The sequence below is a fragment of the Phalangium opilio genome, unplaced genomic scaffold, assembly GCF_054372755.1.
Source record: "Phalangium opilio isolate 3A_F unplaced genomic scaffold, DU_Popi_V2 ptg000003l_1, whole genome shotgun sequence".
Lineage (NCBI taxonomy): Eukaryota > Metazoa > Arthropoda > Arachnida > Opiliones > Phalangiidae > Phalangium > Phalangium opilio.
In genome coordinates, this window is record NW_028324145.1 from 601210 (window position 1) to 742134 (window position 140925).

The 140925-nt window shown below is 40.3% G+C and overlaps 2 non-coding genes and 84 pseudogenes across 2 annotated transcripts; all 86 read right to left on the reverse strand.

The window, feature by feature from the left end:
- Positions 1-25767: 25767 nt before the first annotated feature.
- LOC149716814 (5S ribosomal RNA) lies at positions 25768-25886 on the reverse strand (annotated as a pseudogene).
- A 361-nt stretch (positions 25887-26247) lies between these two features.
- Positions 26248-26366, reverse strand: LOC149716815 (5S ribosomal RNA; annotated as a pseudogene).
- Positions 26367-26504: 138 nt separating this feature from the next.
- Positions 26505-26623, reverse strand: LOC149716816 (5S ribosomal RNA; annotated as a pseudogene).
- A 138-nt stretch (positions 26624-26761) lies between these two features.
- On the reverse strand, positions 26762-26880 carry LOC149716817 (5S ribosomal RNA; annotated as a pseudogene).
- Positions 26881-27241: 361 nt separating this feature from the next.
- On the reverse strand, positions 27242-27360 carry LOC149716818 (5S ribosomal RNA; annotated as a pseudogene).
- A 137-nt stretch (positions 27361-27497) lies between these two features.
- Positions 27498-27616, reverse strand: LOC149716819 (5S ribosomal RNA; annotated as a pseudogene).
- A 362-nt stretch (positions 27617-27978) lies between these two features.
- Positions 27979-28097, reverse strand: LOC149716820 (5S ribosomal RNA; annotated as a pseudogene).
- Positions 28098-28219: 122 nt separating this feature from the next.
- Positions 28220-28322, reverse strand: LOC149716821 (5S ribosomal RNA; annotated as a pseudogene).
- Positions 28323-28459: 137 nt separating this feature from the next.
- On the reverse strand, positions 28460-28578 carry LOC149716822 (5S ribosomal RNA; annotated as a pseudogene).
- A 361-nt stretch (positions 28579-28939) lies between these two features.
- On the reverse strand, positions 28940-29058 carry LOC149716823 (5S ribosomal RNA; annotated as a pseudogene).
- Positions 29059-29196: 138 nt separating this feature from the next.
- On the reverse strand, positions 29197-29315 carry LOC149716824 (5S ribosomal RNA; annotated as a pseudogene).
- Positions 29316-29453: 138 nt separating this feature from the next.
- On the reverse strand, positions 29454-29572 carry LOC149716825 (5S ribosomal RNA; annotated as a pseudogene).
- A 361-nt stretch (positions 29573-29933) lies between these two features.
- LOC149716826 (5S ribosomal RNA) lies at positions 29934-30052 on the reverse strand (annotated as a pseudogene).
- Positions 30053-30190: 138 nt separating this feature from the next.
- On the reverse strand, positions 30191-30309 carry LOC149716827 (5S ribosomal RNA; annotated as a pseudogene).
- Positions 30310-30732: 423 nt separating this feature from the next.
- Positions 30733-30851, reverse strand: LOC149716828 (5S ribosomal RNA; annotated as a pseudogene).
- Positions 30852-30989: 138 nt separating this feature from the next.
- LOC149716829 (5S ribosomal RNA) lies at positions 30990-31108 on the reverse strand (annotated as a pseudogene).
- A 361-nt stretch (positions 31109-31469) lies between these two features.
- On the reverse strand, positions 31470-31588 carry LOC149716830 (5S ribosomal RNA; annotated as a pseudogene).
- A 138-nt stretch (positions 31589-31726) lies between these two features.
- Positions 31727-31845, reverse strand: LOC149716831 (5S ribosomal RNA; annotated as a pseudogene).
- A 422-nt stretch (positions 31846-32267) lies between these two features.
- Positions 32268-32386, reverse strand: LOC149716832 (5S ribosomal RNA; annotated as a pseudogene).
- A 359-nt stretch (positions 32387-32745) lies between these two features.
- On the reverse strand, positions 32746-32864 carry LOC149716833 (5S ribosomal RNA; annotated as a pseudogene).
- A 137-nt stretch (positions 32865-33001) lies between these two features.
- On the reverse strand, positions 33002-33120 carry LOC149716834 (5S ribosomal RNA; annotated as a pseudogene).
- Positions 33121-33242: 122 nt separating this feature from the next.
- Positions 33243-33345, reverse strand: LOC149716835 (5S ribosomal RNA; annotated as a pseudogene).
- A 137-nt stretch (positions 33346-33482) lies between these two features.
- LOC149716836 (5S ribosomal RNA) lies at positions 33483-33601 on the reverse strand (annotated as a pseudogene).
- A 361-nt stretch (positions 33602-33962) lies between these two features.
- LOC149716837 (5S ribosomal RNA) lies at positions 33963-34081 on the reverse strand (annotated as a pseudogene).
- Positions 34082-34682: 601 nt separating this feature from the next.
- On the reverse strand, positions 34683-34801 carry LOC149716838 (5S ribosomal RNA; annotated as a pseudogene).
- Positions 34802-34938: 137 nt separating this feature from the next.
- On the reverse strand, positions 34939-35057 carry LOC149716839 (5S ribosomal RNA; annotated as a pseudogene).
- A 361-nt stretch (positions 35058-35418) lies between these two features.
- LOC149716840 (5S ribosomal RNA) lies at positions 35419-35537 on the reverse strand (annotated as a pseudogene).
- A 362-nt stretch (positions 35538-35899) lies between these two features.
- Positions 35900-36018, reverse strand: LOC149716841 (5S ribosomal RNA; annotated as a pseudogene).
- Positions 36019-36140: 122 nt separating this feature from the next.
- On the reverse strand, positions 36141-36243 carry LOC149716842 (5S ribosomal RNA; annotated as a pseudogene).
- Positions 36244-36380: 137 nt separating this feature from the next.
- Positions 36381-36499, reverse strand: LOC149716843 (5S ribosomal RNA; annotated as a pseudogene).
- A 360-nt stretch (positions 36500-36859) lies between these two features.
- On the reverse strand, positions 36860-36978 carry LOC149716844 (5S ribosomal RNA; annotated as a pseudogene).
- A 362-nt stretch (positions 36979-37340) lies between these two features.
- On the reverse strand, positions 37341-37459 carry LOC149716845 (5S ribosomal RNA; annotated as a pseudogene).
- Positions 37460-38059: 600 nt separating this feature from the next.
- Positions 38060-38178, reverse strand: LOC149716846 (5S ribosomal RNA; annotated as a pseudogene).
- Positions 38179-38315: 137 nt separating this feature from the next.
- LOC149716847 (5S ribosomal RNA) lies at positions 38316-38434 on the reverse strand (annotated as a pseudogene).
- Positions 38435-38796: 362 nt separating this feature from the next.
- Positions 38797-38915, reverse strand: LOC149716848 (5S ribosomal RNA; annotated as a pseudogene).
- Positions 38916-39038: 123 nt separating this feature from the next.
- On the reverse strand, positions 39039-39141 carry LOC149716849 (5S ribosomal RNA; annotated as a pseudogene).
- Positions 39142-39278: 137 nt separating this feature from the next.
- LOC149716850 (5S ribosomal RNA) lies at positions 39279-39397 on the reverse strand (annotated as a pseudogene).
- Positions 39398-39759: 362 nt separating this feature from the next.
- LOC149716851 (5S ribosomal RNA) lies at positions 39760-39878 on the reverse strand (annotated as a pseudogene).
- A 361-nt stretch (positions 39879-40239) lies between these two features.
- LOC149716852 (5S ribosomal RNA) lies at positions 40240-40358 on the reverse strand (annotated as a pseudogene).
- A 362-nt stretch (positions 40359-40720) lies between these two features.
- On the reverse strand, positions 40721-40839 carry LOC149716853 (5S ribosomal RNA; annotated as a pseudogene).
- A 361-nt stretch (positions 40840-41200) lies between these two features.
- On the reverse strand, positions 41201-41319 carry LOC149716854 (5S ribosomal RNA; annotated as a pseudogene).
- Positions 41320-41681: 362 nt separating this feature from the next.
- On the reverse strand, positions 41682-41800 carry LOC149716855 (5S ribosomal RNA; annotated as a pseudogene).
- A 361-nt stretch (positions 41801-42161) lies between these two features.
- On the reverse strand, positions 42162-42280 carry LOC149716856 (5S ribosomal RNA; annotated as a pseudogene).
- A 348-nt stretch (positions 42281-42628) lies between these two features.
- LOC149716857 (5S ribosomal RNA) lies at positions 42629-42731 on the reverse strand (annotated as a pseudogene).
- A 137-nt stretch (positions 42732-42868) lies between these two features.
- LOC149716858 (5S ribosomal RNA) lies at positions 42869-42987 on the reverse strand (annotated as a pseudogene).
- Positions 42988-43349: 362 nt separating this feature from the next.
- On the reverse strand, positions 43350-43468 carry LOC149716859 (5S ribosomal RNA; annotated as a pseudogene).
- A 361-nt stretch (positions 43469-43829) lies between these two features.
- On the reverse strand, positions 43830-43948 carry LOC149716860 (5S ribosomal RNA; annotated as a pseudogene).
- A 362-nt stretch (positions 43949-44310) lies between these two features.
- On the reverse strand, positions 44311-44429 carry LOC149716861 (5S ribosomal RNA; annotated as a pseudogene).
- A 361-nt stretch (positions 44430-44790) lies between these two features.
- On the reverse strand, positions 44791-44909 carry LOC149716862 (5S ribosomal RNA; annotated as a pseudogene).
- Positions 44910-45271: 362 nt separating this feature from the next.
- LOC149716863 (5S ribosomal RNA) lies at positions 45272-45390 on the reverse strand (annotated as a pseudogene).
- A 362-nt stretch (positions 45391-45752) lies between these two features.
- On the reverse strand, positions 45753-45871 carry LOC149716864 (5S ribosomal RNA; annotated as a pseudogene).
- A 361-nt stretch (positions 45872-46232) lies between these two features.
- On the reverse strand, positions 46233-46351 carry LOC149716865 (5S ribosomal RNA; annotated as a pseudogene).
- A 362-nt stretch (positions 46352-46713) lies between these two features.
- Positions 46714-46832, reverse strand: LOC149716866 (5S ribosomal RNA; annotated as a pseudogene).
- Positions 46833-47193: 361 nt separating this feature from the next.
- LOC149716867 (5S ribosomal RNA) lies at positions 47194-47312 on the reverse strand (annotated as a pseudogene).
- Positions 47313-47674: 362 nt separating this feature from the next.
- Positions 47675-47793, reverse strand: LOC149716868 (5S ribosomal RNA; annotated as a pseudogene).
- A 362-nt stretch (positions 47794-48155) lies between these two features.
- LOC149716869 (5S ribosomal RNA) lies at positions 48156-48274 on the reverse strand (annotated as a pseudogene).
- Positions 48275-48635: 361 nt separating this feature from the next.
- Positions 48636-48754, reverse strand: LOC149716870 (5S ribosomal RNA; annotated as a pseudogene).
- Positions 48755-49116: 362 nt separating this feature from the next.
- On the reverse strand, positions 49117-49235 carry LOC149716871 (5S ribosomal RNA; annotated as a pseudogene).
- A 137-nt stretch (positions 49236-49372) lies between these two features.
- On the reverse strand, positions 49373-49491 carry LOC149716872 (5S ribosomal RNA; annotated as a pseudogene).
- A 361-nt stretch (positions 49492-49852) lies between these two features.
- On the reverse strand, positions 49853-49971 carry LOC149716873 (5S ribosomal RNA; annotated as a pseudogene).
- Positions 49972-50333: 362 nt separating this feature from the next.
- On the reverse strand, positions 50334-50452 carry LOC149716874 (5S ribosomal RNA; annotated as a pseudogene).
- Positions 50453-50814: 362 nt separating this feature from the next.
- LOC149716875 (5S ribosomal RNA) lies at positions 50815-50933 on the reverse strand (annotated as a pseudogene).
- Positions 50934-51295: 362 nt separating this feature from the next.
- Positions 51296-51414, reverse strand: LOC149716876 (5S ribosomal RNA; annotated as a pseudogene).
- A 361-nt stretch (positions 51415-51775) lies between these two features.
- LOC149716877 (5S ribosomal RNA) lies at positions 51776-51894 on the reverse strand (annotated as a pseudogene).
- Positions 51895-52255: 361 nt separating this feature from the next.
- LOC149716878 (5S ribosomal RNA) lies at positions 52256-52374 on the reverse strand (annotated as a pseudogene).
- Positions 52375-52736: 362 nt separating this feature from the next.
- On the reverse strand, positions 52737-52855 carry LOC149716879 (5S ribosomal RNA; annotated as a pseudogene).
- Positions 52856-53217: 362 nt separating this feature from the next.
- LOC149716880 (5S ribosomal RNA) lies at positions 53218-53336 on the reverse strand (annotated as a pseudogene).
- Positions 53337-53697: 361 nt separating this feature from the next.
- On the reverse strand, positions 53698-53816 carry LOC149716881 (5S ribosomal RNA; annotated as a pseudogene).
- Positions 53817-54178: 362 nt separating this feature from the next.
- Positions 54179-54297, reverse strand: LOC149716882 (5S ribosomal RNA; annotated as a pseudogene).
- Positions 54298-54659: 362 nt separating this feature from the next.
- On the reverse strand, positions 54660-54778 carry LOC149716883 (5S ribosomal RNA; annotated as a pseudogene).
- Positions 54779-55140: 362 nt separating this feature from the next.
- Positions 55141-55259, reverse strand: LOC149716884 (5S ribosomal RNA; annotated as a pseudogene).
- Positions 55260-55620: 361 nt separating this feature from the next.
- LOC149716885 (5S ribosomal RNA) lies at positions 55621-55739 on the reverse strand (annotated as a pseudogene).
- Positions 55740-56100: 361 nt separating this feature from the next.
- On the reverse strand, positions 56101-56219 carry LOC149716886 (5S ribosomal RNA; annotated as a pseudogene).
- A 137-nt stretch (positions 56220-56356) lies between these two features.
- On the reverse strand, positions 56357-56475 carry LOC149716887 (5S ribosomal RNA; annotated as a pseudogene).
- Positions 56476-56836: 361 nt separating this feature from the next.
- LOC149716888 (5S ribosomal RNA) lies at positions 56837-56955 on the reverse strand (annotated as a pseudogene).
- A 361-nt stretch (positions 56956-57316) lies between these two features.
- On the reverse strand, positions 57317-57435 carry LOC149716889 (5S ribosomal RNA; annotated as a pseudogene).
- Positions 57436-57796: 361 nt separating this feature from the next.
- On the reverse strand, positions 57797-57915 carry LOC149716890 (5S ribosomal RNA; annotated as a pseudogene).
- Positions 57916-58275: 360 nt separating this feature from the next.
- Positions 58276-58394, reverse strand: LOC149716891 (5S ribosomal RNA; annotated as a pseudogene).
- Positions 58395-63012: 4618 nt separating this feature from the next.
- Positions 63013-63131, reverse strand: LOC149716892 (5S ribosomal RNA; annotated as a pseudogene).
- Positions 63132-63492: 361 nt separating this feature from the next.
- LOC149716893 (5S ribosomal RNA) lies at positions 63493-63611 on the reverse strand (annotated as a pseudogene).
- Positions 63612-63973: 362 nt separating this feature from the next.
- Positions 63974-64092, reverse strand: LOC149716894 (5S ribosomal RNA; annotated as a pseudogene).
- A 361-nt stretch (positions 64093-64453) lies between these two features.
- LOC149716895 (5S ribosomal RNA) lies at positions 64454-64572 on the reverse strand (annotated as a pseudogene).
- A 361-nt stretch (positions 64573-64933) lies between these two features.
- On the reverse strand, positions 64934-65052 carry LOC149716896 (5S ribosomal RNA; annotated as a pseudogene).
- A 361-nt stretch (positions 65053-65413) lies between these two features.
- LOC149716897 (5S ribosomal RNA) lies at positions 65414-65532 on the reverse strand (annotated as a pseudogene).
- A 67408-nt stretch (positions 65533-132940) lies between these two features.
- TRNAK-CUU (transfer RNA lysine (anticodon CUU)) lies at positions 132941-133013 on the reverse strand. Its single transcript has one exon. It is a non-coding gene; the product is annotated as a tRNA-Lys (tRNA).
- Positions 133014-135882: 2869 nt separating this feature from the next.
- On the reverse strand, positions 135883-135955 carry TRNAK-CUU (transfer RNA lysine (anticodon CUU)). Its single transcript has one exon. It is a non-coding gene; the product is annotated as a tRNA-Lys (tRNA).
- Positions 135956-140925: the final 4970 nt, after the last annotated feature.

A 140925-nucleotide genomic window follows, 5' to 3' on the forward strand; every position in this document is an offset into this window, starting at 1 on the left:
GGGACAAATTGGTCTATAACATACTCTAAGGACATCCCCGTATCTCCAGTAGAAACAGAGTTACGAGCCTGCAAAGTATATTTTCAAAAGTCAAAAGTAACCTTCTAACAATAAGTGAGACAAAAAGTAAGTTGACGACGATATTGAGGTAGCCTCAAGTTTAAAGTATCCTTGTATGGGGAGCAAAGAGTACTATAACATATCCAAAGGAGATCCCAGTACCTCTTGTAGAACAAGAGTTATGAGCCTCCAAAGTTTAGTGCAAAAATCATAAGTAACATAATAAAAATATGTGAGACGATACCAAAGTTGACGAACATTTTGCTTAATATCTCGGCCCCTGTTTGTCGTAGCTCAATGTTTTTAAAATGGTTAGATGGGGGACAATTTGGACTATATCATATCCTAAGGACATCCCCGTATCTCTAGTAGACACAGAGTTATGGGCCTGCAAAATATAGTCTAATGCATTTCCTATGGACGGGTTGTTTGTTTACGTTTAGCTTAATTACTCGGCCCCTGTTTGTCGTAGCTCAATATTTTTAGTATGGTTAGATGGGGGACAAATTGGACTATAACATACTCAAAGGACATCCCCGTATCTCCAGTAGAAACAGAGTTACGAGCCTGCAAAGTATAGTCTAATGCATTTCCTATGGAGGGGGTTTGTTTCGTTACGTTTTGCTTAAGTACTCGGCCCCTGTTTGTCGTAGCCCAAAGTTTTTAGTATGGTTAGATGGGGGACAATTTGGACTATAACATATCCTAAGGACATCCCCGTATCTCTAGTAGACACAGAGTTATGGGCCTGCAAAGTATAGTCTAATGCATTTCCTATGGAGGGGTTTGTTTGTTTACGATTAGCTTAATTACTCGACTACTGTTTGTCGTAGCTCAATGTTTTTAGTATGGTTAGATGGGGGACAAATTGGACTATAACATACTCAAAGGACATCCCCGTATCTCCAGTAGAGACAGAGTTACGAGCCTGCAAAGTATAGTCTAATGCATTTCCTATGGAGGGGTTGTTTGTTTACGTTTAGCTTAATTACTCGGCCCCTGTTTGTCGTAGCTCAATGTTTTTAGTATGGTTAGATGGGGGACAATTTGGACTATATCATATCCTAAGGACATCCCCGTATCTCTTGTAGACACAGAGTTATGGGCCTGCAAAGTATAGTCTAATGCATTTCCTATGGACGGGTTGTTTGTTTACGTTTAGCTTAATTACTCGGCCCCTGTTTGTCGTAGCTCAATGTTTTTAGTATGGTTAGATGGGGGACAAATTGGACTATAAAATACTCAAAGGACATCCCCGTATCTCCAGTAGAAACAGAGTTACGAGCCTGCAAACTATAGTCTTATGCATTTTCTATGGAGGGATTTGTTTGTTCACGTATTGCTTAATTACTTGACCCTGTTCTTTCGATTAAAAATAATAACATATCTTTAGTGTAGCGGTTATCGCATCCGCCTCACTCCCGGAAGGCCACACGTTCGAAACCGCGAGGTTTTTTTTTTTGCTTGGAACATGCAAAGACCTTTATAATTATCCGAACATTTGTGTCAAGGTCACATTATTTACATCCCCGTATCTCTGGTAGAACCAGAGTTACGAGCCTGCAAAGTTTATTTTCAAAAATCAAAAGTAACCTTCTAACAATAAGTGAGACAAAAAATAAGTTGACGACGATATTGAGGTAGCCTCAAGTTTAAAGTATCCTTGTATGGGGAGCAAAGAGTACTATAACATTTCCAAAGGAGATCCCAGTATCTCTTGTAGAACAAGAGTTATGAGCCTCCAAAGTTTAGTGCAAAAATCATAAGTAACATAACTAAAATAAGTGAGACGATACCAAAGTTGACGAACATTTTGCTTAATATCTCGGCCCTTGTTTGTCGTAGCTCAATGTTTTTAGTATGGTTAGATGGGGGACAATTTGGACTATAACATATCCTAAGGACATCCCCGTATCTCTAGTAGACACAGAGTTATGGGCCTGCAAAATATAGTCTAATGCATTTCCTATGGACGGGTTGTTTGTTTACGTTTAGCTTAATTACTCCGCCCCTGTTTGTCGTAGCTCAATATTTTTAGTATGGTTAGATGGGGGACAAATTGGACTATAACATACTCAAAGGACATCCCCGTATCTCCAGTAGAAACAGAGTTACGAGCCTGCAAAGTATAGTCTAATGCATTTCCTATGGAGGGGTTGTTTGTTTACGTTTAGCTTAATTACTCGGCCCCTGTTTGTCGTAGCCCAAAGTTTTTAGTATGGTTAGATGGGGGACAATTTGGACTATATCATATCCTAAGGACATCCCCGTATCTCTAATAGACACGGAGTTATGGGCCTGCAAAGTATAGTCTAATGCATTTCCTATGAACGGGTTGTTTGTTTACGTTTAGCTTAATTACTCGGCCCCTGTTTGTCGTAGCTCAATGTTTTTAGTATGGTTAGATGGGGGACAAATTGGAATATAACATACTCAAAGGACATCCCCGTATCTCCAGTAGAAACAGAGTTACGAGCCTGCAAAGTATAGTCTAACTCATTTCCTATGGAGGGGGTTTGTTTCTTTACGTTTTGCGTAAGTACTCGGCCCCTGTTTGTCGTAGCCCAAAGTTTTTAGCATGGTTAGATGAAGGACAAATTGGACTATAACATATCCTAAGGACATCCCGGTATCTCCAGTAGAAACAGAGTTACGAGCCTGCAAACTTTATTTTCAAAAATCAAAAGTAACCTTCTAACAATAAGTGAGACAAAAAATAAGTTGACGACGATATTGAGGTAGCCTCAAGTTTAAAGTATCCTTGTATGGGGAGCAAAGAGTACTATAACATATCCAAAGGAGATCCCAGTATCTCTTGTAGAACAAGAGTTATGAGCCTCCAAAGTTTAGTGCAAAAATCATAAGTAACATAATAAAAATAAGTGAGACGATACCAAAGTTGACGAACATTTTGCTTAATATCTCGGCCCCTGTTTGTCGTAGCTCAATGTTTTTAGTATGGTTAGATGGACGACAATTTGGACTATAACATATCTTAAGGACATCCCCGTATCTCTAGTAAACACAGAGTTATGGGCCTGCAAAGTATAGTCTAATGCATTTTCTATGGAGGGGTTTGTTTGTTCACGTATTGCTTAATTACTTGACCCTGTTCTTTCGATTAAAAATAATAACATATCTTTAGTGTAACGGTTATCGCATCCGCCTCACTCCCGGAAGGCCACAGGTTCGAAACCGCGAAGTTTTTTTTTTGCTTGGAACATGCAAAGACCTTTATAATTATCCGAACATTTGTGTCAAGGTCACATTATTTACATCCCCGTATCTCTGGTAGAACCAGAGTTACGAGCCTCCAGAATTTAGTCTAATGTATTTCCTATGGAGGGGTTTGTTTGTTTACGATTAGCTTAATTACTCGACTACTGTTTGTCGTAGCCCTAATTCTTAGTGTGGCTAGATGGGGGACAAATTGGTCTATAACATACTCTAAGGACATCCCCGTATCTCCAGTAGACACAGAGTTATGGGCCTGCAAAGTATAGTCTAATGCATTTCCTATGGAGGGGTTTGTTTGTTTACGATTAGCTTAATTACTCGACTACTGTTTGTCGTAGCTCAATGTTTTTAGAATGGTTAGATGGGGGACAAATTGGACTATAACATACTCAAAGGACATCCCCGTATCTCCAGTAGAGACAGAGTTACGAGCCTGCAAAGTATAGTCTAATGCATTTCCTATGGAGGGGTTGTTTGTTTACGTTTAGCTTAATTACTCGGCCCCTGTTTGTCGTAGCCCAAAGTATTTAGTATGGTTAGATGGGGGACAATTTGGACTATATCATATCCTAAGGACATCCCCGTATCTCTAATAGACACAGAGTTATGGGCCTGCAAAGTATAGTCTAATGCATTTCCTATGGACGGGTTGTTTGTTTACGTTTAGCTTAATTACTCGGCCCCTGTTTGTCGTAGCTCAATGTTTTTAGTATGGTTAGATGGGGGACAAATTGGTCTATAACATACTCAAAGGACATCCCCGTATCTCCAGTAGAAACAGAGTTACGAGCCTGCAAAGTTTAGTGCAAAAATCATAAGTAACATAATAAAAATAAGTGAGACGATACCAAAGTTGACGAACATTTTGCTTAATATCTCGGCCCTTGTTTGTCGTACCTCAATGTTTTTAGTATGGTTAGATGGGGGACAATTTGGACTATAACATATCCTAAGGACATCCCCGTATCTCTAGTAAACACAGAGTTATGGACCTGCAAAGCATAGTCTAATGCATTTCCTTTGGACGGGTTGTTTGTTTACGTTTAGCTTAATTACTCGGCCCCTGTTTGTCGTAGCTCAATGTTTTTAGTATGGTTAGATGGGGACAAATTGGACTATAACATACTCAAAGGACATCCCCGTTTCTCCAGTGGAAACAGAGTTACGAGCCTGCAAAGTATAGTCTAACTCATTTCCTATGGAGGGGGTTTGTTTGTTCACGTATTGCTTAATTACTTGACCCTGTTCTTTCTATTAAAAATAATAACATATCTTTAGTGTAGCGGTTATCGCATCCGCCTCACTCTCGGAAGGCCACAGGTTCGAAACCACGAAGTTTTTTTTTTCTTTGCTTGGAACATGCAAAGACCTTTATAATTATCCGAACATTTGTGTCAAGGTCACATTATTTACATCCCCGTATCTCTGGTAGAACCAGAGTTACGAGCCTCCAGAATTTAGTCTAATGTATTTCCTATGGAGGGGTTTGTTTGTATACGATTAGCTTAATTACTCGACTACTGTTTGTCGTAGCCCTAATTCTTAGTATGGCTAGATGGGGGACAAATTGGTCTATAACATACTCAAAGGACATCCCCGTATCTCCAGTAGAAACAGAGTTACGAGCCTGCAAAGTATATTTTCAAAAATCAAAAGTAACCTTCTAACAATAAGTGAGACAAAAAGTAAGTTGACGACGATATTGAGGTAGCCTCAAGTTTAAAGTATCCTTGTATGGGGAGCAAAGAGTACTATAACATATCCAAAGGAGATCCCAGTATCTCTTGTAGAACAAGAGTTATGAGCCTCCAAAGTTTAGTGCAAAAATCATAAGTAACATAATAAAAATAAGTGAGACGATACCAAAGTTGACGAACATTTTGCTTAATATCTCGGCCCTTGTTTGTCGTAGCTCAATGTTTTTAGTATGGTTAGATGGGGGACAATTTGGACTATAACATATCCTAAGGACATCCCCGTATCTCTAGTAAACACAGAGTTATGGACCTGCAAAGCATAGTCTAATGCATTTCCTTTGGACGGGTTGTTTGTTTACGTTTAGCTTAATTACTCGGCCCCTGTTTGTCGTAGCTCAATGTTTTTAGTATGGTTAGATGGGGACAAATTGGACTATAACATACTCAAAGGACATCCCCGTTTCTCCAGTGGAAACAGAGTTACGAGCCTGCAAAGTATAGTCTAACTCATTTCCTATGGAGGGGGTTTGTTTGTTCACGTATTGCTTAATTACTTGACCCTGTTCTTTCTATTAAAAATAATAACATATCTTTAGTGTAACGGTTATCGCATCCGCCTCACTCTCGGAAGGCCACAGGTTCGAAACCACGAAGTTTTTTTTTTTTTTGCTTGGAACCTGCAAAGACCTTTATAATTATCCGAACATTTGTGTCAAGGTCACATTATTTACATCCCCGTATCTCTGGTAGAACCAGAGTTACGAGCCTCCAGAATTTAGTCTAATGTATTTCCTATGGAGGGGTTTGTTTGTATACGATTAGCTTAATTACTCGACTACTGTTTGTCGTAGCCCTAATTCTTAGTATGGCTAGATGGGGGACAAATTGGTCTATAACATACTCAAAGGACATCCCCGTATCTCCAGTAGAAACAGAGTTACGAGCCTGCAAAGTATATTTTCAAAAATCAAAAGTAACCTTCTAACAATAAGTGAGACAAAAAGTAAGTTGACGACGATATTGAGGTAGCCTCAAGTTTAAAGTATCCTTGTATGGGGAGCAAAGAGTACTATAACATATCCAAAGGAGATCCCAGTATCTCTTGTAGAACAAGAGTTATGAGCCTCCAAAGTTTAGTGCAAAAATCATAAGTAACATAATAAAAATAAGTGAGACGATACCAAAGTTGACGAACATTTTGCTTAATATCTCGGCCCTTGTTTGTCGTAGCTCAATGTTTTTAGTATGGTTAGATGGGGGACAATTTGGACTATAACATATCCTAAGGACATCCCCGTATCTCTAGTAAACACAGAGTTATGGACCTGCAAAGCATAGTCTAATGCATTTCCTTTGGACGGGTTGTTTGTTTACGTTTAGCTTAATTACTCGGCCCCTGTTTGTCGTAGCTCAATGTTTTTAGTATGGTTAGATGGGGACAAATTGGACTATAACATACTCAAAGGACATCCCCGTTTCTCCAGTGGAAACAGAGTTACGAGCCTGCAAAGTATAGTCTAACTCATTTCCTATGGAGGGGGTTTGTTTGTTCACGTATTGCTTAATTACTTGACCCTGTTCTTTCTATTAAAAATAATAACATATCTTTAGTGTAGCGGTTATCGCATCCGCCTCACTCTCGGAAGGCCACAGGTTCGAAACCACGAAGTTTTTTTTTTTTTTGCTTGGAACATGCAAAGACCTTTATAATTATCCGAACATTTGTGTCAAGGTCACATTATTTACATCCCCGTATCTCTGGTAGAACCAGAGTTACGAGCCTCCAGAATTTAGTCTAATGTATTTCCTATGGAGGGGTTTGTTTGTATACGATTAGCTTAATTACGCGACTACTGTTTGTCGTAGCCCTAATTCTTAGTATGGCTAGATGTTGGACAAATTGGTCTATAACATACTCAAAGGACATCCCCGTATCTCCAGTAGACACAGAGTTATGGGCCTGCAAAGTATAGTCTAATGCATTTCCTATGGAGGGGTTTGTTTGTTTACGATTAGCTTAATTACTCGACTACTGTTTGTCGTAGCTCAATGTTTTTAGAATGGTTAGATGGGGGACAAATTGGACTATAACATACTCAAAGGACATCCCCGTATCTCCAGTAGAGACAGAGTTACGAGCCTGCAAAGTATAGTCTAATGCATTTCCTATGGAGGGGTTGTTTGTTTACGTTTAGCTTAATTACTCGGCCCCTGTTTGTCGTAGCCCAAAGTATTTAGTATGGTTAGATGGGGGACAATTTGGACTATATCATATCCTAAGGACATCCCCGTATCTCTAATAGACACAGAGTTATGGGCCTGCAAAGTATAGTCTAATGCATTTCCTATGGACGGGTTGTTTGTTTACGTTTAGCTTAATTACTCGGCCCCTGTTTGTCGTAGCTCAATGTTTTTAGTATGGTTAGATGGGGGACAAATTGGTCTATAACATACTCAAAGGACATCCCCGTATCTCCAGTAGAAACAGAGTTACGAGCCTGCAAAGTTTAGTGCAAAAATCATAAGTAACATAATAAAAATAAGTGAGACGATACCAAAGTTGACGAACATTTTGCTTAATATCTCGGCCCTTGTTTGTCGTACCTCAATGTTTTTAGTATGGTTAGATGGGGGACAATTTGGACTATAACATATCCTAAGGACATCCCCGTATCTCTAGTAAACACAGAGTTATGGACCTGCAAAGCATAGTCTAATGCATTTCCTTTGGACGGGTTGTTTGTTTACGTTTAGCTTAATTACTCGGCCCCTGTTTGTCGTAGCTCAATGTTTTTAGTATGGTTAGATGGGGACAAATTGGACTATAACATACTCAAAGGACATCCCCGTTTCTCCAGTGGAAACAGAGTTACGAGCCTGCAAAGTATAGTCTAACTCATTTCCTATGGAGGGGGTTTGTTTGTTCACGTATTGCTTAATTACTTGACCCTGTTCTTTCTATTAAAAATAATAACATATCTTTAGTGTAGCGGTTATCGCATCCGCCTCACTCTCGGAAGGCCACAGGTTCGAAACCACGAAGTTTTTTTTTTTCTTTGCTTGGAACATGCAAAGACCTTTATAATTATCCGAACATTTGTGTCAAGGTCACATTATTTACATCCCCGTATCTCTGGTAGAACCAGAGTTACGAGCCTCCAGAATTTAGTCTAATGTATTTCCTATGGAGGGGTTTGTTTGTATACGATTAGCTTAATTACTCGACTACTGTTTGTCGTAGCCCTAATTCTTAGTATGGCTAGATGGGGGACAAATTGGTCTATAACATACTCAAAGGACATCCCCGTATCTCCAGTAGAAACAGAGTTACGAGCCTGCAAAGTATATTTTCAAAAATCAAAAGTAACCTTCTAACAATAAGTGAGACAAAAAGTAAGTTGACGACGATATTGAGGTAGCCTCAAGTTTAAAGTATCCTTGTATGGGGAGCAAAGAGTACTATAACATATCCAAAGGAGATCCCAGTATCTCTTGTAGAACAAGAGTTATGAGCCTCCAAAGTTTAGTGCAAAAATCATAAGTAACATAATAAAAATAAGTGAGACGATACCAAAGTTGACGAACATTTTGCTTAATATCTCGGCCCTTGTTTGTCGTAGCTCAATGTTTTTAGTATGGTTAGATGGGGGACAATTTGGACTATAACATATCCTAAGGACATCCCCGTATCTCTAGTAAACACAGAGTTATGGACCTGCAAAGCATAGTCTAATGCATTTCCTTTGGACGGGTTGTTTGTTTACGTTTAGCTTAATTACTCGGCCCCTGTTTGTCGTAGCTCAATGTTTTTAGTATGGTTAGATGGGGACAAATTGGACTATAACATACTCAAAGGACATCCCCGTTTCTCCAGTGGAAACAGAGTTACGAGCCTGCAAAGTATAGTCTAACTCATTTCCTATGGAGGGGGTTTGTTTGTTCACGTATTGCTTAATTACTTGACCCTGTTCTTTCTATTAAAAATAATAACATATCTTTAGTGTAACGGTTATCGCATCCGCCTCACTCTCGGAAGGCCACAGGTTCGAAACCACGAAGTTTTTTTTTTTTTTGCTTGGAACCTGCAAAGACCTTTATAATTATCCGAACATTTGTGTCAAGGTCACATTATTTACATCCCCGTATCTCTGGTAGAACCAGAGTTACGAGCCTCCAGAATTTAGTCTAATGTATTTCCTATGGAGGGGTTTGTTTGTATACGATTAGCTTAATTACTCGACTACTGTTTGTCGTAGCCCTAATTCTTAGTATGGCTAGATGGGGGACAAATTGGTCTATAACATACTCAAAGGACATCCCCGTATCTCCAGTAGAAACAGAGTTACGAGCCTGCAAAGTATATTTTCAAAAATCAAAAGTAACCTTCTAACAATAAGTGAGACAAAAAGTAAGTTGACGACGATATTGAGGTAGCCTCAAGTTTAAAGTATCCTTGTATGGGGAGCAAAGAGTACTATAACATATCCAAAGGAGATCCCAGTATCTCTTGTAGAACAAGAGTTATGAGCCTCCAAAGTTTAGTGCAAAAATCATAAGTAACATAATAAAAATAAGTGAGACGATACCAAAGTTGACGAACATTTTGCTTAATATCTCGGCCCTTGTTTGTCGTAGCTCAATGTTTTTAGTATGGTTAGATGGGGGACAATTTGGACTATAACATATCCTAAGGACATCCCCGTATCTCTAGTAAACACAGAGTTATGGACCTGCAAAGCATAGTCTAATGCATTTCCTTTGGACGGGTTGTTTGTTTACGTTTAGCTTAATTACTCGGCCCCTGTTTGTCGTAGCTCAATGTTTTTAGTATGGTTAGATGGGGACAAATTGGACTATAACATACTCAAAGGACATCCCCGTTTCTCCAGTGGAAACAGAGTTACGAGCCTGCAAAGTATAGTCTAACTCATTTCCTATGGAGGGGGTTTGTTTGTTCACGTATTGCTTAATTACTTGACCCTGTTCTTTCTATTAAAAATAATAACATATCTTTAGTGTAGCGGTTATCGCATCCGCCTCACTCTCGGAAGGCCACAGGTTCGAAACCACGAAGTTTTTTTTTTTTTGCTTGGAACATGCAAAGACCTTTATAATTATCCGAACATTTGTGTCAAGGTCACATTATTTACATCCCCGTATCTCTGGTAGAACCAGAGTTACGAGCCTCCAGAATTTAGTCTAATGTATTTCCTATGGAGGGGTTTGTTTGTATACGATTAGCTTAATTACTCGACTACTGTTTGTCGTAGCCCTAATTCTTAGTATGGCTAGATGGGGGACAAATTGGTCTATAACATACTCAAAGGACATCCCCGTATCTCCAGTAGAAACAGAGTTACGAGCCTGCAAAGTATATTTTCAAAAATCAAAAGTAACCTTCTAACAATAAGTGAGACAAAAAGTAAGTTGACGACGATATTGAGGTAGCCTCAAGTTTAAAGTATCCTTGTATGGGGAGCAAAGAGTACTATAACATATCCAAAGGAGATCCCAGTATCTCTTGTAGAACAAGAGTTATGAGCCTCCAAAGTTTAGTGCAAAAATCATAAGTAACATAATAAAAATAAGTGAGACGATACCAAAGTTGACGAACATTTTGCTTAATATCTCGGCCCTTGTTTGTCGTAGCTCAATGTTTTTAGTATGGTTAGATGGGGGACAATTTGGACTATAACATATCCTAAGGACATCCCCGTATCTCTAGTAAACACAGAGTTATGGACCTGCAAAGCATAGTCTAATGCATTTCCTTTGGACGGGTTGTTTGTTTACGTTTAGCTTAATTACTCGGCCCCTGTTTGTCGTAGCTCAATGTTTTTAGTATGGTTAGATGGGGACAAATTGGACTATAACATACTCAAAGGACATCCCCGTTTCTCCAGTGGAAACAGAGTTACGAGCCTGCAAAGTATAGTCTAACTCATTTCCTATGGAGGGGGTTTGTTTGTTCACGTATTGCTTAATTACTTGACCCTGTTCTTTCTATTAAAAATAATAACATATCTTTAGTGTAGCGGTTATCACATCCGCCTCACTCTCGGAAGGCCACAGGTTCGAAACCACGAAGTTTTTTTTTTTTTGCTTGGAACCTGCAAAGACCTTTATAATTATCCGAACATTTGTGTCAAGGTCACATTATTTACATCCCCGTATCTCTGGTAGAACCAGAGTTACGAGCCTCCAGAATTTAGTCTAATGTATTTCCTATGGAGGGGTTTGTTTGTATACGATTAGCTTAATTACTCGACTACTGTTTGTCGTAGCCCTAATTCTTAGTATGGCTAGATGGGGGACAAATTGGTCTATAACATACTCAAAGGACATCCCCGTATCTCCAGTAGAAACAGAGTTACGAGCCTGCAAAGTATATTTTCAAAAATCAAAAGTAACCTTCTAACAATAAGTGAGACAAAAAGTAAGTTGACGACGATATTGAGGTAGCCTCAAGTTTAAAGTATCCTTGTATGGGGAGCAAAGAGTACTATAACATATCCAAAGGAGATCCCAGTATCTCTTGTAGAACAAGAGTTATGAGCCTCCAAAGTTTAGTGCAAAAATCATAAGTAACATAATAAAAATAAGTGAGACGATACCAAAGTTGACGAACATTTTGCTTAATATCTCGGCCCCTGTTTGTCGTAGCTCAATGTTTTTAGTATGGTTAGATGGGGGACAATTTGGACTATATTCTATCCCAAGGACATCCCCGTATCTCTTGTAGACACAGAGTTATGGGCCTGCAAAGTATAGTCTAATGCATTTCCTATGGACGGGTTGTTTGTTTACGTTTAGCTTAATTACTCGGCCCCTGTTTGTCGTAGCTCAATGTTTTTAGTATGGTTAGATGGGGGACAAATTGGACTATAAAATACTCAAAGGACATCCCCGTATCTCCAGTAGAAACAGAGTTACGAGCCTGCAAAGTATAGTCTAACTCATTTCCTATGGAGGGGGTTTGTTTCTTTACGTTTTGCTTAAGTACTCGGCCCCTGTTTGTCGTAGCCCAAAGTTTTTAGTATGGTTAGATGAAGGACAAATTGGACTATAACATATCCTAAGGACATCCCGGTATCTCCAGTAGAAACAGAGTTACGAGCCTGCAAAGTTTATTTTCAAAAATCAAAAGTAACCTTCTAACAATAAGTGAGACAAAAAATAAGTGTACGACGATATTGAGGTAGCCTCAAGTTTAAAGTATCCTTGTATGGGGAGCAAAGAGTACTATAACATATCCAAAGGAGATCCCAGTATCTCTTGTAGAACAAGAGTTATGAGCCTCCAAAGTTTAGTGCAAAAATCATAAGTAACATAATAAAAATAAGTGAGACGATACCAAAGTTGACGAACATTTTGCTTAATATCTCGGCCCTTGTTTGTCGTAGCTCAATGTTTTTAGTATGGTTAGATGGGGGACAAATTGGACTATAACATACTCAAAGGACATCCCCGTATCTCCAATAGAAACAGAGTTACGAGCCTGCAAAGTATAGTCTAATGCATTTTCTATGGAGGGGTTTGTTTGTTCACGTATTGCTTAATTACTTGACCCTGTTCTTTCGATTATAAATAATAACATATCTTTGGTGTAGCGGTTATCGCATCCGCCTCACTCCCGGAAGGCCACAGGTTCGAAACCGCGAAGTTTTTTTTTTATTGGAACATGCAAAGATCTTTATAATTATCCGAATATTTGTGTCAAGGTCACATTATTTACATCCCCGTATCTCTGGTAGAACCAGAGTTACGAGCCTCCAGAATTTAGTCTAATGTATTTCCTATGAAGGGGTTTGTTTGTTTACGATTAGCTTAATTACTCGACTACTGTTTGTCGTAGCCCTAATTCTTAGTATGGCTAGATGTTGGACAAATTGGTCTATAACATACTCAAAGGACATCCTCGTATCTCCAGTAGAAACAGAGTTACGAACCTGCAAATTATAGTCTAACTCATTTCCTATGGAGGGGGTTTGTTTCTTTACGTTTTGCTTAAGTACTCGGCCCCTGTTTGTCGTAGCCCAAAGTTTTTAGTATGGTTAGATGAAGGACAAATTGGACTATAACATACTCAAAGGACATCCCCGTATCTCCAGTAGAAACAGAGTTACGAGCCTGCAAATTATAGTCTAATGCATTTTCTATGGAGGGGTTTGTTTGTTCACGTATTGCTTAATTACTTGACCCTGTTCTTTCGATTAAAAATAATAACATATCTTTAGTGTAGCGGTTATCGCATCCGCCTCACTCCCGGAAGCCCACAAGTTCGAAACCGCGAAGTTTCTTTTTTTTGCTTGGAACATGCAAAGACCTTTATAATTAATCGAACATTTGTGTCAAGGTCACATTATTTACATCCCCGTATCTCTGGTAGAACCAGAGTTACGAGCCTCCAGAATTTAGTCTAATGTATTTCCTATGGAGGGGTTTGTTTGTTTACGATTAGCTTAATTACTCGACTACTGTTTGTCGTAGCCCTAATTCTTAGTATGGCTAGATGTTGGACAAATTGGTCTATAACATACTCAAAGGACATCCCCGTATCTCCAGTAGAAACAGAGTTACGAGCCTGCAAAGTATAGTCTAATGCATTTTCTATGGAGGGGTTTGTTTGTTCACGTATTGCTTAATTACTTGACCCTGTTCCTTCGATTAAAAATAATAACATATCTTTAGTGTAGCGGTTATCGCATCCGCCTCACTCCCGGAAGGCCACAGGTTCGAAACCGCGAAGTTTTTTTTTTTTGCTTGGAACATGCAAAGACCTTTATAATTATTCGAACATTTGTGTCAAGGTCACATTATTTACATCCCCTTATCTCTGGTAGAACCAGAGTTACGAGCCTCCAGAATTTAGTCTAATGTATTTCCTATGGAGGAGTTTGTTTGTTTACGATTAGCTTAATTACTCGACTACTGTTTGTCGTAGCCCTAATACTTAGTATGGCTAGATGGGGGACAAATTGGACTATAACATACTCAAAGGACATCCCCGTATCTCCAGTAGAAACAGAGTTACGAGCCTGCAAAGTAGAGTCTAACTCATTTCCTATGGAGGGGGTTTGTTTCTTTACGTTTCGCTTAAGTACTCGGCCCCTGTTTGTCGTAGCCCAAAGTTTTTAGTATGGTTAGATGAATGAAAAATTGGACTATAACATATCCTAAGGACATCCCGGTATCTCTAGTAGACACAGAGTTATGGGCCTTGCAAAGTATAGTCTAATGCATTTTCTATGGAGGGGTTTGTTTGTTCACGTATTGCTTAATTACTTGACCCTGTTATTTCGATTAAAAATAATAACATATCTTTAGTGTAGCGGTTATCGCATCCGCCTCACTCCCGGAAGGCCACAGGTTCGAAACCGCGAAGTTTTTTTTTTTTGCTTGGAACATGCAAAGACCTTTATAATAATCCGAACATTTGTGTCAAGGTCACATTATTTACATCCCCGTATCTCTGGTAGAACCAGAGTTACGAGCCTCCAGAATTTAGTCTAATGTATTTCCTATGGAGGGGTTTGTTTGTTTACGATTAGCTTAATTACTCGACTACTGTTTGTCGTAGCCCTTATTCTTAGTATGGCTAGATGTTGGACAAATTGGTCTATAACATACTCAAAGGACATCCCCGTATCTCCAGTAGAAACAGAGTTACGAGCCAGCAAAGTATAGTCTAATGCATTTTCTATGGAGGGGTTTGTTTGTTCACGTATTGCTTAATTACTTGACCCTGTTCCTTCGATTAAAAATAATAACATATCTTTAGTGTAGCGGTTATCGCATCCGCCTCACTCCCGGAAGGCCACAGGTTTGAAACCGCGAAGTTTTTTTTTTTGCTTGGAACATGCAAAGACCTTTATAATTATCCGAACATTTGTGTCAAGGTCACATTATTTACATCCCCGTATCTCTGGTAGAACCAGAGTTACAAGCCTCCAGAATTTAGTCTAATGTGTTTCCTATGGAGGGGTTTGTTTGTTTACGATTAGCTTAATTACTCGACTACTGTTTGTCGTAGCCCTAATTCTTAGTATGGCTAGATGGGGGACAAATTGGTCTATAACATACTCAAAGGACATCCCCGTATCTCCAGTAGAAACAGAGTTACGAGCCTGCAAAGTTTATTTTCAAAAATCAAAAGTAACCTTCTAACAATAAGTGAGACAAAAAGTAAGTTGACGACGATATTGCGGTAGCCTCAAGTTTAAAGTATCCTTGTATGGGGAGCAAAGAGTACTATAACATATCCAAAGGAGATCCCAGTATCTCTTGTAGAACAAGAGTTATGAGCCTCCAAAGTTTAGTGCAAAAATCATAAGTAACATAATAAAAATAAGTGAGACGATACCAAAGTTGACGAACATTTTGCTTAATATCTCGGCCCCTGTTTGTCGTGGCTCAATGTTTTTAGTATGGTTAGATGGGGGACAAATTGGAATAAAACATACTCAAAGGACATCCCCGTATCTCCAGTAGAAACAGAGTTACGAGCCTGCAAAGTATAGTCTAATGCATTTCCTATAGAGGGGTTGTTTGTTTACGTTTAGCTTAATTACTCGGCCCCTGTTTGTCGTAGCCCAAAGTTTTTAGTATGGTTAGATGGGAAACAAATTGGACTATAACATACTCAAAGGACATCCCCAAATCTCCTGTAGAAACAGAGTTACGAGCCTGCAAAGTATAGTCTAATGCATTTTCTATGGAGGGGTTTCTTTGTTCACGATTTGCTTAATTACTTGACCCTGTTCCTTCGATTAAAAATAATAACATATCTTTAGTGTAGCGGTTATCGCATCCGCCTCACTCCCGGAAGGCCACAGGTTTGAAACCGCGAAGTTTTTTTTTTTTTGCTTGGAAAATGCAAAGACCTTTATAATTATCCGAACATTTGTGTCAAGGTCACATTATTTACATCCCGTATCTCTGGTAGAACCAGAGTTACGAGCCTCCAGAATTTAGTCTAATGTGTTTCCTATGGAGGGGTTTGTTTGTTTACGATTAGCTTAATTACTCGACTACTGTTTGTCGTAGCCCTAATTCTTAGTATGGCTAGATGGGGGACAAATTGGTCTATAACATACTCAAAGGACATCCCCGTATCTCCAGTAGAAACAGAGTTACGAGCCTGCAAAGTTTATTTTCAAAAATCAAAAGTAACCTTCTAACAATAAGTGAGACAAAAAGTAAGTTGACGACGATATTGCGGTAGCCTCAAGTTTAAAGTATCCTTGTATGGGGAGCAAAGAGTACTATAACATATCCAAAGGAGATCCCAGTATCTCTTGTAGAACAAGAGTTATGAGCCTCCAAAGTTTAGTGCAAAAATCATAAGTAACATAATAAAAATAAGTGAGACGATACCAAAGTTGACGAACATTTTGCTTAATATCTCGGCCCCTGTTTGTCGTGGCTCAATGTTTTTAGTATGGTTAGATGGGGGACAAATTGGAATAAAACATACTCAAAGGACATCCCCGTATCTCCAGTAGAAACAGAGTTACGAGCCTGCAAAGTATAGTCTAATGCATTTCCTATAGAGGGGTTGTTTGTTTACGTTTAGCTTAATTACTCGGCCCCTGTTTGTCGTAGCCCAAAGTTTTTAGTATGGTTAGATGGGAAACAAATTGGACTATAACATACTCAAAGGACATCCCCAAATCTCCTGTAGAAACAGAGTTACGAGCCTGCAAAGTATAGTCTAATGCATTTTCTATGGAGGGGTTTCTTTGTTCACGATTTGCTTAATTACTTGACCCTGTTCCTTCGATTAAAAATAATAACATATCTTTAGTGTAGCGGTTATCGCATCCGCCTCACTCCCGGAAGGCCACAGGTTTGAAACCGCGAAGTTTTTTTTTTTTGCTTGGAAAATGCAAAGACCTTTATAATTATCCGAACATTTGTGTCAAGGTCACATTATTTACATCCCGTATCTCTGGTAGAACCAGAGTTACGAGCCTCCAGAATTTAGTCTAATGTATTTCCTATGGAGGGGTTTGTTTGTTTACGATTAGCTTAATTACTCGACTACTGTTTGTCGTAGCCCTAATTCTTAGTATGGCTAGATGGGGGACAAATTGGTCTCTAACATACTCGAAGGACATCCCCGTATCTCCAGTAGAAACAGAGTTACGAGCCTGCAAAGTTTATTTTCAAAAATCAAAAGTAACCTTCTAACAATAAGTGAGACAAAAAATAAGTTGACGACGATATTTAGGTAGCCTCAAGTTTAAAGTATCCTTGTATGGGGAGCGAAGAGTACTATAACATATCCAAAGGAGATCCCAGTATCTCTTGTAGAACAAGAGTTATGAGCCTCCAAAGTTTAGTGCAAAAATCATAAGTACATGATAAAAATAAGTGAGACGATACCAAAGTTGACGAACATTTTGCTTAATATCTCGGCCCCTGTTTGTCGTAGCTCAATGTTTTTAGTATGGTTAGATGAGGGACAATTTGGACTATAACATATCCTAAGGACATCCCCGTATCTCTAGTAAACACAGAGTTATGGACCTGCAAAGCATAGTCTAATGCATTTCCTTTGGACGGGTTGTTTGTTTACGTTTAGCTTAATTACTCGGCCCCTGTTTGTCGTAGCTCAATGTTTTTAGTATGGTTAGATGGGGACAAATTGGACTATAACATACTCAAAGGACATCCCCGTATCTCCAGTGGAAACAGAGTTACGAGCCTGCAAAGTATAGTCTAACTCATTTCCTATGGAGGGGGTTTGTTTGTTCACGTATTGCTTAATTACTTGACCCTGTTCTTTCTATTAAAAATAATAACATATCTTTAGTGTAGCGGTTATCGCATCCGCCTCACTCTCGGAAGGCCACAGGTTCGAAACCACGAAGTTTTTTTTTTTTTTTGCTTGGAACATGCAAAGACCTTTATAATTATCCGAACATTTGTGTCAAGGTCACATTATTTACATCCCCGTATCTCTGGTAGAACCAGAGTTACGAGCCTCCAGAATTTAGTCTAATGTATTTCCTATGGAGGGGTTTGTTTGTATACGATTAGCTTAATTACTCGACTACTGTTTGTCGTAGCCCTAATTCTTAGTATGGCTAGATGGGGGACAAATTGGTCTATAACATACTCAAAGGACATCCCCGTATCTCCAGTAGAAACAGAGTTACGAGCCTGCAAAGTATATTTTCAAAAATCAAAAGTAACCTTCTAACAATAAGTGAGACAAAAAGTAAGTTGACGACGATATTGAGGTAGCCTCAAGTTTAAAGTATCCTTGTATGGGGAGCAAAGAGTACTATAACATATCCAAAGGAGATCCCAGTATCTCTTGTAGAACAAGAGTTATGAGCCTCCAAAGTTTAGTGCAAAAATCATAAGTAACATAATAAAAATAAGTGAGACGATACCAAAGTTGACGAACATTTTGCTTAATATCTCGGCCCCTGTTTGTCGTAGCTCAATGTTTTTAGTATGGTTAGATGGGGGACAATTTGGACTATATCATATCCTAAGGACATCCCCGTATCTCTTGTAGACACAGAGTTATGGGCCTGCAAAGTATAGTCTAATGCATTTCCTATGGACGGGTTGTTTGTTTACGTTTAGCTTAATTACTCGGCCCCTGTTTGTCGTAGCTCAATGTTTTTAGTATGGTTAGATGGGGGACAAATTGGACTATAAAATACTCAAAGGACATCCCCGTATCTCCAGTAGAAACAGAGTTACGAGCCTGCAAAGTATAGTCTAACTCATTTCCTATGGAGGGGGTTTGTTTCTTTACGTTTTGCTTAAGTACTCGGCCTCTGTTTGTCGTAGCCCAAAGTTTTTAGTATGGTTAGATGAAGGACAAATTGGACTATAACATATCCTAAGGACATCCCGGTATCTCCAGTAGAAACAGAGTTACGAGCCTGCAAAGTTTATTTTCAAAAATCAAAAGTAACCTTCTAACAATAAGTGAGACAAAAAATAAGTGTACGACGATATTGAGGTAGCCTCAAGTTTAAAGTATCCTTGTATGGGGAGCAAAGAGTACTATAACATATCCAAAGGAGATCCCAGTATCTCTTGTAGAACAAGAGTTATGAGCCTCCAAAAATTAGTGCAAAAATCATAAGTAACATAATAAAAATAAGTGAGACGATACCAAAGTTGACGAACATTTTGCTTAATATCTCGGCCCTTGTTTGTCGTCGCTCAATGTTTTTAGTATGGTTAGATGGGGGACAAATTGGACTATAACATACTCAAAGGACATCCCCGTATCTCCAATAGAAACAGAGTTACGAGCCTGCAAAGTATAGTCTAATGCATTTTCTATGGAGGGGTTTGTTTGTTCACGTATTGCTTAATTACTTGACCCTGTTCTTTCGATTATAAATAATAACATATCTTTGGTGTAGCGGTTATCGTACCCGCCTCACTCCCGGAAGGCCACAGGTTCGAAACCGCGAAGTTTTTTTTTATTGGAACATGCAAAGATCTTTATAATTATCCGAATATTTGTGTCAAGGTCACATTATTTACATCCCCGTATCTCTGGTAGAACCAGAGTTACGAGCCTCCAGAATTTAGTCTAATGTATTTCCTATGAAGGGGTTTGTTTGTTTACGATTAGCTTAATTACTCGACTACTGTTTGTCGTAGCCCTAATTCTTAGTATGGCTAGATGTTGGACAAATTGGTCTATAACATACTCAAAGGACATCCTCGTATCTCCAGTAGAAACAGAGTTACGAGCCTCCAGAATTTAGTCTAATGTATTTCCTATGAAGGGGTTTGTTTGTTTACGATTAGCTTAATTACTCGACTACTGTTTGTCGTAGCCCAAAGTTTTTAGTATGGTTAGATGAAGGACAAATTGGACTATAACATACTCAAAGGACATCCCCGTATCTCCAGTAGAAACAGAGTTACGAGCCTGCAAATTATAGTCTAATGCATTTTCTATGGAGGGGTTTGTTTGTTCACGTATTGCTTAATTACTTGACCCTGTTCTTTCGATTAAAAATAATAACATATCTTTAGTGTAGCGGTTATCGCATCCGCCTCACTCCCGGAAGCCCACAGGTTCGAAACCGCGAAGTTTCTTTTTTTGCTTGGAACATGCAAAGACCTTTATAATTAATCGAACATTTGTGTCAAGGTCACATTATTTACATCCCCGTATCTCTGGTAGAACCAGAGTTACGAGCCTCCAGAATTTAGTCTAATGTTTTTCCTATGGAGGGGTTTGTTTGTTTACGATTAGCTTAATTACTCGACTACTGTTTGTCGTAGCCCTAATTCTTAGTATGGCTAGATGTTGGACAAATTGGTCTATAACATACTCAAAGGACATCCCCGTATCTCTAGTAGAAACAGAGTTACGAGCCTGCAAAGTATAGTCTAATGCATTTTCTATGGAGGGGTTTGTTTGTTCACGTATTGCTTAATTACTTGACCCTGTTCCTTCGATTAAAAATAATAACATTTCTTTAGTGTAGCGGTTATCGCATCCGCCTCACTCCCGGAAGGCCACAGGTTCGAAACCGCGAAGTTTTTTTTTTTTTGCTTGGAACATGCAAAGACCTTTATAATTATTCGAACATTTGTGTCAAGGTCACATTATTTACATCCCCTTATCTCTGGTAGAACCAGAGTTACGAGCCTCCAGAATTTAGTCTAATGTATTTCCTATGGAGGGGTTTGTTTGTTTACGATTAGCTTAATTACTCGACTACTGTTTGTCGTAGCCCTAATACTTAGTATGGCTAGATGGGGGACAAATTGGACTATAACATACTCAAAGGACATCCCCGTATCTCCAGTAGAAACAGAGTTACGAGCCTGCAAAGTAGAGTCTAATGCATTTTCTATGGAGGGGTTTGTTTGTTCACGTATTGCTTAATTACTTGACCCTGTTCTTTCGATTAAAAATAATAACATATCTTTAGTGTAGAGGTTATCGCATCCGCCTCACTCCCGGAAGGCCACAGGTTCGAAACCGCGAAGTTTTTTTTTTTTTGCTTGGAACATGCAAAGACCTTTATAATTATTCGAACATTTGTGTCAAGGTCACATTATTTACATCCCCTTATCTCTGGTAGAACCAGAGTTACGAGCCTCCAGAATTTAGTCTAATGTATTTCCTATGGAGGGGTTTGTTTGTTTACGATTAGCTTAATTACTCGACTACTGTTTGTCGTAGCCCTAATTCTTAGTATGGCTAGATGGGGGACAAATTGGTCTATAACATACTCAAAGGACATCCCCGTATCTCCAGTAGAACCAGAGTTACGAGCCTGCAAAGTATATTTTCAAAAATCAAAAGTAACCTTCTAACAATAAGTGAGACAAAAAGTAAGTTGACGACGATATTGAGGTAGCCTCAAGTTTAAAGTATCCTTGTATGGGGAGCAAAGAGTACTATAACATATCCAAAGGAGATCCCAGTATCTCTTGTAGAACAAGAGTTATGAGCCTCCAAAGTTTAGTGCAAAAATCATAAATAACATAATAAAAATAAGTGAGACGATAGCAAAGTTGACGAACATTTTGCTTAATATCTCGGCCCCTGTTTGTCGTAGATCAATGTTTTTAGTATGGTTAGATGGGAGACAAATTGGACTAAAACATACTCAAAGGACATCCCCGTATCTCCAGTAGAAACAGATTTACGAGCCTGCAAAGTATAGTCTAATGCATTTTCTATGGAGGGGTTTGTTTGTTCACGTATTGCTTAATTACTTGACCCTGTTCTTTCGATTAAAAATAATAACATTTCTTTAGTGTAGCGGTTATCGCATCCGCCTCACTCCCGGAAGGCCACAGGTTCGAAACCGCGAAGTTTTTTTTTATAATTATCCGAACATTTGTGTCAAGGTCACATTATTTACATCCCCGTATCTCTGGTAGAACCAGAGTTACGAGCCTCCAGAATTTAGTCTAATGTATTTCCTATGGAGGGGTTTGTTTGTTTACGATTAGCTTAATTACTCGACTACTGTTTGTCGTAGCCCTAATTCTTAGTATGGCTAGATGGGGGACAAATTGGTCTATAACATACTCTAAGGACATCCCCGTATCTCCAGTAGAAACAGTTACGAGCCTGCAAAGTATATTTTCAAAAATCAAAAGTAACCTTCTAACAATAAGTGAGACAAAAAGTAAGTTGACGACGATATTGAGGTAGCCTCAAGTTTAAAGTATCCTTGTATGGGGAGCAAAGAGTACTATAACATATCCAACGGATATCCCAGTATCTCTTGTAGAACAAGAGTTATGAGCCTCCAAAGTTTAGTGCAAAAATCATAAGTAACATAATAAAAATAAGTGAGACGATACCAAAGTTGACGAACATTTTGCTTAATATCTCGGCCCCTGTTTGTCGTAGCTCAATGTTTTTAGTATGGTAGGATGGGGGACAATTTGGACTATATCATATCGTAAGGACATCCCCGTATCTCTAGTAGACACAGAGTTATGGGCCTGCAAAGTATAGTCTAACTCATTTCCTAAGGAGGGGGTTTGTTTCTTTACGTTTTGCTTAAGTACTCGGCCCCTGTTTGTCGTAGCCCAAAGTTTTTAGAATGGTTAGATGGGGGACAATTTGGACTATAACATATCCTAAGGACATCCCCGTATCTCTAGTAGACACAGAGTTACGAGCCTCCAGAATTTAGTCTAATGTATTTCCTATGGAGGGGTTTGTTTGTTTACGATTAGCTTAATTACTCGACTACTGTTTGTCGTAGCCCTAATTCTTAGTATGGCTAGATGGGGGACAAATTGGTCCATAACCTACTCTAAGGACATCCCCGTATCTCCAGTAGAAACAGAGTTACGAGCCTGCAAAGTATAGTCTAATGCATTTTCTATGGAGGGGTTTGTTTGTTCATGTATTGCTTAATTACTTGACCTTGTTCTTTCGATTAAAAATAATAACATATCTTTAGTGTAGCGGTTATCGCATCCGCCTCACTCTCGGAAGGCCACAGGTTCGAAACCGCGAAGTTTTTTTTTGCTTGGAACATGCAAAAACCTTTATAATTATCCGAACATTTGTGTCAAGGTCACATTATTTACATCCCCGTATCTCTGGTAGAACCAGAGTTACGAGCCTCCAGAATTTAGTCTAATGTATTTCCTATGGAGGGGTTTGTTTGTTTACGATTAGCTTAATTACTCGACTACTGTTTGTCGTAGCCCTTATTCTTAGTATGGCTAGATGTTGGACAAATTGGTCTATAACATACTCAAAGGACATCCCCGTATCTCCAGTAGAAACAGAGTTACGAGCCTGCAAAGTATAGTCTAATGCATTTTCTATGGAGGGGTTTGTTTGTGCACGTATTGCTTAATTACTTGACCCTGTTCCTTCGATTAAAAATAATAACATATCTTTGGTGTAGCGGTTATCGCTTCCGCCTCACTCCCGGAAGGCCACAGGTTTGAAACCGCGAAGTTTTTTTTTTTGCTTGGAACATGCAAAGACCTTTATAATTATCCGAACATTTGTGTCAAGGTCACATTATTTACATCCCCGTATCTCTGGTAGAACCAGAGTTACAAGCCTCCAGAATTTAGTCTAATGTATTTCCTATGGAGGGGTTTGTTTGTTTACGATTAGCTTAATTACTCGACTACTGTTTGTCGTAGCCCTAATTCTTAGTATGGCTAGATGGGGGACAAATTGGTCTATAACATACTCAAAGGACATCCCCGTATCTCCAGTAGAAACAGAGTTACGAGCCTGCAAAGTTTATTTTCAAAAATCAAAAGTAACCTTCTAACAATAAGTGAGACAAAAAGTAAGTTGACGACGATATTGCGGTAGCCTCAAGTTTAAAGTATCCTTGTATGGGGAGCAAAGAGTACTATAACATATCCAAAGGAGATCCCAGTATCTCTTGTAGAACAAGAGTTATGAGCCTCCAAAGTTTAGTGCAAAAATCATAAGTAACATAATAAAAATAAGTGAGACGATACCAAAGTTGACGAACATTTTGCTTAATATCTCGGCCCCTGTTTGTCGTGGCTCAATGTTTTTAGTATGGTTAGATGGGGGACAAATTGGAATAAAACATACTCAAAGGACATCCCCGTATCTCCAGTAGAAACAGAGTTACGAGCCTGCAAAGTATAGTCTAATGCATTTCCTATAGAGGGGTTGTTTGTTTACGTTTAGCTTAATTACTCGGCCCCAGTTTGTCGTAGCCCAAAGTTTTTAGTATGGTTAGATGGGAAACAAATTGGACTATAACATACTCAAAGGACATCCCCAAATCTCCTGTAGAAACAGAGTTACGAGCCTGCAAAGTATAGTCTAATGCATTTTCTATGGAGGGGTTTGTTTGTTCACGATTTGCTTAATTACTTGACCCTGTTCGTTCGATTAAAAATAATAACATATCTTTAGTGTAGCGGTTATCGCATCCGCCTCACTCCCGGAAGGCCACAGGTTTGAAACCGCGAAGTTTTTTTTTTTGCTTGGAAAATGCAAAGACCTTTATAATTATCCGAACATTTGTGTCAAGGTCACATTATTTACATCCCGTATCTCTGGTAGAACCAGAGTTACGAGCCTCCAGAATTTAGTCTAATGTATTTCCTATGGAGGGGTTTGTTTGTTTACGATTAGCTTAATTACTCGACTACTGTTTGTCGTAGCCCTAATTCTTAGTATGGCTAGATGGGGGACAAATTGGTCTATAACATACTCGAAGGACATCCCCGTATCTCCAGTAGAAACAGAGTTACGAGCCTGCAAAGTTTATTTTCAAAAATCAAAAGTAACCTTCTAACAATAAGTGAGACAAAAAATAAGTTGACGACGATATTGAGGTAGCCTCAAGTTTAAAGTATCCTTGTATGGGGAGCGAAGAGTACTATAACATATCCAAAGGAGATCCCAGTATCTCTTGTAGAACAAGAGTTATGAGCCTCCAAAGTTTAGTGCAAAAATCATAAGTACATGATAAAAATAAGTGAGACGATACCAAAGTTGACGAACATTTTGCTTAATATCTCGGCCCCTGTTTGTCGTAGCTCAATGTTTTTAGTATGGTTAGATGAGGGACAATTTGGACTATAACATATCCTAAGGACATCCCCGTATCTCTAGTAGACACAGAGTTATGGGCCTACAAAGTATAGTCTAATGCATTTCCTATGGACGGGCTGTTTGTTTACGTTTAGCTTAATTACTCGGCCCCTGTTTGTCATAGCTCATTGTTTTTAGTATGATTAGATGGGGGACAAATTGGACTATAACATACTCAAAGGACATCGCCGTATCTCCAGTAAAAACAGAGTTACGAGCCTGCAAAGTATAGTCTAAGACATTTTCTATGGAGGGGTTTGTTTGTTCACGTTTTGCTTAACTTCGGTGATCGGACGTGAACCGGTGTATTCAGCGTGATATGGCCGTTGCCGAGAGTGCTAGTTAATAATTTGAATTTAATTAACTTTCATCTTTATAAAACAATAACAAAAAGAAGATATGTTTGCTTTTTTCATATCTGGTGGAATTTGAAAGAGCAAACAAAAGTGAAAAAACAAACGGCACGCAGTATTCCCAAGTACTGTATGCGCTCGACGCTACTTAACTTCGGTGATCGGACGTGAACCGGTGTTTTCAGCGTGATATGGCCGTTGCCGAGAGTGCTAGTTAATAATTCGAATTTAAATTAAGTGAGACAAATTAACCTTCATCATTTTAAAACAATAACAAAAAGAAAACCTGTTTGCTTATTACATATCTATTAAAATTTAAAAGAGGAAAAAAAAGTGAAAAAGCCATCGGCACGCAGTGTTCCTAAGTGGTCTCCCTCCCAAGTAATGACCGCGCTCGACGCTGCTTAACTTCGGTTATCGGACGAGAACCGGTGTATTCAGCGTGATATGGCCGTTGCCGAGAGTGCTAGTTAATAATTTGAATTTAATTAACTTTCATCTTTATAAAACAATAACAAAAAGAAGATATGTTTGCTTTTTTCATATCTGGTGGAATTTGAAAGAGGAAACAAAAGTGAAAAAGCAAACGGCACGCAGTATTCCCAAGTACTGACTGCGCTCGACGCTGCTAACGTCGGCGATCGGACGAGAACCGGTGTTCTCAGCGTGATATGGCCGTTGCCGAGAGTGCTATTTAATAATTCGGATTTAAATTAAGTGAGACAAATTAACCTTCATCATTTTAAAACAATAACAAAAAGAAAACCTGTTTGCTTTTTACATATCTATTAAAATTTAAAAGAGGAAAAAAAAGTGAAAAAGCCAACGGCACGCAGTGTTCCTAAGTGGTCTCCCTCCCAAGTAATGACTGCGCTGGACGCTGCTTAACTTCGGTTATCGGACGAGAACCGGTGTATTCAGCGTGATATGGCCGTTGCCGAGAGTGCTAGATAATAATTCGAATTTAAATTAAGTGAGACAAATTAACCTTCATCTTTTTCAAACAATAACAAAAAAGAAAATATATTTGCTTTTTTCATATCTATTAAAATTTAAAAGAGGAAAAAAAAGTGAAAAAGCCAACGGCACGCAGTGTTCCTAAGTGGTCTCCCTCCCAAGTACTGACTGCGCTCGACGCTGCTTAACTTCGGTTATCGGACGAGAACCGGTGTATTCAGCGTGATATGGCCGTTGCCGAGAGTGCTAGATAATAATTCGAATTTAAATTAAGTGAGACAAATTAACCTTCATCTTTTTCAAACAATAACAAAAAAGAAAATATGTTTGCTTTTTTCATATCTATTGGAATTTAAAAGAGGAAAAAAAAGTGAAAAAGTTAACGGCACGCAGTGTTCCTAAGTGGTCGCCCTCCCAATAACTGACTGCGCTCGACGCGGCTTAACTTCGGTTATCGGACGAGAACCGGTGTATTCAGCGTGATATGGCCGTTGCCGAGAGTGCTAGTTAATAATTTGAATTTAATTAACTTTCATCTTTATAAAACAATAACAAAAAGAAGATATGTTTGCTTTTTTCATATCTGGTGGAATTTGAAAGAGGAAACAAAAGTGAAAAAGCAAACGGCACGCAGTATTCCCAAGTACTGACTGCGCTCGACGCTGCTAACGTCGGCGATCGGACGAGAACCGGTGTTCTCAGCGTGATATGGCCGTTGCCGAGAGTGCTATTTAATAATTCGGATTTAAATTAAGTGAGACAAATTAACCTTCATCATTTTAAAACAATAACAAAAAGAAAACCTGTTTGCTTTTTACATATCTATTAAAATTTAAAAGAGGAAAAAAAAGTGAAAAAGCCAACGGCACGCAGCGTTCCTAAGTGGTCTCCCTCCCAAGTAATGACTGCGCTGGACGCTGCTTAACTTCGGTTATCGGACGAGAACCGGTGTATTCAGCGTGATATGGCCGTTGCCGAGAGTGCTAGATAATAATTCGAATTTAAATTAAGTGAGACAAATTAACCTTCATCTTTTTCAAACAATAACAAAAAGAAAATATATTTGCTTTTTTCATATCTATTAAAATTTAAAAGAGGAAAAAAAAGTGAAAAAGCCAACGGCACGCAGTGTTCCTAAGTGGTCTCCCTCCCAAGTAGTGACTGCGCTCGACGCTGCTTAACTTCGGTTATCGAACGAGAAACGGTGTATTCAGCGTGATATGGCCGTTGCCGAGAGTGCTAGTTAATAATTTGAATTTAATTAACTTTCATCACTATAAAACAATAACAAAAAAGAAGATATGTTTGCTTTTTTCATATCTGGTGGAATTTGAAAGAGGAAACAAAAGTGAAAATCCAACGGCACGCAGTATTCCCAAGTACTGTATGCGCTCGACGCTGCTTAACTTCGGTATTCGGACGTGAACAGGTGTTTTCAGCGTGATATGGCCGTTGCCGAGAGTGCTAGTTAATAATTCGGATTTAAATTAAGTGAGACAAATTAACCTTCATCATTTTAAAACAATAACAAAAAGAAAACCTGTTTGCTTTTTACATATCTATTAAAATTTAAAAGAGGAAAAAAAAGTGAAAAAGCCAACGGCACGCAGTGTTCCTAAGTGGTCTCCCTCCCAAGTAATGACTGCGCTCGACGCTGCTTAACTTCGGTTATCGGACGAGAACCGGTGTATTCAGCGTGATATGGCCGTTGCCGAGAATGCTAGTTAATAATTTGAATTTAATTAACTTTTTTCTTTGTAAAACAATAACAAAAAGAAGATAAGTTTGCTTTTTTCATATCTGGTGGAATTTGAAAGAGTAAACAAAAGTGAAAACGCCAACGGCACGCAGTATTCCCAAGTACTGTATGCGCTCGACGCTGCTTAACTTCGGTGATCGGACGTGAACCGGTGTTTTCAGCGTGATATGGCCGTTGCCGAGAGTGCTAGTTAATAATTCGAATTTAAATTAAGTGAGACAAATTAACCTTCATCATTTTAAAACAATAACAAAAAGAAAACCTGTTTGCTTTTTACATATCTATTAAAATTTAAAAGAGGAAAAAAAAGTGAAAAAGCCATCGGCACGCAGTGTTCCTAAGTGGTCTCCCTCCCAAGTAATGACCGCGCTCGACGCTGCTTAACTTCGGTTATCGGACGAGAACCGGTGTATTCAGCGTGATATGGCCGTTGCCGAGAGTGCTAGTTAATAATTTGAATTTAATTAACTTTCATCTTTATAAAACAATAACAAAAAGAAGATATGTTTGCTTTTTTCATATCTGGTGGAATTTGAAAGAGGAAACAAAAGTGAAAAAGCAAACGGCACGCAGTATTCCCAAGTACTGACTGCGCTCGACGCTGCTAACGTCGGCGATCGGACGAGAACCGGTGTTCTCAGCGTGATATGGCCGTTGCCGAGAGTGCTATTTAATAATTCGGATTTAAATTAAGTGAGACAAATTAACCTTCATCATTTTAAAACAATAACAAAAAGAAAACCTGTTTGCTTTTTACATATCTATTAAAATTTAAAAGAGGAAAAAAAAGTGAAAAAGCCAACGGCACGCAGTGTTCCTAAGTGGTCTCCCTCCCAAGTAATGACTGCGCTGGACGCTGCTTAACTTCGGTTATCGGACGAGAACCGGTGTATTCAGCGTGATATGGCCGTTGCCGAGAGTGCTAGATAATAATTCGAATTTAAATTAAGTGAGACAAATTAACCTTCATCTTTTTCAAACAATAACAAAAAAGAAAATATATTTGCTTTTTTCATATCTATTAAAATTTAAAAGAGGAAAAAAAAGTGAAAAAGCCAACGGCACGCAGTGTTCCTAAGTGGTCTCCCTCCCAAGTACTGACTGCGCTCGACGCTGCTTAACTTCGGTTATCGGACGAGAACCGGTGTATTCAGCGTGATATGGCCGTTGCCGAGAGTGCTAGATAATAATTCGAACTTAAATTAAGTGAGACAAATTAACCTTCATCTTTTTCAAACAATAACAAAAAAGAAAATATGTTTGCTTTTTTCATATCTATTGGAATTTAAAAGAGGAAAAAAAAGTGAAAAAGTTAACGGCACGCAGTGTTCCTAAGTGGTCGCCCTCCCAAGTACTGACTGCGCTCGACGCGGCTTAACTTCGGTTATCGGACGAGAACCGGTGTATTCAGGGTGATATGGCCGTTGCCGAGAGTGCTAGTTAATAATTTGAATTTAATTAACTTTCATCTTTATAAAACAATAACAAAAAGAAGATATGTTTGCTTTTTTCATATCTGTTGGAATTTGAAAGAGGAAACAAAAGTGAAAAAGCAAACGGCACGCAGTATTCCCAAGTACTGACTGCGCTCGACGCTGCTAACGTCGGCGATCGGACGAGAACCGGTGTTCTCAGCGTGATATGGCCGTTGCCGAGAGTGCTATTTAATAATTCGGATTTAAATTAAGTGAGACAAATTAACCTTCATCATTTTAAAACAATAACAAAAAGAAAACCTGTTTGCTTTTTACATATCTATTAAAATTTAAAAGAGGAAAAAAAAGTGAAAAAGCCAACGGCATGCAGTGTTCCTAAGTGGTCTCCCTCCCAAGTAATGACTGCGCTGGACGCTGCTTAACTTCGGTTATCGGACGAGAACCGGTGTATTCAGCGTGATATGGCCGTTGCCGAGAGTGCTAGATAATAATTCGAATTTAAATTAAGTGAGACAAATTAACCTTCATCTTTTTCAAACAATAACAAAAAAGAAAATATATTTGCTTTTTTCATATCTATTAAAATTTAAAAGAGGAAAAAAAAGTGAAAAAGCCAACGGCACGCAGTGTTCCTAAGTGGTCTCCCTCCCAAGTAATGACTGCGCTCGACGCTGCTTAACTTCGGTTATCGGACGAGAACCGGTGTATTCAGCGTGATATGGCCGTTGCCGAGAGTGCTAGATAAGTTATCGGACGAGAACCGGTGTATTCAGCGTGATATGGCCGTTGCCGAGAGAGCTAGTTAATAATTTGAATTTAATTAACCTTCATCTTTATAAAACAATAACAAAAAGAAGATATGTTTGCTTTTTTCATATCTGGTGGAATTTAAAAGAGGAAACAAAAGTGAAAAAGCAAACGGCACGCAGTATTCCCAAGTACTGTATGCGCTCGACGCTGCTTTACTTCGGTGATCGGACGTGAACCGGTCTTTTCAGCGTGATATGGCCGTTGCCGAGAGTGCTAGTTAATAATTCGAATTTAAATTAAGTGAGACAAATTAACCTTCATCATTTTAAAACAATAACAAAAAGAAAACGTGTTTGCTTTTTACATATCTATTAAAATTTAAAAGAGGAAAAAAAAGTGAAAAAGCCAACGGCACGCAGTGTTCCTAAGTGGTCTCCCTCCCAAGTAATGACTGCGCTGGACGCTGCTTAACTTCGGTTATCGGACGAGAACCGGTGTATTCAGCGTGATATGGCCGTTGCCGAGAGTGCTAGATAATAATTCGAACTTAAATTAAGTGAGACAAATTAACCTTCATCTTTTTCAAACAATAACAAAAAAGAAAATATGTTTGCTTTTTTCATATCTATTGGAATTTAAAAGAGGAAAAAAAAGTGAAAAAGTTAACGGCACGCAGTGTTCCTAAGTGGTCGCCCTCCCAAGTACTGACTGCGCTCGACGCGGCTTAACTTCGGTTATCGGACGAGAACCGGTGTATTCAGGGTGATATGGCCGTTGCCGAGAGTGCTAGTTAATAATTTGAATTTAATTAACTTTCATCTTTATAAAACAATAACAAAAAGAAGATATGTTTGCTTTTTTCATATCTGTTGGAATTTGAAAGAGGAAACAAAAGTGAAAAAGCAAACGGCACGCAGTATTCCCAAGTACTGACTGCGCTCGACGCTGCTAACGTCGGCGATCGGACGAGAACCGGTGTTCTCAGCGTGATATGGCCGTTGCCGAGAGTGCTATTTAATAATTCGGATTTAAATTAAGTGAGACAAATTAACCTTCATCATTTTAAAACAATAACAAAAAGAAAACCTGTTTGCTTTTTACATATCTATTAAAATTTAAAAGAGGAAAAAAAAGTGAGAAAGCCAACGGCATGCAGTGTTCCTAAGTGGTCTCCCTCCCAAGTAATGACTGCGCTGGACGCTGCTTAACTTCGGTTATCGGACGAGAACCGGTGTATTCAGCGTGATATGGCCGTTGCCGAGAGTGCTAGATAATAATTCGAATTTAAATTAAGTGAGACAAATTAACCTTCATCTTTTTCAAACAATAACAAAAAAGAAAATATATTTGCTTTTTTCATATCTATTAAAATTTAAAAGAGGAAAAAAAAGTGAAAAAGCCAACGGCACGCAGTGTTCCTAAGTGGTCTCCCTCCCAAGTAATGACTGCGCTCGACGCTGCTTAACTTCGGTTATCGGACGAGAACCGGTGTATTCAGCGTGATATGGCCGTTGCCGAGAGTGCTAGATAAGTTATCGGACGAGAACCGGTGTATTCAGCGTGATATGGCCGTTGCCGAGAGAGCTAGTTAATAATTTGAATTTAATTAACCTTCATCTTTATAAAACAATAACAAAAAGAAGATATGTTTGCTTTTTTCATATCTGGTGGAATTTAAAAGAGGAAACAAAAGTGAAAAAGCAAACGGCACGCAGTATTCCCAAGTACTGTATGCGCTCGACGCTGCTTTACTTCGGTGATCGGACGTGAACCGGTCTTTTCAGCGTGATATGGCCGTTGCCGAGAGTGCTAGTTAATAATTCGAATTTAAATTAAGTGAGACAAATTAACCTTCATCATTTTAAAACAATAACAAAAAGAAAACGTGTTTGCTTTTTTCATATCTATTAAAATTTAAAAGAGGAAAAAAAGTGAAAAAGCCAACGGCACGCAGTGTTCCTAAGTGGTCTCCCTCCCAAGTAATGACTGCGCTCGACGCTGCTTAACTTCGGTTATCGGACGAGAATCGGTGTATTCAGCGTGATATGGCCGTTGCCGAGAGTGCTAGTTAATAATTGAATTTAATTAACTTTCATCTTTATAAAACAATAACAAAAAGAAGATATGTTTGCTTTATTCATATCTGGTGGAATTTGAAAGAGGAAACAAAAGTGAAAAAGCAAACGGCACGCAGTATTCCCAAGTACTGACTGCGCTCGACGCTGCTAACGTCGGCGATCGGACGAGAACCGGTGTTCTCAGCGTGATATGGCCGTTGCCGAGAGTGCTAGATAATAATTCGAATTTAAATTAAGTGAGACAAATTAACCTTCATCTTTTTCAAACAATAACAAAAAGAAAATATGTTTGCTTTTTTCATATCTATTGGAATTTAAAAGAAAAAAAAAAGAGAAAAAGCTAACGGCACGCAGTGTTCCTAAGTGGTCGCCCTCCCAAGTACTGACTGCGCTCGACGCTGCTTAACTTCGGTTATCGGACGAGAACCGGTGTATTCAGCGTGATATGGCCGTTGCCGAGAGTGCTAGTTAATAATTCGAATTTAAATTAAGTGAGACAAATTAACCTTCATCATTTTAAAACAATAACAAAAAGAAAACATGTTTGCTTTTTTCATATCTATTAAAATTTAAAAGAGGAAAAAAAAGTGAAAAAGCCAACGGCACGCAGTGTTCCAAAGTGGTCGCCCTCCCAAGTAGTGACTGCGCTCGACGCTGCTTAACTTCGGTTATCTGACGAGAACCGGTGTATTCAGCGTGATATGGCCGTTGCCGAGAGTGCTAGTTAATAATTTGAATTTAATTAACTTTCATCTTTATAAAACAATAACTAAAAGAAGATTTGTTTGCTTTTTTCATATCTGGTGGAATTTGAAAGAGGAAACAAAAGTGAAAAAGCCAACGGCACGCAGTATTCCCAAGTACTCTATGCGCTCGACGCTGCTTAACTTCGGTGATCGGACGTGAACCGGTCTTTTCAGCGTGATATGGCCGTTGCCGAGAGTGCTAGTTAATAATTCGAATTTAAATTAAGTGAGACAAATTAACCTTCATCTTTTTCAAACAATAACAAAAAGAAAACATGTTTGCTTTTTTCTTATCTATTAAAATTTAAAAGAGGAAAAAAAAGTGAAAAAGCCAACGGCACGCAGTGTTCCTAAGTGGTCTCCCTCCCAAGTGCTGACTGCGCTCGACGCTGCTTAACTTCGGTTATCGGACGAGAACCGGTGTATTTAGCGTGATATGGCCGTTGCCGAGAGTGCAAGTGAATAATTTGAATTTAATTAACCTTCATCTTTATAAAACAATAACAAAAAGAAGATATGTTTGCTTTTTTCATATCTGGTGGAATTTAAAAGAGGAAACAAAAGTGAAAAAACAAACGGCGCGCAGTATTCCCAAGTACTGTATGCGCTCGACGCTGCTTAACTTCGGTGATCGGACGGGATCCGGTGTTTTCAGCGTGATATGGCCGTTGCCGAGAGTGCTAGTTAATAATTCGAATTTAAATTAAGTGAGACAAATTAACCTTCATCATTTTAAAACAATAACAAAAAGAAAACCAGTTGCTTTTTACATATCTATTAAAATTTAAAAGAGGAAAAAAAAGTGAAAAAGCCAACGGCACGCAGTGTTCCTAAGTGGTCTTCCTCCCAAGTAATGACTGCGCTCGACGCTGCTTAACTTCGGTTATCGGACGAGAATCGGTGTATTCAGCGTGATATGGCCGTTGCCGAGAGTGCTAGTTAATAATTTGAATTTAATTAACTTTCATCTTTATAAAACAATAACTAAAAGAAGATTTGTTTGCTTTTTTCATATCTGGTGGAATTTGAAAGAGGAAACTAAAGTGAAAAAAGCAAACGGCACGCAGTATTCCCAAGTACTGACTGCGCTCGACGCTGCTAACGTCGGCGATCGGACGAGAACCGGTGTTCTCAGCGTGATATGGCCGTTGCCGAGAGTGCTAGATAATAATTCGAATTTAAATTAAGTGAGACAAATTAACCTTCATCTTTTTCAAACAATAACAAAAAGAAAATATGTTTGCTTTTTTCATATCTATTGGAATTTAAAAGAGGAAAAAAAGTGAAAAAGCAAACGGCACGCAGTATTCCTAAGTACTGACTGCGCTCGACGCTGCTAACGTCGGCGATCGGACGAGAACCGGTGTTCTCAGCGTGATATGGCCGTTGCCGAGAGTGCTAGATAATAATTCGAATTTAAATTAAGTGAGACAAATTAACCTTCATCTTTTTCAAACAATAACAAAAAGAAAATATGTTTGCTTTTTTCATATCTATTGGAATTTAAAAGAGAAAAAAAAAAGTGAAAAAGCTAACGGCACGCAGTGTTCCTAAGTGGTCGCCCTCCCAAGTACTGACTGCGCTCGAAGCTGCGTAACTTCGGTTATCGGACGAGAACCGGTGTGTTCAGCGTGATATGGCCGTTGCCGAGAGTGCTAGTTAATAATTCGAATTTTAATTAAGTGAGACAAATTAACCTTCATCATTTTAAAACAATAACAAAAAGAAAACATGTTTGCTTTTTTCATATCTATTAAAATTTAAAAGAGGAAAAAAAAGTGAAAAAGCCAACGGCACGCAGTGTTCCTAAGTGGTCTCCCTCCCAAGTAGTGACTGCGCTCGACGCTGCTTAACTTCGGTTATCTGACGAGAACCGGTGTATTCAGCGTGATATGGCCGTTGCCGAGAGTGCTAGTTAATAATTTGAATTTAATTAACTTTCATCTTTATAAAACAATAACAAAAAGAAGATTTGTTTGCTTTTTTCATATCTGGTGGAATTTGAAAGAGGAAACAAAAGTGAAAAAAGCAAACGGCACGCAGTATTCCCAAGTACTGACTGCGCTCGACGCTGCTAACGTCGGCGATCGGACGAGATCCGGTGTTCTCAGCGTGATATGGCCGTTGCCGAGAGTGCTAGATAATAATTCGAATTTAAATTAAGTGAGACAAATTAACCTTCATCTTTCTCAAACAATAACAAAAAGAAAATATGTTTGCTTTTTTCATATCTATTGGAATTTAAAAGAGGAAAAAAAAGTAAAAAGTTAACGGCAAGCAGTGTTCCTAAGTGGTCGCCCTCCCAAGTACTGACTGCGCTCGACGCTGCTTAACTTCGGTTATCGGACGAGAACCGGTGTATTCAGCGTGATATGGCCGTTGCCGAGAGTGCTAGTTAATAATTTGAATTTAATTAACCTTCATCTTTATAAAACAATAACAAAAAGAAGATATGTTTGCTTTTTTCATATCTGGTGGAATTTAAAAGAGGAAACAAAAGTGAAAAAGCAAACGGCACGCAGTATTCCCAAGTACTGTATGCGCTCGACGCTGCTTTACTTCGGTGATCGGACGTGAACCGGTGTTTTCAGCGTTATATGGCCGTTGCCGAGAGTCCTAGTTAATAATTCGAATTTAAATTAAGTGAGACAAATTAACCTTCATCATTTTAAAACAATAACAAAAAGAAAACGTGTTTGCTTTTTTCATATCTATTAAAATTTAAAAGAGGAAAAAAAAGTGAAAAAGCCAACGGCACGCAGTGTTCCTAAGTGGTCTCCCTTCCAAGTAGTGACTGCGCTCGACGCTGCTTAACTTCGGTTTTCTGACGAGAACCGGTGTATTCAGCGTGATATGGCCGTTGCCGAGTGTGCTAGTTAATAATTTGAATTTAATTAACTTTCATCTTTATAAAACAATAACTAAAAGAAGATTTGTTTGCTTTTTTCATATCTGGTGGAATTTGAAAGAGGAAACAAAAGTGAAAAAGCCAACGGCACGCAGTATTCCCAAGTACTCTATGCGCTCGACGCTGCTTAACTTCGGTGATCGGACGTGAACCGGTCTTTTCAGCGTGATATGGCCGTTGCCGAGAGTGCTAGTTAATAATTCGAATTTAAATTAAGTGAGACAAATTAACCTTCATCATTTTAAAACAATAACAAAAAGAAAACATGTTTGCTTTTTTCTTATCTATTAAAATTTAAAAGAGGAAAAAAAAGTGAAAAAGCCAACGGCACGCAGTGTTCCTAAGTGGTCTCCCTCCCAAGTAGTGACTGCGCTCGACGCTGCTTAACTTCGGTATTCGGACGAGAATCGGTGTATACAGCGTGATATGGCCGTTGCCGAGAGTGCTAGTTAATAATTTGAATTTAATTAACTTTCATCTTTATAAAACAATTACAAAAAGAAGATATGTTTGCTCTTTTCATATCTGGTGGAATTTGAAAGAGGAAACAAAAGTGAAGAAGCAATCGGCACGCAGTATTCCCAAGTACTGACTGCGCTCGACGCTGCTAACGTCGGCGATCGGACGAGAACCGGTGTTCTCAGCGTGATATGGCCGTTGCCGAGAGTGCTAGATAATAATTCGAATTTAAATTAAGTGAGACAAATTAACCTTCATCTTTTTCAAACAATAACAAAAAGAAAATATGTTTGCTTTTTTCATATCTATTGGAATTTAAAAGAGGAAAAAAAGTGAAAAAGCTTACGGCACGCAGTGTTCCTAAGTGGTCGCCCTCCCTAGTACTGACTGCGCTCGACGCTGCTTAACTTCGGTTATCGGACAAGAAACGGTGTATTCAGCGTGATATGGCCGTTGCCGAGAGTGCTAGTTAATAATTTGAATTTAATTAACGTTCATCTTTATAAAACAATAACAAAAAGATGATATGTTTGCTTTTTTCATATCTGGTGGAATTTAAAAGAAGAAACAAAAGTGAAAAAACAAACGGCACGCAGTATTTCCAAGTACTGTATGCGCTCGACGCTGCTTATTTTCGGTGATCGGACGTGAACCGGTGTTTTCAGCGTGATATGGCTGTTGCCGAGAGTGCTAGTTAATAATTCGAATTTAAATTAAGTGAGACAAATTAACCTTCATCATTTTAAAACAATAACAAAAAAGAAAATATGTTTGTTTTTTCATATCTATTGGAATTTAAAAGAGGAAAAAAAAGTGAAAAAGTTAACGGCACGCAGTGTTCCTAAGTGGTCGCCCTCCCAAGTACTGACTGCGCTCGACGCGGCTTAACTTCGGTTATCGGACGAGAACCGGTGTATTCAGCGTGATATGGCCGTTGCCGAGAGTGCTAGTTAATAATTTGAATTTAATTAACTTTCATCTTTATAAAACAATAACTAAAAGAAGATTTGTTTGCTTTTTTCATATCTGGTGGAATTTGAAAGAGGAAACAAAAGTGAAAAAAGCAAACGGCACGCAGTATTCCCAAGTACTGACTGCGCTCGACGCTGCTAACGTCGGCGATCGGACGAGATCCGGTGTTCTCAGCGTGATATGGCCGTTGCCGAGAGTGCTAGATAATAATTCGAATTTAAATTAAGTGAGACAAATTAACCTTCATCTTTTTCAAACAATAACAAAAAGAAAATATGTTTGCTTTTTTCATATCTATTGGAATTTAAAAGAGGAAAAAAAGTGAAAAAGCAAACGGCACGCAGTATTCCTAAGTACTGACTGCGCTCGACGCTGCTAACGTCGGCGATCGGACGAGAACCGGTGTTCTCAGCGTGATATGGCCGTTGCCGAGAGTGCTAGATAATAATTCGAATTTAAATTAAGTGAGACAAATTAACCTTCATCTTTTTCAAACAATAACAAAAAGAAAATATGTTTGCTTTTTTCATATCTAGTGGAATTTAAAAGAGAAAAAAAAAGTGAAAAAGCTAACGGCACGCAGTGTTCCTAAGTGGTCGCCCTCCCAAGTACTGACTGCGCTCTAAGCTGCTTAACTTCGGTTATCGGACGAGAACCGGTGTGTTCAGCGTGATATGGCCGTTGCCGAGAGTGCTAGTTAATAATTCGAATTTTAATTAAGTGAGACAAATTAACCTTCATCATTTTAAAACAATAACAAAAAGAAAACATGTTTGCTTTTTTCATATCTATTAAAATTTAAAAGAGGAAAAAAAAGTGAAAAAGCCAACGGCACGCAGTGTTCCTAAGTGGTCACCCTCCCAAGTAGTGACTGCCCTCGACGCTGCTTAACTTCGGTTATCTGACGAGAACCGGTGTATTCAGCGTGATATGGCCGTTGCCGAGAGTGCTAGTTAATAATTTGAATTTAATTAACTTTCATCTTTATAAAACAATAACTAAAAGAAGATTTGTTTGCTTTTTTCATATCTGGTGGAATTTAAAAGAAGAAACAAAAGTGAAAAAACAAACGGCACGCAGTATTTCCAAGTACTGTATGCGCTCGACGCTGCTTATTTTCGGTGATCGGACGTGAACCGGTGTTTTCAGCGTGATATGGCCGTTGCCGAGAGTGCTAGTTAATAATTCGAATTTAAATTAAGTGAGACAAATTAACCTTCATCATTTTAAAACAATAACAAAAAGAAAATATGTTTGCTTTTTTCATATCTATTGGAATTTAAAAGAGGAAAAAAAAGTGAAAAAGCCAACGGCACGCAGTGTTCCTAAGTGGTCTCCCTCCCAAGTAGTGACTGCGCTCGACGCTGCTTAACTTCGGTTATCGGACGAGAACCGGTGTCTTCAGCGTAATATGGCCGTTGCCGAGAGTGCTAGTTAATAATTTGAATTTAATTAACTTTCATCAATATAAAACAATAACAAAAAAGAAGATATGTTTGCTTTTTTCATATCTGGTGGAATTTGAAAGAGGAAACAAAAGTGAAAAAGCCAACGGCACGCAGTATTCCCAAGTACTGTATGCGCTCGACGCTGCTTAACTTCGGTGATCGGACGTGAACCGGTGTTTTCAGCGTGATATGGCCGTTGCCGAGAGTGCTAGTTAATAATTCGAATTTAAATTGAGTGAGACAAATTAACCTTCATCATTTTAAAACAATAACAAAAAGAAAACATGTTTGCTTTTTTCATATCTATTAAAATTTAAAAGAGGAAAAAAAAGTGAAAAAGCCAACGGCACGCAGTGTTCCTAAGTGGTCTCCCTCCCAAGTAGTGACTGCGCTCGACGCTGCTTAACTTCGGTTATCGGACGAGAACCGGTGAATTCAGCGTGATATGGCCGTTGCCGAGAGTGCTAGTTAATAATTTGAATTTTATTAACCTTCATCTTTATAAAACAATAACAAAAAGAAGATATGTTTGCTTTTTTCATATCTGGTGGAATTTAAAAGAGGACACAAAAGTGAAAAAACAAACGGCACGCAGTATTCCCAAGTACTGTATGTGCTCGACGCTGCTTAACTTCGGTGATCGGACGTGAACCGGTGTTTTCAGCGTGATATGGCCGTTGCCGAGAGTGCTAGTTAATAATTCGAATTTAAATTAAGTGAGACAAATTAACCTTCATCATTTTAAAACAATAACAAAAAGAAAACATGTTTGCTTTTTTCATATCTATTAAAATTTAAATGGGGAAGAAAAATTGAAAAAGCCAACGGCACGCAGTGTTCCTAAGTGGTCTCCCTCCCAAGTAGTGACTGCGCTCGACGCTGCTTAACTTCGGTTATCGGACGAGAACCGGTGTATTCAGCGTGATATGGCCGTTGCCGAGAGTGCTAGTTAATAATTTGAATTTAATTAACTTTCATCATTATAAAACAATAACAAAAAGAAGATATGTTTGCTTTTTTCATATCTGGTAGAATTTGAAAGAGGAAACAAAAGTGAAAAAGCAAACGGCACGCAGTATTCCCAAGTACTGACTGCGCTCGACGCTGCTAACGTCGGCGATCGGACGAGAACCGGTGTTCTCAGCATGATATGGCCGTTGCCGAGAGTGCTAGATAATAATTCGAATTTAAATTAAGTGAGACAAATTAACCTTCATCTTTTTCAAACAATAACAAAAAGAAAATATGTTTGCTTTTTTCATATCTATTGGAATTTAAAGGAGGAAAAAAAAGTGAAAAAGCTAACGGCACGCAGTGTTCCTAAGTGGTCGCCCTCCCAAGTACTGACTGCGCTCGACGCTGCTTAACTTTGGTTATCGGACGAGAACTGGTGTATTCAGCGTGATATGGCCGTTGCCGAGAGTGCTAGTTAATAAGTTGAATTTAATTAACCTTCATCTATATAAAACAATGACAAAAAGAAGATATGTTTGCTTTTTTCATATCTGGTGGAATTTAAAAGAGGAAACAAAAGTGAAAAAACAAACGGCACGCAGTATTCCCAAGTACTGTATGTGCTCGACGCTGCTTAACTTCGGTGATCGGACGTGAACCGGTGTTTTCAGCGTGATATGGCCGTTGCCGAGAGTGCTAGTTAATAATTCGAATTTAAATTAAGTGAGACAAATTAACCTTCATCATTTTAAAACAATAACAAAAAGAAAACATGTTTGCTTTTTTCATATCTATTAAAATTTAAATGGGGAAGAAAAATTGAAAAAGCCAACGGCACGCAGTGTTCCTAAGTGGTCTCCCTCCCAAGTAGTGACTGCGCTCGACGCTGCTTAATTTCGGTTATCGGACGAGAACCGGTGTATTCAGCGTGATATGGCCGTTGCCGAGAGTGCTAGTTAATAATTTGAATTTAATTAACTTTCATCATTATAAAACAATAACAAAAAGAAGATATGTTTGCTTTTTTCATATCTGGTAGAATTTGAAAGAGGAAACAAAAGTGAAAAAGCAAACGGCACGCAGTATTCCCAAGTACTGACTGCGCTCGACGCTGCTAACGTCGGCGATCGGACGAGAACCGGTGTTCTCAGCGTGATATGGCCGTTGCCGAGAGTGCTAGATAATAATTCGAATTTAAATTAAGTGAGACAAATTAACCTTCATCTTTTTCAAACAATAACAAAAAGAAAATATGTTTGCTTTTTTCATATCTATTGGAATTTAAAGGAGGAAAAAAAAGTGAAAAAGCTAACGGCACGCAGTGTTCCTAAGTGGTCGCCCTCCCAAGTACTGACTGCGCTCGACGCTGCTTAACTTTGGTTATCGGACGAGAACTGGTGTATTCAGCGTGATATGGCCGTTGCCGAGAGTGCTAGTTAATAAGTTGAATTTAATTAACCTTCATCTATATAAAACAATGACAAAAAGAAGATATGTTTGCTTTTTTCATATCTGGTGGAATTTAAAAGAGGAAACAAAAGTGAAAAAACAAACGGCACGCAGTATTCCCAAGTACTGTATGTGCTCGACGCTGCTTAACTTCGGTGATCGGACGTGAACCGGTGTTTTCAGCGTGATATGGCCGTTGCCGAGAGTGCTAGTTAATAATTTGAATTTAAATTAAGTGAGACAAATTAACCTTCATCATTTTAAAACAATAACAAAAAGAAAACATGTTTGCTTTTTTCATATCTATTAAAATTTAAATGGGGAAGAAAAATTAAAAAAGCCAACGGCACGCAGTGTTCCTAAGTGGTCTCCCTCCCAAGTAGTGACTGCGCTCGACGCTGCTTAACTTCGGTTATCGGACGAGAACCGGTGTATTCAGCGTGATATGGCCGTTGCCGAGAGTGCTAGTTAATAATTTGAATTTAATTAACTTTCATCATTATAAAACAATAACAAAAAGAAGATATGTTTGCTTTTTTCATATCTGGTAGAATTTGAAAGAGGAAACAAAAGTGAAAAAGCAAACGGCACGCAGTATTCCCAAGTACTGACTGCGCTCGACGCTGCTAACGTCGGCGATCGGACGAGAACCGGTGTTCTCAGCGTGATATGGCCGTTGCCGAGAGTGCTAGATAATAATTCGAATTTAAATTAAGTGAGACAAATTAACCTTCATCTTTCTCAAACAATAACAAAAAGAAAATATGTTTGCTTTTTTCATATCTATTGGAATTTAAAAGAGGAAAAAAAAGTGAAAAAGTTAACGGCACGCAGTGTTCCTAAGTGGTCGCCCTCCCAAGTACTGACTGCGCTCGACGCTGCTTAACTTTGGTTATCGGACGAGAACTGGTGTATTCAGCGTGATATGGCCGTTGCCGAGAGTGCTAGTTAATAATTTGAATTTAATTAACCTTCATCTTTATAAAACAATAACAAAAAGAAGATATGTTTGCTTTTTTCATATCTGGTGGAATTTAAAAGAGGAAACAAAAGTGAAAAAACAAACGGCACGCAGTATTCCCAAGTACTGTATGCGCTCGACGCTGCTTAACTTCGGTGATCGGACGTGAACCGGTCTTTTCAGCGTGATATGGCCGTTGCCGAGAGTGCTAGTTAATAATTTGAATTTAATTAACTTTCATCAATATAAAACAATAACAAAAAAGAAGATATGTTTGCTTTTTTCATATCTGGTGGAATTTGAAAGAGGAAACAAAAGTGAAAAAGCCAACGGCACGCAGTATTCCCAAGTACTGTATGCGCTCGACGCTGCTTAACTTCGGTGATCGGACGTGAACCGGTGTTTTCAGCGTGATATGGCCGTTGCCGAGAGTGCTAGTTAATAATTCGAATTTAAATTGAGTGAGACAAATTAACCTTCATCATTTTAAAACAATAACAAAAAGAAAACATGTTTGCTTTTTTCATATCTATTAAAATTTAAAAGAGGAAAAAAAAGTGAAAAAGCCAACGGCACGCAGTGTTCCTAAGTGGTCTCCCTCCCAAGTAGTGACTGCGCTCGACGCTGCTTAACTTCGGTTATCGGACGAGAACCGGTGAATTCAGCGTGATATGGCCGTTGCCGAGAGTGCTAGTTAATAATTTGAATTTTATTAACCTTCATCTTTATAAAACAATAACAAAAAGAAGATATGTTTGCTTTTTTCATATCTGGTGGAATTTAAAAGAGGACACAAAAGTGAAAAAACAAACGGCACGCAGTATTCCCAAGTACTGTATGTGCTCGACGCTGCTTAACTTCGGTGATCGGACGTGAACCGGTGTTTTCAGCGTGATATGGCCGTTGCCGAGAGTGCTAGTTAATAATTCGAATTTAAATTAAGTGAGACAAATTAACCTTCATCATTTTAAAACAATAACAAAAAGAAAACATGTTTGCTTTTTTCATATCTATTAAAATTTAAATGGGGAAGAAAAATTGAAAAAGCCAACGGCACGCAGTGTTCCTAAGTGGTCTCCCTCCCAAGTAGTGACTGCGCTCGACGCTGCTTAACTTCGGTTATCGGACGAGAACCGGTGTATTCAGCGTGATATGGCCGTTGCCGAGAGTGCTAGTTAATAATTTGAATTTAATTAACTTTCATCATTATAAAACAATAACAAAAAGAAGATATGTTTGCTTTTTTCATATCTGGTAGAATTTGAAAGAGGAAACAAAAGTGAAAAAGCAAACGGCACGCAGTATTCCCAAGTACTGACTGCGCTCGACGCTGCTAACGTCGGCGATCGGACGAGAACCGGTGTTCTCAGCATGATATGGCCGTTGCCGAGAGTGCTAGATAATAATTCGAATTTAAATTAAGTGAGACAAATTAACCTTCATCTTTTTCAAACAATAACAAAAAGAAAATATGTTTGCTTTTTTCATATCTATTGGAATTTAAAGGAGGAAAAAAAAGTGAAAAAGCTAACGGCACGCAGTGTTCCTAAGTGGTCGCCCTCCCAAGTACTGACTGCGCTCGACGCTGCTTAACTTTGGTTATCGGACGAGAACTGGTGTATTCAGCGTGATATGGCCGTTGCCGAGAGTGCTAGTTAATAAGTTGAATTTAATTAACCTTCATCTATATAAAACAATGACAAAAAGAAGATATGTTTGCTTTTTTCATATCTGGTGGAATTTAAAAGAGGAAACAAAAGTGAAAAAACAAACGGCACGCAGTATTCCCAAGTACTGTATGTGCTCGACGCTGCTTAACTTCGGTGATCGGACGTGAACCGGTGTTTTCAGCGTGATATGGCCGTTGCCGAGAGTGCTAGTTAATAATTTGAATTTAAATTAAGTGAGACAAATTAACCTTCATCATTTTAAAACAATAACAAAAAGAAAACATGTTTGCTTTTTTCATATCTATTAAAATTTAAATGGGGAAGAAAAATTAAAAAAGCCAACGGCACGCAGTGTTCCTAAGTGGTCTCCCTCCCAAGTAGTGACTGCGCTCGACGCTGCTTAACTTCGGTTATCGGACGAGAACCGGTGTATTCAGCGTGATATGGCCGTTGCCGAGAGTGCTAGTTAATAATTTGAATTTAATTAACTTTCATCATTATAAAACAATAACAAAAAGAAGATTTGTTTGCTTTTTTCATATCTGGTAGAATTTGAAAGAGGAAACAAAAGTGAAAAAGCAAACGGCACGCAGTATTCCCAAGTACTGACTGCGCTCGACGCTGCTAACGTCGGCGATCGGACGAGAACCGGTGTTCTCAGCGTGATATGGCCGTTGCCGAGAGTGCTAGATAATAATTCGAATTTAAATTAAGTGAGACAAATTAACCTTCATCTTTCTCAAACAATAACAAAAAGAAAATATGTTTGCTTTTTTCATATCTATTGGAATTTAAAAGAGGAAAAAAAAGTGAAAAAGTTAACGGCACGCAGTGTTCCTAAGTGGTCGCCCTCCCAAGTACTGACTGCGCTCGACGCTGCTTAACTTTGGTTATCGGACGAGAACTGGTGTATTCAGCGTGATATGGCCGTTGCCGAGAGTGCTAGTTAATAATTTGAATTTAATTAACCTTCATCTTTATAAAACAATAACAAAAAGAAGATATGTTTGCTTTTTTCATATCTGGTGGAATTTAAAAGAGGAAACAAAAGTGAAAAAACAAACGGCACGCAGTATTCCCAAGTACTGTATGCGCTCGACGCTGCTTAACTTCGGTGATCGGACGTGAACCGGTCTTTTCAGCGTGATATGGCCGTTGCCGAGAGTGCTAGTTAATAATTCGAATTTAAATTAAATGAGACAAATTAACCTTCATCATTTTAAAACAATAACAAAAAGAAAACGTGTTTGCTTTTTTCATGTCTATTAAAATTTAAAAGAGGAAAAAAAAGTGAAAAAGCCAACGGCACGCAGTGTTCCTAAGTGGTCTCCCTCCCAAGTAGTGACTGCGCTCGACGCTGCTTAACTTCGGTTATCGGACGAGAACCGGTGAATTCAGCGTGATATGGCCGTTGCCGAGAGTGCTAGTTAATAATTTGAATTTTATTAACCTTCATCTTTATAAAACAATAACAAAAAGAAGATATGTTTGCTTTTTTCATATCTGGTGGAATTTAAAAGAGGACACAAAAGTGAAAAAACAAACGGCACGCAGTATTCCCAAGTACTGTATGTGCTCGACGCTGCTTAACTTCGGTGATCGGACGTGAACCGGTGTTTTCAGCGTGATATGGCCGTTGCCGAGAGTGCTAGTTAATAATTCGAATTTAAATTAAGTGAGACAAATTAACCTTCATCATTTTAAAACAATAACAAAAAGAAAACATGTTTGCTTTTTTCATATCTATTAAAATTTAAATGGGGAAGAAAAATTGAAAAAGCCGACGGCACGCAGTGTTCCTAAGTGGTCTCCCTCCCAAGTAGTGACTGCGCTCGACGCTGCTTAATTTCGGTTATCGGACGAGAACCGGTGTATTCAGCGTGATATGGCCGTTGCCGAGAGTGCTAGTTAATAATTTGAATTTAATTAACTTTCATCATTATAAAACAATAACAAAAAGAAGATATGTTTGCTTTTTTCATATCTGGTAGAATTTGAAAGAGGAAACAAAAGTGAAAAAGCAAACGGCACGCAGTATTCCCAAGTACTGACTGCGCTCGACGCTGCTAACGTCGGCGATCGGACGAGAACCGGTGTTCTCAGCGTGATATGGCCGTTGCCGAGAGTGCTAGATAATAATTCGAATTTAAATTAAGTGAGACAAATTAACCTTCATCTTTTTCAAACAATAACAAAAAGAAAATATGTTTGCTTTTTTCATATCTATTGGAATTTAAAGGAGGAAAAAAAAGTGAAAAAGCTAACGGCACGCAGTGTTCCTAAGTGGTCGCCCTCCCAAGTACTGACTGCGCTCGACGCTGCTTAACTTTGGTTATCGGACGAGAACTGGTGTATTCAGCGTGATATGGCCGTTGCCGAGAGTGCTAGTTAATAAGTTGAATTTAATTAACCTTCATCTATATAAAACAATGACAAAAAGAAGATATGTTTGCTTTTTTCATATCTGGTGGAATTTAAAAGAGGAAACAAAAGTGAAAAAACAAACGGCACGCAGTATTCCCAAGTACTGTATGTGCTCGACGCTGCTTAACTTCGGTGATCGGACGTGAACCGGTGTTTTCAGCGTGATATGGCCGTTGCCGAGAGTGCTAGTTAATAATTTGAATTTAAATTAAGTGAGACAAATTAACCTTCATCATTTTAAAACAATAACAAAAAGAAAACATGTTTGCTTTTTTCATATCTATTAAAATTTAAATGGGGAAGAAAAATTAAAAAAGCCAACGGCACGCAGTGTTCCTAAGTGGTCTCCCTCCCAAGTAGTGACTGCGCTCGACGCTGCTTAACTTCGGTTATCGGACGAGAACCGGTGTATTCAGCGTGATATGGCCGTTGCCGAGAGTGCTAGTTAATAATTTGAATTTAATTAACTTTCATCATTATAAAACAATAACAAAAAGAAGATATGTTTGCTTTTTTCATATCTGGTAGAATTTGAAAGAGGAAACAAAAGTGAAAAAGCAAACGGCACGCAGTATTCCCAAGTACTGACTGCGCTCGACGCTGCTAACGTCGGCGATCGGACGAGAACCGGTGTTCTCAGCGTGATATGGCCGTTGCCGAGAGTGCTAGATAATAATTCGAATTTAAATTAAGTGAGACAAATTAACCTTCATCTTTCTCAAACAATAACAAAAAGAAAATATGTTTGCTTTTTTCATATCTATTGGAATTTAAAAGAGGAAAAAAAAGTGAAAAAGTTAACGGCACGCAGTGTTCCTAAGTGGTCGCCCTCCCAAGTACTGACTGCGCTCGACGCTGCTTAACTTTGGTTATCGGACGAGAACTGGTGTATTCAGCGTGATATGGCCGTTGCCGAGAGTGCTAGTTAATAATTTGAATTTAATTAACCTTCATCTTTATAAAACAATAACAAAAAGAAGATATGTTTGCTTTTTTCATATCTGGTGGAATTTAAAAGAGGAAACAAAAGTGAAAAAACAAACGGCACGCAGTATTCCCAAGTACTGTATGCGCTCGACGCTGCTTAACTTCGGTGATCGGACGTGAACCGGTCTTTTCAGCGTGATATGGCCGTTGCCGAGAGTGCTAGTTAATAATTCGAATTTAAATTAAATGAGACAAATTAACCTTCATCATTTTAAAACAATAACAAAAAGAAAACGTGTTTGCTTTTTTCATGTCTATTAAAATTTAAAAGAGGAAAAAAAAGTGAAAAAGCCAACGGCACGCAGTGTTCCTAAGTGGTCTCCCTCCCAAGTAGTGACTGCGCTCGACGCTGCTTAACTTCGGTTATCGGACGAGAACCGGTGAATTCAGCGTGATATGGCCGTTGCCGAGAGTGCTAGTTAATAATTTGAATTTTATTAACCTTCATCTTTATAAAACAATAACAAAAAGAAGATATGTTTGCTTTTTTCATATCTGGTGGAATTTAAAAGAGGACACAAAAGTGAAAAAACAAACGGCACGCAGTATTCCCAAGTACTGTATGTGCTCGACGCTGCTTAACTTCGGTGATCGGACGTGAACCGGTGTTTTCAGCGTGATATGGCCGTTGCCGAGTGTGCTAGTTAATAATTCGAATTTAAATTAAGTGAGACAAATTAACCTTCATCATTTTAAAACAATAACAAAAAGAAAACATGTTTGCTTTTTTCATATCTATTAAAATTTAAATGGGGAAGAAAAATTGAAAAAGCCAACGGCACGCAGTGTTCCTAAGTGGTCTCCCTCCCAAGTAGTGACTGCGCTCGACGCTGCTTAATTTCGGTTATCGGACGAGAACCGGTGTATTCAGCGTGATATGGCCGTTGCCGAGAGTGCTAGTTAATAATTTGAATTTAATTAACTTTCATCATTATAAAACAATAACAAAAAGAAGATATGTTTGCTTTTTTCATATCTGGTAGAATTTGAAAGAGGAAACAAAAGTGAAAAAGCAAACGGCACGCAGTATTCCCAAGTACTGACTGCGCTCGACGCTGCTAACGTCGGCGATCGGACGAGAACCGGTGTTCTCAGCGTGATATGGCCGTTGCCGAGAGTGCTAGATAATAATTCGAATTTAAATTAAGTGAGACAAATTAACCTTCATCTTTTTCAAACAATAACAAAAAGAAAATATGTTTGCTTTTTTCATATCTATTGGAATTTAAAGGAGGAAAAAAAAGTGAAAAAGCTAACGGCACGCAGTGTTCCTAAGTGGTCGCCCTCCCAAGTACTGACTGCGCTCGACGCTGCTTAACTTTGGTTATCGGACGAGAACTGGTGTATTCAGCGTGATATGGCCGTTGCCGAGAGTGCTAGTTAATAAGTTGAATTTAATTAACCTTCATTTTTATAAAACAATGACAAAAAGAAGATATGTTTACTTTTTTCATATCTGGTGGAATTTAAAAGAGGAAACAAAAGTGAAAAAACAAACGGCACGCAGTATTCCCAAGTACTGTATGCGCTCGACGCTGCTTAACTTCGGTGATCGGACGTGAACCGGTCTTTTCAGCGTGATATGGCCGTTGCCGAGAGTGCTAGTTAATAATTCGAATTTAAATTAAGTGAGACAAATTAACCTTCATCATTTTAAAACAATAACAAAAAGAAAACATGTTTGCTTTTTTCATATCTATTAAAATTTAAAAGAGGAAAAAAAAGAGAAAAAGGCAACGGCACGCAGTGTTCCTAAGTGGTCTCCCTCCCAAGTAGTGACAGCGCTCGACGCTGCTTAACTTCGTTTATCGGACGAGAACCGGTGAATTCAGCGTGATATGGCCGTTGCCGAGAGTGCTAGTTAATAATTTGAATTTAGATTAAGTGAGACAAATTAACCTTCATCATTTTAAAACAATAACAAAAAGAAAACATGTTTGCTTTTTTCATATCTATTAAAATTTAAATGGGGAAGAAAAATTAAAAAAGCCAACGGCACGCAGTGTTCCTAAGTGGTCTCCCTCCCAAGTAGTGACTGCGCTCGACGCTGCTTAACTTCGGTTATCGGACGAGAACCGGTGTATTCAGCGTGATATGGCCGTTGCCGAGAGTGCTAGTTAATAATTTGAATTTAATTAACTTTCATCATTATAAAACAATAACAAAAAGAAGATATGTTTGCTTTTTTCATATCTGGTAGAATTTGAAAGAGGAAACAAAAGTGAAAAAGCAAACGGCACGCAGTATTCCCAAGTACTGACTGCGCTCGACGCTGCTAACGTCGGCGATCGGACGAGAACCGGTGTTCTCAGCGTGATATGGCCGTTGCCGAGAGTGCTAGATAATAATTCGAATTTAAATTAAGTGAGACAAATTAACCTTCATCTTTCTCAAACAATAACAAAAAGAAAATATGTTTGCTTTTTTCATATCTATTGGAATTTAAAAGAGGAAAAAAAAGTGAAAAAGTTAACGGCACGCAGTGTTCCTAAGTGGTCGCCCTCCCAAGTACTGACTGCGCTCGACGCTGCTTAACTTTGGTTATCGGACGAGAACTGGTGTATTCAGCGTGATATGGCCGTTGCCGAGAGTGCTAGTTAATAATTTGAATTTAATTAACCATCATCTTTATAAAACAATAACAAAAAGAAGATATGTTTGCTTTTTTCATATCTGGTGGAATTTAAAAGAGGAAACAAAAGTGAAAAAACAAACGGCACGCAGTATTCCCAAGTACTGTATGCGCTCGACGCTGCTTAACTTCGGTGATCGGACGTGAACCGGTCTTTTCAGCGTGATATGGCCGTTGCCGAGAGTGCTAGTTAATAATTCGAATTTAAATTAAATGAGACAAATTAACCTTCATCATTTTAAAACAATAACAAAAAGAAAACGTGTTTGCTTTTTTCATGTCTATTAAAATTTAAAAGAGGAAAAAAAAGTGAAAAAGCCAACGGCACGCAGTGTTCCTAAGTGGTCTCCCTCCCAAGTAGTGACTGCGCTCGACGCTGCTTAACTTCGGTTATCGGACGAGAACCGGTGTACTCAGCGTGATATGGCCGTTGCCGAGAGTGCTAGTTAATAATTTGAATTTAATTAACCTTCATCTTTATAAAACAATAACAAAAAGAAGATATGTTTGCTTTTTTCATATCTGGTGGAATTTAAAAGAGGAAACAAAAGTGAAAAAACAAACGGCACGCAGTATTTCCAAGTACTGTATGCGCTCGACGCTGCTTAACTTCGGTGATCGGACGTGAACCGGTCTTTTCAGCGTGATATGGCCGTTGCCGAGAGTGCTAGTTAATAATTCGAATTTAAATTAAATGAGACAAATTAACCTTCATCATTTTAAAACAATAACAAAAAGAAAACGTGTTTGCTTTTTTCATGTCTATTAAAATTTAAAAGAGGAAAAAAAAGTGAAAAAGCCAACGGCACGCAGTGTTCCTAAGTGGTCTCCCTCCCAAGTAGTGACTGCGCTCGACGCTGCTTAACTTCGGTTATCGGACGAGAACCGGTGAATTCAGCGTGATATGGCCGTTGCCGAGAGTGCTAGTTAATAATTTGAATTTTATTAACCTTCATCTTTATAAAACAATAACAAAAAGAAGATATGTTTGCTTTTTTCATATCTGGTGGAATTTAAAAGAGGACACAAAAGTGAAAAAACAAACGGCACGCAGTATTCCCAAGTACTGTATGTGCTCGACGCTGCTTAACTTCGGTGATCGGACGTGAACCGGTGTTTTCAGCGTGATATGGCCGTTGCCGAGAGTGCTAGTTAATAATTTGAATTTAGATTAAGTGAGACAAATTAACCTTCATCATTTTAAAACAATAACAAAAAGAAAACATGTTTGCTTTTTTCATATCTATTAAAATTTAAATGGGGAAGAAAAATTAAAAAAGCCAACGGCACGCAGTGTTCCTAAGTGGTCTCCCTCCCAAGTAGTGACTGCGCTCGACGCTGCTTAACTTCGGTTATCGGACGAGAACCGGTGTATTCAGCGTGATATGGCCGTTGCCGAGAGTGCTAGTTAATAATTTGAATTTAATTAACTTTCATCATTATAAAACAATAACAAAAAGAAGATATGTTTGCTTTTTTCATATCTGGTAGAATTTGAAAGAGGAAACAAAAGTGAAAAAGCAAACGGCACGCAGTATTCCCAAGTACTGACTGCGCTCGACGCTGCTAACGTCGGCGATCGGACGAGAACCGGTGTTCTCAGCGTGATATGGCCGTTGCCGAGAGTGCTAGATAATAATTCGAATTTAAATTAAGTGAGACAAATTAACCTTCATCTTTCTCAAACAATAACAAAAAGAAAATATGTTTGCTTTTTTCATATCTATTGGAATTTAAAAGAGGAAAAAAAAGTGAAAAAGTTAACGGCACGCAGTGTTCCTAAGTGGTCGCCCTCCCAAGTACTGACTGCGCTCGACGCTGCTTAACTTTGGTTATCGGACGAGAACTGGTGTATTCAGCGTGATATGGCCGTTGCCGAGAGTGCTAGTTAATAATTTGAATTTAATTAACCATCATCTTTATAAAACAATAACAAAAAGAAGATATGTTTGCTTTTTTCATATCTGGTGGAATTTAAAAGAGGAAACAAAAGTGAAAAACAAACGGCACGCAGTATTCCCAAGTACTGTATGCGCTCGACGCTGCTTAACTTCGGTGATCGGACGTGAACCGGTCTTTTCAGCGTGATATGGCCGTTGCCGAGAGTGCTAGTTAATAATTCGAATTTAAATTAAATGAGACAAATTAACCTTCATCATTTTAAAACAATAACAAAAAGAAAACGTGTTTGCTTTTTTCATGTCTATTAAAATTTAAAAGAGGAAAAAAAAGTGAAAAAGCCAACGGCACGCAGTGTTCCTAAGTGGTCTCCCTCCCAAGTAGTGACTGCGCTCGACGCTGCTTAACTTCGGTTATCGGACGAGAACCGGTGTACTCAGCGTGATATGGCCGTTGCCGAGAGTGCTAGTTAATAATTTGAATTTAATTAACCTTCATCTTTATAAAACAATAACAAAAAGAAGATATGTTTGCTTTTTTCATATCTGGTGGAATTTAAAAGAGGAAACAAAAGTGAAAAAACAAACGGCACGCAGTATTTCCAAGTACTGTATGCGCTCGACGCTGCTTAACTTCGGTGATCGGACGTGAACCGGTCTTTTCAGCGTGATATGGCCGTTGCCGAGAGTGCTAGTTAATAATTCGAATTTAAATTAAATGAGACAAATTAACCTTCATCATTTTAAAACAATAACAAAAAGAAAACGTGTTTGCTTTTTTCATGTCTATTAAAATTTAAAAGAGGAAAAAAAAGTGAAAAAGCCAACGGCACGCAGTGTTCCTAAGTGGTCTCCCTCCCAAGTAGTGACTGCGCTCGACGCTGCTTAACTTCGGTTATCGGACGAGAACCGGTGAATTCAGCGTGATATGGCCGTTGCCGAGAGTGCTAGTTAATAATTTGAATTTTATTAACCTTCATCTTTATAAAACAATAACAAAAAGAAGATATGTTTGCTTTTTTCATATCTGGTGGAATTTAAAAGAGGACACAAAAGTGAAAAAACAAACGGCACGCAGTATTCCCAAGTACTGTATGTGCTCGACGCTGCTTAACTTCGGTGATCGGACGTGAACCGGTGTTTTCAGCGTGATATGGCCGTTGCCGAGAGTGCTAGTTAATAATTTGAATTTAGATTAAGTGAGACAAATTAACCTTCATCATTTTAAAACAATAACAAAAAGAAAACATGTTTGCTTTTTTCATATCTATTAAAATTTAAATGGGGAAGAAAAATTAAAAAAGCCAACGGCACGCAGTGTTCCTAAGTGGTCTCCCTCCCAAGTAGTGACTGCGCTCGACGCTGCTTAACTTCGGTTATCGGACGAGAACCGGTGTATTCAGCGTGATATGGCCGTTGCCGAGAGTGCTAGTTAATAATTTGAATTTAATTAACTTTCATCATTATAAAACAATAACAAAAAGAAGATATGTTTGCTTTTTTCATATCTGGTAGAATTTGAAAGAGGAAACAAAAGTGAAAAAGCAAACGGCACGCAGTATTCCCAAGTACTGACTGCGCTCGACGCTGCTAACGTCGGCGATCGGACGAGAACCGGTGTTCTCAGCGTGATATGGCCGTTGCCGAGAGTGCTAGATAATAATTCGAATTTAAATTAAGTGAGACAAATTAACCTTCATCTTTCTCAAACAATAACAAAAAGAAAATATGTTTGCTTTTTTCATATCTATTGGAATTTAAAAGAGGAAAAAAAAGTGAAAAAGTTAACGGCACGCAGTGTTCCTAAGTGGTCGCCCTCCCAAGTACTGACTGCGCTCGACGCTGCTTAACTTTGGTTATCGGACGAGAACTGGTGTATTCAGCGTGATATGGCCGTTGCCGAGAGTGCTAGTTAATAATTTGAATTTAATTAACCATCATCTTTATAAAACAATAACAAAAAGAAGATATGTTTGCTTTTTTCATATCTGGTGGAATTTAAAAGAGGAAACAAAAGTGAAAAAACAAACGGCACGCAGTATTCCCAAGTACTGTATGCGCTCGACGCTGCTTAACTTCGGTGATCGGACGTGAACCGGTCTTTTCAGCGTGATATGGCCGTTGCCGAGAGTGCTAGTTAATAATTCGAATTTAAATTAAATGAGACAAATTAACCTTCATCATTTTAAAACAATAACAAAAAGAAAACGTGTTTGCTTTTTTCATGTCTATTAAAATTTAAAAGAGGAAAAAAAAGTGAAAAAGCCAACGGCACGCAGTGTTCCTAAGTGGTCTCCCTCCCAAGTAGTGACTGCGCTCGACGCTGCTTAACTTCGGTTATCGGACGAGAACCGGTGTACTCAGCGTGATATGGCCGTTGCCGAGAGTGCTAGTTAATAATTTGAATTTAATTAACCTTCATCTTTATAAAACAATAACAAAAAGAAGATATGTTTGCTTTTTTCATATCTGGTGGAATTTAAAAGAGGAAACAAAAGTGAAAAAACAAACGGCACGCAGTATTCCCAAGTACTGTATGCGCTCGACGCTGCTTAACTTCGGTGATCGGACGTGAACCGGTCTTTTCAGCGTGATATGGCCGTTGCCGAGAGTGCTAGTTAATAATTCGAATTTAAATTAAATGAGACAAATTAACCTTCATCATTTTAAAACAATAACAAAAAGAAAACGTGTTTGCTTTTTTCATGTCTATTAAAATTTAAAAGAGGAAAAAAAAGTGAAAAAGCCAACGGCACGCAGTGTTCCTAAGTGGTCTCCCTCCCAAGTAGTGACTGCGCTCGACGCTGCTTAACTTCGGTTATCGGACGAGAACCGGTGAATTCAGCGTGATATGGCCGTTGCCGAGAGTGCTAGTTAATAATTTGAATGTTATTAACCTTCATCTTTATAAAACAATAACAAAAAGAAGATATGTTTGCTTTTTTCATATCTGGTGGAAATTAAAAGAGGACACAAAAGTGAAAAAACAAACGGCACGCAGTATTCCCAAGTACTGTATGTGCTCGACGCTGCTTAACTTCGGTGATCGGACGTGAACCGGTGTTTTCAGCGTGATATGGCCGTTGCCGAGAGTGCTAGTTAATAATTCGAATTTAAATTAAGTGAGACAAATTAACCTTCATCATTTTAAAACAATAACAAAAAGAAAACATGTTTGCTTTTTTCATATCTATTAAAATTTAAATGGGGAAGAAAAATTGAAAAAGCCAACGGCACGCAGTGTTCCTAAGTGGTCTCCCTCCCAAGTAGTGACTGCGCTCGACGCTGCTTAATTTCGGTTATCGGACGAGAACCGGTGTATTCAGCGTGATATGGCCGTTGCCGAGAGTGCTAGTTAATAATTTGAATTTAATTAACTTTCATCATTATAAAACAATAACAAAAAGAAGATATGTTTGCTTTTTTCATATCTGGTAGAATTTGAAAGAGGAAACAAAAGTGAAAAAGCAAACGGCACGCAGTATTCCCAAGTACTGACTGCGCTCGACGCTGCTAACGTCGGCGATCGGACGAGAACCGGTGTTCTCAGCGTGATATGGCCGTTGCCGAGAGTGCTAGATAATAATTCGAATTTAAATTAAGTGAGACAAATTAACCTTCATCTTTTTCAAACAATAACAAAAAGAAAATATGTTTGCTTTTTTCATATCTATTGGAATTTAAAGGAGGAAAAAAAAGTGAAAAAGCTAACGGCACGCAGTGTTCCTAAGTGGTCGCCCTCCCAAGTACTGACTGCGCTCGACGCTGCTTAACTTTGGTTATCGGACGAGAACTGGTGTATTCAGCGTGATATGGCCGTTGCCGAGAGTGCTAGTTAATAAGTTGAATTTAATTAACCTTCATCTTTATAAAACAATGACAAAAAGAAGATATGTTTGCTTTTTTCATATCTGGTGGAATTTAAAAGAGGAAACAAAAGTGAAAAACAAACGGCACGCAGTATTCCCAAGTACTGTATGCGCTCGACGCTGCTTAACTTCGGTGATCGGACGTGAACCGGTCTTTTCAGCGTGATATGGCCGTTGCCGAGAGTGCTAGTTAATAATTCGAATTTAAATTAAGTGAGACAAATTAACCTTCATCATTTTAAAACAATAACAAAAAGAAAACATGTTTGCTTTTTTCATATCTATTAAAATTTGAAAGAGGAAAAAAAAGAGAAAAAGGCAACGGCACGCAGTGTTCCTAAGTGGTCTCCCTCCCAAGTAGTGACAGCGCTCGACGCTGCTTAACTTCGTTTATCGGACGAGAACCGGTGAATTCAGCGTGATATGGCCGTTGCCGAGAGTGCTAGTTAATAATTTGAATTTAAATTAAGTGAGACAAATTAACCTTCATCATTTTAAAACAATAACAAAAAGAAAACATGTTTGCTTTTTTCATATCTATTAAAATTTAAATGGGGAAGAAAAATTAAAAAAGCCAACGGCACGCAGTGTTCCTAAGTGGTCTCCCTCCCAAGTAGTGACTGCGCTCGACGCTGCTTAACTTCGGTTATCGGACGAGAACCGGTGTATTCAGCGTGATATGGCCGTTGCCGAGAGTGCTAGTTAATAATTTGAATTTAATTAACTTTCATCATTATAAAACAATAACAAAAAGAAGATATGTTTGCTTTTTTCATATCTGGTAGAATTTGAAAGAGGAAACAAAAGTGAAAAAGCAAACGGCACGCAGTATTCCCAAGTACTGACTGCGCTCGACGCTGCTAACGTCGGCGATCGGACGAGAACCGGTGTTCTCAGCGTGATATGGCCGTTGCCGAGAGTGCTAGATAATAATTCGAATTTAAATTAAGTGAGACAAATTAACCTTCATCTTTCTCAAACAATAACAAAAAGAAAATATGTTTGCTTTTTTCATATCTATTGGAATTTAAAAGAGGAAAAAAAAGTGAAAAAGTTAACGGCACGCAGTGTTCCTAAGTGGTCGCCCTCCCAAGTACTGACTGCGCTCGACGCTGCTTAACTTTGGTTATCGGACGAGAACTGGTGTATTCAGCGTGATATGGCCGTTGCCGAGAGTGCTAGTTAATAATTTGAATTTAATTAACCTTCATCTTTATAAAACAATAACAAAAAGAAGATATGTTTGCTTTTTTCATATCTGGTGGAATTTAAAAGAGGAAACAAAAGTGAAAAAGCAAACGGCACGCAGTATTCCCAAGTGCTGTATGCGCTCGACGCTGCTTAACTTCGGTGATCGGACGTGAACCGGTGCTTTCTGCGTGATATGGCCGTTGTCGAGAGTGCTAGTTAATAATTCGAATTTAAATTAAGTGAGACAAATTAACCTTCATCATTTTAAAACAATAACAAAAAGAAAACATGTTTGCTTTTTTCATATCTATTAAAATTTAAATGTGGAAAAAAAGTGAAAAAGCCAACGGCAGGCAGTGCTCCTAAGTGGTCTCCCTCCCAAGTAGTGACTGCGCTCGACGCTGCTTAACTTCGGTTATCGGACGAGAACCGGTGTATTCAGCGTGATATGGCCGTTGCCGAGAGTGCTAGTTAATAATTTGAATTTAATTAACTTTCATCATTATAAAACAATAACAAAAAGAAGATATGTTTGCTTTTTTCATATCTGGTGGAATTTGAAAGAGGAAACAAAAGTGAAAAAGCAAACGGCACGCAGTATTCCCAAGTACTGACTGCGCTCGACGCTGCTAACGTCGGCGATCGGACGAGAAGCGGTGTTTTCAGCGTGATATGGCCGTTGCCGAGAGTGCTAGTTAATAATTCGAATTTAAATTAAGTGAGACAAATTAACCTTCATCATTTTAAAACAATAACAAAAAGAAAACATGTTTGCTTCTTTCTTATCTATTAAAATTTAAAAGAGGAAAAAAAAGTGAAAAAGCCAACGGCACGCAGTGTTCCTAAGTGGTCTCCCTCCCAAGAAGTGACTGCGCTCAACGCTGCTTAACTTCGGTTATCGGACGAGAACCGTTGTATTCAGCGTGATATGGCCGTTGCCGAGAGTGCTAGTTAATAATTTGAATTTAATTAACTTTCATCATTATAAAACAATAACAAAAAGAAGATATGTTTGCTTTTTTCATATCTGGTGGAATTTGAAAGAGGAAACAAAAGTGAAAAAGCAAACGGCACGCAGTATTCCCAAGTACTGACTGCGCTCGACGCTGCTAACGTCGGCGATCGGACGAGAACCGGTGTTCTCAGCGTGATATGGCCGTTGCCGAGAGTGCTAGATAATAATTCGAATTTAAATTAAGTGAGACAAATTAACCTTCATCTTTTTCAAACAATAACAAAAAGAAAATATGTTTGCTTTTTTCATATCTATTGGAATTTAAAAGAGGAAAAAAAGTGAAAAAGCTAACGGCACGCAGTGTTCCTAAGTGGTCGCCCTCCCAAGTACTGACTGCGCTCGACGCTGCTTAACTTTGGTTATCGGACGAGAACCGGTGAATTCAGCGTGATATGGCCGTTGCCGAGAGCTACGACATTGAGCTACGACAAACAAGGGCCGAGATATTAAGCAAAATGTTCGTCAACTTTGGTATCGTCTCACTTATTTTTATTATGTTACTTATGATTTTTGCACTAAACTTTGGAGGCTCATAACTCTTGTTCTACAAGAGATACTGGGATCTCCTTTGGATATGTTATAGTACTCTTTGCTCCCCATACAAGGATACTTTAAACTTGAGGCTACCACAATATCGTCGTCAACTTATTTTTTGTCTCACTTATTGTTAGAAGGTTACTTTTGATTTTTGAAAATAAACTTTGCAGGCTCGTAACTCTGGTTCTACCAAAGATACGGGGATGTAAATAATGTGACCTTGACACAAATGTTCGGATAATTATAAAGGTCTTTGCATGTTCCAAGCAAAAAAAAAAACTTCGCGGTTTCGAACCTGTGGCCTTCCGGGAGTGAGGCGGATGCGATAACCGCTACACTAAAGATATGTTATTATTTTTAATCGAAAGAACAGGGTCAAGTAATTAAGCAATACATGAACAAACAAACCCCTCCATAGAAAATGCATTAGACTATACTTTGCAAGGCCCATAACTCTGTGTCTACTAGAGATACCGGGATGTCCTTAGGATATGTTATAGTCCAATTTGTCATTCATCTAACCATACTAAAAACTTTGGGCTACGACAAACAGGGGCCGAGTACTTAAGCGAAACGTAAAGAAACAAACCCCCTCCATAGGAAATGAGTTAGACTATACTTTGCAGGCTCGTAACTCTGTTTCCACTGGAGATACGGGGATGTCCTTTGAGTATGTTATAGTCCAAATTGTCCTTCATCTAACCATACTAAAAATATTGAGCTACGACAAACAAGGGCCGAGATATTAAGCAAAATGTTCGTCAACTTTGGTATCGTCTCACTTATTTTTATTATGTTACTTATGATTTTTGCACTAAACTTTGGAGGCTCATAACTCTTATTCTACAAGAGATACTGGGATCTCCTTTGGAAATGTTATAGTACTCTTTGCTCCCCATACAAGGATACTTTAAACTTGAGGCTACCTCAATATCGTCGTCAACTTATTTTTTGTCTCACTTATTGTTAGAAGGTTACTTTTGATTTTTGAAAATAAACTTTGCAGGCTCGTAACTCTGTTTCTACTGGAGATACGGGGATGTCCTTAGAGTATGTTATAGACCAATTTGTCCCCCATCTAGCCACACTAAGAATTAGGGCTACGACAAACAGTAGTCGAGTAATTAAGCTAATCGTAAACAAACAAACCCCTCCATAGGAAATACATTAGACTAAATTCTGGAGGCTCGTAACTCTGGTTCTACCAGAGATACGGGGATGTAAATAATGTGACCTTGATACAAATTTTCGGATAATTATAAAGGTCTTTGCATGTTCCAAGCAAAAAAAAACTTCGCGGTTTCGAACCTGTGGCCTTCCGAGAGTGAGGCGGATGCGATAACCGCTACACTAAAGATTTGTTATTATTTTTAATCGAAAGAACAGGGTCAAGTAATTAAGCAATACGTGAACAAACAAACCCCTCCATAGAAAATGCATTAGACTATACTTTGCAGGCTCGTAACTCTGTTTCTACTGGAGATACGGGGATGTCCTTTGAGTATGTTATAGTCCAATTTGTCCCCCATCTAACCATACTAAAAACATTGAGCTACGACAAACAGTAGTCGAGTAATTAAGCTAATGGTAAACAAACAAACCCCTCCATAGGAAATCCATTAGACTAAATTCTGGAGGCTCGTAACTCTGGTTCTACCAGAGATACGGGGATGTAAATAATGTGACCTTGACACAAATGTTCGGATAATTATAAAAAAAAACTTCGCGGTTTCGAACCTGTGGCCTTCCGGGAGTGAGGCGGATGCGATAACCGCTACACTAAAGATATGTTATTATTTTTAATCGAAAGAACAGGGTCAAGTAATTAAGCAATACGTGAACAAACAAACCCCTCCATAGAAAATGCATTATACTATATTTTGCAGGCTCGTAACTCTGTTTCTACTGGAGATACGGGGATGTCCTTTGAGTATGTTTTAGTCCAATTTGTCTCCCATCTAACCATACTAAAAACATTGATCTACGACAAACAGGGGCCGAGATATTAAGCAAAATGTTCGTCAACTTTGGTATCGTCTCACTTATTTTTATTATGTTACTTATGATTTTTGCACTAAACTTTGGAGGCTCATAACTCTTGTTCTACAAGAGATACTGGGATCTCCTACACTAAAGATATGTTATTATTTTTAATCGAAAGAACAGGGTCAAGTAATTAAGCAATACGTGAACAAACAAACCCCTCCATAGGAAATGAGTTAGACTATAATTTGCAGGTTCGTAACTCTGTTTCTACTGGAGATACGAGGATGTCCTTTGAGTATGTTATAGACCAATTTGTCCAACATCTAGCCATACTAAGAATTAGGGCTACGACAAACAGTAGTCGAGTAATTAAGCTAATCGTAAACAAACAAACCCCTCCATAGGAAATACATTAGACTAAATTCTGGAGGCTCGTAACTCTGGTTCTACCAGAGATACGGGGATGTAAATAATGTGACCTTGACACAAATGTTCGAATAATTATAAAGGTCTTTGCATGTTCCAAGCAAAAAAAAAAAAAAAACTTCGCGGTTTCGAACCTGTGGCCTTCCGGGAGTGAGGCGGATGCAATAACCGCTACACTAAAGATATGTTAATATTTTTAATCGAAAGAACAGGGTCAAGTAATTAAGCAATACGTGAACAAACAAACCCCTCCATAGAAAATGCATTAGACTATACTTTGCAGGCTCGTAACTCTGTTTCTACTGGAGATACGGGGATGTCCTTTGAGTATGTTATAGTCCAATTTGTCCCCCATCTAACCATACTAAAAACATTGAGCTACGACAAACAAGGGCCGAGATATTAAGCAAAATGTTCGTCAACTTTGGTATCGTCTCACTTATTTTTATTATGTTACTTATGAGTTTTGCACTAAACTTTGGAGGCTCATAACTCTTGTTCTACAAGAGATACTGGGATCTCCTACACTAAAGATATGTTATTATTTTTAATCGAAAGAACAGGGTCAAGTAATTAAGCAATACGTAAACAAACAAACCCCTCCATAGAAAATGCATTAGACTATACTTTGCAGGCTCGTAACGCTGTTTCTACTGGAGATACGGGGATGTCCTTTGAGTATGTTATAGTCCAATTTGTCCCCCATCTAACCATACTAAAAACATTGAGCTACGACAAACAAGGGCCGAGATATTAAGCAAAATGTTCGTCAACTTTGGTATCGTCTCACTTATTTTTATTATGTTACTTATGATTTTTGCACTAAACTTTGGAGGCTCATAACTCTTGTTCTACAAGAGATACTGGGATCTCCTTTGGATATGTTATAGTACTCTTTGCTCCCCATACAAGGATACTTTAAACTTGAGGCTACCTCAATATCGTCGTCAACTTATTTTTTGTCTCACTTATTGTTAGAAGGTTATTTTTGATTTTTGAAAATAAACTTTGCAGGCTCGTAACTCTGTTTCTACTGGAGATACCGGGATGTCCTTAGGATATGTTATAGTCCCATTTGTCCTTCATCTAACCATACTAAAAACTTTGGGCTACGACAAACAGGGGCCGAGTACTTAAGCAAAACGTAAAGAAACAAACCCCCTCCATAGGAAATGAGTTAGACTATACTTTGCAGGCTCGTAACTCTGTTTCTACTGGAGATACGGGGATTTCCTTTGAGTATTTTATAGTCCAATTTGTCCCCCATCTAACCATACTAAAAACATTGAGCTACGACAAACAGGGGCCGAGTAATTAAGCTAAACGTAAACAAACAACCCGTCCATAGGAAATGCATTAGACTATAATTTGCAGGCCCATAACTCTGTGTCTACTAGAGATACCGGGATGTCCTTAGGATATGTTATAGTCCAATTTGTCCTTCATCTAACCATACTAAAAACATTGAGCTACGACAAACAGGGGCCGAGATATTAAGCAAAATGTTCGTCAACTTTGGTATCGTCTCACTTATTTTTATTATGTTATTTATGATTTTTGCACTAAACTTTGGAGGCTCATAACTCTTGTTCTACAAGAGATACTGGGATCTCCTTTGGATATGTTATAGTACTCTTTGCTCCCCATACAAGGATACTTTAAACTTGAGGCTACCTCAATATCGTCGTCAACTTACTTTTTGTCTCACTTATTTGTCCGTTTTTTATCTTAGAACAGTAGAGGTTTTTTAAGCTGTTATCTTATTTGCCTATATTCTTTTTTTACATTGATCTATTTTGTTAATTTTAGACTATACATTATTAATTTTTATGATTATTTGATTTTTAATTTACACAAGATAAAATCACTAAAAACAGCTGCTTAACTTCGTTTATCGGACGAGAACCGGTGAATTCAGCGTGATATGGCCGTTGCCGAGAGTGCTAGTTAATAATTTGAATTTAAATTAAGTGAGACAAATTAACCTTCATCATTTTAAAACAATAACAAAAAGAAAACATGTTTGCTTTTTTCATATCTATTAAAATTTAAATGGGGAAGAAAAATTAAAAAAGCCAACGGCACGCAGTGTTCCTAAGTGGTCTCCCTCCCAAGTAGTGACTGCGCTCGACGCTGCTTAACTTCGGTTATCGGACGAGAACCGGTGTATTCAGCGTAATATGGCCGTTGCCGAGAGTGCTAGTTAATAATTTGAATTTAATTAACTTTCATCATTATAAAACAATAACAAAAAGAAGATATGTTTGCTTTTTTCATATCTGGTAGAATTTGAAAGAGGAAACAAAAGTGAAAAAGCAAACGGCACGCAGTATTCCCAAGTACTGACTGCGCTCGACGCTGCTAACGTCGGCGATCGGACGAGAACCGGTGTTCTCAGCGTGATATGGCCGTTGCCGAGAGTGCTAGATAATAATTCGAATTTAAATTAAGTGAGACAAATTAACCTTCATCTTTCTCAAACAATAACAAAAAGAAAATATGTTTGCTTTTTTCATATCTATTGGAATTTAAAAGAGGAAAAAAAAGTGAAAAAGTTAACGGCACGCAGTGTTCCTAAGTGGTCGCCCTCCCAAGTACTGACTGCGCTCGACGCTGCTTAACTTTGGTTATCGGACGAGAACTGGTGTATTCAGCGTGATATGGCCGTTGCCGAGAGTGCTAGTTAATAATTTGAATTTAATTAACCTTCATCTTTATAAAACAATAACAAAAAGAAGATATGTTTGCTTTTTTCATATCTGGTGGAATTTAAAAGAGGAAACAAAAGTGAAAAAACAAACGGCACGCAGTATTCCCAAGTACTGTATGCGCTCGACGCTGCTTAACTTCGGTGATCGGACGTGAACCGGTCTTTTCAGCGTGATATGGCCGTTGCCGAGAGTGCTAGTTAATAATTCGAATTTAAATTAAATGAGACAAATTAACCTTCATCATTTTAAAACAATAACAAAAAGAAAACGTGTTTGCTTTTTTCATGTCTATTAAAATTTAAAAGAGGAAAAAAAAGTGAAAAAGCCAACGGCACGCAGTGTTCCTAAGTGGTCTCCCTCCCAAGTAGTGACTGCGCTCGACGCTGCTTAACTTCGGTTATCGGACGAGAACCGGTGTACTCAGCGTGATATGGCCGTTGCCGAGAGTGCTAGTTAATAATTTGAATTTAATTAACCTTCATCTTTATAAAACAATAACAAAAAGAAGATATGTTTGCTTTTTTCATATCTGGTGGAATTTAAAAGAGGAAACAAAAGTGAAAAAACAAACGGCACGCAGTATTCCCAAGTACTGTATGCGCTCGACGCTGCTTAACTTCGGTGATCGGACGTGAACCGGTGTTTTCTGCGTGATATGGCCGTTGTCGAGAGTGCTAGTTAATAATTCGAATTTAAATTAAGTGAGACAAATTAACCTTCATCATTTTAAAACAATAACAAAAAGAAAACATGTTTGCTTTTTTCATATCTATTAAAATTTAAATGTGGAAAAAAAGTGAAAAAGCCAACGGCAGGCAGTGCTCCTAAGTGGTCTCCCTCCCAAGTAGTGACTGCGCTCGACGCTGCTTAACTTCGGTTATCGTACGAGAACCGGTGTATTCAGCGTGATATGGCCGTTGCCGAGAGTGCTAGTTAATAATTTGAATTTAATTAACTTTCATCATTATAAAACAATAACAAAAAGAAGATATGTTTGCTTTTTTCATATCTGGTGGAATTTGAAAGAGGAAACAAAAGTGAAAAAGCAAACGGCACGCAGTATTCCCAAGTACTGACTGCGCTCGACGCTGCTAACGTCGGCGATCGGACGAGAACCGGTGTTTTCAGCGTGATATGGCCGTTGCCGAGAGTGCTAGTTAATAATTCGAATTTAAATTAAGTGAGACAAATTAACCTTCATCATTTTAAAACAATAACAAAAAGAAAACATGTTTGCTTCTTTCTTATCTATTAAAATTTAAAAGAGGAAAAAAAAGTGAAAAAGCCAACGGCACGCAGTGTTCCTAAGTGGTCTCCCTCCCAAGAAGTGACTGCGCTCAACGCTGCTTAACTTCGGTTATCGGACGAGAACCGTTGTATTCAGCGTGATATGGCCGTTGCCGAGAGTGCTAGTTAATAATTTGAATTTAATTAACTTTCATCATTATAAAACAATAACAAAAAGAAGATATGTTTGCTTTTTTCATATCTGGTGGAATTTGAAAGAGGAAACAAAAGTGAAAAAGCAAACGGCACGCAGTATTCCCAAGTACTGACTGCGCTCGACGCTGCTAACGTCGGCGATCGGACGAGAACCGGTGTTCTCAGCGTGATATGGCCGTTGCCGAGAGTGCTAGATAATAATTCGAATTTAAATTAAGTGAGACAAATTAACCTTCATCTTTTTCAAACAATAACAAAAAGAAAATATGTTTGCTTTTTTCATATCTATTGGAATTTAAAAGAGGAAAAAAAAGTGAAAAAGCTAACGGCACGCAGTGTTCCTAAGTGGTCGCCCTCCCAAGTACTGACTGCGCTCGACGCTGCTTAACTTTGGTTATCGGACGAGAACCGGTGAATTCAGCGTGATATGGCCGTTGCCGAGAGCTACGACATTGAGCTACGACAAACAAGGGCCGAGATATTAAGCAAAATGTTCGTCAACTTTGGTATCGTCTCACTTATTTTTATTATGTTACTTATGATTTTTGCACTAAACTTTGGAGGCTCATAACTCTTGTTCTACAAGAGATACTGGGATCTCCTTTGGAAATGTTATAGTACTCTTTGCTCCCCATACAAGGATACTATAAACTTGAGGCTACCACAATATCGTCGTCAACTTATTTTTTGTCTCACTTATTGTTAGAAGGTTACTTTTGATTTTTGAAAATAAACTTTGCAGGCTCGTAACTCTGGTTCTACCAAAGATACGGGGATGTAAATAATGTGACCTTGACACAAATGTTCGGATAATTATAAAGGTCTTTGCATGTTCCAAGCAAAAAAAAAACTTCGCGGTTTCGAACCTGTGGCCTTCCGGGAGTGAGGCGGATGCGATAACCGCTACACTAAAGATATGTTATTATTTTTAATCGAAAGAACAGGGTCAAGTAATTAAGCAATACATGAACAAACAAACCCCTCCATAGAAAATGCATTAGACTATACTTTGCAAGGCCCATAACTCTGTGTCTACTAGAGATACCGGGATGTCCTTAGGATATGTTATAGTCCAATTTGTCATTCATCTAACCATACTAAAAACTTTGGGCTACGACAAACAGGGGCCGAGTACTTAAGCGAAACGTAAAGAAACAAACCCCCTCCATAGGAAATGAGTTAGACTATACTTTGCAGGCTCGTAACTCTGTTTCCACTGGAGATACGGGGATGTCCTTTGAGTATGTTATAGTCCAAATTGTCCCCCATCTAACCATACTAAAAATATTGAGCTACGACAAACAAGGGCCGAGATATTAAGCAAAATGTTCGTCAACTTTGGTATCGTCTCACTTATTTTTATAATGTTACTTATGATTTTTGCACTAAACTTTGGAGGCTCATAACTCTTATTCTACAAGAGATACTGGGATCTCCTTTGGAAATGTTATAGTACTCTTTGCTCCCCATACAAGGATACTTTAAACTTGAGGCTACCTCAATATCGTCGTCAACTTATTTTTTGTCTCACTTATTGTTAGAAGGTTACTTTTGATTTTTGAAAATAAACTTTGCAGGCTCGTAACTCTGTTTCTACTGGAGATACGGGGATGTCCTTAGAGTATGTTATAGACCAATTTGTCCCCCATCTAGCCACACTAAGAATTAGGGCTACGACAAACAGTAGTCGAGTAATTAAGCTAATCGTAAACAAACAAACCCCTCCATAGGAAATACATTAGACTAAATTCTGGAGGCTCGTAACTCTGGTTCTACCAGAGATACGGGGATGTAAATAATGTGACCTTGATACAAATTTTCGGATAATTATAAAGGTCTTTGCATGTTCCAAGCAAAAAAAAACTTCGCGGTTTCGAACCTGTGGCCTTCCGAGAGTGAGGCGGATGCGATAACCGCTACACTAAAGATTTGTTATTATTTTTAATCGAAAGAACAGGGTCAAGTAATTAAGCAATACGTGAACAAACAAACCCCTCCATAGAAAATGCATTAGACTATACTTTGCAGGCTCGTAACTCTGTTTCTACTGGAGATACGGGGATGTCCTTTGAGTATGTTATAGTCCAATTTGTCCCCCATCTAACCATACTAAAAACATTGAGCTACGACAAACAGTAGTCGAGTAATTAAGCTAATGGTAAACAAACAAACCCCTCCATAGGAAATCCATTAGACTAAATTCTGGAGGCTCGTAACTCTGGTTCTACCAGAGATACGGGGATGTAAATAATGTGACCTTGACACAAATGTTCGGATAATTATAAAAAAAAACTTCGCGGTTTCGAACCTGTGGCCTTCCGGGAGTGAGGCGGATGCGATAACCGCTACACTAAAGATATGTTATTATTTTTAATCGAAAGAACAGGGTCAAGTAATTAAGCAATACGTGAACAAACAAACCCCTCCATAGAAAATGCATTATACTATATTTTGCAGGCTCGTAACTCTGTTTCTACTGGAGATACGGGGATGTCCTTTGAGTATGTTTTAGTCCAATTTGTCCCCCATCTAACCATACTAAAAACATTGAGCTACGACAAACAGTAGTCGAGTAATTAAGCTAATGGTAAACAAACAAACCCCTCCATAGGAAATCCATTAGACTAAATTCTGGAGGCTCGTAACTCTGGTTCTACCAGAGATACGGGGATGTAAATAATGTGACCTTGACACAAATGTTCGAATAATTATAAAGGTCTTTGCATGTTCCAAGCAAAAAAAAAAAAAACTTCGCGGTTTCGAACCTGTGGCCTTCCGGGAGTGAGGCGGATGCAATAACCGCTACACTAAAGATATGTTATTATTTTTAATCGAAAGAACAGGGTCAAGTAATTAAGCAATACGTGAACAAACAAACCCCTCCATAGAAAATGCATTATACTATATTTTGCAGGCTCGTAACTCTGTTTCTACTGGAGATACGGGGATGTCCTTTGAGTATGTTTTAGTCCAATTTGTCTCCCATCTAACCATACTAAAAACATTGATCTACGACAAACAGGGGCCGAGATATTAAGCAAAATGTTCGTCAACTTTGGTATCGTCTCACTTATTTTTATTATGTTACTTATGATTTTTGCACTAAACTTTGGAGGCTCATAACTCTTGTTCTACAAGAGATACTGGGATCTCCTACACTAAAGATATGTTATTATTTTTAATCGAAAGAACAGGGTCAAGTAATTAAGCAATACGTGAACAAACAAACCCCTCCATAGAAAATGCATTAGACTATACTTTGCAGGCTCGTAACTCTGTTTCTACTGGAGATACGGGGATGTCCTTTGAGTATGTTATAGTCCAATTTGTCCCCCATCTAACCATACTAAAAACATTGAGCTACGACAAACAGTAGTCGAGTAATTAAGCTAATGGTAAACAAACAAACCCCTCCATAGGAAATCCATTAGACTAAATTCTGGAGGCTCGTAACTCTGGTTCTACCAGAGATACGGGGATGTAAATAATGTGACCTTGACACAAATGTTCGGATAATTATAAAAAAAAACTTCGCGGTTTCGAACCTGTGGCCTTCCGGGAGTGAGGCGGATGCGATAACCGCTACACTAAAGATATGTTATTATTTTTAATCGAAAGAACAGGGTCAAGTAATTAAGCAATACGTGAACAAACAAACCCCTCCATAGAAAATGCATTATACTATATTTTGCAGGCTCGTAACTCTGTTTCTACTGGAGATACGGGGATGTCCTTTGAGTATGTTTTAGTCCAATTTGTCCCCCATCTAACCATACTAAAAACATTGAGCTACGACAAACAGTAGTCGAGTAATTAAGCTAATGGTAAACAAACAAACCCCTCCATAGGAAATCCATTAGACTAAATTCTGGAGGCTCGTAACTCTGGTTCTACCAGAGATACGGGGATGTAAATAATGTGACCTTGACACAAATGTTCGAATAATTATAAAGGTCTTTGCATGTTCCAAGCAAAAAAAAAAAAAACTTCGCGGTTTCGAACCTGTGGCCTTCCGGGAGTGAGGCGGATGCATTAACCGCTACACTAAAGATATGTTATTATTTTTAATCGAAAGAACAGGGTCAAGTAATTAAGCAATACGTGAACAAACAAACCCCTCCATAGAAAATGCATTATACTATATTTTGCAGGCTCGTAACTCTGTTTCTACTGGAGATACGGGGATGTCCTTTGAGTATGTTTTAGTCCAATTTGTCTCCCATCTAACCATACTAAAAACATTGATCTACGACAAACAGGGGCCGAGATATTAAGCAAAATGTTCGTCAACTTTGGTATCGTCTCACTTATTTTTATTATGTTACTTATGATTTTTGCACTAAACTTTGGAGGCTCATAACTCTTGTTCTACAAGAGATACTGGGATCTCCTACACTAAAGATATGTTATTATTTTTAATCGAAAGAACAGGGTCAAGTAATTAAGCAATACGTGAACAAACAAACCCCTCCATAGGAAATGAGTTAGACTATAATTTGCAGGTTCGTAACTCTGTTTCTACTGGAGATACGAGGATGTCCTTTGAGTATGTTATAGACCAATTTGTCCAACATCTAGCCATACTAAGAATTAGGGCTACGACAAACAGTAGTCGAGTAATTAAGCTAATCGTAAACAAACAAACCCCTCCATAGGAAATACATTAGACTAAATTCTGGAGGCTCGTAACTCTGGTTCTACCAGAGATACGGGGATGTAAATAATGTGACCTTGACACAAATGTTCGAATAATTATAAAGGTCTTTGCATGTTCCAAGCAAAAAAAAAAAAAAACTTCGCGGTTTCGAACCTGTGGCCTTCCGGGAGTGAGGCGGATGCAATAACCGCTACACTAAAGATATGTTATTATTTTTAATCGAAAGAACAGGGTCAAGTAATTAAGCAATACGTGAACAAACAAACCCCTCCATAGAAAATGCATTAGACTATACTTTGCAGGCTCGTAACTCTGTTTCTACTGGAGATACGGGGATGTCCTTTGAGTATGTTATAGTCCAATTTGTCCCCCATCTAACCATACTAAAAACATTGAGCTACGACAAACAAGGGCCGAGATATTAAGCAAAATGTTCGTCAACTTTGGTATCGTCTCACTTATTTTTATTATGTTACTTATGATTTTTGCACTAAACTTTGGAGGCTCATAACTCTTGTTCTACAAGAGATACTGGGATCTCCTACACTAAAGATATGTTATTATTTTTAATCGAAAGAACAGGGTCAAGTAATTAAGCAATACGTGAACAAACAAACCCCTCCATAGAAAATGCATTAGACTATACTTTGCAGGCTCGTAACGCTGTTTCTACTGGAGATACGGGGATGTCCTTTGAGTATGTTATAGTCCAATTTGTCCCCCATCTAACCATACTAAAAACATTGAGCTACGACAAACAAGGGCCGAGATATTAAGCAAAATGTTCGTCAACTTTGGTATCGTCTCACTTATTTTTATTATGTTACTTATGATTTTTGCACTAAACTTTGGAGGCTCATAACTCTTGTTCTACAAGAGATACTGGGATCTCCTTTGGATATGTTATAGTACTCTTTGCTCCCCATACAAGGATACTTTAAACTTGAGGCTACCTCAATATCGTCGTCAACTTATTTTTTGTCTCACTTATTGTTAGAAGGTTATTTTTGATTTTTGAAAATAAACTTTGCAGGCTCGTAACTCTGTTTCTACTGGAGATACCGGGATGTCCTTAGGATATGTTATAGTCCAATTTGTCCTTCATCTAACCATACTAAAAACTTTGGGCTACGACAAACAGGGGCCGAGTACTTATGCAAAACGTAAAGAAACAAACCCCCTCCATAGGAAATGAGTTAGACTATACTTTGCAGGCTCGTAACTCTGTTTCTACTGGAGATACGGGGATTTCCTTTGAGTATTTTATAGTCCAATTTGTCCCCCATCTAACCATACTAAAAACATTGAGCTACGACAAACAGGGGCCGAGTAATTAAGCTAAACGTAAACAAACAACCCGTCCATAGGAAATGCATTAGACTATACTTTGCAGGCCCATAACTCTGTGTCTACTAGAGATACCGGGATGTCCTTAGGATATGTTATAGTCCAATTTGTCCTTCATCTAACCATACTAAAAACATTGAGCTACGACAAACAGGGGCCGAGATATTAAGCAAAATGTTCGTCAACTTTGGTATCGTCTCACTTATTTTTATTATGTTATTTATGATTTTTGCACTAAACTTTGGAGGCTCATAACTTTTGTTCTACAAGAGATACTGGGATCTCCTTTGGATATGTTATAGTACTCTTTGCTCCCCATACAAGGATACTTTAAACTTGAGGCTACCTCAATATCGTCGTCAACTTACTTTTTGTCTCACTTATTGTTAGAAGGTTACTTTTGATTTTTGAAAATAAAGTTTGCAGGGTCGTAACTCTGGTTCTACCAGAGATACGGGGATGTAAATAATGTGACCTTGACACGAATGTTCGGATAATTATAAAGGTCTTTGCATGTTCCAAGCAAAAAAAAACTTCGCGGTTTCGAACCTGTGGCCTTCCGGGAGTGAGGCGGATGCGATAACCGCTACACTAAAGATATGTTATTATTCTAATCGAAAGAACAGGGTCAAGTAATTAAGCAATACGTGAACAAACAAACCCCTCCATAGAAAATGCATTAGACTATACTTTGCAGGCCCATAACTCTGTGTCTACAAGAGATACGGGGATGTCCTTAGGATATGATATAGTCCAAATTGTCCCCCATCTAACCATACTAAAAACATTGAGCTATGACAAACAGGAGCCGAGATATTAAGCAAAATGTTCGTCAACTTTGGTATCGTCTCACTTATTTTTATTATGTTTCTTATGATTTTTGCACTAAACTTTGGAGGCTCATAATTAACTCTTGTTCTACAAGAGATACTGGGATCTCCTTTGGATATGTTATAGTACTCTTTGCTCCCCATACAAGGATACTTTAAACTTGAGGCTACCTCAATATCGTCGTCAACTTACTTTTTGTCTCACTTATTGTTAGAAGGTTACTTTTGATTTTTGAAAATATACTTTGCAGGCTCGTAACTCTGTTTCTACTGGAGATACGGGGATGTCCTTTGAGTATGTTATAGACCAATTTGTCCTTCATCTAGCCATACTAAGAATTAGGGCTACGACAAACAGTAGTCGAGTAATTAAGCTAATCGTATACAAACAAACCCCTCCATAGGAAATACATTAGACTAAATTCTGGAGGCTCGTAACTCTGGTTCTACCAGAGATACGGGGATGTAAATAATGTGACCTTGACACAAATGTTCGGATAATTATAAAGGTCTTTGCATGTTCCAAGAAAAAAAAACTTCGTGGTTTCGAACCTGTGGCCTTCCGAGAGTGAGGCGGATGCGATAACCGCTACACTAAAGATATGTTATTATTTTTAATCGAAAGAACAGGGTCAAGTAATTAAGCAATTCGTGAACAAACAAATCCCTCCATAGAAAATGCATAAGACTATAGTTTGCAGGCTCGTAACTCTGTTTCTACTGTAGATACGGGGATGTCCTTTGAGTATGTTACAGTCCAATTTGTCCCCCATCTAACCATACTAAAAACTTTGGGCTACGACAAACAGGGGCCGAGTAATTAAGCTAAACGTAAACAAACAACCCCTCCATAGGAAATGCATTAGACTATACTTTGCAGGCTCGTAACTCTGTTTCTACTGGAGATACGGGGATGTCCTTTGAATATGTTTTAGTCCAATTTGTCCCCCATCTAACCATACTAAAAACATTGAGCTACGACAAGAGTTATGAGCCGCCAAAGTTTAGTGCAAAAATCATAAGTAACATAATAAAAATAAGTGAGACGATACCAAAGTTGACGAACAATTGGCTTAATATCTCGGCCCCTGTTTGTCGTAGCTCAATGTTTTTGTATGGTTAGATGGGGGACAAATTGCACTAAAACATACTCAAAGGACATACCCGTATCTCCAGTAGAAACAGAGTTACGAGCCTGCAAAGTATAGTCTAATGCATTTCCTATGGAGGGGTTGTTTGTTTACGTTTAGCTTAATTACTCGGCCCCTGTTTGTCGTAGCCCAAAGTTTTTAGTATGGTTAGATGGGGGACAATTTGGACTATATCATATCCTAAGGACATCCCCGTATCTCTAGTAGACACAGAGTTATGGGCCTGCAAAGTATAGTCTAATGCATTTCCTATGGACGGGTTGTTTGTTTACGTTTAGCTTAATTACTCGGCCCCTGTTTGTCGTAGCTCAACGTTTTTGTATGGTTAGATGGGGGACAAATTGGACTGTAACATACTCAAAGGACATCCCCGTATCTACAGTAGAAACAGAGTTACGAGCCTGCAAAGTATAGTCTAATGCATTTTCTATGGAAGGGTTTGTTTGTTCACGTATTGCTTAATTACTTGACCCTGTTCTTTCGATTAAAAATAATAACATATCTTTAGTGTAGCGGTTATCGCATCCGCCTCACTCCCAGAAGGCCACAGCTTCGAAACCGCGAAGTTTTCTTTTTGCTTGGAACATGCAAAGACCTTTATAATTATCCGAACATTTGTGTCAAGGTCACATTATTTACATCCCCGTATCTCTGGTAGAACCAGAGTTACGAGCCTGCAAAGTTTATTTTCAAAAATCAAAAGTAACCTTCTAACAATAAGTGAGACAAAAAATAAGTTGACGACGATATTGAGGTAACCTCAAGTTTAAAGTATCCTTGTATGGGGAGCAAAGAGTACTATAACATATCCAAAGGAGATCCCAGTATCTCTTGTAGAACAAGAGTTATGAGCCTCCAAAGTTTAGTGCAAAAATCATAAGTAACATAATAAAAATAAGTGAGACGATACCAAAGTTGACGAACATTTTGCTTAATATCTCGGCCCTTGTTTGTCGTAGCTCAATGTTTTTAGTATGGTTAGATGGGGGACAAATTGGACTATAACATACTCAAAGGACATCCCCGTATCTCCAGTAGAAACAGAGTTACGAGCCTGCAAAGTATAGTCTAATGCATTTTCTATGGAGGGGTTTGTTTGTTCACGTATTGCTTAATTACTTGACCCTGTTCTTTCGATTAAAAATGATAACATATCTTTAGTGTAGCGGTTATCGCATCCGCCTCACTCCCGGAAGGCCACAGGTTCGAAACCGCGAAGTTTTTTTTATAATTATCCGAACATTTGTGTCAAGGTCACATTATTTACATTCCCGTATCTCTGGTAGAACCAGAGTTACCAGCCTCCAGAATTTAGTCTAATGTATTTCCTATGGAGGGGTTTGTTTGTTTACGATTAGCTTAATTACTCGACTACTGTTTGTCGAAGCCCTAATTCTTAGTATGGCTAGATGGGGGACAAATTGGTCTATAACATACTCAAAGGACATCCCCGTATCTCCAGTAGAAACAGAGTTACGAGTCTGCAAAGTTTATTTTCAAAAATCAAAAGTAACCTTCTAACAATAAGTGAGACAAAAAATAAGTTGACGACGATATTGAGGTAGCCTCAAGTTTAAAGTATCCTTGTATGGGGAGCAAAGAGTACTATAACATATCCAAAGGAGATCCCAGTATCTCTTGTAGAACAAGAGTTATGAGCCTCCAAAGTTTAGTGCAAAAATCATAAGTAACATAATAAAAATAAGTGAGACGATACCAAAAATGACGAACATTTTGCTTAATATCTCGGCCCTTGTTTGTCGTAGCTCAATGTTTTTAGTATGGTTAGATGGGGGACAATTTGGACTATAACATATCCTAAGTACATCCCCGTATCTCTAGTAGACACAGAGTTATGGGCCTTGCAATGTATAGTCTAATGCATTTTCTATGGAGGGGTTTGTTTATTCACGTATTGCATAATTACTTGACCCTGTTCTTTCGATTAAAAATAATAACATATCTTTAGTGTAGCGGTTATCGCATCCGCCTCACTCCCGGAAGGCCACAGGTTCGAAACCGCGAAGTTTTTTTTTTTTGCTTGGAACATGCAAAGACCTTTATAATTATCCGAACATTTGTGTCAAGGTCACATTATTTACATCCCCGTATCTCTGGTAGAACCAGAGTTACGAGCCTGCAAAGTTTATTTTCAAAAATCAAAAGTAACCTTCTAACAATAAGTGAGACAAAAAATAAGTTGACGACGATATTGAGGTAGCCTCAAGTTTAAAGTATCCTTGTATGGGGAGCAAAGAGTACTATAACATATCCAAAGGAGATCCCAGTATCTCTTGTAGAACAAGAGTTATGAGCCTCCAAAGTTTAGTGCAAAAATCATAAGTAACATAATAAAAATAAGTGAGACGATACCAAAAATGACGAACATTTTGCTTAATATCTCGGCCCTTGTTTGTCGTAGCTCAATGTTTTTAGTATGGTTAGATGGGGGACAATTTGGAATATAACATATCCTAAGTACATCCCCGTATCTCTAGTAGACACAGAGTTATGGGCCTGCAAAGTATAGTCTAATGCATTTCCTAAGGACGGGTTGTTTGTTTACGTTTGGCTTAATTACTCGGCCCCTGTTTGTCGTAGCTCAATGTTTTTAGTATGGTTAGATGGGGGACAAATTGGACTATAACATACTCAAAGGACATCCCCGTATCTCGAGTGGAAACAGAGTTACGAGCCTGCAAAGTATAGTCTAACTCATTTCCTATGGAGGGGGTTTGTTTCTTTACGTTTTGCTTAAGTACTCGGCCCCTGTTTGTCGTAGCCCAAAGTTTTTAGTATGGTTAGATGAAGGACAAATTGGACCATAACATATCCTAAGTACATCCCCGTATCTCTAGTAGACACAGAGTTATGGGCCTTGCAATGTATAGTCTAATGCATTTTCTATGGAGGGGTTTGTTTATTCACGTATTGCATAATTACTTGACCCTGTTCTTTCGATTAAAAATAATAACATATCTTTAGTGTAGCGGTTATCGCATCCGCCTCACTCCCGGAAGGCCACAGGTTCGAAACCGCGAAGTTTTTTTTTTTTGCTTGGAACATGCAAAGACCTTTATAATTATCCGAACATTTGTGTCAAGGTCACATTATTTACATCCCCGTATCTCTGGTAGAACCAGAGTTACGAGCCTGCAAAGTTTATTTTCAAAAATCAAAAGTAACCTTCTAACAATAAGTGAGACAAAAAATAAGTTGACGACGATATTGAGGTAGCCTCAAGTTTAAAGTATCCTTGTATGGGGAGCAAAGAGTACTATAACATATCCAAAGGAGATCCCAGTATCTCTTGTAGAACAAGAGTTATGAGCCTCCAAAGTTTAGTGCAAAAATCATAAGTAACATAATAAAAATAAGTGAGACGATACCAAAAATGACGAACATTTTGCTTAATATCTCGGCCCTTGTTTGTCGTAGCTCAATGTTTTTAGTATGGTTAGATGGGGGACAATTTGGAATATAACATATCCTAAGTACATCCCCGTATCTCTAGTAGACACAGAGTTATGGGCCTGCAAAGTATAGTCTAATGCATTTCCTAAGGACGGGTTGTTTGTTTACGTTTGGCTTAATTACTCGGCCCCTGTTTGTCGTAGCTCAATGTTTTTAGTATGGTTAGATGGGGGACAAATTGGACTATAACATACTCAAAGGACATCCCCGTATCTCGAGTGGAAACAGAGTTACGAGCCTGCAAAGTATAGTCTAACTCATTTCCTATGGAGGGGGTTTGTTTCTTTACGTTTTGCTTAAGTACTCGGCCCCTGTTTGTCGTAGCCCAAAGTTTTTAGTATGGTTAGATGAAGGACAAATTGGACCATAACATATCCTAAGGACATCCCGGTATCTCTAGTAGACACAGAGTTATGGGCCTTGCAATGTATAGTCTAATGCATTTTCTATGGAGGGGTTTGTTTATTCACGTATTGCATAATTACTTGACCCTGTTCTTTCGATTAAAAATAATAACATATCTTTAGTGTAGCGGTTATCGCATCCGCCTCACTCCCGGAAGGCCACAGGTTCGAAACCGCGAAGTTTTTTTTTTGCTTGGAACATGCAAAGACCTTTATAATTATCCGAACATTTGTGTCAAGGTCACATTATTTACATCCCCGTATCTCTGGTAGAACCAGAGTTACGAGCCTGCAAAGTTTATTTTCAAAAATCAAAAGTAACCTTCTAACAATATGTGAGACAAAAAATAAGTTGACGACGATATTGAGGTAGCCTCAAGTTTAAAGTATCCTTGTATGGGGAGCAAAGAGTACTATAACATATCCAAAGGAGATCCCAGTATCTCTTGTAGAACAAGAGTTATGAGCCTCCAAAGTTTAGTGCAAAAATCATAAGTAACATAATAAAAATAAGTGAGACGATACCAAAAATGACGAACATTTTGCTTAATATCTCGGCCCTTGTTTGTCGTAGCTCAATGTTTTTAGTATGGTTAGATGGGGGACAATTTGGAATATAACATATCCTAAGTACATCCCCGTATCTCTAGTAGACACAGAGTTATGGGCCTGCAAAGTATAGTCTAATGCATTTCCTAAGGACGGGTTGTTTGTTTACGTTTGGCTTAATTACTCGGCCCCTGTTTGTCGTAGCTCAATGTTTTTAGTATGGTTAGATGGGGGACAAATTGGACTATAACATACTCAAAGGACATCCCCGTATCTCCAGTGGAAACAGAGTTACGAGCCTGCAAAGTATAGTCTAACTCATTTCCTATGGAGGGGGTTTGTTTCTTTACGTTTTGCTTAAGTACTCGGCCCCTGTTTGTCGTAGCCCAAAGTTTTTAGTATGGTTAGATGAAGGACAAATTGGACCATAACATATCCTAAGGACATCCCGGTATCTCTAGTAGACACAGAGTTATGGGCCTTGCAATGTATAGTCTAATGCATTTTCTATGGAGGGGTTTGTTTATTCACGTATTGCATAATTACTTGACCCTGTTCTTTCGATTAAAAATAATAACATATCTTTAGTGTAGCGGTTATCGCATCCGCCTCACTCCCGGAAGGCCACAGGTTCGAAACCGCGAAGTTTTTTTTTTTGCTTGGAACATGCAAAGACCTTTATAATTATCCGAACATTTGTGTCAAGGTCACATTATTTACATCCCCGTATCTCTGGTAGAACCAGAGTTACGAGCCTGCAAAGTTTATTTTCAAAAATCAAAAGTAACCTTCTAACAATAAGTGAGACAAAAAATAAGTTGACGACGATATTGAGGTAGCCTCAAGTTTAAAGTATCCTTGTATGGGGAGCAAAGAGTACTATAACATATCCAAAGGAGATCCCAGTATCTCTTGTAGAACAAGAGTTATGAGCCTCCAAAGTTTAGTGCAAAAATCATAAGTAACATAATAAAAATAAGTGAGACGATACCAAAAATGACGAACATTTTGCTTAATATCTCGGCCCTTGTTTGTCGTAGCTCAATGTTTTTAGTATGGTTAGATGGGGGACAATTTGGAATATAACATATCCTAAGTACATCCCCGTATCTCTAGTAGACACAGAGTTATGGGCCTGCAAAGTATAGTCTAATGCATTTCCTAAGGACGGGTTGTTTGTTTACGTTTGGCTTAATTACTCGGCCCCTGTTTGTCGTAGCTCAATGTTTTTAGTATGGTTAGATGGGGGACAAATTGGACTATAACATACTCAAAGGACATCCCCGTATCTCGAGTGGAAACAGAGTTACGAGCCTGCAAAGTATAGTCTAACTCATTTCCTATGGAGGGGGTTTGTTTCTTTACGTTTTGCTTAAGTACTCGGCCCCTGTTTGTCGTAGCCCAAAGTTTTTAGTATGGTTAGATGAAGGACAAATTGGACCATAACATATCCTAAGGACATCCCGGTATCTCTAGTAGACACAGAGTTATGGGCCTTGCAATGTATAGTCTAATGCATTTTCTATGGAGGGGTTTGTTTATTCACGTATTGCATAATTACTTGACCCTGTTCTTTCGATTAAAAATAATAACATATCTTTAGTGTAGCGGTTATCGCATCCGCCTCACTCCCGGAAGGCCACAGGTTCGAAACCGCGAAGTTTTTTTTTTTGCTTGGAACATGCAAAGACCTTTATAATTATCCGAACATTTGTGTCAAGATCACATTATTTACATCCCCGTATCTCTGGTAGAACCAGAGTTACGAGCCTGCAAAGTTTATTTTCAAAAATCAAAAGTAACCTTCTAACAATAAGTGAGACAAAAAATAAGTTGACGACGATATTGAGGTAGCCTCAAGTTTAAAGTATCCTTGTATGGGGAGCAAAGAGTACTATAACATATCCAAAGGAGATCCCAGTATCTCTTGTAGAACAAGAGTTATGAGCCTCCAAAGTTTAGTGCAAAAATCATAAGTAACATAATAAAAATAAGTGAGACGATACCAAAAATGACGAACATTTTGCTTAATATCTCGGCCCTTGTTTGTCGTAGCTCAATGTTTTTAGTATGGTTAGATGGGGGACAATTTGGAATATAACATATCCTAAGTACATCCCCGTATCTCTAGTAGACACAGAGTTATGGGCCTGCAAAGTATAGTCTAATGCATTTCCTAAGGACGGGTTGTTTGTTTACGTTTGGCTTAATTACTCGGCCCCTGTTTGTCGTAGCTCAATGTTTTTAGTATGGTTAGATGGGGGACAAATTGGACTATAACATACTCAAAGGACATCCCCGTATCTCGAGTGGAAACAGAGTTACGAGCCTGCAAAGTATAGTCTAACTCATTTCCTATGGAGGGGGTTTGTTTCTTTACGTTTTGCTTAAGTACTCGGCCCCTGTTTGTCGTAGCCCAAAGTTTTTAGTATGGTTAGATGAAGGACAAATTGGACCATAACATATCCTAAGGACATCCCGGTATCTCTAGTAGACACAGAGTTATGGGCCTTGCAATGTATAGTCTAATGCATTTTCTATGGAGGGGTTTGTTTATTCACGTATTGCATAATTACTTGACCCTGTTCTTTCGATTAAAAATAATAACATATCTTTAGTGTAGCGGTTATCGCATCCGCCTCACTCCCGGAAGGCCACAGGTTCGAAACCGCGAAGTTTTTTTTTTTGCTTGGAACATGCAAAGACCTTTATAATTATCCGAACATTTGTGTCAAGGTCACATTATTTACATCCCCGTATCTCTGGTAGAACCAGAGTTACGAGCCTGCAAAGTTTATTTTCAAAAATCAAAAGTAACCTTCTAACAATAAGTGAGACAAAAAATAAGTTGACGACGATATTGAGGTAGCCTCAAGTTTAAAGTATCCTTGTATGGGGAGCAAAGAGTACTATAACATATCCAAAGGAGATCCCAGTATCTCTTGTAGAACAAGAGTTATGAGCCTCCAAAGTTTAGTGCAAAAATCATAAGTAACATAATAAAAATAAGTGAGACGATACCAAAAATGACGAACATTTTGCTTAATATCTCGGCCCTTGTTTGTCGTAGCTCAATGTTTTTAGTATGGTTAGATGGGGGACAATTTGGAATATAACATATCCTAAGTACATCCCCGTATCTCTAGTAGACACAGAGTTATGGGCCTGCAAAGTATAGTCTAATGCATTTCCTAAGGACGGGTTGTTTGTTTACGTTTGGCTTAATTACTCGGCCCCTGTTTGTTGTAGCTCAATGTTTTTAGTATGGTTAGATGGGGGACAAATTGGACTATAACATACTCAAAGGACATCCCCGTATCTCCAGTGGAAACAGAGTTACGAGCCTGCAAAGTATAGTCTAACTCATTTCCTATGGAGGGGGTTTGTTTCTTTACGTTTTGCTTAAGTACTCGGCCCCTGTTTGTCGTAGCCCAAAGTTTTTAGTATGGTTAGATGAAGGACAAATTGGACCATAACATATCCTAAGGACATCCCGGTATCTCTAGTAGACACAGAGTTATGGGCCTTGCAATGTATAGTCTAATGCATTTTCTATGGAGGGGTTTGTTTATTCACGTATTGCATAATTACTTGACCCTGTTCTTTCGATTAAAAATAATAACATATCTTTAGTGTAGCGGTTATCGCATCCGCCTCACTCCCGGAAGGCCACAGGTTCGAAACCGCGAAGTTTTTTTTTTTGCTTGGAACATGCAAAGACCTTTATAATTATCCGAACATTTGTGTCAAGATCACATTATTTACATCCCCGTATCTCTGGTAGAACCAGAGTTACGAGCCTGCAAAGTTTATTTTCAAAAATCAAAAGTAACCTTCTAACAATAAGTGAGACAAAAAATAAGTTGACGACGATATTGAGGTAGCCTCAAGTTTAAAGTATCCTTGTATGGGGAGCAAAGAGTACTATAACATATCCAAAGGAGATCCCAGTATCTCTTGTAGAACAAGAGTTATGAGCCTCCAAAGTTTAGTGCAAAAATCATAAGTAACATAATAAAAATAAGTGAGACGATACCAAAGTTGACGAACATTTTGCTTAATATCTCGGCCCCTGTTTGTCGTAGCGCAATGTTTTTAGTATGGTTAGATGGGGGACAATTTGGACTATAACATATCCTAAGGACATCCCCGTATCTCTAGTAGACACAGAGTTATGGGCCTGCAAAATATAGTCTAATGCATTTCCTATGGACGGGTTGTTTGTTTACGTTTAGCTTAATTACTCGGCCTTTGTTTGTCGTAGCTCATTATTTGTAGTATGGTTAGATGGGGAACAAATTGGACTATAACATACTCAAAGGACATCCCCGTATCTCCAGTAGAAACAGATTTACGAGCCTGCAAAGTATAGTCTAATGCATTTCCTATGGAGGGGGTTTGTTTCGTTACGTTTTGCTTAAGTACTCGGCCCCTGTTTGTCGTAGCCCAAAGATTTTAGTATGGTTAGATGGGGGACAATTTGGACTATAACATATCCTAAGGACATCCCCGTATCTCTAGTAGACACAGAGTTATGGGCCTGAGTCTAATGCATTTCCTATGGAGGGGTTTGTTTGTTTACGATTAGCTTAATTACTCGACTGCTTTTTGTCGTAGCTCAATGTTTTTATTATGGTTAGATGGGGGACAAATTGGACTATAACGTACTCAAAGGACATCCCCGTATCTCCAGTAGAAACAGAGTTACGAGCCTGTAAAGTATAGTCTAATGCATTTTCTATGGAGGGGTTTGTTTGTTCACGTATTGCTTAATTACTTGACCCTGTTCTTTCGATTAAAAATAATAACATATCTTTAGTGTAGCGGTTATCGCATCCGCCTCACTCCCGGAAGGCCACAGGTTCGAAACCGCGAAGTTTTTTTTTTGCTTGGAACATGCAAAGACCTTTATAATTATCCGAACATTTGTGTCAAGGTCACATTATTTACATCCCCGTATCTCTGGTAGAACCAGAGTTACGAGCCTGCAAAGTTTATTTTCAAAAATCAAAAGTAACCTTCTAACAATAAGTGAGACAAAAAATAAGTTGACGACGATATTGAGGTAGCCTCAAGTTTAAAGTATCCTTGTATGGGGAGCAAAGAGTACTATAACATATCCAAAGGAGATACCAGTATCTCTTGTAGAACAAGAGTTATGAGCCTCCAAAGTTTAGTGCAAAAATCATAAGTAACATAATAAAAATAAGTGAGACGATACCAAAGTTGACGAACATTTTGCTTAATATCTCGGCCAATGTTTGTCGTAGCTCAATGCTTTTAGTATGGTTAGATGGGGGACAAATTGGACTATAACAAACTCAAAGGACATCCCGGTATCTCTAGTAGACACAGAGTTATGGGCCTTGCAATGTATAGTCTAATGCATTTTCTATGGAGGGGTTTGTTTATTCACGTATTGCATAATTACTTGACCCTGTTCTTTCGATTAAAAATAATAACATATCTTTAGTGTAGCGGTTATCGCATCCGCCTCACTCCCGGAAGGCCACAGGTTCGAAACCGCGAAGTTTTTTTTTTTGCTTGGAACATGCAAAGACCTTTATAATTATCCGAACATTTGTGTCAAGATCACATTATTTACATCCCCGTATCTCTGGTAGAACCAGAGTTACGAGCCTGCAAAGTTTATTTTCAAAAATCAAAAGTAACCTTCTAACAATAAGTGAGACAAAAAATAAGTTGACGACGATATTGAGGTAGCCTCAAGTTTAAAGTATCCTTGTATGGGGAGCAAAGAGTACTATAACATATCCAAAGGAGATCCCAGTATCTCTTGTAGAACAAGAGTTATGAGCCTCCAAAGTTTAGTGCAAAAATCATAAGTAACATAATAAAAATAAGTGAGACGATACCAAAGTTGACGAACATTTTGCTTAATATCTCGGCCCCTGTTTGTCGTAGCGCAATGTTTTTAGTATGGTTAGATGGGGGACAATTTGGACTATAACCTATCCTAAGGACATCCCCGTATCTCTAGTAGACACAGAGTTATGGGCCTGCAAAATATAGTCTAATGCATTTCCTATGGACGGGTTGTTTGTTTACGTTTAGCTTAATTACTCGGCCTTTGTTTGTCGTAGCTCATTATTTGTAGTATGGTTAGATGGGGAACAAATTGGACTATAACATACTCAAAGGACATCCCCGTATCTCCAGTAGAAACAGATTTACGAGCCTGCAAAGTATAGTCTAATGCATTTCCTATGGAGGGGGTTTGTTTCGTTACGTTTTGCTTAAGTACTCGGCCCCTGTTTGTCGTAGCCCAAAGATTTTAGTATGGTTAGATGGGGGACAATTTGGACTATAACATATCCTAAGGACATCCCCGTATCTCTAGTAGACACAGAGTTATGGGCCTGAGTCTAATGCATTTCCTATGGAGGGGTTTGTTTGTTTACGATTAGCTTAATTACTCGACTGCTTTTTGTCGTAGCTCAATGTTTTTATTATGGTTAGATGGGGGACAAATTGGACTATAACGTACTCAAAGGACATCCCCGTATCTCCAGTAGAAACAGAGTTACGAGCCTGTAAAGTATAGTCTAATGCATTTTCTATGGAGGGGTTTGTTTGTTCACGTATTGCTTAATTACTTGACCCTGTTCTTTCGATTAAAAATAATAACATATCTTTAGTGTAGCGGTTATCGCATCCGCCTCACTCCCGGAAGGCCACAGGTTCGAAACCGCGAAGTTTTTTTTTTGCTTGGAACATGCAAAGACCTTTATAATTATCCGAACATTTGTGTCAAGGTCACATTATTTACATCCCCGTATCTCTGGTAGAACCAGAGTTACGAGCCTGCAAAGTTTATTTTCAAAAATCAAAAGTAACCTTCTAACAATAAGTGAGACAAAAAATAAGTTGACGACGATATTGAGGTAGCCTCAAGTTTAAAGTATCCTTGTATGGGGAGCAAAGAGTACTATAACATATCCAAAGGAGATACCAGTATCTCTTGTAGAACAAGAGTTATGAGCCTCCAAAGTTTAGTGCAAAAATCATAAGTAACATAATAAAAATAAGTGAGACGATACCAAAGTTGACGAACATTTTGCTTAATATCTCGGCCAATGTTTGTCGTAGCTCAATGCTTTTAGTATGGTTAGATGGGGGACAAATTGGACTATAACAAACTCAAAGGACATCCCCGTATCTCCAGTAGAAACAGAGTTAGGAGCCTGCAAAGTATAGTCTAATGCATTTTCTATGGAGGGGTTTGTTTTTTTCACGTATTGCTTAATTACTTGACCCTGTTCTTTCGATTAAAAATAATAACATATCTTTAGTGTAGCGGTTATCGCATCCGCCTCACTCCCGGAAGGCCACAGGTTCGAAACCGCGAAGTTTTTTTTTTGCTTGGAACATGCAAAGACCTTTATAATTATCCGAACATTTGTGTCAAGGTCACATTATTTACATCCCCGTATCTCTGGTAGAACCAGAGTTACGAGCCTGCAAAGTTTATTTTCAAAAATCAAAAGTAACCTTCTAACAATAAGTGAGACAAAAAATAAGTTGACGACGATATTGAGGTAGCCTCAAGTTTAAAGTATCCTTGTATGGGGAGCAAAGAGTACTATAACATATCCAAAGGAGATACCAGTATCTCTTGTAGAACAAGAGTTATGAGCCTCCAAAGTTTAGTGCAAAAATCATAAGTAACATAATAAAAATAAGTGAGACGATACCAAAGTTGACGAACATTTTGCTTAATATCTCGGCCAATGTTTGTCGTAGCTCAATGTTTTTAGTATGGTTAGATGGGGCACAAATTGGACTATAACATATCCTAAGGACATCCCCGTATCTCTAGTAGACACAGAGTTATGGGCCTGCATAGTATAGTCTAATGCATTTGCTATGGACGGGTTGTTTGTTTACGTTTAGCTTAATTACTCGGCCCCTGTTTGTCGTAGCTCAATGTTTTTAGTATGGTTAGATGGGGGACAAATTGGACTATAACATACTCAAAGGACATCCCCGTATCTCCAATAGAAACAGAGTTACGAGCCTGCAAACTATAGTCTAATGCATTTCCTATGGAGGGGGTTTGTTTCGTTACGTTTTGCTTAAGTACTCGGCCCCTGTTTGTCGTAGCCCAAAGTTTTTAGTATGGTTAGATGGGGGACAATTTGGACTATAACATATCCTAAGGACATCCCCGTATCTCTAGTAGACACAGAGTTATGGGCCTGCAAAGTATAGTCTAATGCATTTCCTATGGAGGGGTTTGTTTGTTTACGATTAGCTTAATTACTCGACTGCTTTTTGTCGTAGCTCAATGTTTTTATTATGGTTAGATGGGGGACAAATTGGACTATAACGTACTCAAAGGACATCCCCGTATCTCCAGTAGAAACAGAGTTACGAGCCTGTAAAGTATAGTCTAATGCATTTTCTATGGAGGGGTTTGTTTGTTCACGTATTGCTTAATTACTTGACCCTGTTCTTTCGATTAAAAATAATAACATATCTTTAGTGTAGCGGTTATCGCATCCGCCTCACTCCCGGAAGGCCACAGGTTCGAAACCGCGAAGTTTTTTTTTTGCTTGGAACATGCAAAGACCTTTATAATTATCCGAACATTTGTGTCAAGGTCACATTATTTACATCCCCGTATCTCTGGTAGAACCAGAGTTACGAGCCTGCAAAGTTTATTTTCAAAAATCAAAAGTAACCTTCTAACAATAAGTGAGACAAAAAATAAGTTGACGACGATATTGAGGTAGCCTCAAGTTTAAAGTATCCTTGTATGGGGAGCAAAGAGTACTATAACATATCCAAAGGAGATACCAGTATCTCTTGTAGAACAAGAGTTATGAGCCTCCAAAGTTTAGTGCAAAAATCATAAGTAACATAATAAAAATAAGTGAGACGATACCAAAGTTGACGAACATTTTGCTTAATATCTCGGCCAATGTTTGTCGTAGCTCAATGCTTTTAGTATGGTTAGATGGGGGACAAATTGGACTATAACAAACTCAAAGGACATCCCCGTATCTCCAGTAGAAACAGAGTTAGGAGCCTGCAAAGTATAGTCTAATGCATTTTCTATGGAGGGGTTTGTTTTTTTCACGTATTGCTTAATTACTTGACCCTGTTCTTTCGATTAAAAATAATAACATATCTTTAGTGTAGCGGTTATCGCATCCGCCTCACTCCCGGAAGGCCACAGGTTCGAAACCGCGAAGTTTTTTTTTTGCTTGGAACATGCAAAGACCTTTATAATTATCCGAACATTTGTGTCAAGGTCACATTATTTACATCCCCGTATCTCTGGTAGAACCAGAGTTACGAGCCTGCAAAGTTTATTTTCAAAAATCAAAAGTAACCTTCTAACAATAAGTGAGACAAAAAATAAGTTGACGACGATATTGAGGTAGCCTCAAGTTTAAAGTATCCTTGTATGGGGAGCAAAGAGTACTATAACATATCCAAAGGAGATACCAGTATCTCTTGTAGAACAAGAGTTATGAGCCTCCAAAGTTTAGTGCAAAAATCATAAGTAACATAATAAAAATAAGTGAGACGATACCAAAGTTGACGAACATTTTGCTTAATATCTCGGCCAATGTTTGTCGTAGCTCAATGTTTTTAGTATGGTTAGATGGGGGACAAATTGGACTATAACATATCCTAAGGACAACCCCGTATCTCTAGTAGACACAGAGTTATGGGCCTGCATAGTATAGTCTAATGCATTTGCTATGGACGGGTTGTTTGTTTACGATTAGCTTAATTACTCGACTACTGTTTGTCGTAGCTCAATGTTTTTAGTACGGTTAGATGGGGGACAAATTGGTCTATAACATACTCAAAGGACATCCCCGTATCTCCAGTAGAAACAGAGTTACGAGCCTGCAAAATATAGTCTAATGCATTTTCTATGGAGGGGTTTGTTTTTTCACGTATTGCTTAATTACTTGACCCTGTTCTTTCGATTAAAAATAATAACATATCTTTAGTGTAGCGGTTATCGCATCCGCCTCACTCCCGGAAGGCCAAAGGTTCGAAACCGCGAAGTTTTTTTTTATAATTATCCGAACATTTGGGTCAAGGTCACGTTATTTACATACCCGTATCTCTGGTAGAACCAGAGTTACGAGCCTCCAGAATTTAGTCTAATGTATTTCCTATGGAAGGGGTTTGTTTGTTTACGATTAGCTTAATTACTCGACTACTGTTTGTCGTAGCCCTAATTCTTGGTATGGCTAGATGAAGGACAAATTGGTCTATAACATACTCAAAGGACATCCCCATATCTCCAGTAGAAACAGAGTTACGAGCCTGCAAAATTTATTTTCAAAAATCAAAAGTAACCTTCTAACAATAAGTGAGACAAAAAATAAGTTGACGACGATATTGCGGTAGCCTCAAGTTTAAAGTATCCTTGTATGGGGAGCAAAGAGTACTATAACATATCCAAAGGAGATCCCAGTATCTCTTGTAGAACAAGAGTTATGAGCCTCCAAAGTTTAGTGCAAAAATCATAAGTAACATAATAAAAATAAGTGAGACGATACAAAAGTTGACGAACATTTTGCTTAATATCTCGGACCCTGTTTGTCCTAGCTCAATGTTTTTAGTATGGTTAGATGGGGGACAATTTGGACTATAACATATCCTAAGGACATCCCCGTATCTCTAGTAGACACAGAGTTATGGGCCTGCAAAATATAGTCTACTGCATTTCCTATGGACGGGTTGTTTGTTTACGTTTAGCTTAATTACTCGGCCCCTGTTGGTCGTAGCTCAATGTTTTTAAAATGGTTAGATGGGCGACAAATTGGACTATAACATACTCAAAGGACATCCCCGTATCTCCAGTAGAAACAGAGTTAAGAGCCTGCAAAGTATAGTCTAATGCATTTTCTATGGAGGGGTTTGTTTTTTCACGTATTGCTTAATTACTTGACCCTGTTCTTTCGATTAAAAATAATAACATATCTTTAGTGTAGCGGTTATCGCATCCGCCTCACTCCCGGAAGGCCACAGGTTCGAAACCGCGAAGTTTTTTTTTATAATTATCCGAACATTTGTGTCAAGGTCACATTATTTACATCCCCGTATCTCTGGTAGAACCAGAGTTACCAGCCTCCAGAATTTAGTCTAATGTATTTCCTATGGAGGGGTTTGTTTGTTTACGATTAGCTTAATTACTCGACTACTGTTTGTCGAAGCCCTAATTCTTAGTATGGCTAGATGGGGGACAAATTGGTCTATAACATACTCAAAGGACATCCCCGTATCTCCAGTAGAAACAGAGTTACGAGCCTCCAGAATTTAGTCTAATGTATTTCCTATGGAAGGGGTTTGTTTGTTTACGATTAGCTTAATTACTCGACTACTGTTTGTCGTAGCCCTAATTCTTGGTATGGCTAGATGAAGGACAAATTGGTCTATAACATACTCAAAGGACATCCCCATATCTCCAGTAGAAACAGAGTTACGAGCCTGCAAAATTTATTTTCAAAAATCAAAAGTAACCTTCTAACAATAAGTGAGACAAAAAATAAGTTGACGACGATATTGCGGTAGCCTCAAGTTTAAAGTATCCTTGTATGGGGAGCAAAGAGTACTATAACATATCCAAAGGAGATCCCAGTATCTCTTGTAGAACAAGAGTTATGAGCCTCCAAAGTTTAGTGCAAAAATCATAAGTAACATAATAAAAATAAGTGAGACGATACAAAAGTTGACGAACATTTTGCTTAATATCTCGGACCCTGTTTGTCCTAGCTCAATGTTTTTAGTATGGTTAGATGGGGGACAATTTGGACTATAACATATCCTAAGGACATCCCCGTATCTCTAGTAGACACAGAGTTATGGGCCTGCAAAATATAGTCTACTGCATTTCCTATGGACGGGTTGTTTGTTTACGTTTAGCTTAATTACTCGGCCCCTGTTGGTCGTAGCTCAATGTTTTTAAAATGGTTAGATGGGCGACAAATTGGACTATAACATACTCAAAGGACATCCCCGTATCTCCAGTAGAAACAGAGTTAAGAGCCTGCAAAGTATAGTCTAATGCATTTTCTATGGAGGGGTTTGTTTTTTCACGTATTGCTTAATTACTTGACCCTGTTCTTTCGATTAAAAATAATAACATATCTTTAGTGTAGCGGTTATCGCATCCGCCTCACTCCCGGAAGGCCACAGGTTCGAAACCGCGAAGTTTTTTTTTTATAATTATCCGAACATTTGTGTCAAGGTCACATTATTTACATCCCCGTATCTCTGGTAGAACCAGAGTTACCAGCCTCCAGAATTTAGTCTAATGTATTTCCTATGGAGGGGTTTGTTTGTTTACGATTAGCTTAATTACTCGACTACTGTTTGTCGAAGCCCTAATTCTTAGTATGGCTAGATGGGGGACAAATTGGTCTATAACATACTCAAAGGACATCCCCGTATCTCCAGTAGAAACAGAGTTACGAGCCTGCAAAGTTTATTTTCAAAAATCAAAAGTAACCTTCTAACAATAAGTGAGACAAAAAATAAGTTGACGACGATATTGAGGTAGCCTCAAGTTTAAAGTATCCTTGTATGGGGAGCAAAGAGTACTATAACATATCCAAAGGAGATCCCAGTATCTCTTGTAGAACAAGAGTTAATTATGAGCCTCCAAAGTTTAGTGCAAAAATCATAAGTAACATAATAAAAATAAGTGAGACGATACCAAAGTTGACGAACATTTTGCTTAATATCTCGGCTCCTGTTTGTCATAGCTCAATGTTTTAGTATGGTTAGATGGGGGACAATTTGGACTATATCATATCTTAAGGACATCCCCGTATCTCTTGTAGACACAGAGTTATGGGCCTGCAAAGTATAGTCTAATGCATTTCCTATGGACGGGTTGTTTGTTTACGTTTAGCTTAATTACTCGGCCCCTGTTTGTCGTAGCTCAATGTTTTTAGTATGGTTAGATGGGGGACAAATTGGACTATAAAATACTCAAAGGACATCCCCGTATCTCCAGTAGAAACAGAGTTACGAGCCTGCAAAGTATAGTCTAACTCATTTCCTATGGAGGGGGTTTGTTTCTTTACGTTTTGCTTAAGTACTCGGCCCCTGTTTGTCGTAGCTCAATGTTTTTAGTATGGTTTGATGGGGGACAAATTGGACTATAACATACTCAAAGGACATCCCCGTATCTCCAGTAGAAACAGAGTTACGAGCCTGCAAAGTATAGTCTAATGCATTTTCTATGGAGGGGTTTGTTTGTTCACGTATTGCTTAATTACTTGACACTGTTCTTTCGATTAAAAATAATAACATATCTTTGGTGTAGCGGTTATCGCATCCGCCTCACTCCCGGAAGGCCACAGGTTCGAAACCGCGAAGTTTTTTTTTTTTTTTGCTTGGAACATGCAAAGACCTTTATAGTTATCCGAACATTTGTGTCAAGGTCACATTATTTACATCCCCGTATCTCTGGTAGAACCAGAGTTACGAGCCTCCAGAATTTAGACTAATGTATTTCCTATGGAGGGGTTTGTTTGTTTACGATTAGCTTAATTACTCGACTACTGTTTGTCGTAGCCCTAATTTTTAGTATGGCTAGATGTTGGACAAATTGGTCTATAACATACTCAAAGGACATCCCCGTATCTCCAGTAGAAACAGAGTTACGAGCCTGCAAAGTATAGTCTAATGCATTTTTTATGGAGGGGTTTGTTTGTTCACGTATTGCTTAATTACTTGACCCTGTTCCTTCGAATAAAAATAATAACATATCTTTGGTGTAGCGGTTATCGCATCCGCCTCACTCCCGGAAGGCCACAGGTTCGAAACCGCGAAGTTTTTTTTTTTTTGCTTGGAACATGCAAAGACCTTTATAATTATCCGAACATTTGTGTCAAGGTCACATTATTTACATCCCCGTATCTCTGGTTGAACCAGAGTTACGAGCCTCCAGAATTTAGTCTAATGTATTTCCTATGGAGGGGTTTGTTTGTTTACGATTAGCTTAATTACTCGACTACTGTTTGTCGTAGCCCTAATTCTTAATATGGCTAGATGAGGGACAAATTGGTCTATAGCATACTCAAAGGACATCCCCGTATCTCCAGTAGAAACAGAGTTACGAGCCTGCAAAGTTTTTTTTCAAAAATCAAAAGTAACCTTCTAACAATAAGTGAGACAAAAAATAAGTTGACGACGATATTGAGGTAGCCTCAAGTTTAAAGTATCCTTGTATGGGGAGCAAAGAGTACTATAACATATCCAAAGGAGATCCCAGTATCTCTTGTAGAACAAGAGTTATGAGCCTCCAAAGTTTAGTGCAAAAATCATAAGTAACATAATAAAAATAAGTGAGACGATACCAAAGTTGACGAACATTTTGCTTAATATCTCGGCCCTTGTTTGTCGTAGCTCAATGTTTTTAGTATGGTTTGATGGGGGACAAATTGGACTATAACATACTCAAAGGACATCCCCGTATCTCCAGTAGAAACAGAGTTACGAGCCTGCAAAGTATAGTCTAATGCATTTTCTATGGAGGGGTTTGTTTGTTCACGTATTGCTTAATTACTTGACACTGTTCTTTCGATTAAAAATAATAACATATCTTTGGTGTAGCGGTTATCGCATCCGCCTCACTCCCGGAAGGCCACAGGTTCGAAACCGCGAAGTTTTTATTTTTTTGCTTGGAACATGCAAAGACCTTTATAGTTATCCGAACATTTGTGTCAAGGTCACATTATTTACATCCCCGTATCTCTGGTAGAACCAGAGTTACGAGCCTCCAGAATTTAGACTAATGTATTTCCTATGGAGGGGTTTGTTTGTTTACGATTAGCTTAATTACTCGACTACTGTTTGTCGTAGCCCTAATTCTTAGTATGGCTAGATGTTGGACAAATTGGTCTATAACATACTCAAAGGACATCCCCGTATCTCCAGTAGAAACAGAGTTACGAGCCTGCAAAGTATAGTCTAATGCATTTTTTATGGAGGGGTTTGTTTGTTCACGTATTGCTTAATTACTTGACCCTGTTCCTTCGAATAAAAATAATAACATATCTTTGGTGTAGCGGTTATCGCATCCGCCTCACTCCCGGAAGGCCACAGGTTCGAAACCGCGAAGTTTTTTTTTTTTGCTTGGAACATGCAAAGACCTTTATAATTATCCGAACATTTGTGTCAAGGTCACATTATTTACATCCCCGTATCTCTGGTTGAACCAGAGTTACGAGCCTCCAGAATTTAGTCTAATGTATTTCTTATGGAGGGGTTTGTTTGTTTACGATTAGCTTAATTACTCGACTACTGTTTGTCGTAGCCCTAATTCTTAATATGGCTAGATGGGGGACAAATTGGTCTATAGCATACTCAAAGGACATCCCCGTATCTCCAGTAGAAACAGAGTTACGAGCCTGCAAAGTTTTTTTTCAAAAATCAAAAGTAACCTTCTAACAATAAGTGAGACAAAAAATAAGTTGACGACGATATTGAGGTAGCCTCAAGTTTAAAGTATCCTTGTATGGGGAGCAAAGAGTACTATAACATATCCAAAGGAGATCCCAGTATCTCTTGTAGAACAAGAGTTATGAGCCTCCAAAGTTTAGTGCAAAAATCATAAGTAACATAATAAAAATAAGTGAGACGATACCAAAGTTGACGAACATTTTGCTTAATTACTCGACTACTGTTTGTCGTAGCTCAATGTTTTTAGTATGGTTGCGTAACTCTGTTTCTACTGGAGATACGGCGATGTCCTTTGAGTATGTTATAGTCCAATTTGTCCCCCATCTAACCATACTAAAAACATTGAGCTACGACAAACAGGAGCCGAGATATTAAGCAAAATGTTCGTCAACTTTGGTATCGTCTCACTTATTTTTATTATGTTACTTATGATTTTTGCACTAAACTTTGGAGGCTCATAACTCTTGCTCTACAAGAGATACTGGGATCTCCTTTGGATATGTTATAGTACTCTTTGCTCCCCATACAAGGATACTTTAAACTTGATGCTACCTCAATATCGTCGTCAACTTACTTTTTGTCTCACTTATTGTTAGAAGGTTACTTTTGATTTTTGAAAATATACTTTGCAGGCTCGTAACTCTGTTTCTACTGGAGATACGGGGATGTCCTTTGAGTATGTTATTAACCAATTTGTCCCCCATCTAGCCATACTAAGAATTAGGGCTACGACAAACAGTAGTCGAGTAATTAAGCTAATCGTATACAAACAAACCCCTCCATAGGAAATACATTAGACTAAATTCTGGAGGCTCGTAACTCTGGTTCTACCAGAGATACGGGGATGTAAATAATGTGACCTTGACACAAATGTTCGGATAATTATAAAGGTCTTTGCATGTTCCAAACAAAAAAAAACTTCGTGGTTTCGAACCTGTGGCCTTCCGAGAGTGAGGCGGATGCGATAACCGCTACACTAAAGATATGTTATTATTTTTAATCGAAAGAACAGGGTCAAGTAATTAAGCAATACGTGAACAAACAAACCCCTCCATAGAAAATGCATTAGACTATACTTTGCAGGCTCGTAACTCTGTTTCTACTGGAGATACGGGGATGTCCTTTGAGTATGTTATAGTCCAATTTGTCCCCCATCTAACCATACTAAAAACATTGAGCTACGAAAAACAGTAGTCGAGTAATTAAGCTAATCGTAAACAAACAAACCCCTCCATAGGAAATGCATTAGACTATACTTTGCAGGCCCATAACTCTGTGTCTACTAGAGATACGGGGATGTCCGTAGGATATGTTATAGTCCAAATTGTCCCCCATCTAACCATACTAAAAACTTTGGGCTACGACAAACAGGGGCCGAGTACTTAAGCAAAACGTAACGAAACAAACCCCCTCCATAGGAAATGCATTAGACTATAGTTTGCAGGCTCGTAACTCTGTTTCTATTGGAGATACGGGGATGTTCTTTGAGTATGTTATAGTCCAATTTGTCCCCCATCTAACCATACTAAAAACATTGAGCTACGACAAACAGGGGCCGAGTAATTAAGCTAAACGTAAACAAACAACGCGTCCATAGCAAATGCATTAGACTATACTTTGCAGGCCCATAACTCTGTGTCTACTAGAGATACGGGGATGTCTTTAGGATATGTTATAGTCCAAATTGTCCCCCATCTAACCATACTAAAAACATTGAGCTAGGACAAACAGGGTCCGAGATATTAAGCAAAATGTTCGTCAACTTTTGTATCGTCTCACTTATTTTTATTATGTTACTTATGATTTTTGCACTAAACTTTGGAGGCTCATAACTCTTGTTCTACAAGAGATACTGGGATCTCCTTTGGATATGTTATAGTACTCTTTGCTCCCCATACAAGGATACTTTAAACTTGAGGCTACCGCAATATCGTCGTCAACTTATTTTTTGTCTCACTTATTGTTAGAAGGTTACTTTTGATTTTTGAAAATAAATTTTGCAGGCTCGTAACTCTGTTTCTACTGGAGATATGGGGATGTCCTTTGAGTATGTTATAGACCAATTTGTCCTTCATCTAGCCATACCAAGAATTAGGGCTACGACAAACAGTAGTCGAGTAATTAAGCTAATCGTAAACAAACAAACCCCTTCCATAGGAAATACATTAGACTAAATTCTGGAGGCTCGTAACTCTGGTTCTACCAGAGATACGGGTATGTAAATAACGTGACCTTGACCCAAATGTTCGGATAATTATAAAAAAAAACTTCGCGGTTTCGAACCTGTGGCCTTCCGGGAGTGAGGCGGATGCGATAACCGCTACACTAAAGATATGTTATTATTTTTAATCGAAAGAACAGGGTCAAGTAATTAAGCAATACGTGAAAAAACAAACCCCTCCATAGAAAATGCATTAGACTATACTTTGCAGGCTCGTAACTCTGTTTCTACTGGAGATACGGGGATGTCCTTTGAGTATGTTATAGTCCAATTTGTCCCCCATCTAACCATACTAAAAACATTGAGCTACGACAAACAGTAGTCGAGTAATTAAGCTAATCGTAAACAAACAAACCCCTCCATAGGAAATGCATTAGACTATACTTTGCAGGCCCATAACTCTGTGTCTACTAGAGATACGGGGATGTCCGTAGGATATGTTATAGTCCAAATTGTCCCCCATCTAACCATACTAAAAACTTTGGGCTACGACAAACAGGGGCCGAGTACTTAAGCAAAACGTAACGAAACAAACCCCCTCCATAGGAAATGCATTAGACTATAGTTTGCAGGCTCGTAACTCTGTTTCTATTGGAGATACGGGGATGTCCTTTGAGTATGTTATAGTCCAATTTGTCCCCCATCTAACCATACTAAAAACATTGAGCTACGACAAACAGGGGCCGAGTAATTAAGCTAAACGTAAACAAACAACCCGTCCATAGCAAATGCATTAGACTATACTTTGCAGGCCCATAACTCTGTGTCTACTAGAGATACGGGGATGTCCTTAGGATATGTTATAGTTCAAATTGTCCCCCATCTAACCATACTAAAAACATTGAGCTAGGACAAACAGGGTCCGAGATATTAAGCAAAATGTTCGTCAACTTTTGTATCGTCTCACTTATTTTTATTATGTTACTTATGATTTTTGCACTAAACTTTGGAGGCTCATAACTCTTGTTCTACAAGAGATACTGGGATCTCCTTTGGATATGTTATAGTACTCTTTGCTCCCCATACAAGGATACTTTAAACTTGAGGCTACCGCAATATCGTCGTCAACTTATTTTTTGTCTCACTTATTGTTAGAAGGTTACTTTTGATTTTTGAAAATAAATTTTGCAGGCTCGTAACTCTGTTTCTACTGGAGATATGGGGATGTCCTTTGAGTATGTTATAGACCAATTTGTCCTTCATCTAGCCATACCAAGAATTAGGGCTACGACAAACAGTAGTCGAGTAATTAAGCTAATCGTAAACAAACAAACCCCTTCCATAGGAAATACATTAGACTAAATTCTGGAGGCTCGTAACTCTGGTTCTACCAGAGATACGGGTATGTAAATAACGTGACCTTGACCCAAATGTTCGGATAATTATAAAAAAAAACTTCGCGGTTTCGAACCTGTGGCCTTCCGGGAGTGAGGCGGATGCGATAACCGCTACACTAAAGATATGTTATTATTTTTAATCGAAAGAACAGGGTCAAGTAATTAAGCAATACGTGAAAAAACAAACCCCTCCATAGAAAATGCATTAGACTATACTTTGCAGGCTCGTAACTCTGTTTCTACTGGAGATACGGGGATGTCCTTTGAGTATGTTATAGTCCAATTTGTCCCCCATCTAACCATACTAAAAACATTGAGCTACGACAAACAGTAGTCGAGTAATTAAGCTAATCGTAAACAAACAAACCCCTCCATAGGAAATGCATTAGACTATACTTTGCAGGCCCATAACTCTGTGTCTACTAGAGATACGGGGATGTCCGTAGGATATGTTATAGTCCAAATTGTCCCCCATCTAACCATACTAAAAACTTTGGGCTACGACAAACAGGGGCCGAGTACTTAAGCAAAACGTAACGAAACAAACCCCCTCCATAGGAAATGCATTAGACTATAGTTTGCAGGCTCGTAACTCTGTTTCTATTGGAGATACGGGGATGTCCTTTGAGTATGTTATAGTCCAATTTGTCCCCCATCTAACCATACTAAAAACATTGAGCTACGACAAACAGGGGCCGAGTAATTAAGCTAAACGTAAACAAACAACCCGTCCATAGCAAATGCATTAGACTATACTTTGCAGGCCCATAACTCTGTGTCTACTAGAGATACGGGGATGTCCTTAGGATATGTTATAGTCCAAATTGTCCCCCATCTAACCATACTAAAAACATTGAGCTAGGACAAACAGGGTCCGAGATATTAAGCAAAATGTTCGTCAACTTTTGTATCGTCTCACTTATTTTTATTATGTTACTTATGATTTTTGCACTAAACTTTGGAGGCTCATAACTCTTGTTCTACAAGAGATACTGGGATCTCCTTTGGATATGTTATAGTACTCTTTGCTCCCCATACAAGGATACTTTAAACTTGAGGCTACCGCAATATCGTCGTCAACTTATTTTTTGTCTCACTTATTGTTAGAAGGTTACTTTTGATATTTGAAAATAAATTTTGCAGGCCCGTAACTCTGTTTCTACTGGAGATATGGGGATGTCCTTTGAGTATGTTATAGACCAATTTGTCCTTCATCTAGCCATACCAAGAATTAGGGCTACGACAAACAGTAGTCGAGTAATTAAGCTAATCGTAAACAAACAAACCCCTTCCATAGGAAATACATTAGACAAAATTCTGGAGGCTCGTAACTCTGGTTCTACCAGAGATACGGGTATGTAAATAACGTGACCTTGACCCAAATGTTCGGATAATTATAAAAAAAAACTTCGCGGTTTCGAACCTTTGGCCTTCCGGGAGTGAGGCGGATGCGATAACCGCTACACTAAAGATATGTTATTATTTTTAATCGAAAGAACAGGGTCAAGTAATTAAGCAATACGTGAAAAAACAAACCCCTCCATAGAAAATGCATTAGACTATACTTTGCAGGCTCGTAACTCTGTTTCTACTGGAGATACGGGGATGTCCTTTGAGTATGTTATAGACCAATTTGTCCCCCATCTAACCATACTAAAAACATTGAGCTACGACAAACAGTAGTCGAGTAATTAAGCTAATCGTAAACAAACAAACCCCTCCATAGGAAATGCATTAGACTATACTTTGCAGGCCCATAACTCTGTGTCTACTAGAGATACGGGGATGTCCGTAGGATATGTTATAGTCCAAATTGTCCCCCATCTAACCATACTAAAAACTTTGGGCTACGACAAACAGGGGCCGAGTACTTAAGCAAAACGTAACGAAACAAACCCCCTCCATAGGAAATGCATTAGACTATAGTTTGCAGGCTCGTAACTCTGTTTCTATTGGAGATAAGGGGATGTCCTTTGAGTATGTTATAGTCCAATTTGTCCCCCATCTAACCATACTAAAAACATTGAGCTACGACAAACAGGGGCCGAGTAATTAAGCTAAACGTAAACAAACAACCCGTCCATAGCAAATGCATTAGACTATACTATGCAGGCCCATAACTCTGTGTCTACTAGAGATACGGGGATGTCCTTAGGATATGTTATAGTCCAAATTGTCCCCCATCTAACCATACTAAAAACATTGAGCTAGGACAAACAGGGTCCGAGATATTAAGCAAAATGTTCGTCAACTTTTGTATCGTCTCACTTATTTTTATTATGTTACTTATGATTTTTGCACTAAACTTTGGAGGCTCATAACTCTTGTTCTACAAGAGATACTGGGATCTCCTTTGGATATGTTATAGTACTCTTTGCTCCCCATACAAGGATACTTTAAACTTGAGGCTACCTCAATATCGTCGTCAACTTATTTTTTGTCTCACTTATTGTTAGAAGGTTACTTTTGATTTTTGAAAATAAACTTTGCAGGCTCGTAACTCTGGTTCTACCAGAGATACGGGGATGTAAATAATGTGACCTTGACACAAATGTTCGGATAATTATAAAGGTCTTTGCATGTTCCAAGCAAAAAAAAAAACTTCGCGGTTTCGAACCTGTGGCCTTCCGGGAGTGAGGCGGATGCGATAACCGCTACACTAAAGATATGTTATTATTTTTAATCGAAAGAACAGGGTCAAGTAATTAAGCAATACGTGAAAAAAACAAACCCCTCCATAGAAAATGCATTAGACTATATTTTGCAGGCTCCTAACTCTGTTTCTACTGGAGATACGGGGATGTCCTTTGAGTTTGTTATAGTCCAATTTGTCCCCCATCTAACCATACTAAAAACATTGAGCTACGACAAACATTGGCCGAGATATTAAGCAAAATGTTCGTCAACTTTGGTATCGTCTCACTTATTTTTATTATGTTACTTATGATTTTTGCACTAAACTTTGGAGGCTCATAACTCTTGTTCTACAAGAGATACTGGTATCTCCTTTGGATATGTTATAGTACTCTTTGCTCCCCATACAAGGATACTTTAAACTTGAGGCTACCTCAATATCGTCGTCAACTTATTTTTTGTCTCACTTATTGTTAGAAGGTTACTTTTGATTTTTGAAAATAAACTTTGCAGGCTCGTAACTCTGGTTCTACCAGAGATACGGGGATGTAAATAATGTGACCTTGACACAAATGTTCGGATAATTATAAAGGTCTTTGCATGTTCCAAGCAAAAAAAAAACTTCGCGGTTTCGAACCTGTGGCCTTCCGGGAGTGAGGCGGATGCGATAACCGCTACACTAAAGATATGTTATTATTTTTAATCGAAAGAACAGGGTCAAGTAATTAAGCAATACGTGAAAAAAAAAAACCCCTCCATAGAAAATGCATTAGACTATACTTTGCAGGCTCCTAACTCTGTTTCTACTGGAGATACGGGGATGTCCTTTGAGTTTGTTATAGTCCAATTTGTCCCCCATCTAACCATACTAAAAGCATTGAGCTACGACAAACATTGGCCGAGATATTAAGCAAAATGTTCGTCAACTTTGGTATCGTCTCACTTATTTTTATTATGTTACTTATGATTTTTGCACTAAATTTTGGAGGCTCATAACTCTTGTTCTACAAGAGATACTGGTATCTCCTTTGGATATGTTATAGTACTCTTTGCTCCCCATACAAGGATACTTTAAACTTGAGGCTACCTCAATATCGTCGTCAACTTATTTTTTGTCTCACTTATTGTTAGAAGGTTACTTTTGATTTTTGAAAATAAACTTTGCAGGCTCGTAACTCTGGTTCTACCAGAGATACGGGGATGTAAATAATGTGACCTTGACACAAATGTTCGGATAATTATAAAGGTCTTTGCATGTTCCAAGCAAAAAAAAAACTTCGCGGTTTCGAACCTGTGGCCTTCCGGGAGTGAGGCGGATGCGATAACCGCTACACTAAAGATATGTTATTATTTTTAATCGAAAGAACAGGGTCAAGTAATTAAGCAATACGTGAAAAAAACAAACCCCTCCATAGAAAATGCATTAGACTATACTTTGCAGGCTCCTAACTCTGTTTCTACTGGAGATACGGGGATGTCCTTTGAGTTTGTTATAGTCCAATTTGTCCCCCATCTAACCATACTAAAAGCATTGAGCTACGACAAACATTGGCCGAGATATTAAGCAAAATGTTCGTCAACTTTGGTATCGTCTCACTTATTTTTATTATGTTACTTATGATTTTTGCACTAAATTTTGGAGGCTCATAACTCTTGTTCTACAAGAGATACTGGTATCTCCTTTGGATATGTTATAGTACTCTTTGCTCCCCATACAAGGATACTTTAAACTTGAGGCTACCTCAATATCGTCGTCAACTTATTTTTTGTCTCACTTATTGTTAGAAGGTTACTTTTGATTTTTGAAAATAAACTTTGCAGGCTCGTAACTCTGGTTCTACCAGAGATACGGGGATGTAAATAATGTGACCTTGACACAAATGTTCGGATAATTATAAAGGTCTTTGCATGTTCCAAGCAAAAAAAAACTTCGCGGTTTCGAACCTGTGGCCTTCCGGGAGTGAGGCGGATGCGATAACCGCTACACTAAAGATATGTTATTATTTTTAATCGAAAGAACAGGGTCAAGTAATTAAGCAATACGTGAACAAACAAACCCCTCCATAGAAAATGCATTAGACTATACTTTGCAGGCTCGTAACTCTGTTTCTACTGGAGATACGGGGATGTCCTTTGAGTACGTTATAGTCCAATTTGTCCCCCATCTAACCATAATAAAAACATTGAGCTACGACAAAAAGCAGTCGAGTAATTAAGCTAATCGTAAACAAACAAACCCCTCCATAGGAAATGCATTAGACTATACTTTGCAGGCCCATAACTCTGTGTCTACTAGAGATACGGGGATGTCCTTAGGATATGTTATAGTCCAAATTGTCCCCCATCTAACCATACTAAAAACTTCGGGCTACGACAAACAGGGGCCGAGTACTTAAGCAAAACGTAACGAAACAAACCCCCTCCATAGGAAATGCATTAGACTATACTTTGCAGGCTCGTAAATCTGTTTCTACTGGAGATACGGGGATGTCCTTTGAGTATGTTATAGTCCAATTTGTTCCCCATCTAACCATACTACAAATAATGAGCTACGACAAACAAAGGCCGAGTAATTAAGCTAAACGTAAACAAACTACCCGTCCATAGGAAATGCATTAGACTATATTTTGCAGGCCCATAACTCTGTGTCTACTAGAGATACGGGGATGTCCTTAGGATATGTTATAGTCCAAATTGTCCCCCATCTAACCATACTAAAAACATTGCGCTACGACAAACAGGGGCCGAGATATTAAGCAAAATGTTCGTCAACTTTGGTATCGTCTCACTTATTTTTATTATGTTACTTATGATTTTTGCACTAAACTTTGGAGGCTCATAACTCTTGTTCTACAAGAGATACTGGGATCTCCTTTGGATATGTTATAGTACTCTTTGCTCCCCATACAAGGATACTTTAAACTTGAGGCTACCTCAATATCGTCGTCAACTTATTTTTTGTCTCACTTATTGTTAGAAGGTTACTTTTGATTTTTGAAAATAAACTTTGCAGGCTCGTAACTCTGGTTCTACCAGAGATACGGGGATGTAAATAATGTGACCTTGACACAAATGTTCGGATAATTATAAAGGTCTTTGCATGTTCCAAGCAAAAAAAAAAACTTCGCGGTTTCGAACCTGTGGCCTTCCGGGAGTGAGGCGGATGCGATAACCGCTACACTAAAGATATGTTATTATTTTTAATCGAAAGAACAGGGTCAAGTAATTATGCAATACGTGAATAAACAAACCCCTCCATAGAAAATGCATTAGACTATACATTGCAAGGCCCATAACTCTGTGTCTACTAGAGATACCGGGATGTCCTTAGGATATGTTATGGTCCAATTTGTCCTACATCTAACCATACTAAAAACTTTGGGCTACGACAAACAGGGGCCGAGTACTTAAGCAAAACGTAAAGAAACAAACCCCCTCCATAGGAAATGAGTTAGACTATACTTTGCAGGCTCGTAACTCTGTTTCCACTGGAGATACGGGGATGTCCTTTGAGTATGTTATAGTCCAATTTGTCCCCCATCTAACCATACTAAAAACATTGAGCTACGACAAACAGGGGCCGAGTAATTAAGCCAAACGTAAACAAACAACCCGTCCTTAGGAAATGCATTAGACTATACTTTGCAGGCCCATAACTCTGTGTCTACTAGAGATACGGGGTGGTACTTAGGATATGTTATATTCCAAATTGTCCCCCATCTAACCATACTAAAAACATTGAGCTACGACAAACAAGGGCCGAGATATTAAGCAAAATGTTCGTCATTTTTGGTATCGTCTCACTTATTTTTATTATGTTACTTATGATTTTTGCACTAAACTTTGGAGGCTCATAACTCTTGTTCTACAAGAGATACTGGTATCTCCTTTGGATATGTTATAGTACTCTTTGCTCCCCATACAAGGATACTTTAAACTTGAGGCTACCTCAATATCGTCGTCAACTTATTTTTTGTCTCACTTATTGTTAGAAGGTTACTTTTGATTTTTGAAAATAAACTTTGCAGGCTCGTAACTCTGGTTCTACCAGAGATACGGGGATGTAAATAATGTGACCTTGACACAAATGTTCGGATAATTATAAAGGTCTTTGCATGTTCCAAGCAAAAAAAAAACTTCGCGGTTTCGAACCTGTGGCCTTCCGGGAGTGAGGCGGATGCGATAACCGCTACACTAAAGATATGTTATTATTTTTAATCGAAAGAACAGGGTCAAGTAATTAAGCAATACGTGAAAAAAACAAACCCCTCCATAGAAAATGCATTAGACTATACTTTGCAGGCTCCTAACTCTGTTTCTACTGGAGATACGGGGATGTCCTTTGAGTTTGTTATAGTCCAATTTGTCCCCCATCTAACCATACTAAAAGCATTGAGCTACGACAAACATTGGCCGAGATATTAAGCAAAATGTTCGTCAACTTTGGTATCGTCTCACTTATTTTTATTATGTTACTTATGATTTTTGCACTAAACTTTGGAGGCTCATAACTCTTGTTCTACAAGAGATACTGGTATCTCCTTTGGATATGTTATAGTACTCTTTGCTCCCCATACAAGGATACTTTAAACTTGAGGCTACCTCAATATCGTCGTCAACTTATTTTTTGTCTCACTTATTGTTAGAAGGCTACTTTTGATTTTTGAAAATAAACTTTGCAGGCTCGTAACTCTGGTTCTACCAGAGATACGGGGATGTAAATAATGTGACCTTGACACAAATGTTCGGATAATTATAAAGGTCTTTGCATGTTCCAAGCAAAAAAAAAACTTCGCGGTTTCGAACCTGTGGCCTTCCGGGAGTGAGGCGGATGCGATAACCGCTACACTAAAGATATGTTATTATTTTTAATCGAAAGAACAGGGTCAAGTAATTAAGCAATACGTGAACAAACAAACCCCTCCATAGAAAATGCATTAGACTATACTTTGCAGGCTCGTAACTCTGTTTCTACTGGAGATACGGGGATGTCCTTTGAGTACGTTATAGTCCAATTTGTCCCCCATCTAACCATAATAAAAACATTGAGCTACGACAAAAAGCAGTCGAGTAATTAAGCTAATCGTAAACAAACAAACCCCTCCATAGGAAATGCATTAGACTATACTTTGCAGGCCCATAACTCTGTGTCTACTAGAGATACGGGGATGTCCTTAGGATATTATAGTCCAAATTGTCCCCCATCTAACCATACTAAAAACTTTGGGCTACGACAAACAGGGGCCGAGTACTTAAGCAAAACGTAACGAAACAAACCCCCTCCATAGGAAATGCATTAGACTATACTTTGCAGGCTCGTAAATCTGTTTCTACTGGAGATACGGGGATGTCCTTTGAGTATGTTATAGTCCAATTTGTTCCCCATCTAACCATACTACAAATAATGAGCTACGACAAACAAAGGCCGAGTAATTAAGCTAAACGTAAACAAACAACCCGTCCATAGGAAATGCATTAGACTATATTTTGCAGGCCCATAACTCTGTGTCTACTAGAGATACCGGGATGTCCTTAGGATATGTTATGGTCCAATTTGTCCTTCATCTAACCATACTAAAAACTTTGGGCTACGACAAACAGGGGCCGAGTACTTAAGCAAAACGTAAAGAAACAAACCCCCTCCATAGGAAATGAGTTAGACTATACTTTGCAGGCTCGTAACTCTGTTTCCACTGGAGATACGGGGATGTCCTTTGAGTATGTTATAGTCCAATTTGTCCCCCATCTAACCATACTAAAAACATTGAGCTACGACAAACAGGGGCCGAGTAATTAAGCCAAACGTAAACAAACAACCCGTCCTTAGGAAATGCATTAGACTATACTTTGCAGGCCCATAACTCTGTGTCTACTAGAGATACGGGGATGTACTTAGGATATGTTATATTCCAAATTGTCCCCCATCTAACCATACTAAAAACATTGAACTACGACAAACAAGGGCCGAGATATTAAGCAAAATGTTCGTCATTTTTGGTATCGTCTCACTTATTTTTATTATGTTACTTATGATTTTTGCACTAAACTTTGGAGGCTCATAACTCTTGTTCTACAAGAGATACTGGTATCTCCTTTGGATATGTTATAGTACTCTTTGCTCCCCATACAAGGATACTTTAAACTTGAGGCTACCTCAATATCGTCGTCAACTTATTTTTTGTCTCACTTATTGTTAGAAGGTTACTTTTGATTTTTGAAAATAAACTTTGCAGGCTCGTAACTCTGGTTCTACCAGAGATACGGGGATGTAAATAATGTGACCTTGACACAAATGTTCGGATAATTATAAAGGTCTTTGCATGTTCCAAGCAAAAAAAAAACTTCGCGGTTTCGAACCTGTGGCCTTCCGGGAGTGAGGCGGATGCGATAACCGCTACACTAAAGATATGTTATTATTTTTAATCGAAAGAACAGGGTCAAGTAATTAAGCAATACGTGAAAAAAACAAACCCCTCCATAGAAAATGCATTAGACTATACTTTGCAGGCTCCTAACTCTGTTTCTACTGGAGATACGGGGATGTCCTTTGAGTTTGTTATAGTCCAATTTGTCCCCCATCTAACCATACTAAAAGCATTGAGCTACGACAAACATTGGCCGAGATATTAAGCAAAATGTTCGTCAACTTTGGTATCGTCTCACTTATTTTTATTATGTTACTTATGATTTTTGCACTAAACTTTGGAGGCTCATAACTCTTGTTCTACAAGAGATACTGGTATCTCCTTTGGATATGTTATAGTACTCTTTGCTCCCCATACAAGGATACTTTAAACTTGAGGCTACCTCAATATCGTCGTCAACTTATTTTTTGTCTCACTTATTGTTAGAAGGTTACTTTTGATTTTTGAAAATAAACTTTGCAGGCTCGTAACTCTGGTTCTACCAGAGATACGGGGATGTAAATAATGTGACCTTGACACAAATGTTCGGATAATTATAAAGGTCTTTGCATGTTCCAAGCAAAAAAAAAACTTCGCGGTTTCGAACCTGTGGCCTTCCGGGAGTGAGGCGGATGCGATAACCGCTACACTAAAGATATGTTATTATTTTTAATCGAAAGAACAGGGTCAAGTAATTAAGCAATACGTGAACAAACAAACCCCTCCATAGAAAATGCATTAGACTATACTTTGCAGGCTCGTAACTCTGTTTCTACTGGAGATACGGGGATGTCCTTTGAGTACGTTATAGTCCAATTTGTCCCCCATCTAACCATAATAAAAACATTGAGCTACGACAAAAAGCAGTCGAGTAATTAAGCTAATCGTAAACAAACAAACCCCTCCATAGGAAATGCATTAGACTATACTTTGCAGGCCCATAACTCTGTGTCTACTAGAGATACGGGGATGTCCTTAGGATATGTTATAGTCCAAATTGTCCCCCATCTAACCATACTAAAAACTTTGGGCTACGACAAACAGGGGCCGAGTACTTAAGCAAAACGTAACGAAACAAACCCCCTCCATAGGAAATGCATTAGACTATAATTTGCAGGCTCGTAAATCTGTTTCTACTGGAGATACGGGGATGTCCTTTGAGTATGTTATAGTCCAATTTGTTCCCCATCTAACCATACTACAAATAATGAGCTACGACAAACAAAGGCCGAGTAATTAAGCTAAACGTAAACAAACAACCCGTCCATAGGAAATGCATTAGACTATATTTTGCAGGCCCATAACTCTGTGTCTACTAGAGATACGGGGATGTCCTTAGGATATGTTATAGTCCAAATTGTCCCCCATCTAACCATACTAAAAACATTGCGCTACGACAAACAGGGGCCGAGATATTAAGCAAAATGTTCGTCAACTTTGGTATCGTCTCACTTATTTTTATTATGTTACTTATGATTTTTGCACTAAACTTTGGAGGCTCATAACTCTTGTTCTACAAGAGATACTGGGATCTCCTTTGGATATGTTATAGTACTCTTTGCTCCCCATACAAGGATACTTTAAACTTGAGGCTACCTCAATATCGTCGTCAACTTATTTTTTGTCTCACTTATTGTTAGAAGGTTACTTTTGATTTTTGAAAATAAACTTTGCAGGCTCGTAACTCTGGTTCTACCAGAGATACGGGGATGTAAATAATGTGACCTTGACACAAATGTTCGGATAATTATAAAGGTCTTTGCATGTTCCAAGCAAAAAAAAAAACTTCGCGGTTTCGAACCTGTGGCCTTCCGGGAGTGAGGCGGATGCGATAACCGCTACACTAAAGATATGTTATTATTTTTAATCGAAAGAACAGGGTCAAGTAATTATGCAATACGTGAATAAACAAACCCCTCCATAGAAAATGCATTAGACTATACATTGCAAGGCCCATAACTCTGTGTCTACTAGAGATACGGGGATGTACTTAGGATATGTTATAGTCCAAATTGTCCCCCATCTAACCATACTAAAAACATTGAGCTACGACAAACAAGGGCCGAGATATTAAGCAAAATGTTCGTCATTTTTGGTATCGTCTCACTTATTTTTATTATGTTACTTATGATTTTTGCACTAAACTTTGGAGGCTCATAACTCTTGTTCTACAAGAGATACTGGGATCTCCTTTGGATATGTTATAGTACTATTTGCTCCCCATACAAGGATACTTTAAACTTGAGGCTACCTCAATATCGTCGTCAACTTATTTTTTGTCTCACTTATTGTTAGAAGGTTACTTTTGATTTTTGAAAATAAACTTTGCAGACTCGTAACTCTGTTTCTACTGGAGATACGGGGATGTCCTTTGAGTATGTTATAGACCAATTTGTCCCCCATCTAGCCATACTAAGAATTAGGGCTTCGACAAACAGTAGTCGAGTAATTAAGCTAATCGTAAACAAACAAACCCCTCCATAGGAAATACATTAGACTAAATTCTGGAGGCTGGTAACTCTGGTTCTACCAGAGATACGGGAATGTAAATAATGTGACCTTGACACAAATGTTCGGATAATTATAAAAAAAACTTCGCGGTTTCGAACCTGTGGCCTTCCGGGAGTGAGGCGGATGCGATAACCGCTACACTAAAGATATGTTATCATTTTTAATCGAAAGAACAGGGTCAAGTAATTAAGCAATACGTGAACAAACAAACCCCTCCATAGAAAATGCATTAGACTATACTTTGCAGGCTCGTAACTCTGTTTCTACTGGAGATACGGGGATGTCCTTTGAGTATGTTATAGTCCAATTTGTCCCCCATCTAACCATACTAAAAACATTGAGCTACGACAAACAAGGGCCGAGATATTAAGCAAAATGTTCGTCAACTTTGGTATCGTCTCACTTATTTTTATTATGTTACTTATGATTTTTGCTCTAAACTTTGGAGGCTCATAACTCTTGTTGTACAAGAGATACTGGGATCTCCTTTGGATATGTTATAGTACTCTTTGCTCCCCATACAAGGATACTTTAAACTTGAGGTTACCTCAATATCGTCGTCAACTTATTTTTTGTCTCACTTATTGTTAGAAGGTTACTTTTGATTTTTGAAAATAAACTTTGCAGGCTCGTAACTCTGGTTCTACCAGAGATACGGGGATGTAAATAATGTGACCTTGACACAAATGTTCGGATAATTATAAAGGTCTTTGCATGTTCCAAGCAAAAAGAAAACTTCGCGGTTTCGAACCTGTGGCCTTCTGGGAGTGAGGCGGATGCGATAACCGCTACACTAAAGATATGTTATTATTTTTAATCGAAAGAACAGGGTCAAGTAATTAAGCAATACGTGAACAAACAAACCCCTCCATAGAGAATGCATTAGACTTAACTTTGCAGGCTCGTAACTCTGTTTCTACTGTAGATACGGGGATGTCCTTTGAGTATGTTACAGTCCAATTTGGCCCCCATCTAACCATACTAAAAACGTTGAGCTACGACAAACAGGGGCCGAGTAATTAAGCTAAACGTAAACAAACAACCCGTCCATAGGAAATGCATTAGACTATACTTTGCAGGCCCATAACTCTGTGTCTACTAGAGATACGGGGATGTCCTTAGGATATGATATAGTCCAAATTGTCCCCCATCTAACCATACTAAAAACTTTGGGCTACGACAAACAGGGGCCGAGTAATTAAGCTAAAAGTAAACAAACAACCCCTCCATAGGAAATGCATTAGACTATACTTTGCAGGCTCGTAACTCTGTTTCTACTGGAGATACGGGTATGTCCTTTGAGTATGTTTTAGTGCAATTTGTCCCCCATCTAACCATACAAAAACATTGAGTTACGACAAACAGGGGCCGAGATATTAAGCCAATTGTTCGTCAACTTTGGTATCGTCTCACTTATTTTTATTATGTTACTTATGATTTTTGCACTAAACTTTGGCGGCTCATAACTCTTGTCGTAGCTCAATGTTTTTAGTATGGTTAGATGGGGGACAAATTGGACTAAAACATATTCAAAGGACATCCCCGTATCTCCAGTAGAAACAGAGTTACGAGCCTGCAAAGTATAGTCTAATGCATTTCCTATGGAGGGGTTGTTTGTTTCGTTACGTTTTGCTTAAGTACTCGGCCCCTGTTTGTCGTAGCCCAAAGTTTTTAGTATGGTTAGATGAGGTACAATTTGGACTATAACATATCTTAAGGACATCCCCGTATCTCTAGTAGACACAGAGTTATGGGCCTGCAAAATATAGTCTAATGCATTTCCTATGGAGGGGTTTGTTTGTTTACGATTAGCTTAATTACTCGACTACTGTTTGTCGTAGCTCAATGTGTTTAGTATGGTTAGATGGGGGACAAATTGGACTATAACATACTCAAAGGACATCCCCGTATCTCCAGTAGAAACAGAGTTACGAGCCTGCAAAGTATAGTCTAATGCATTTTCTATGGAGGGGTTTGTTTGTTCACGTATTGCCTAATTACTTGACCCTGTTCTTTCGATTATAAATGATAACATATCTTTAGTGTAGCAGTTATCGCATCCGCCTCACTCTCGGAAGGCCACAGGTTCGAAACCACGAAGTTTTTTTTTTGTTTGGAACATGCAAAGACCTTTATAATTATCCGAACATTTGTGTCAAGGTCACATTATTTACATCCCCGTATCTCTGGTAGAACCAGAGTTACGAGCCTCCAGAATTTAGTCTAATGTATTTCCTATGGAGGGGTTTGTTTGTATACGATTAGCTTAATTACTCGACTACTGTTTGTCGTAGCCCTAATTCTTAGTATGGCTAGATGGGGGACAAATTGGTCTATAACATACTCAAAGGACATCCCCGTATCTCCAGTAGAAACAGAGTTACGAGCCTGCAAAGTATATTTTCAAAAATCAAAAGTAACCTTCTAACAATAAGTGAGACAAAAAGTAAGTTGACGACGATATTGAGGTAGCCTCAAGTTTAAAGTATCCTTGTATGGGGAGCAAAGAGTACTATAACATATCCAAAGGAGATCCCAGTATCTCTTGTAGAACAAGAGTTATGAGCCTCCAAAGTTTAGTGCAAAAATCATAAGTAACATAATAAAAATAAGTGAGACGATACCAAAGTTGACGAACATTTTGCTTAATATCTCGGACCCTGTTTGTCCTAGCTCAATGTTTTTAGTATGGTTAGATGGGGGACAATTTGGACTATAACATATCCTAAGGACATCCCCGTATCTCTAGTAGACACAGAGTTATGGGCCTGCAAAGTATAGTCTAATGCATTTGCTATGGACGGGTTGTTTGTTTATGTTTAGCTTAATTACTCGGCCCCTGTTTGTCGTAGCTCAATGTTTTTAGTATGGTTAGATGGGGGACAAATTGGACTATAACATACTCAAAGGACATCCCCGTATCTCCAATAGAAACAGAGTTACGAGCCTGCAAACTATAGTCTAATGCATTTTCTATGGAGGGGGTTTGTTTCGTTACGTTTTGCTTAAGTACTCGGCCCCTGTTTGTCGTAGCCCAAAGTTTTTAGTATGGTTAGATGAAGGACAAATTGGACCATAACATATCCTAAGGACATCCCGGTATCTCTAGTAGACACAGAGTTATGGGCCTTGCAATGTATAGTCTAATGCATTTTCTATGGAGGGGTTTGTTTATTCACGTATTGCATAATTACTTGACCCTGTTCTGTCGATTAAAAATAATAACATATCTTTAGTGTAGCGGTTATCGCATCCGCCTCACTCCCGGAAGGCCACAGGTTCGAAACCGCGAAGTTTTTTTTGCTTGGAACATGCAAAGACCTTTATAATTATCCGAACATTTGTGTCAAGGTCACATTATTTACATCCCCGTATCTCTGGTAGAACCAGAGTTACGAGCCTGCAAAGTTTATTTTCAAAAATCAAAAGTAACCTTCTTACAATAAGTGAGACAAAAAATAAGTTGACGACGATATTGAGGTAGCCTCAAGTTTAAAGTATCCTTGTATGGGGAGCAAAGAGTACTATAACATATCCAAAGGAGATCCCAGTATCTCTTGTAGAACAAGAGTTATGAGCCTCCAAAGTTTAGTGCAAAAATCATAAGTAACATAATAAAAATAAGTGAGACGATACCAAAGTTGACGAACATTTTGCTTAATATCTCGGCCCCTGTTTGTCGTAGCTCAATGTTTTTAGTATGGTTAGATGGGGGACAATTTGGACTATAACATATCCTAAGGACATCCCCGTATCTCTAGTAGACACAGAGTTATGGGCCTGCAAAGTATAGTCTAATGCATTTGCTATGGACGGGTTGTTTGTTTATGTTTAGCTTAATTACTCGGCCCCTGTTTGTCGTAGCTCAATGTTTTTAGTATGGTTAGATGGGGGACAAATTGGACTATAACATACTCAAAGGACATCCCCGTATCTCCAATAGAAACAGAGTTACGAGCCTGCAAACTATAGTCTAATGCATTTTCTATGGAGGGGGTTTGTTTCGTTACGTTTTGCTTAAGTACTCGGCCCCTGTTTGTCGTAGCCCAAAGTTTTTAGTATGGTTAGATGGGGGACAATTTGGACTATAACATATCCTAAGGACATCCCCGTATCTCTAGTAGACACAGAGTTATGGGCCTGCAAAATATAGTCTAATGCATTTCCTATGGAGGGGTTTGTTTGTTTACGATTAGCTTAATTACTCGACTACTGTTTGTCGTAGCTCAATGTGTTTAGTATGGTTAGATGGGGGACAAATTGGACTATAACATACTCAAAGGACATCCCCGTATCTCCAGTAGAAACAGAGTTACGAGCCTGCAAAGTATAGTCTAATGCATTTTCTATGGAGGGGTTTGTTTGTTCACGTATTGCCTAATTACTTGACCCTGTTCTTTCGATTATAAATGATAACATATCTTTAGTGTAGCAGTTATCGCATCCGCCTCACTCTCGGAAGGCCACAGGTTCGAAACCACGAAGTTTTTTTTTTTGTTTGGAACATGCAAAGACCTTTATAATTATCCGAACATTTGTGTCAAGGTCACATTATTTACATCCCCGTATCTCTGGTAGAACCAGAGTTACGAGCCTCCAGAATTTAGTCTAATGTATTTCCTATGGAGGGGTTTGTTTGTATACGATTAGCTTAATTACTCGACTACTGTTTGTCGTAGCCCTAATTCTTAGTATGGCTAGATGGGGGACAAATTGGTCTATAACATACTCAAAGGACATCCCCGTATCTCCAGTAGAAACAGAGTTACGAGCCTGCAAAGTATATTTTCAAAAATCAAAAGTAACCTTCTAACAATAAGTGAGACAAAAAGTAAGTTGACGACGATATTGAGGTAGCCTCAAGTTTAAAGTATCCTTGTATGGGGAGCAAAGAGTACTATAACATATCCAAAGGAGATCCCAGTATCTCTTGTAGAACAAGAGTTATGAGCCTCCAAAGTTTAGTGCAAAAATCATAAGTAACATAATAAAAATAAGTGAGACGATACCAAAGTTGACGAACATTTTGCTTAATATCTCGGCTCTACGACAAACAGGGGCCGAACCACCAACCTATTGGTTAACAGCCGAACGCGCTAACCATTGCGCCACGGAAGCCCAAAAATTAAATGCTCGTCAGGTATTGTGTAAAAACCTTGACTTTTTACGTCACATCTGAGACCTCACAACACCGTTCCCGGATGGGCTCGAACCACTAACCTATTGGTTAACAGCCGAACGCGCTAACAATTGAGCCATGGAAGCTCAGAAATTAAATGGTTGTCACGTATTGTGGAAAAACTCTGACATTTTATGTTACATTTGAGACGTCACAACACCGCTCCCGGGAGGGCTCAAACCACCAGTCTTTTGAATAGCAGCTGAACGCGCTAACCATTGCGCCACGGAAGCCCAAAAATTAAATGGTCGTCAGGTATTTTGGAAAAACCTTGATTTTAACGTCACATCTGAGACGTCACAATACCGCTCCCGGATGGGCTCGAACCACCAACCTATTGGTTAACAGCCGAACGCGCTAACCATTGAGCCACGGAAGTTCAGAAATTAAATGGTTGTCACGTATTGTGGAAAAGTTTTGACTTTTTACGCTACATCTGAGACCCCACAACACCTCTCCCGGGTGGGCTCGAACCTTCAACCTTTCGATTAACAGCTGAACGCGCTAATCATTGCGTCACGGAAACCCAAAAATTAAATGTTCGTCAGGTATTGTGGAAAAACTCTGACATTTTACGTTACATCTGAGACCTCACAACACCGCTCCCGGATGGGCTCGAACCACCAACCTATTGGTTAAGAGCCGAACGCGCTAACGATTGAGCCACGGAAGCCCAAACTTAAATGCTCGTCAGGTATTGTGTAAAAACCTTGACTTTTTACGTCACATCTGAGACCTCACAACACCGCTCCCGGATGGGCTCGAACCACCAACCTATTGGTTAACAGCCGAACGCGCTAACCATTGAGCCACGGAAGCTCAGAAATTAAATGGTTGTCACGTATTGTGGAAAAACTTTGGCTTTCAACGTTACATTTGAGACCCCACAACACCTCTCCCGGGTGGGCTCGAACCACCAACCTTTCGATTAACAGCTGAACGCGCTAACCATTGTGCCACGGAAGCCCAAAAGTTAAATGCTCGTTAGGTATTGTGTAAAAACCTTGACTTTTTACGTCACATCTGAGACCTCACAACACCGCTCCCGGATGGGCTCGAACCACCAACCTATTGGTTAACAGCCGAACGCGCTAACCATTGAGCCACAGAAGCTCAGAAATTAAATGGTTGTCACGTATTGTGGAAAAGTTTTGACTTTTTACGCTACATCTGAGACCCCACAACACCTCTCCCGGGTGGGCTCGAACCTTCAACCTTTCGATTAACAGCTGAACGCGCTAATCATTGCGCCACGGAAGCCCAAAAATTAAATGTTCGTCAGGTATTGTGGAAAAACTCTGACATTTTACGTTACATCTGAGACCTCACAACACCGCTCCCGGATGGGCTCGAACCACCAACCCATTGGTTAACAGCCGAACGCGCTAACCATTGCGCCACGGAAGCCCAAAAATTAAATGGTCGTCAGGTGTTGTGGAAAAAACCTTGACTTTTTACGTCACATCTGAGACCTCACAACACCGCTCCCGGATGGGGTCGAACCACCAACCTATTGGTTAACAGCCGAACGCGCTAACCATTGAGCCACGGAAGCTCAGAAATTAAATTGTTGTCAGGTATTGTGGAAAAACTTTGGCTTTCTACGTTACATTTGAGACCCCACAACACCTCTCCCGGGTGGGCGCGAACCACCAACCTTTCGATTAACAGCTGAACGCGCTAACCATTGTGCCACGGAAGCCCAAAAGTTAAATGCTCGTTAGGTATTGTGTAAAAACCTTGACTTTTTACGTCACATCTGAGACCTCACAACACCGCTCCCGGATGGGCTCGAACCACCAACCTATTGGTTAACAGCCGAACGCGCTAACCATTGCGACACGGAAGCCCAAAAGTTAAATGCTCGTCAGGTATTATGTAAAAACCTTGACTATTTCCGTCACATCTGAGACCTCACAACACCGCTCCCGGATGGGGTCGAACCACCAACCTATTGGTTAACAGCCGAACGCGCTAACCATTGAGCCACGGAAGCTCAGAAATTAAATTGTTGTCAGGTATTGTGGAAAAACTTTGGCTTTCTACGTTACATTTGAGACCCCACAACACCTCTCCCGGGTGGGCTCGAACCACCAACCTTTCGATTAACAGCTGAACGCGCTAACCATTGTGCCACGGAAGCCCAAAAATTAAATGCTCGTCAGGTATTGTGTAAAAACCTTGACTTTTTACGTCACATCTGAGACCTCACAACACCGCTCCCGGATGGGCTCGAACCACCAACCTATTGGTTAACAGCCGAACGCGCTAACCATTGCGCCACGGAAGCCCAAAAGTTAAATGCTCGTCAGGTATTGTGTAAAAACCTTGACTTTTTACGTCACATCTGAGACCTCACGACGCCGCTCCCGGATGGGCTCGAACCACCAACCTATTGGTTAACAGCCGAACGCGCTAACCATTGAGCCACGGAAGCTCAGAAATTAAATTGTTGTCAGGTATTGTGGAAAAACTTTGGCTTTCTACGTTACATTTGAGACCCCACAACACCTCTCCCGGGTGGGCTCGAACCACCAACCTTTCGATTAACAGCTGAACGCGCTAACCATTGTGCCACGGAAGCCCAAAAGTTAAATGCTCGTTAGGTATTGTGTAAAAACCTTGACTTTTTACGTCACATCTGAGACCTCACAACACCGCTCCCGGATGGGCTCGAACCACCAACCTATTGGTTAACAGCCGAACGCGCTAACCATTGCGACACGGAAGCCCAAAAGTTAAATGCTCGTCAGGTATTATGTAAAAACCTTGACTTTTTACGTCACATCTGAGACCTCACAACACCGCTCCCGGATGGGGTCGAACCACCAACCTATTGGTTAACAGCCGAACGCGCTAACCATTGAGCCACAGAAGCTCAGAAATTAAATTGTTGTCAGGTATTGTGGAAAAACTTTGGCTTTCTACGTTACATTTGAGACCCCACAACACCTCTCCCGGGTGGGCTCGAACCAGCAACCTTTCGATTAACAGCTGAACGCGCTAACCATTGTGCCACGGAAGCCCAAAAATTAAATGCTCGTCAGGTATTGTGTAAAAACCTTGACTTTTTACGTCACATCTGAGACCTCACAACACCGCTCCCGGATGGGCTCGAACCACCAACCTATTGGTTAACAGCCGAACGCGCTAACCATTGCGCCACGGAAGCCCAAAAATTAAATGGTCGTCAGGTATTGTGGAAAAACTTTGGCTTTCTACGTTACATTTGAGATCACACACCGCTCCCGGGTGGGCTTGAACCACTAACCTATTGGTTAACAGCTGAACGCGCTACCCATTGAGCCTAGGAAGCTCAGAAATTAAACGGTTGTCAGGTATTGTGGAAAAACTTTGGCTTTCTACGTTACATTTGAGACCCCACAACACCTCTCCCGGGTGGGCTCGAACCACCAACCTTTCGATTAACAGCTGAACGCGCTAACCATTGTGCCACGGAAGCCCAAAAATTAGATGCTCGTCAGATATTGTGTAAAAACCTTGACTTTTTACGTCACATCTGAGACCTCACAACACCGCTCCCGGATGGGCTCGAACCACCAACCTATTGGTTAACAGCCGAACGCGCTAACCATTGCGCCACGGAAGCCCAAAAGTTAAATGCTTGTTAGGTATTGTGTAAAAACCTTGACTTTTTACGTCACATCCGAGACCTCACAACACCGCTCCCGGATGGGCTCGAACCACCAACCTATTGGTTAACAGCCGAACGCGCTAACCATTGCGCCACGGAAGCCCAAAAGTTAAATGCTCGTCAGGTATTATGCAAAAACCTTGACTTTTTACGTCACATCTGAGACCTCACAACACCGCTCCCGGATGGGGTCGAACCACCAACCTATTGGTTAACAGCCGAACGCGCTAACCATTGCGCCACGGAAGCCCAAAAATTAAATGGTCGTCATTTATTGTGCAAAAACTTTGGCTTTCTACGTTACATTTCAGATCCCACAACACCGCTCCCGAGTGGGCTCGAACCACCAACCTATTGGTTAACAGCCTAACGCGCTAACCATTGAGCCACGGAAGCTCAGAAATTAAATGGTTGTCAGGTATTGTGGAAAACCTTGACTTTTTACGTCACATCTGAGACCTCACAACACCGCTCCCGGATGGGCTCGAACCACCAACCTATTGGTTAACAGCCGAACGCGCTAACCATTGAGCCACGGAAGCTCAGAAATTAAATTGTTGTCAGGTATTGTGGAAAAACTTTGGCTTTCTACGTTACATTTGAGACCCCACAACACCTCTCCCGGGTGGGCGCGAACCACCAACCTTTCGATTAACAGCTGAACGCGCTAACCATTGTGCCACGGAAGCCCAAAAATTAAATGCTCGTCAGGTATTGTGTAAAAACCTTGACTTTTTACGTCACATCTGAGACCTCACAACACCGCTCCCGGATGGGCTCAAACCACCAACCTATTGGTTAACAGCCGAACGCGCTAACCATTGCGCCACGGAAGCCCAAAAGTTAAATGCTCGTCAGGTATTGTGTAAAAACCTTGACTTTTTACGTCACATCTGAGACCTCACGACGCCGCTCCCGGATGGGCTCGAACCACCAACCTATTGGTTAACAGCCGAACGCGCTAACCATTGAACCACGGAAGCTCAGAAATTAAATTGTTGTCAGGTATTGTGGAAAAACTTTGGCTTTCTACGTTACATTTGAGACCCCACAACACCTCTCCCGGGTGGGCTCGAACCACCAACCTTTCGATTAACAGCTGAACGCGCTAACCATTGTGCCACGGAAGCCCAAAAGTTAAATGCTCGTTAGGTATTGTGTAAAAACCTTGACTTTTTACGTCACATCTGAGACCTCACAACACCGCTCCCGGATGGGCTCGAACCACCAACCTATTGGTTAACAGCCGAACGCGCTAACCATAGCGACACGGAAGCCCAAAAGTTATATGCTCGTCAGGTATTATGTAAAAACCTTGACTTTTTACGTCACATCTGAGACCTCACAACACCGCTCCCGGATGGGGTCGAACCACCAACCTATTGGTTAACAGCCGAACGCGCTAACCATTGCGCCACGGAAGCCCAAAAATTAAATGGTCGTCAGGTATTGTGGAAAAACTTTGGCTTTCAACGTTACATTTGAGATCACACAACACCGCTCCCGGGTGGGCTCGAACCACCAACGTATTGGTTAACAGCTGAACGCGCTAACCATTGAGCCTAGGAAGCTCAGAAATTAAACGGTTGTCAGGTATTGTGGAAAAACTTTGGCTTTCTACGTTACATTTGAGACCCCACAACACCTCTCCCGGGTGGGCTCGAACCACCAACCTTTCGATTAACAGCTGAACGCGCTAACCATTGTGCCACGGAAGCCCAAAAATTAGATGCTCGTCAGATATTGTGTAAAAACCTTGACTTTTTACGTCACATCTGAGACCTCACAACACCGCTCCCGGATGGGCTCGAAACACCAACCTATTGGTTAACAGCCGAACGCGCAAACCATTGCGCCACGGAAGCCCAAAAGTTAAATGCTCGTCAGGTATTGTGTAAAAACCTTGACTTTTTACGTCACATCTGAGACCTCACAACACCGCTCCCGAGTGGGCTCGAACCACCAACCTATTGGTTAACAGCCGAACGCGCTAACCATTGAGCCACGGAAGCTCAGAAATTAAATGGTTGTCAGGTATTGTGGAAAACCTTGACTTTTTACGTCACATCTGAGACCTCACAACACCGCTCCCGGATGGGCTCGAACCACCAACCTATTGGTTAACAGCCGAACGCGCTAACCATTGCGCCACGGAAGCCCAAAAGTTAAATGCTCGTCAGGTATTGTGTAAAAACCTTGACTTTTTACGTCACATCTGAGACCTCACGACACCGCTCCCGGATGGGCTCGAACCACCAACCTATTGGTTAACAGCCGAACGCGCTAACCATTGAGCCACGGAAGCTCAGAAATTAAATTGTTGTCAGGTATTGTGGAAAAACTTTGGCTTTCTACGTTACATTTGAGACCCCACAACACCTCTCCCGGGTGGGCTCGAACCACCAACCTTTCGATTAACAGCTGAACGCGCTAACCATTGTGCCACGGAAGCCCAAAAATTAAATGCTCGTCAGGTATTGTGTAAAAACCTTGACTTTTTACGTCACGTCTGAGACCTCACAACACCGCTCCCGGACGGGCTCGAACCACCAACCTATTGGTTAACAGCCGAAGGCGCTAACCATTGCGCCACGGAAGCCCAAAAATTAAATGGTCGTCAGGTATTGTGGAAAAACTTTGGCTTTCTACGTTACATTTGAGATCACACAACACCGCTCCCGATTGGGCTCAAACCACCAACCTATTGGTTAACAGCTGAACGCGCTAAACATTGAGCCACGAAAGATTAGAAAATAAATGGTTATCACGTATTATGGAAAAAGTTTGACTTTTCACGCTACATCTGAGACCTCACAACACCTCTCCCGGGTGGGCTCGAACCACCAACCTTTCGATTAACAGCTGAACGCGCTAACCATTGCGCCACGGAAGCCCAAAAATTAAATGCTCGTCAGGTATTGTGGAAAAACTCTGACATTTTACGTTACATCAGAGACGACACAACACCGCTCCCGGGAGGGCTCGAACCACCAACCTTTCGGTTAACAGCTGAACGCGCTGACCATTGCGCCACTGAAGCCCAAAAATTAAATTTTCGTCAGGTATTGAGGTAAAACTTTGACTTTTTACTTCACATCCGAGACCTCACAACAGCGCTCCCGGATGGGCTCGAACCACCAACCTTTCGATTAACAGCCGAACGCGCTAACCATTGAGCCACGGAAGCTCAGAAATTAAATGGTTGTCACGTATTCTGGAAAAGTTTTGACTTTTTACGCTACATCTGAGACCCCACAACACCTCTTCCGGGTGGGCTCGAACCACCAACCTTTCGATTAAAAGCTGAACGCGCTAACCATTGCGCCACGGAAGCCCAAAAATTAAATGCTCGTCAGGTATTTTGGAAAAACTCTGACATTTTACGTTACATCTGAGACGTCACAACACCGCTCCCGGGAGGGCTCGAACCACCAACCTTTCGGTTAACAGCTGAACGCGCTGACCATTGCGCCACTGAAGCCCAAAAATTAAATTTTCGTCAGGTATTGAGGTAAAACTTTGACTTTTTACTTCACATCTGAGGCCTCACAACACCGCTCCCGGATGGGCTCGAACCACCAACCTTTCGGTTAACAGCCGAACGCGCTAACCATTGCGCCACGGACGCCCAAAAGAAACGGTCGTCAGGTATTGCGGAAAAACTTTGGCTATTTACGTTACATTTGAGATCCAAAAACACCGCTCCCGGGTGGGCTCGAAACACCAAGCTATTGGTTAACAGCCGAACGCGCTAACCATTGAGCCACGAAAGACCAGAAAATAAATGGTTATCACGTATTATGGAAAAAGTTTGACTTTTCACGCTATATCTGAGACCTCACAACACGTCTCCCGGGTGGGCTCGAACCACCAACCTTTCGATTAACAGCTGAACGCGCTAACCATTGCGCCACGGAAGCCCAAATATTAAATGCTCGTCAGGTATTGTGGAAAAACTCTGACATTTTACGTTACATCTGAGACGTCACAACACCGCTCCCGGGAGGGCTCGAACCACCAACCTTTCGGTTAACAGCTGAACGCGCTGACCATTGCGCCACTGAAGCCCAAAAATTAAATTTTCGTCAGGTATTGAGGTAAAACTTTGACTTTTTACTTCACATCCGAGACCTCACAACAGCGCTCCCGGATGGGCTCGAACCACCAACCTTTCGATTAACAGCCGAACGCGCTAACCATTGAGCCACGGAAGCTCCGAAATTAAATGGTTGTCACGTATTCTGGAAAAGTTTTGACTTTTTACGCTACATCTGAGACCCCACAACACCTCTTCCGGGTGGGCTCGAACCACCAACCTTTCGATTAAAAGCTGAACGCGCTAACCATTGCGCCACGGAAGCCCAAAAATTAAATGCTCGTCAGGTATTTTGGAAAAACTCTGACATTTTACGTTACATCTGAGACGTCACAACACCGCTCCCGGGAGGGCTCGAACCACCAACCTTTCGGTTAACAGCTGAACGCGCTGACCATTGCGCCACTGAAGCCCAAAAATTAAATTTTCGTCAGGTATTGAGGTAAAACTTTGACTTTTTACTTCACATCTGAGGCCTCACAACACCGCTCCCGGATGGGCTCGAACCACCAACCTTTCGGTTAACAGCCGAACGCGCTAACCATTGCGCCACGGACGCCCAAAAGAAACGGTCGTCAGGTATTGCGGAAAAACTTTGGCTATTTACGTTACATTTGAGATCCAAAAACACCGCTCCCGGGTGGGCTCGAAACACCAAGCTATTGGTTAACAGCCGAACGCGCTAACCATTGAGCCACGAAAGACCAGAAAATAAATGGTTATCACGTATTATGGAAAAAGTTTGACTTTTCACGCTATATCTGAGACCTCACAACACGTCTCCCGGGTGGGCTCGAACCACCAACCTTTCGATTAACAGCTGAACGCGCTAACCATTGCGCCACGGAAGCCCAAATATTAAATGCTCGTCAGGTATTGTGGAAAAACTCTGACATTTTACGTTACATCTGAGACGTCACAACACCGCTCCCGGGAGGGCTCGAACCACCAACCTTTCGGTTAACAGCCGAACGCGCTAACCATTCGCCACGGACGCCCAAAAATTAAATGTTCGTCAGGTATTGTGGAAAAACTCTGACATTTTACGTTATATCTGAGACGACACAACACCGCTCCCGGGAGGGCTCGAACCACCAACCTTTCGGTTAACAGTTGAACGCGCTGACCATTGCGCCACTGAAGCCCAAAAATTAAATTTTCGTCAGGTATTGAGGTAAAACTTTGACTTTTTACTTCACATCCGAGACCTCACAACACCGCTCCCGGATGGGCTCGAACCACCAACCTTTCGATTAACAGCCGAACGCGCTAACCATTGAGCCACGGAAGCTCAGAAATTAAATGGTTGTCACGTATTCTGGAAAAGTTTTGACTTTTTACGCTACATCTGAGACCCCACAACACCTCTTCCGGGTGGGCTCGAACCACCAACCTTTCGATTAAAAGCTGAACGCGCTAACCATTGCGCCACGGAAGCCCAAAAATTAAATGCTCGTCAGGTATTTTGGAAAAACTCTGACATTTTACGTTACATCTGAGACGTCACAACACCGCTCCCGGGAGGGCTCGAACCACCAACCTTTCGGTTAACAGCTGAACGCGCTGACCATTGCGCCACTGAAGCCCAAAAATTAAATTTTCGTCAGGTATTGAGGTAAAACTTTGACTTTTTACTTCACATCTGAGGCCTCACAACACCGCTCCCGGATGGGCTCGAACCACCAACCTTTCGGTTAACAGCCGAACGCGCTAACCATTGCGCCACGGACGCCCAAAAGAAATGGTCGTCAGGTATTGCGGAAAAACTTTGGCTATTTACGTTACATTTGAGATCCAAAAACACCGCTCCCGGGTGGGCTCGAAACACCAAGCTATTGGTTAACAGCCGAACGCGCTAACCATTGAGCCACGAAAGACCAGAAAATAAATGGTTATCACGTATTATGGAAAAAGTTTGACTTTTCACGCTATATCTGAGACCTCACAACACGTCTCCCGGGTGGGCTCGAACCACCAACCTTTCGATTAACAGCTGAACGCGCTAACCATTGCGCCACGGAAGCCCAAATATTAAATGCTCGTCAGGTATTGTGGAAAAACTCTGACATTTTACGTTACATCTGAGACGTCACAACACCGCTCCCGGGAGGGCTCGAACCACCAACCTTTCGGTTAACAGCTGAACGCGCTGACCATTGCGCCACTGAAGCCCAAAAATTAAATTTTCGTCAGGTATTGAGGTAAAACTTTGACTTTTTACTTCACATCTGAGGCCTCACAACACCGCTCCCGGATGGGCTCGAACCACCAACCTTTCGGTTAACAGCCGAACGCGCTAACCATTGCGCCACGGACGCCCAAAAGAAATGGTCGTCAGGTATTGCGGAAAAACTTTGGCTATTTACGTTACATTTGAGATCCAAAAACACCGCTCCCGGGTGGGCTCGAAACACCAAGCTATTGGTTAACAGCCGAACGCGCTAACCATTGAGCCACGGAAGCTCAGAAATTAAATGGTTGTCACGTATTCTGGAAAAGTTTTGACTTTTTACGCTACATCTGAGACCCCACAACACCTCTTCCGGGTGGGCTCGAACCACCAACCTTTCGATTAAAAGCTGAACGCGCTAACCATTGCGCCACGGAAGCCCAAATATTAAATGCTCGTCAGGTATTGTGGAAAAACTCTGACATTTTACGTTACATCTGAGACGTCACAACACCGCTCCCGGGAGGGCTCGAACCACCAACCTTTCGGTTAACAGCCGAACGCGCTAACCATTCGCCACGGACGCCCAAAAATTAAATGTTCGTCAGGTATTGTGGAAAAACTCTGACATTTTACGTTATATCTGAGACGACACAACACCGCTCCCGGGAGGGCTCGAACCACCAACCTTTCGGTTAACAGTTGAACGCGCTGACCATTGCGCCACTGAAGCCCAAAAATTAAATTTTCGTCAGGTATTGAGGTAAAACTTTGACTTTTTACTTCACATCCGAGACCTCACAACACCGCTCCCGGATGGGCTCGAACCACCAACCTTTCGATTAACAGCCGAACGCGCTAACCATTGAGCCACGGAAGCTCAGAAATTAAATGGTTGTCACGTATTCTGGAAAAGTTTTGACTTTTTACGCTACATCTGAGACCCCACAACACCTCTTCCGGGTGGGCTCGAACCACCAACCTTTCGATTAAAAGCTGAACGCGCTAACCATTGCGCCACGGAAGCCCAAAAATTAAATGCTCGTCAGGTATTTTGGAAAAACTCTGACATTTTACGTTACATCTGAGACGTCACAACACCGCTCCCGGGAGGGCTCGAACCACCAACCTTTCGGTTAACAGCTGAACGCGCTGACCATTGCGCCACTGAAGCCCAAAAATTAAATTTTCGTCAGGTATTGAGGTAAAACTTTGACTTTTTACTTCACATCTGAGGCCTCACAACACCGCTCCCGGATGGGCTCGAACCACCAACCTTTCGGTTAACAGCCGAACGCGCTAACCATTGCGCCACGGACGCCCAAAAGAAATGGTCGTCAGGTATTGCGGAAAAACTTTGGCTATTTACGTTACATTTGAGATCCAAAAACACCGCTCCCGGGTGGGCTCGAAACACCAAGCTATTGGTTAACAGCCGAACGCGCTAACCATTGAGCCACGAAAGACCAGAAAATAAATGGTTATCACGTATTATGGAAAAAGTTTGACTTTTCACGCTATATCTGAGACCTCACAACACGTCTCCCGGGTGGGCTCGAACCACCAACCTTTCGATTAACAGCTGAACGCGCTAACCATTGCGCCACGGAAGCCCAAATATTAAATGCTCGTCAGGTATTGTGGAAAAACTCTGACATTTTACGTTACATCTGAGACGTCACAACACCGCTCCCGGGAGGGCTCGAACCACCAACCTTTCGGTTAACAGCTGAACGCGCTGACCATTGCGCCACTGAAGCCCAAAAATTAAATTTTCGTCAGGTATTGAGGTAAAACTTTGACTTTTTACTTCACATCTGAGGCCTCACAACACCGCTCCCGGATGGGCTCGAACCACCAACCTTTCGGTTAACAGCCGAACGCGCTAACCATTGCGCCACGGACGCCCAAAAGAAATGGTCGTCAGGTATTGCGGAAAAACTTTGGCTATTTACGTTACATTTGAGATCCAAAAACACCGCTCCCGGGTGGGCTCGAAACACCAAGCTATTGGTTAACAGCCGAACGCGCTAACCATTGAGCCACGGAAGCTCAGAAATTAAATGGTTGTCACGTATTCTGGAAAAGTTTTGACTTTTTACGCTACATCTGAGACCCCACAACACCTCTTCCGGGTGGGCTCGAACCACCAACCTTTCGATTAAAAGCTGAACGCGCTAACCATTGCGCCACGGAAGCCCAAAAATTAAATGCTCGTCAGGTATTTTGGAAAAACTCTGACATTTTACGTTACATCTGAGACGTCACAACACCGCTCCCGGGAGGGCTCGAACCACCAACCTTTCGGTTAACAGCTGAACGCGCTGACCATTGCGCCACTGAAGCCCAAAAATTAAATTTTCGTCAGGTATTGAAGTAAAACTTTGACTTTTTACTTCACATCTGAGGCCTCACAACACCGCTCCCGGATGGGCTCGAACCACCAACCTTTCGGTTAACAGCCGAACGCGCTAACCATTGCGCCACGGACGCCCAAAAGAAATGGTCGTCAGGTATTGCGGAAAAACTTTGGCTATTTACGTTACATTTGAGATCCAAAAACACCGCTCCCGGGTGGGCTCGAAACACCAAGCTATTGGTTAACAGCCGAACGCGCTAACCATTGAGCCACGAAAGACCAGAAAATAAATGGTTATCACGTATTATGGAAAAAGTTTGACTTTTCACGCTATATCTGAGACCTCACAACACGTCTCCCGGGTGGGCTCGAACCACCAACCTTTCGATTAACAGCTGAACGCGCTAACCATTGCGCCACGGAAGCCCAAATATTAAATGCTCGTCAGGTATTGTGGAAAAACTCTGACATTTTACGTTACATCTGAGACGTCACAACACCGCTCCCGGGAGGGCTCGAACCACCAACCTTTCGGTTAACAGCCGAACGCGCTAACCATTCGCCACGGACGCCCAAAAATTAAATGTTCGTCAGGTATTGTGGAAAAACTCTGACATTTTACGTTATATCTGAGACGACACAACACCGCTCCCGGGAGGGCTCGAACCACCAACCTTTCGGTTAACAGTTGAACGCGCTGACCATTGCGCCACTGAAGCCCAAAAATTAAATTTTCGTCAGGTATTGAGGTAAAACTTTGACTTTTTACTTCACATCCGAGACCTCACAACACCGCTCCCGGATGGGCTCGAACCACCAACCTTTCGATTAACAGCCGAACGCGCTAACCATTGAGCCACGGAAGCTCAGAAATTAAATGGTTGTCACGTATTCTGGAAAAGTTTTGACTTTTTACGCTACATCTGAGACCCCACAACACCTCTTCCGGGTGGGCTCGAACCACCAACCTTTCGATTAAAAGCTGAACGCGCTAACCATTGCGCCACGGAAGCCCAAAAATTAAATGCTCGTCAGGTATTTTGGAAAAACTCTGACATTTTACGTTACATCTGAGACGTCACAACACCGCTCCCGGGAGGGCTCGAACCACCAACCTTTCGGTTAACAGCTGAACGCGCTGACCATTGCGCCACTGAAGCCCAAAAATTAAATTTTCGTCAGGTATTGAGGTAAAACTTTGACTTTTTACTTCACATCTGAGGCCTCACAACACCGCTCCCGGATGGGCTCGAACCACCAACCTTTCGGTTAACAGCCGAACGCGCTAACCATTGCGCCACGGACGCCCAAAAGAAATGGTCGTCAGGTATTGCGGAAAAACTTTGGCTATTTACGTTACATTTGAGATCCAAAAACACCGCTCCCGGGTGGGCTCGAAACACCAAGCTATTGGTTAACAGCCGAACGCGCTAACCATTGAGCCACGAAAGACCAGAAAATAAATGGTTATCACGTATTATGGAAAAAGTTTGACTTTTCACGCTATATCTGAGACCTCACAACACGTCTCCCGGGTGGGCTCGAACCACCAACCTTTCGATTAACAGCTGAACGCGCTAACCATTGCGCCACGGAAGCCCAAATATTAAATGCTCGTCAGGTATTGTGGAAAAACTCTGACATTTTACGTTACATCTGAGACGTCACAACACCGCTCCCGGGAGGGCTCGAACCACCAACCTTTCGGTTAACAGCTGAACGCGCTGACCATTGCGCCACTGAAGCCCAAAAATTAAATTTTCGTCAGGTATTGAGGTAAAACTTTGACTTTTTACTTCACATCTGAGGCCTCACAACACCGCTCCCGGATGGGCTCGAACCACCAACCTTTCGGTTAACAGCCGAACGCGCTAACCATTGCGCCACGGACGCCCAAAAGAAATGGTCGTCAGGTATTGCGGAAAAACTTTGGCTATTTACGTTACATTTGAGATCCAAAAACACCGCTCCCGGGTGGGCTCGAAACACCAAGCTATTGGTTAACAGCCGAACGCGCTAACCATTGAGCCACGGAAGCTCAGAAATTAAATGGTTGTCACGTATTCTGGAAAAGTTTTGACTTTTTACGCTACATCTGAGACCCCACAACACCTCTTCCGGGTGGGCTCGAACCACCAACCTTTCGATTAAAAGCTGAACGCGCTAACCATTGCGCCACGGAAGCCCAAAAATTAAATGCTCGTCAGGTATTTTGGAAAAACTCTGACATTTTACGTTACATCTGAGACGTCACAACACCGCTCCCGGGAGGGCTCGAACCACCAACCTTTCGGTTAACAGCTGAACGCGCTGACCATTGCGCCACTGAAGCCCAAAAATTAAATTTTCGTCAGGTATTGAAGTAAAACTTTGACTTTTTACTTCACATCTGAGGCCTCACAACACCGCTCCCGGATGGGCTCGAACCACCAACCTTTCGGTTAACAGCCGAACGCGCTAACCATTGCGCCACGGACGCCCAAAAGAAATGGTCGTCAGGTATTGCGGAAAAACTTTGGCTATTTACGTTACATTTGAGATCCAAAAACACCGCTCCCGGGTGGGCTCGAAACACCAAGCTATTGGTTAACAGCCGAACGCGCTAACCATTGAGCCACGAAAGACCAGAAAATAAATGGTTATCACGTATTATGGAAAAAGTTTGACTTTTCACGCTATATCTGAGACCTCACAACACGTCTCCCGGGTGGGCTCGAACCACCAACCTTTCGATTAACAGCTGAACGCGCTAACCATTGCGCCACGGAAGCCCAAATATTAAATGCTCGTCAGGTATTGTGGAAAAACTCTGACATTTTACGTTACATCTGAGACGTCACAACACCGCTCCCGGGAGGGCTCGAACCACCAACCTTTCGGTTAACAGCCGAACGCGCTAACCATTCGCCACGGACGCCCAAAAATTAAATGTTCGTCAGGTATTGTGGAAAAACTCTGACATTTTACGTTATATCTGAGACGACACAACACCGCTCCCGGGAGGGCTCGAACCACCAACCTTTCGGTTAACAGTTGAACGCGCTGACCATTGCGCCACTGAAGCCCAAAAATTAAATTTTCGTCAGGTATTGAGGTAAAACTTTGACTTTTTACTTCACATCCGAGACCTCACAACACCGCTCCCGGATGGGCTCGAACCACCAACCTTTCGATTAACAGCCGAACGCGCTAACCATTGAGCCACGGAAGCTCAGAAATTAAATGGTTGTCACGTATTGTGGAAAAGTTTTGACTTTTTACGCTACATCTGAGACCCCACAACACCTCTTCCGGGTGGGCTCGAACCACCATCTGTCGATTAACAGCTGAACGCGCTAACCATTGCGCCACGGAAGCCCAAATATTAAATGCTCGTCAGGTATTGTGGAAAAACTCTGACATTTTACGTTACATCTGAGACGTCACAACACCGCTCCCGGGAGGGCTCGAACCACCAACCTATTGGTTAACAGCCGAACGCGCTAACCATTGCGCCACGGAAGCCCAAAAATTAAATGGTCGTCAGGTGTTGTGGAAAAAACCTTGACTTTTTACGTCACATCTGAGACCTCACAACACCGCTCCCGGATGGGCTCGAACCACCAACCTATATGTTATCAGCCGAACGCGCTAACCTTTGAGCCACGGAAGCTCAGAAATCAAATGGTTGTCAGGTATTGTGGATAAGTTATGACTTTTTACGTTACATCTGAGACCCTACAACATCTCTTCCGGTTGGGCTCGAACCACCAACCTTTCGGTTAACAGCCGAACGCGCTAACCATTGCGCAACGGAGGCCAAATATTAAATGGTCGTCAGGTATTGAGGTAAAACTTTGACTTTTTACTTCACATCTGAGACCTCACAACACCGCTCCCGGATGGGCTCGAACCACCAACCTATTGGTTAACAGCCGAACGCGCTAACCATTGCGCCACGGAAGCCCAAAAATTAAATGGTCGTCAGGTGTTGTGGAAAAAACCTTGACTTTTTACGTCTCATCTGAGACCTCACAACACCGCTCCCGGATGGGCTCGAACCACCAACCTATTTGTTATCAGCCGAACGCGCTAACCTTTGAGCCACGGAAGCTCAGAAATCAAATGGTTGTCGGGTATTGTGGATAAGTTATGACTTTTTACGTTACATCTGAGACCCTACAACACCTCTTCCGGTTGGGCTCGAACCACCAACCTTTCGGTTAACAGCCGAACGCGCTAACCATTGCGCCAAGGAAGCCCAAAAATTTAATGGTCGTCAGGTATTGTGGCAAAACTTTGGCTTTCTACGTTACACTTGAGATCCCACACCACCGCTCCCGGGTGGGCTCGAACCACCAACCTATTGGTTAACAGCCGAACGCGCTAACCATTGAGCCACGGAAGCTCAGAAATTAAATGGTTGTCACGTATTGTGGATAAGTTTTGACTTTTTACGCTACATCTGAGACCCCACAACACCTCTTCCGGGTGCGCTTGAACCACCAGCCTTTCGATTAACAGTTGAACGCGCTAATAATTGCGCCACGGAAGCCCAAAAATTAAATGTTCGTCAGGTATTGTGGAAAAACTCTGACATTTTACGTAACATCTGAAACGTCACAACACCGCTCCCGGATGGGCTCGAACCACCAACCTTTCGGTTAACAGCCGAACGCGCTAACCATTGCGCCACGGACGCCCAAAAAAAAAATGGTCGTCAGGTATTGTGGAAAAACTTCGGCTTTTTACGTTACATTAGAGATCCCACAACACCGCTCCCGGGTGGGCTCGAACCACCAACCTATTTGTTAACAGCCGAATTCGCTAACCATTGAGCCACGGAAGCTCAGAATTTAAATGGTCGTCAGGTGTTGTGGAAAAAACCTTGACTTTTTACGTCACATCTGAGACGTTTCAACACCGCTCCCGGATGGGCTCGAACCACACACCTATTGGTTAACAGCCGAACGCGCTAACCTTTGAGCCACGGAAGCTCAGAAATTAAATGGTTGTCAGGTATTGTAGATAAGTTAAGACATTTTACGTTACATCTGAGACCCTACAACACCTCTCCCGGGTGGGCTCGAACCTTCAACCTTTCGATTAACCGCTGAATGCGCTAATCATTGCGCCACGGAAGCCCAAAAATTAAATGTTCGTTAGGTATTGTGGAAAAACTCTGACATTTTACGTTACATCTGAGACCTCACTTCACCGCTACCGGATGGGCTCGAACCACCAACCTATTGGTTAACAGCCGAACGCGCTAACCATTGCGCCACGGAAGCCCAAAATTTAAATGGTCGTCAGGTGTTGTGGAAAACCCCTTGACTTTTTACGTCACATCTGAGACGTCACAACACCGCTCCCGGATGGGCTCGAACCACACACCTATTGGTTAACAGCCGAACGCGCTAACCTTTGAGCCACGGAAGCTCAGAAATTAAATGGTTGTCAGGTATTGTAGATAAGTTATGACTTTTTACGTTACATCTGAGACCCTACAACACCTCTTCCGGTTGGGCTCGAACCACCAACCTTTCGGTTAACAGCCGAACGCACTAACAATTGCGCCAAGAAGGCCCAAAAATTTAATGGTCGTCAGGTATTGTGGCAAAACTTTGGCTTTCTACGTTACATATGAGATCCCACACCACCGCTCCCGGGTGGGCTCGAACCACCAACTTATTGGTTAACAGCCGAACGCGCTAACCATTGAGCCACGGAAGCTCAGAAATTAAATGTTTGTCACGTATTGTGGATAAGTTTTGACTTTTTACGCTACATCTGAGACCCCACAACACCTCTTCCGGGTGGGCTTGAACCACCAGCCTTTCGATTAACAGTTGAACGCGCTAATAATTGCGCCAAGGAAGCCCAAAAATTAAATGTTCGTCAGGTATTGTGGAAAAACTCTGACATTTTACGTTACATCTGAGACGTCACAACGCCGCTCCCGGGTGGGCTCGAACCACTAACCTATTTGTTAACTGCTGAACGCGCTAACCATTGCGCCACGGAAGCCCAAAAATTAAATGCTCGTCAGGTATTGTGTAAAAACCTTGACTTTTTACGTCACATCTGAGACCTCACAACACCGCTCCCGGATGGGCTCGAACCACCAACCTATTTGTTAACAGCCGAAAGCGCTAACCATTGAGCCACGGAAGCTCAGAAATTAAATGGTTGTCACGTATTGTGGAAAAGTTTTGAATTTTTACGCTACATCTGAGACCCCACAACACCTCTCCCGGGTGGGCTCGAACCTTCAACCTTTCGATTAACAGCTGAACGCGCTAATCATTGCGCCACGGAAGCCCAAAAATTAAATGGTCGTCAGGTATTGTGGAAAAACTTTGGCTTTCTACGTTACGTTTGAGATCCCACAACACCGCGCCCGGGAGGGCTCGAACCACCAACCTATTGGTTAACAGCCGAACGCCCTAACCATTGCGCCACGGAAGCCCAAAAATTAAATGATCGTCAGGTATTGTGGAAAAACTTTGACTTTTTACGTAACATCTGAGACCTCATAGCACCGCTCCCGGGTGTGCTCGAACCACCAACCTTTCTGTTAACAGCCGAACGCGCTAACGATTGCGCCACGGAAGCCCAAAAATTGAATGGTCGTCAGGTGCTGTGGAAAAAACCTTGACTTTTTACGTCACATCTGAGACGTAACAACACCGCTCCCGGATGGGCTCGAACCACACACCTATTCGTTAACAGCCGAACGCGCTAACCTTTGAGCCAAGGAAGCCCAAAAATTTAATGGTCGTCAGGTATTGTGGCAAAACTTTGTCTTTCTACGTTACATTTGAGATCCCACACCACCGGTCCCGGGTGGGCTCGAACCACCAACCTATTGGTTAACAGCCGAACGCGCTAACCATTGAGCCACGGAAGCTCAGAAATTAAATGGTTGTCACGTATTGTGGATAGGTTTTGACTTTTTACACTACATCTGAGACCCCACAACACCTCTTCCGGGTGGGCTTGAACCGCCAGCCTTTCGATTAACAGTTGAACGCGCTAATAATTGCGCCACGGAAGCCCAAAAATTAAATGTTCGTCAGGTACTGTGGAAAAACTCTGACATTTTACGTTACATCTGAGACGTCACAACACCGCTCCCGGATGGGCTCGAACCACCAACCTTTCGGTTAACAGCTGAACGCGCTGACCATTGCGCCACGGAGGCCCAAAAATTAAATGGTCGTCAGGTATTGTGGAAAAATTTTGACTTTCAACGTTACATTTGAGATCCCAAAATACCGCTCCCGGGTGGGCTCGAACCACCAACCTATTGGTTAACAGCCGAATTCGCTAACCATTGAGCCACGGAAGCTCAGAATTTAAGTGGTTGTCACATATTGTGGAAAAGTTTTGACATTTTACGTTACATCTGAGACGTCACAACACCGCTCCCGGATGGGCTCGAACCACCAACCTTTCGGTTAAGAGCTGAACGCGCTAATCATTGCGCCACGGAAGCCCAAAAATTAAATGTTCGTCAGGTATTGTGGAAAAACTCTGACATTTTACGTTACATCTGAGACCTCACAACACCGCTCCCGGATGGGCTCGAACCACCAACCTATTGGTTAACAGCCGAACGCGCTAACCATTGCGCCACGGAAGACCAAAAATTAAATGGTCATCAGGTGTTGTGGAAAAAACCTTGCCTTTTTACGTCACATCTGAGACGTCACAAAACCGCTCCCGGATGGGCTCGAACCACAAACCTATTGGTTAACAGCCGAACGCGCTAACCTTTGAGCCACAGAAGCTCAGAATTTAAATGGTTGTCAGGTATTGTGGATAAGTTATGACTTTTTACGTTACATGTGTGACCCTACAAAACCTCTTCCGGTTGGGCTCGAACCACCAACCTTTCGGTTAACAGCCGAACGCGCTAACCATTGCGCCAAGGAAGCCCAAAAATTTAATGGTCGTCAGGTATTGTGGCAAAACTTTGGCTTTCTACGTTACATTTGAGATCCCACACCATCGCTCCCGGGTGGGCTCGAACCACCAACCTATTGGTTAACAGCCGAACGCGCTAACCATTGAGCCACGGAAGCTCAGAAATTAAATGGTTGTCACGTATTGTGGATAGGTTTTGACTTTTTACGCTACATCTGAGACCCCACAACACCTCTTCCGGGTGGGCCTGAACCACCAGCCTTTCGATTAACAGTTGAACGCGCTAATAATTGCGCCACGGAAGCCCAAAAATTAAATCTTCGTCAGGTATTGTGGAAAAACTCTGACATTTTACGTTACATCTGAGACCTCACAACACCGCTCCCGGATGGGCTCGAACCACCAACCTATTGGTTAACAGCCGAATTCGCTAACCATTGAGCCACGGAAGCTCAGAATTTAAGTGGTTGTCACATATTGTGGAAAAATTTTGACATTTTACGTTACATCTGAGACGTCACAACACCGCTCCCGGATGGGCTCGAACCACCAACCTTTCGGTTAACAGCTGAACGCGCTAATCATTGCGCCACGGAAGCCCAAAAACTAAATGTTCGTCAGGTATTGTGGAAAAACTCTGACATTTTACGTTACATCTGAGACCTCACAACACCGCTCCCGGATGGGCTCGAACCACCAACCTATTGGTTAACAGCCGAACGCGCTAACCATTGAGCCACGGAAGCTCAGAAATTAAATGTTTGTCACGTATTGTGGATAAGTTTTGACTTTTTACGCTACATCTGAGACCCCACAACACCTCTTCCGGGTGGGCTTGAACCACCAGCCTTTCGATTAACAGTTGAACGCGCTAATAATTGCGCCAAGGAAGCCCAAAAATTAAATGTTCGTCAGGTATTGTGGAAAAACTCTGACATTTTACGTTACATCTGAGACGTCACAACGCCGCTCCCGGGTGGGCTCGAACCACTAACCTATTTGTTAACTGCTGAACGCGCTAACCATTGCGCCACGGAAGCCCAAAAATTAAATGCTCGTCAGGTATTGTGTAAAAACCTTGACTTTTTACGTCACATCTGAGACCTCACAACACCGCTCCCGGATGGGCTCGAACCACCAACCTATTTGTTAACAGCCGAAAGCGCTAACCATTGAGCCACGGAAGCTCAGAAATTAAATGGTTGTCACGTATTGTGGAAAAGTTTTGAATTTTTACGCTACATCTGAGACCCCACAACACCTCTCCCGGGTGGGCTCGAACCTTCAACCTTTCGATTAACAGCTGAACGCGCTAATCATTGCGCCACGGAAGCCCAAAAATTAAATGGTCGTCAGGTATTGTGGAAAAACTTTGGCTTTCTACGTTACGTTTGAGATCCCACAACACCGCGCCCGGGAGGGCTCGAACCACCAACCTATTGGTTAACAGCCGAACGCCCTAACCATTGCGCCACGGAAGCCCAAAAATTAAATGATCGTCAGGTATTGTGGAAAAACTTTGACTTTTTACGTAACATCTGAGACCTCATAGCACCGCTCCCGGGTGTGCTCGAACCACCAACCTTTCTGTTAACAGCCGAACGCGCTAACGATTGCGCCACGGAAGCCCAAAAATTGAATGGTCGTCAGGTGCTGTGGAAAAAACCTTGACTTTTTACGTCACATCTGAGACGTAACAACACCGCTCCCGGATGGGCTCGAACCACACACCTATTCGTTAACAGCCGAACGCGCTAACCTTTGAGCCAAGGAAGCCCAAAAATTTAATGGTCGTCAGGTATTGTGGCAAAACTTTGTCTTTCTACGTTACATTTGAGATCCCACACCACCGGTCCCGGGTGGGCTCGAACCACCAACCTATTGGTTAACAGCCGAACGCGCTAACCATTGAGCCACGGAAGCTCAGAAATTAAATGGTTGTCACGTATTGTGGATAGGTTTTGACTTTTTACACTACATCTGAGACCCCACAACACCTCTTCCGGGTGGGCTTGAACCGCCAGCCTTTCGATTAACAGTTGAACGCGCTAATAATTGCGCCACGGAAGCCCAAAAATTAAATGTTCGTCAGGTACTGTGGAAAAACTCTGACATTTTACGTTACATCTGAGACGTCACAACACCGCTCCCGGATGGGCTCGAACCACCAACCTTTCGGTTAACAGCTGAACGCGCTGACCATTGCGCCACGGAGGCCCAAAAATTAAATGGTCGTCAGGTATTGTGGAAAAATTTTGACTTTCAACGTTACATTTGAGATCCCAAAATACCGCTCCCGGGTGGGCTCGAACCACCAACCTATTGGTTAACAGCCGAATTCGCTAACCATTGAGCCACGGAAGCTCAGAATTTAAGTGGTTGTCACATATTGTGGAAAAGTTTTGACATTTTACGTTACATCTGAGACGTCACAACACCGCTCCCGGATGGGCTCGAACCACCAACCTTTCGGTTAAGAGCTGAACGCGCTAATCATTGCGCCACGGAAGCCCAAAAATTAAATGTTCGTCAGGTATTGTGGAAAAACTCTGACATTTTACGTTACATCTGAGACCTCACAACACCGCTCCCGGATGGGCTCGAACCACCAACCTATTGGTTAACAGCCGAACGCGCTAACCATTGCGCCACGGAAGACCAAAAATTAAATGGTCATCAGGTGTTGTGGAAAAAACCTTGCCTTTTTACGTCACATCTGAGACGTCACAAAACCGCTCCCGGATGGGCTCGAACCACAAACCTATTGGTTAACAGCCGAACGCGCTAACCTTTGAGCCACAGAAGCTCAGAATTTAAATGGTTGTCAGGTATTGTGGATAAGTTATGACTTTTTACGTTACATGTGTGACCCTACAAAACCTCTTCCGGTTGGGCTCGAACCACCAACCTTTCGGTTAACAGCCGAACGCGCTAACCATTGCGCCAAGGAAGCCCAAAAATTTAATGGTCGTCAGGTATTGTGGCAAAACTTTGGCTTTCTACGTTACATTTGAGATCCCACACCATCGCTCCCGGGTGGGCTCGAACCACCAACCTATTGGTTAACAGCCGAACGCGCTAACCATTGAGCCACGGAAGCTCAGAAATTAAATGGTTGTCACGTATTGTGGATAGGTTTTGACTTTTTACGCTACATCTGAGACCCCACAACACCTCTTCCGGGTGGGCCTGAACCACCAGCCTTTCGATTAACAGTTGAACGCGCTAATAATTGCGCCACGGAAGCCCAAAAATTAAATCTTCGTCAGGTATTGTGGAAAAACTCTGACATTTTACGTTACATCTGAGACCTCACAACACCGCTCCCGGATGGGCTCGAACCACCAACCTATTGGTTAACAGCCGAATTCGCTAACCATTGAGCCACGGAAGCTCAGAATTTAAGTGGTTGTCACATATTGTGGAAAAATTTTGACATTTTACGTTACATCTGAGACGTCACAACACCGCTCCCGGATGGGCTCGAACCACCAACCTTTCGGTTAACAGCTGAACGCGCTAATCATTGCGCCACGGAAGCCCAAAAACTAAATGTTCGTCAGGTATTGTGGAAAAACTCTGACATTTTACGTTACATCTGAGACCTCACAACACCGCTCCCGGATGGGCTCGAACCACCAACCTATTGGTTAACAGCCGAACGCGCTAACCATTGCGCCACGGAAGACCAAAAATTAAACGGTCGTCAGGTGTTGTGGAAAAAACCTTGCCTTTTTACGTCACATCTGAGACGTCACAAAACCGCTCCCGGATGGGCTCGAACCACAAACCTATTGGTTAACAGCCGAACGCGCTAACCTTTGAGCCACGGAAGCTCAGAAATTAAATGGTTGTCAGGTATTGTGGATAAGTTATGACTTTTTACGTTACATGTGTGACCCTACAACACCTCTTCCGGTTGGGCTCGAACCACCAACCTTTCGGTTAACAGCCGAACGCGCTAACCATTGCGCCAAGGAAGCCCAAAAATTTAATGGTCGTCAGGTATTGTGGCAAAACTTTGGCTTTCTACGTTACATTTGAGATCCCACACCATCGCTCCCGGGTGGGCTCGAACCACCAACCTATTGGTTAACAGCCGAACGCGCTAACCATTGAGCCACGGAAGCTCAGAAATTAAATGGTTGTCACGTATTGTGGATAGGTTTTGACTTTTTACGCTACATCTGAGACCCCACAACACCTCTTCCGGGTGGGCCTGAACCACCAGCCTTTCGATTAACAGTTGAACGCGCTAATAATTGCGCCACGGAAGCCCAAAAATTAAATGTTCGTCAGGTATTGTGGAAAAACCTTGACTTTTTACGTCACATCTGAGACCTCACAACACCGCTCCCGGATGGGCTCTAACCACCAACCTATTGGTTAACAGCCGAACGCGTTAACCATTGCGCCACGGAAGCCCAAAAATTAAATGGTCGTCAGGTATTGTGGAAAAACTTTGGCTTTCTACGTTACGTTTGAGATCCCACAACGCCGCTCCCGGGTGGGCTCGAACCACTAAATTATTTGTTAACTGCTGAACGCGCGTTGTGGAAAAGTTTTGACTTTTTACGCTACATCTGAGACCCCACAACACCTCTCCCGGGTGGGCTCGAACCTTCAACCTTTCGATTAACAGCTGAACGCGCTAATCATTGCGCCACGTAAGCCCAAAAATTAAATGGTCGTCAGGTATTGTGGAAAAACTTTGGCTTTCCACGTTACGTTTGAGATCCCACAACACCGCGCCCGGGTGGGCTCGAACCACCAACCTATTGGTTAACAGCCGAACGCCCTAACCATTGCGCCACGGAAGCCCAAAAATTAAATGATCGTCAGGTATTGTGGAAAAACTTTGGCTTTCTACGTTACATTTGAGATCCCACAACGCCGCTCCCGGGTGGGCTCGAACCACTAACCTATTAGTTAACAGCCGAACGCGCTAACCATTGAGCCACGGAAGCTCAGAAATTAAATGGTTGTCACGTATTGTGGAAAAGTTTTGACTTTTTACGCTACATCTGAGACCCCACAACACCTCTCCCGGGTGGGCTCGAACCACCAACCTTTCTGTTAACAGCCGAACGCGCTAACGATTGCGCCACGGAAGCCCAAAATTTAAATGGTCGTCCGGTATTGTGGAAAAACCTTGACTTTTTACGTCACATCCGAGACGTCACAACACCGCTCCCGGATGGGCTTGAACCACCAACCTATTGGTTAACAGCCGAACGCGCTAACCATTGAGCCACGGAAGCTCAGAAATTAAATGGTTCTCACGTATTGTGGAAAAGTTTTGACTTTTTACGCTACATCTGAGACCCCACAACACCTCTCCCGGGTGGGCTCGAACCTTCAACCTTTCGATTAACAGCTGAACGCGCTAGTCATTGCGGCACGGAAGCCCAAAAATTAAATGTTCGTCAGGTATTGTGGAAAAACTCTGACATTTTACGTTACATCTGAGACCTCACTACACCGCTCCCGGATGGGCTCGAACCACCAACCTATTGGTTAAAAGCCGAACGCGCTAACCATTGCGCCACGGAAGCCCAAAAATTAAATGGTCGTCAGGTGTTGTGGAAAAAACCTTGGCTTTTTACGTCACATCTGAGACGTCACAACACCTATTCCGGTTGGGCTCGAACCACCAACCTTTCGGTTAACAGCCGAACGCGCTAACCATTGCGCCAAGGAAGCCCAAAAATTTAATGGTCGTCAGGTATTGTGGCAAAATTTGGCTTTCTACGTTACATTTGAGATCCCACACCATCGCTCCTGGGTGGGCTCGAAGCACCAACCTATTGGTTAACAGCCGAACGCGCTAACCATTGAGCCACGGAAGCTCAGAAATTAAATGGGTGTCACGTATTGTGGATAAGTTATGACTTATTACTTTACATCTGAGACCCTACAACACCTCTCTCGGTTGGGCTCGAACCACCAACCTTTCGGTTAACAGCCGAACGCGCTAACCATTGCGCCAAGGAAGCCCAAAAAATAAATGGTCGTCAGGTATTGTGGAAAAACTTTGGCTTTCTACGTTACATTTGAGATCCCACAACACCGCTCCCGGGTGGGCTCGAACCACCAACCTATTGGCTAACAGCCGAACGCGCTAAGCATTGAGCCACGGAAGCTCAGAAATTAAATGGTTGTTACGTATTGTGGAAAAGTTTTGACATTTTACGCTACATCTGAGACCCCACAAAACCTCTCCCGGGTGGGCTCGAACCACCACCCTTTCGATTAACGGCTGAACGCGCTAATTATTGCGCCACGGAAGCCCAAAAATTAAATGTTCGTCAGGTATTGTGGAAAAACTCTGACATTTTACGTTACATTCGAGACGTCACAACACCGCTCCCGGGAGGGCTCAAACCACAACTCTTTTGTATAGCAGCTGAACGCGCTAACCATTGCGCCACGGAAGCCTAAATATTAAATGGTCGTCATGTATTGTGGAAAAACTCTGACTTTTTACGTTACATCTGAGACCTCACAAAACGCTCCCGGATGGGCTCGAAAAACCAAAATTTCGGTTAAAAGCCGAAAGCGCTAGCCATTGAGCCACGGAAGCTCTGAAATTAAATGGTCGTCCGGTATTGTGGAAAAACTTTGACTTTTTACGTAACATCTGAGACCTCATAGCACCGCTCCCGGGTGTGCTCGAACCACCAACCTTTCTGTTAACAGCCAAACGCGCTAACCATTGCGCCAAGGAAGCCCAAATATTAAATATTCGTCAGGTATTGTGGAAAAACTCTGACATTTTACGTCACATCTGAGAACTCACAACACCGCTCCCGGGTGGGCCCGAACCACCAACCTATTGGTTAACAGCCGAACACGCTAAACATTGAGCCACGGAAGCTCAGAAATTAAATCGTTGTCACGTATTGTGGAAAAGTTTTGACTTTTTACGCTACATCTGAGACCCCACAACACCTCTCCCGGGTGGGCTCGAACCACCAACCTTTCGATTAACAGAAGAACGCGCTAACCATTGCGCCACGGAAGCTCAAAAATTAAATGGTCGTCAGGTATTGTGGAAAAACCTTGACTTTTTACGTCACATCTGAGACCTCACAACACCGCTCCCGGATGGGCTCGAACTACCAAACTATTGGTTAACAGCCGAACGCGCTAACCATTGAGCCACGGAAGCTCAGAAATTAAATGGTCGTCAGGTATTGTGGAAAAACTTTGGCTTTCTACGTTACATTTGAGATCCCACAACACCGCTCCCGGGTTTGCTCGAACCACCAACCTATTGGCTAACAGCCGAACGCGCTAAACATTGAGCCACGGAAGCTCAGAAATTAAATCGTTGTCACGTATTGTGGAAAAGTTTTGACTTTTTACGCTACATCTGAGACCCCACAACACCTCTCCCGGGTGGGCTCGAACCACCAACCTTTCGATTAACAGAAGAACGCGCTAACCATTGCGCCACGGAAGCTCAATAATTAAATGGT